This window comes from Leptosomus discolor, chromosome 9 (assembly GCF_034619465.1).
Source record: "Leptosomus discolor isolate bLepDis1 chromosome 9, bLepDis1.hap2, whole genome shotgun sequence".
NCBI lineage: Eukaryota > Metazoa > Chordata > Aves > Leptosomiformes > Leptosomidae > Leptosomus > Leptosomus discolor.
In genome coordinates this window covers 14329410-14432405 of record NC_141399.1, presented here as the reverse complement: position 1 = coordinate 14432405, position 102996 = coordinate 14329410, and the positions used below count along the sequence as shown (strand labels likewise).

The following is a 102996-nucleotide window of genomic DNA, read 5'->3' as shown; positions in this document are numbered from 1 at the left end:
TACCTTACAAGAGAGGATTAAACCAGCTGAGTTGCTAATTCTTTCAAAATTAATGTTGAAAGATAATGAAATTGTTCTTTACATGATCAGTCAGATAGTTAAAAGATCAGGAACAAAAAACGACACTGAAACTAAAGAACAATGACAGTGCTACAATATAAAAGGTGTAACCACCTTTCAATAAATCTAGGCTGATCATCAGAATCAATTTTCTAATCACTGGAGAAATACGGTTTTGAACGAAGCTTTCCAGCAAGAGTGGTTGGGAGTAAAGTCCTAGTAAGTTTTAAGGAGGAGCTTGGTGATCTTACAAAAAGGTTCTTGTGCGATCACTGCCACGGGAAGCAGAAGACTCGGTCAGACACGTACATACCAACGTGATCTTTCCCAAAGTGTTTACATGCAGTGGTTCAAACACTGTGTGGCGAAGTTCATAGTTAAAACTAAAGCAGAAATCAGCTCTTCGGTGTATTAGAGGCTTAATGTTATCTGTGATCTTTATTAATCTAGGATAATTTGTCTCTTTTCCAACGCAGCCATGAAACCAGCAAACACCCTATTAGCAAATACCTGTTGTGGTTTTCCAGTGATGATCGTCATCCTGAGGACATGATCTTGCTCCATTTCCCTCTCATGATACACCAGCATGGACAGAAACACACTGCTACAGAACACATTTGTAGAATGTGTATGTATTTGGCAGCTCCTAAAACAAACAGGTATCCAAAAATTCAAATGGGATTGTCGTTGTCTTGACACACACTGCGACGACACCATTTACTCCTGTGACTGTCCAGCGATAGGCACTATCACACATGCACAGAATACTGTGAATTTTATTAAGCATTGCAAGCAGAATATTTCAACAAATTGTATAATCACCACAACGTCACAATAATCTTGTCACTCCTTATTTAACTTACTTTCTGAGACCATTTTTCCCACTTAAGAAAAAAAGCAATTACATTTTCAGTCACTGCATCTCAAAAGCAACTATAGATCAGCAACTATTGGTCCAAGCTAGTTAGTCTGACATGCCGCACATCTAGTCCTCCCGCCAGTCCTCTAGTGGACACAAAGTGATGCTGTAAACTACATTTTTGTAGCGTTAACATTAAACTTGACACTACTATAGCTCTAGGAAAATTAAACTATTGCTCTGAAACAGTTCCTTACTTTTCGACAGTTCAGCTTGATCCTGAATGTCTCAGAAGCTAGTTCTGAGGCAAGTTTCTTTTGCAAAAGATACATTAGGGTGTAAATAACCGTTCAAACTTTGCTATACGTTTCCACATTGCTTTATGTAGCATTAAAAGCCTTTAGAGACTGTCATATTGTAGAATTTGGTATAGCTTAAAAGAGAGCAAATATACATACAATTTGTTGTATTACTGAAAATCAATGCAAAATTGATTTAGTAAATCCTTGATGAATGAGTTTCAGGCATGAAAACTCAGTAGAAAACCGTGCATCTCCAACTTCCTCCTTACCTGTTTATTCTGTTTTCATCATCAGTTTGCATCTTAATTTTTATAGTAGAAACTGAACTTCTGCTATACAGCATGCCTCATTGATTTCAAATGTCGCAACCTCTCTTGAGTCAGGATCTCCCATTAAGCAACTGGTTCACAACACCTCTCCACTGACAATCTTAACCTGATGCATATTGATATTTTGGTAGCCTTTTACATCATCATTGCACAATACTCAGAAATGTGGCACTGAGTTGCCTATAATGATGCTCAGTGTTTTTCTTCTCTAGTCAGCTGCGGTTAACTTAGAATTCACCACAGGCTTCCTTCAGCAAAAGATCTTATTTTTCATCAAGTCATTAAGGCCAAAGAACCTCTCCTGCACTTTGACACACTCACGACAAAATCCAGACGTTTGGCAGATATGCACAGAAACTCCACCTCTGCTGCATTTCATCATTCTGAAACAGGTAACGGCTCTTTAGGGGACAAACGTGACAGCCACCTCTCTTCCTTTTCCCTGATCCAAGATGGCTACACAGCAGGCTGCTTCTGCCCTCAGCTATGATGGCTATCACAAAATTTTTATGGACTTCCTGCCCAGAAAAAGGATGGCCACCCAAGTGGCATCTTGCTGCCCTTACCTAACATGGCTGCCAAAGCTCACTGCCTCTTTTGGTTGTGTGGCACTCCTCGCTCCTGATGAGCACAGCGCAGTGGCTGAGCATTTTATATTGAACTCTTTTCATCCACCTGTTGCTTTCCACAGTTCTAAGATTGCCATTTTCTGGTAAGCACCAAATACCTCATAAAATACCCATACAATATTTGTATCCTCATTTCAGAATGCAAGCACTTTCTATATTTTTACCTTATATATAAGCCTGCCCCTGATAACTTTTGAACTCATTAAGCAATTTGAAATAGGGGTAAAAAAGTCTGAGACAGATAACTAAATGCATCCAACTTCTCTGAAAGCTCATGCAGAGAAGGAAGACTCCAATTAATGACCTTGCTGAAAAGTGGGTAGAACTCTGTCGTTACATGAGCCACTTGGCTGCACCAAAAGGTAGCAGAAAGGCAGCTGCCATCTACCATTGCTTCCCCCATGGGACTGTCAAAACGGGATTTCTCCAGGGGATGCAGAAAGGTTCAGGACACCATAATATGGCAGTGCCCTACAGTTTAAAGGGCACAGGTATTTTGAGTATTAGTTCGTTCTACTGGTCACAAAAAGACTTGAGAAAGATACTGTACAGACAATACAGTAGAAATCTGCTTAAATCGCTACAGCTAAAAAATATAAATACTTACAGAGACACCAGAAAAAGCTAGCCACTGCTCAGTTTTTTTTACTTGATTCTCTTGGGCCTTATAGATGGTAATGGTTCTTCATCTTTAATTTTACTGTCAGACTCCTGTCTCCATTAAACACATAAAAAAAAAAAAAAAAATCACTCTCATAAACATTTTTCCATTCCAACAGCTGCAGTATCCTTTGTTCCCAAGTTTTACACTCTTGCAATTCCAAAATGTTCTCAATTCTTTCTACTTTTGCAACATCTTCACTCAAATCTAACTCCTGATGGACTTAAACTTACTCTTCATTTTCTCTTTTCCTTCCCCCTTTTGATTACTTATGGCACTTTGTGTGCTATAAGCAATAGCCACACCAAATTTCATTTATTTAAAAATGAGTAAATTAGGAATATGTTTATCACAATAGTATAATCTCATAAACAAGCTGATGAAAGCTGTGATGTGGTGTGCTAGGTATTTTTTTGTTTTTCTCCTGTCAGGAGAATTGAAAACTATGGGCATACAATCCTAAAGCTTCCACCTAGTAGTCTGGGTTTTCTTGTCTTAAAAAAAAAAAAAAAAAAAAAGGGAAGAAAAAGAGGCCATAATGAACCACAGCCCCCTCCCAATCACAGCGCGGTCAAAAATAAAGGGGAAAAAAAATGAAGAGACCCCTGACATTTTACTGTGCTATAACTAATAACACAGCAATCATGCTTTCTCTCATACACTGCACTGCCTGACCTCAATTGTTGCTTATTTCCCTCACATATTGCTGGCTAAACTGCCTGGCCGCTCCACTTCTCTGCTCCACGGCTGCCTGGCCTTTCTGGCATCAGAGAACCCTCCCATATCCCTAATCCCAACACCTTGTCACAGGGTAATTATAGTGCTGGCACGACTCCCGACATCTATCTTATATCAAACAATCTCCACTTATTTGCTTTATAGGGAATGACGGACTTAAAAATGAATTCGGACCGGAGAGACCTGTTTGGCACTGGCCTACCGTATAACCTTGAAAAAATAACCACCCTTCCTTGGCTTCTAGGAAACGGGGATAAATATGACCTTGGGTGATGCTCCAAGACCTACTGAGGGAAAACACTGCGACCCCACCTCTGTCCTGCCCTGCCCCTTCCCTGTCGCTCTGCCTTGTGCTCGCAGTGACCACCTCAAGGCTTCCCGCCCGCTCCGGCTGCCAGCCTGTAACTAGAGACGGCAGGACGCGGCGAGCATTTCTCCCTCCCCAAGGCACGTCAAGTGACACTGCGGCTTTCAAGATTTTCAACCTGGCATCATAAAACGGCAAGAAGAGCACGGGGAAAGCAAGGGGATGTCGGGGAGACTCCTGCACTCTCTCATGCGCGCTCTGCTGACAACGTGCGACCCCAGTTTCTCCTCAGGGCTGCGCTCCTTAACGGCTAACGAGCCCCGCTCGCTCCTTCCCTCCCGCCCCCGGCCCGGGCAGAGCTGAAGAGAACAGGGGAGAGGGAGGAGATGGCACCCGGCCCCGGGGGCTCACTCACCTCACAGGTCTGCCCGCTCCCACCTGCTAACACGTCCTAACTGTGCCCTTCCGCAGCAGCCCCTCTCCCCCTTTTCCCGCTTCATGGGAGGCCGCTCGGCCCCCCACACCACCGCCCGGAGCCCGGCCGCTCAGGGCTTAGTCCGCCTGCCCACCGGCACCGGCACCGCGCACCCGGAAGAGGGCGGCAGCGGCAACGGGGGCAGGGCCTCAACCGCTGCCGGAGCTTCACCGGGCGCAGCGCGCCGGCGCGGCCCCTATTCCTGCGCCTGCGCAGCCGCCCGCGCGGGGGCTGGAGGCGGCCGCCGCGCCTTCCCTTTGGTCAGGCCCCGCTGAGGACGGCTCCTCCCTCCGCCACCGCCTGCCCTCCCCCCCGACCCTCCCCGGCAGCGCCGCCGCTGCTACACCGGGTAGGTTTCCAGTCACTATGGCGGCCGCTGCGCTGAAGGTAAGGGAGGGAGCGGAGCCCTGGTGCGTCCCGTGCCTCCCTCGGGGCCGGGCAGTGCTAGGCCGGGGGGAGGCGCGGGGCCGCGCCGGGGGAGGGACGCGTCTGACCCGGTTTGTTTTCGGCTCTGCAGGTCGGAGGAAAGTTTTCGTGGTCGGCGGCTGCCTGAGAGGCAGAGCTACCAAGCGGGAGGCGCCCGGGCCCGGCCGCCAGGCCTCTCCCGCCGCCGCAGGGCCGGCCGCCGCCGGGCCAGCGGAGCCGCACTCGGCGGGTGGAGAGCGCGGGGGGCTGGGGAGTGGGCCCTCCTCATGCGCAGCCACCTACGGAGGGGCTGAGCGGAGCTGAGGGGACGTCGCCTCTCCTGGCCTGCCGCTCCCCGCGCCAGGGGCTTCGGGCGGAGACTTCCTGGAGCAGCCCCCTGCTCGCCTCCCTGCTCCGCCGGCCCCCGCGCCCCCGCCGGCAGCAGACCCGCCGGCAGCAGACCCACCGCTGAGGGACGCTTACCCGCTGCTGCGAGCCAGAGCCATCGCGGGCACCGCCTGGGAGCAACCTGTCAGTGCACCTCGTAGGCCGTCCCTGAAGGACCCTTCCCACACTTTAATTTGTCCCCGAGAGAAGGCGAGTTTGAAGCCCTCTCCATGCCTTATCAAGTTCCTTATCTGAGTGGCTGCCTGAAACTGTAGACCAGTTCAGCTTTATTTGGTGTAGGGAAGGAAAACAGTATAGCTCTCTCACCCCATCCTGATTCGAGGACCACCTATTCTGCTTTGGTTTGACGTACGAAGATGGTGAAATGCGGATTGCCATGTGAAGCAGCTAGATCCCTGTTGTGGAGTGAGGGCTTCGTATTCACCTTCCAACTCCCGATCTGTGTGCTCTGAGAGAGGACGCTAATCCTTCTCCCTCATCCCACTTCCCTAAACCTTTCCTTGCTTCCATGTTGCATTGGTCAGAATTTTGGTCAGTGTTGTTTACGAAAGGGGGGAGGAAAGAAGGCAGTTGAGGTTACCAACAAAAGTACTTGTATGACTCATCTACTTGGATTTAAGACATTCTATCCTTCTTTCAAGGAGCCTTTGCTTCTCTTTGAAGGAATCAGATGTTTGTTCCTATTCTTCCAGAGGAGGATGGATTGAAAGTTGTACATTTTAGACTTTTTTTGGGCCACTGCTGATATTAAAAGACATAATGGAGCTTTTTCACTGGATTATTGTCAGAATTAGTTTACACACTGAAACAATGAGTTGTTAGGCCTCTCATACGATAATGTTTGTCCTGCTTTAATATAAATTTGCTGTGGAGGTTTGGGTTAAAAATTGTGGAGGACAGTCTGCATCAGAAGAGGCTCTCTTCATCTCTGGTTGGTTGGCAACCCCAATCTGTCCTCGATGCCTTCAGCCTTGGCCATCTTCACTTGCCGCCCGAACTCTCATCCATTTCAGGAGCGTCATGTCTACCTGGACGAGCCCGTTAAGATCGGCCGCTCAGTGGCTCGCTGCCGGCCAGCTCAGAATAATGCAACTTTTGACTGTAAGGTGCTGTCCAGGAACCATGCTCTTGTCTGGTTTGATCACAAGACAGGAAAGGTAGGATGATTTCTTTATTTAAAAATAATGAGCTGCACATTTGTTTTAGCAAGTCACTGTAGATTGCATGTCACTTTGATTTTGCTGTAATAAATATGGTGTCATGTGGAAGGAGTAAGGTTTGTGTTATGGTTAAAATGATTACTTTTCAGGTAAGTTGGTAACTTCTTACTAAGTGAAACTTTAAATAGTGTTAAAAGCACATAAAACTAACAGTTTAAAATGGTGATAGGTACTGAAAAATTTGCATATGTATTATTCATTGCTGGAAGTAGGTGATTTTGAGGTAATACAAAATCTGAAAGCACAAGCTTGTATGACTACAATGGTGTAATAGTATTTTTTTTAAATGCTGAGAAATTACTGTTTTATTTAAGCATGTAAATCTCATTGCGAGGAGTGTCAAAAAACCCATTTTAAAAATACTGGGTTTGTTTGGCAGTCTTCCTGCTTGCCCTTTGGAAGTTTTATGAAGAGTATTTTGTTGTGTGGGTCTGACAGAAGGTTTGTTACTGACAGCAGGACTGTAACAAATGACTTACGAGATATTTTCTCATTGATAGTGGAAATGGTTTTAAAAGATATCCTGTGTTGTCTTAATTGTTCCTCTCAAAAGGCTATCTTGTTAAGTGAAATTTAGGGGTTCTGTAGTGCGTATTTTGTCCACTAGGGATTGAACTGGGACAAGTAAAGTTATTTTACTTAATGACTGTCAAGTTAATTTTAAATATCCAGCAAGAAATGAACAAAGTGCAAGTTTCAGTTGCTCAGCGCTGTGTTTTGTTGGTTTTTTTAAATATATTGATGTTATGCCCTAGAACTTCATATGCTCTACATCAGTTCTGATTTTTAGCTTCACAGCATGCCCTTCAATGAAATGCAGTCAGTGTAGCTCTTGATTTTAAGAATAATATGGTCTTTAATTAATGCAGTATTTTTTAGTAGTATGACACAGCATGAGGAACAGTACAATGCAGTCAAAGTTCTTAAACCTTCCATTGTTAACTATCCTGTGTTATGCAATACCTGGGCATGATGGGACAAGACAAGTGTTTAATTTCTTGAGGCTGGGTTATGGCACGGCTTTCAAGTTACCTGCACGTAATTGTGCAAACTGCTATCTACGTTAGTTTTTCATTAAGCATGTTGTTTTGGCTCTGTTGTGTGTGTGATGTGCATTCTTGGACACTTCAGAAAACTGGAGTGCATGAAATATTTTCAGTTTAAGCTTGTTTGACTCAACAAAGTAAAATATTCCAATTTATTGTACTGTTTTTTAAATTAAGAAGTATTATGCGTAAGCATATAGCTTTTTATCAACATTTCTCATTTATAAAGATTTTAAGACCCCCATGTGCTCTTTTATGGTTACAAATAGTTTAGCCGTATTAAAGACGCGTAATCTGACAGAAGCAGTGAGTGTTGAGCAAGTCTGCGAAGTAACAGATGAGCTTAAAAGACAGTCAGCTGTGGGGTTTTTGTTTGGCTTTAAATTGCAGTTAGTTTTGGCTTTTCTAATACAGGTAAAAAAATTATGTCCTTATTCATTTCATCTAGCTGATCTAAAATAGCAACTTAATAGTAGTAAATAAGTGGATGGTATGTGATGGTTCTTGAGATACCATCATGTGAAGGTTTGATGGGGTTCTTGATGAAAATTGCCCGGGTGGGTACCTGAATTGGTAGCCATAGTGATCAACTAAAGAGTGACTTTAAAATAACGCACAGGAATACAGTACTGTAAATTTTATGTTTTAGGTATTGTGGTGCTGTAGAAGGTTTAAAGTGTTGATGCAGTAGTATGGAGAATTTTGGATTCTGTGTTTAGTTTCTTGGCAAATGATCTGTTCTGCTGGTTGAGTATTTGAATGGTAAATTGTGAGACAGTTGGAGGAGAGAGAAAAATGCATCATTAGAGAGAACAGATATAAAATGCTCTTGTGAAAAGGCAGGTAGAAGGTGTTGGTAAATACAGTCTTAATCTTGAATTGCAAAAACTACTTTAAAGAATTCTGTGGTGTTTTCAAAGTACAAACAAAACTGTAAAACTATACCAGTACATTTGTGTGCAGGAATGTTTCTTATCATTGTTTACAGAGCTTCTAATAGGTACATCTCTTTTAGGAATATGTCATTATCCTATCAATGACCTATATTTAAACCTGCATAAATTCTTTTTGCCACAATATTTGTAAACATTTCTTATAAGCTTATGTATAGGACTTTTATCAGTTCTGGATTTTATGAAAGACAAAAAACCTTGAAATGTTAATTTAGTAACAGAGAGAAACCTTCAGACAATTCAAAATGAATGATTTGGGGCTGCAGTTTCGTAAATTGTGGACTTTGTCTGGCACTCCCAGTCAGTCAGTCCAGTCTCTGTGCTGTCTCTTAAGCTACCTTTCAGGTATCCTCAAATAATTTTTTTTTTTTTTTACTTGAGGGTTTGAAGTGTTGTTTGTTTTGTTTTAGTGAATCGTTTGAGTAATCCCGTTTACTGCATAGTCTGTAAACAATTGTATCAGCATAATCTGTAAAGAAGGGTAGAAACCAAAGAGAGGGAGTGTCAGAGTAAGCAGTGACAAGGAAACTTAGTACAGAGGTGTTTTTTTTTTGAGGCAGAGGTAGGCTTAAGCTGAAGTATGTCACATAAATAGACCAAGTTGAAGATGACACGTTACTTACAGTCGAAAGATACGAATGTTTACTTTGTATAAAGGCATTTTAATTATACTTGGAAAAAGTTACATGCCCCAAAGGAGATAATGTCTGTGTAACACCAGCATTATTAAGGATAAAAGTAGGATGAGTCTTCAAGATCACCAGTAAACAGCAATTAAAAGCAGATATTTAAAGTGTGATTTGCTTTTTAAAATATTTTCAACATAATATGTAAGCCCAAAAATGTGTAAAATAAAGGTGGAAGGAGGTGGTGGTGGTGGGAATATCTGTACTCAGGCTTTTTCTGTGCTTAGTAATTCTTTTATAGACAACCAGTGCAATGCCTCTTTTTGCTTGTGTTTGTTGAAGTGGTGTAATATCTCCTTGTGGATTTTTCATACAGCAATAACATTTGAAGCTTATGCTTAGAATTGATTTTGATTTTTTTTTTTTTGAGTAATTACAAGTTAATCTTTTTAAGAGATGCCTGAAAAAGTGAGTCACTAGATACGTAGGACGTGGATGTTGTGCTGAGCATGGAGTGTTCCAAAAAGTGTGAATCAAAGCAAAAGAAAAAGTAGGCTATGGTTCAGAAAATCTAAATATGTTTGTTCAGCTTCTACCACTGCATATGGGCAGAAACTCTGTAAAAACTGCTTAACTGAAATAGTCTTAAACTTTTTTGTGTTTTGTTGTTGTCTTTTTAGGTTTTGTTTTTAAAATTAAGCAAGTTGAAAACCCTTGAGAATTTGTATGTGACTTCTCCCAGGCTGAAATGCTTCTGGCAGATGTGGTTGAAGCTTTTAGTAGAATCCTGAAATTTCCGACAGATATTCAGGCCTTCAAAAATGGGAGTAATTCAGTGCCTTTGATTGTTGTGAGTGGATATTATGGGTACCTTTTATAGCAAATCCATTGCCGTAGTTTACCAAAGGCCCTGAGAAACTGCAAGGAACAAAATATTTTCTTAGACCAAAAGGGCTGGAAATAACTGGTCATTTTTAACAACTGAAAAAAATGCGTACACACAAGTTTCTGCATTATGGTAGTGGCTGATACTACTGGTTTAGTTTAATTCAAAGTGGGTATGAATTGAATTGAGCATGTTCATAGTACCTTGGTTACAGAAATGCTAACTAGTAAATTGAAAGCCAAATAGTCCCCATGATAACAGGTTAGATTTATTGAGGTTGTGCTTTATCGCTTCTAGGCTTAAAATATGTGAGAGAAAAATGTTACAGAACACTTCCTCCAGGGAGCACCCTCTTTAAGGAAAAGAAACAAACCCTGCCACGTTCCCCAACCAAACCAAACATCAACACCCCAAAACAACCACCCCAAAGGTACAGCCAGGGAATTACAGACTGACCAGCTTTATTTGAGTCCTTGGGAAAATCATGGAACAAATCTTGGAACACTTCTGGGCATGTGAAGATGATGATTTGATAATGGTCAGTATAGATATAGCAGGGATAAATCATATCTCGTGAGTTTGATTGCCTTGTATGATAAAATTACTAGATTTGTGGGCAGGCGAGAGCAGTGTATGCTTTAGCAGGGCTTTTGACTATTTCCCATGGCGGTCTTCTAAGTTGAGGCGCTGCAGTCTGGATGTACGAACAGCTAGATGAGTAAAATAAAACTGCTTTGAGGATCAAGCTCAGTGGTAGTAATTAATAGGCAATGCTCTACCTGGTTGCTGGTAACAAGCAGAATACTGCAGGAATCTATGTTGTGACCTGTCCCGTTTAACGTTTTTGTCACTGACCTGAAGGACACGAAGTACACAGTGAAGTACACTCTAGTCAAGTTTGAAGATGACACCAGATCTGGGAGCATTGGTGTGGTGGGGAGCGAGTTGATATGCTCAAGGGCAGGGCTGTCATTCAGAGGGACCTGACCTTGCTGAACGAGTGGGCAGGCAGGATCCTCAGGAGTCTGAACAAGGACAAATGTGAAGTCTTGCACTTGGAAAGGAAGAACCCCTTGGAGCTTGGTAGACCATGTCTAGGATACTGCATCTAATTTTGGTCCACCAATGCAAGAAATACATTGATAAACAGGAGTTTAAAGATTAGATGCTCTCTTTTCTTGCTATATTGTACTAGGGATAAAAGTATATTGACCATAAAAGAAGGAAGAGAAGGAATTTGTAAAAAGGAAATATATTGTTCATTTAACATTACATAGAATGTTTTGTGGAGATCAAGAATTTGGTTAGATTCAAGAAGTACAGGACATCTTCTCTGGACATCCTGTTTACTCTGAAGTATTTTAGTGAATCAATCTTACAAAATGAAGTGGGATATGAAAAATGGTATTTGGGGTTGCAGGATTTTAATGGGAGATTTATTTCTGCTGCTTCCTGTAGAGATTCCTGTATGATACTCTGGGCTATTTGGTGCTGATCTATGTAATGGATGTTTAATTTCTCATCTATCAGTAGCATTTCTTTCAGTAGATACCATGTCTGTTATTTATTTTTCCTCTATTACATCTTTTCAGCTTTCTGTTAAGATTGTTGTCTTTGAGAGTTGAATAAATGTTTTATTTTTCAGTACTTTTGATGATGCTGTATGCTTACAGTCTGCAGTGTCTGAGGAGTAGACACTTTATCTTCCAAACATTGGATGTTTATTCCAAGTGCTCTGGGAGACTGACCTGGGATCTGCTATAGTGCACTAAGGTGAAATTTCAGTGCTTGGTAAGAGGGTGATGTCAGCCAGCCCTTACATACACCGGTTAATATTTTTATACTTTTCACCCTGAATGATCTATCCAGTTTTATGCTGGTATGATCATAAGAGTAGTATGGGGTAGGGAGCTCTGTTTCGGGAAACTTCACCACCATACTTTTAGAACCCAGTGTAAGAGTGCTGGTGGCCATTTATAGCAGAGGTTACTGCTGACAAGGATTTCCCTGCAGAGATACCATCTAGAGCCACTGCTGCAGAGCTAATACTGTAGTTCTTGGAGCTGATCCATTGCAGTCATGATGCATCTAATCTGAGCCAGGAACACCAACACATTGCTTTGGTTTTAAAAACAAACAAAAATCCCTTTTGTATTTGCAATGAGTTTTTACAAACCTCGAATGAATCAGATTACTTAGCAGTACTGGAGGCCAGTAAATGTGTTTTCCTTAGGTCTCTGATGGGATGGTTTGTGTTTGCTCCTGGTCCCATGCTCATAAATGTAAAACCTTGCTTCCCTAGTACACGTTCATTATATAAAATTCTTTTTTACTTTTTCTTCTACGTTCTTTCATGTTAGTTGCAGCAATCCGTTGGTCGTTTGCAGGTGGATTTACATGACACTGGAGAAATACTTTTGATTTGTCTTTGCCTTCTCATTTTTCTTACTGAATTTGAACAGTTTTGGTTGCTTATTTATCTAATCAATTGAATTTACGTATGCTATAAAGGACCATGTGGGTTAGTAGTGTCTTAACTGTGTCAGTGTGCTGTTTTGTGTTGATTTGAATCTGATCGAGCTGAAACTCTGCAAAATGTGTAGACAAATACTCAGATGATTTGTTGCACTTTTTTTGGTAATTTCTTTTAATAGATATAGAAAGTGAAAGTTGTTCTTGTTTGTGGAACCTGGCAAGTGAAAGGAAAGGAAGAATGCTGTCCTCATCCCTAAAGCTAGCAATTTTACAGGCTATTGCTACTAAATTATATGACTGTTTGTTGTCTCTAAATTTTCTTTTGAATCACATAGATAATTGCTTCCTGTTGATGTTGCTCACTTCCTGAGAGTTTGGATTATCGAAGAGCTCTGAGTTCTGTTAAATCTTGCTGTGACAATGCATTAATGGTCCCAACTTGTCTTTCTTTCCAGAAGTGTTTCTGCTTGTAGCAGAATTGTTGGAAGAAGCCTTACAGTATTGTCATGTTTTCGTTGACTATAGACAAGTGTTTTTTTCAGTTTGCTTTAAGAGTGGGCAGAGAGATGGATTGGACTGTGTTAAGCTCCTGCAAGAAGAGATATCTGTCTGCCAGAGGCCCATAACAGTTTTGTTTTTGAAAAGGAAACTCATTGTGCTGGAGCCAGACACTTAATTGGGTACAATTTTTGTGTTACGTTGTACCGCACACACATGTATGTGATTGAGCAATGTCTTAGTGTTTATTTCCTTCTTGAGACAGTATAAATAGATGAACTTCCAGCAGGCTTATAACAAAGTCCAAAATCCGGTAGTAACACTGTAGTTGAGTGGAAAAACACAGACAAAGCTAGCAGCAGTTTGACTTTTTTTTTTAATTATTTTTGTAAAAATGTAAAATAAATATTAAAAGTACGGGGATTAGTCAAGGGTTGTTAAGGGCATGAGGAATTTAGAATATGTTTGCAAAGCGAAGGGATATTTCAGTATTGATAGTAGAACTATGGTGCATACTGGAGGAAAGTATGTGCTATTCTGAGACCTTTTTAGGTTATAAAGTAACAGTAACCAGCCGTTGAAAAGACTGAAGGTGGGTGCAGTCAGGAATGTTCTAATTGTGTAAAATAGTGAGAAGTTGTAACAAAGTAGCACAACACTGACAGTATTTTTGTAAAGTAAGTTTGTCCCCACGTGGAACATTTTGCTCGGTTTTGTTTTTCATGTGATGATTCAAGTGTGTTGAAAATACTTATTGACAGAAAGACATGAGTATAGGAGACATACAGTGTCTGAGATATATATAGAAGCTATATAGGAACAGACAAGTGACCTTTTGTTTTCGTATTAAGAAGCTATTGAAAATAAAACTACGAACAAGTTATTAATGCTATGTATTCTCATAATTACAGTTGTAATAGTTCTTCCATAAAAATAAAATTAATGCGAGAGCTTAAGGCACAAGAGTTGTGGATACATGTAACTGTATTGAGTAATAAGTATTTCCATTCCTTTCATTAAAAAGGTTATGTTTCAAGTCAAAGAAGAAAAGCTCTGTTATGAGCCAAATAGGTGTTTGTACAGCAGGTTCTTTTGAAGACATTTGGTACTGGCTGCTGCTATTTACATATGCCATTAGTCTTATCTGATATGGCAGTTTTAACTGGTACTTTTTCAGTTGTTCCTTTTCTGGATGTTGGGCAAGAGTAAGTTTAAACATAGATTTTCTAAAACTTTGATGTCTGATTCAATATTACTAATGTTCTGTAAGAGGTGTTTTGCTTGTTGTCTGCCCCCCAGGTTTTGGTGACTCTGCCTTGCTTTCTATTGTTTAATTGCTTTTCTTGAAGTGTAACACTCAACTGTATAGGGTAGAAGCCGGATCTGTTGTTTTTGCAAAGCTGGGCTTTTAGCCTGCCTACCTTTTTGCCTTTTAAATTTCTAGTGACCTTTGCTAGTAATTCCTGGCACAATTAACTGTCATTCTTGTCTTTTTTGTTTGTTAGCTATAATAGTTGAAAGGAATTATAGGCAGTAGCATTGCAAATCAGTTTTGGTGGTATTACTTGTGATTTTATTCTGGAATTGCAGTTTTCTTCACTTATGCTTACTGTTTCCAGGTGCTTGAAGAATCTGAAAGCTTACAGGAGGCATAATGACTTGTTTGTGATGCTTCACATTGTTAATTTTGTTATTTAAAAAAAAGTTTTATTTTTTATATCTGCTTGTGAAAGAATCCATTCTGCAGCCAAAGTATTTTTCAGGTCTTTGATCGCAGCAGGTAATTGCAACTCCTTGTTGTTTTCTTGCTATCATTACAGGGGTTCCTCTTGCTGAATGCCAGAGGATTATTAAAGCTATGTGGAGATAAAATAATCACGTGTAATTACAGGACAAAGAATAAGTTTGATGAAGTTTCTTTTATTTCTGTGGATTCCAGAACTGTAAGTCATTATGTATAGTTAGGGTGGTATCCACTTTGAGGGAAGCTATGATGCTATGGATAAGGACAGCCAAATTCTATGCCATGGATGTACTGTCAGAGGATAAGTTAGGTTGGTTTGGACCTCTTAAGGTCATCCAGTCCAATCCTCTGCTCCACAGCCCGTCTAATTAGTTTAGGTTGCTTGTGGACTTGGGATAGAATTTTGGGTACAGAATTCATCCCTACCAACAAAGAAGCTTCTGAGGACAGGTCAGCTATATTTGCGAGGTAGGCTGGCTTGTGTTACTATAGTCTGAAGTTATGTTCTGATCTTTTCAGTGTGTGTATATATATATAATTTACTATTATGAAATACCTGGAGTACTTATTTTAGAGTGTAACTAAAGTTACCACCAAAGTATGTCAGACAGAAATTCTTTTAAAATTTACGTGGAAGAAAAGAAGCACTAAATGAAAGATGTAAGAATGTTCCTAGTTCCACCCCTAATTCCATAACGGTGGAAATAATACAATGCTTTCACTTAAAGCTCTCAGTCACTACTTTCTTTTTAACAACTCAGAGGGGAATTTTTTTTTCGGTCTTCCTCTTTGAGGACTTTTCCTAGACTGCATATTCCAGCAGTTGTAAGAAAACCCAGGAATACAAATCATCATAGAAAGGGCGTATTTATTTTTGCAATCTGTGTAACTGGTTGACATTAGGTAAAGCTACTGCTTGTGCTGTTTAAGCAGGGCTGTTGGTAAGTACTTAAATATTTCCTGTGACATTGAAGGCCGATGATTTGGTCTATGAACAGAGGCCTTCCTATGTAATTAAAGGATGAACTGGTAGACTGCTATTACGTTGTTACCTATAACATACAAGGGCATGTGGATAGTCTTAAGTCCATTTAAGTGCTCTTTACCCATGGTATCATCCTGCCTTTTAGTTAAATTTATGAATTTGACTGTTAATTAGAAAGTTAAAACTATGTATGCTGTGTTTGGATAACTTTTAACTTTCATGTAAACAGAAGGGAAGATATTTTGGTGGGTTTTGTACTTGTCCATGTGTGTCAATGCAATCCGTTTGTTCAACTTTCAAAACTCGTTGTTTTTGTTTTGGAATCTGTGTACACGTGCTACCTCACCTACTGAAATCAGTACAGGTTATACATACATCCTGTTGCCTCATGATAAATTTAACACTGATCATATTTTAGCTGCAGGTTGACTTGCTCTGACCCCGTGTTCTAGAAACGGGCTTGGGAAGGGTTAGTTTGGCAAAACACGGCACCAACACAGCTGTCCTGCTTTCTTTGAGCTACTTTGGGACATCCATACTGCATTTCTGTGGGCTCTTTAAGTCATTGTGTTCTGGGATTTTGCCTGCTTCATAGCCTGGTGTAAATGTGCCCGCAGTTGAGCAATTTTGTGTGCAGATACAGATTTCTTCGGTCTCCCCTGGTTGATCAAATGAAAGTGTGCTCAGTGTTCTTCCTTTTCCCACATAGCTTTATGCTGAGCCTTTCCAGGATATGTGTTGCTGGATGAATTTTAGATGATGATGTAAGTTTTATAAATGAATATTAAAGGATCTTGATGACTAGTCTTTCTTTTGAGATTTGTAACTTGCACTTTTTGATGTGTTTTATAGATTAAACTTGCTGTACATATCTTGCTATATAATTGTCATTTTGTATTTCCAAAAGATTTACAAAAATAATTGCTTTGTATTAGCCTTTAAAAGCCTTTCATGAAGATGTAGTTTTGAGTCTAATGTTAGAGTACATGTAATCTTGTAATATTATTTCAGTGACTGGATCTGCTTGCTGGTGTTGTGCCTCAAATTAAGTGTAGAAAGTATGTTGTATAGTTCTGCTTTAAATATTGCTTTAGACAGTTTTTATACAGGTGAGCAAAGCTGAGTGGAAACTATTCTCTCTTACACAGAGGAAAAGTTTTTGGTCAGTAGAAGGATTTAAGAAGTAGTAAGTGCTTGCTTATGCTTGTGGACATTTGGAAAAGGTAGTAATTCTGTTTGACTGCTGTACTCATGCTGAGGTGTCCCAAGTATTCTTTTAAATAGGACAGTTGCAGTTGTGGACCAGATCCTAGTTGTGCTACATGGAAGTGCTGTTCAGCTGTTGACAGTGCTCAAAGTTGGTAATCTGTATAATGGTTCAGTGATCTAAAATTGAGAGGTCCATTATCTGCATCCAAGAGGGAGCTCTTGCCTGGTGATGTTCAATGAGGTCGTTGTTAGTAATAAGGACTCTTTTTTTTGATGCCATCAGGGTAAAAGCTGTTTGCTGAGACATGATGCAACTGTGACTTCTTCATTAGTGCTAAAGCTACAAGTTACTTTACAATTATGGAATAAATACATGGTGATCTGAATCTCTTTTCCCTTCTCTTAAGCTGGAATAAAACCTGAGAAATGGTATCATGAACATCTGCTTGATGGCATGTTAAAAAGAAAAAGGAAGAAAAGGAAATAGAATAACTGACCTTCCAGAAATGAGATATTTGCATCTGAATATTTTTTTACCAAAAAAAATGTAGATTTTTTTCATTTGGAATTTCTGTTCCTGGACTGTGCAGGAATTAAACATTCTTATAGCTGATAAAGATTCAATGAACTAACAAATGACTTGGTGCAACAGTAGCTGCCTGTGCATGACTGTTCATGTCCATGATCAGTGCTAAGTACTTTGGTTTAGTAGCTAAGGGTGCAGGTAGCTATTATATATCTGAGTGAGTCCTAAGCTGTTGATTAGAGTTAGTAATACGAATGCAAAAGCCGTTCGGAGGCTGTGCTATGAGCGTTTACTAACGAAACAGTAAATGGTGTTTTAGTGGGGAGTTGTATTAGAGTAAGAAGCTTTCATGGTAGGATCAGTTTTAGAACGAGAGTCCGTGATTGTATATGGCAGAAGATGCTTTTGTCTTAAAACTTAATTATTGCATTTACAGATACAGCCAACTTGAATTTTTGTTTTAAAACTGGTTATAGTTAATGGATGAGAGGGTGGAAACATGAGTAAGAAGCTAAAAAAAAAAAAAAAAAGGCCAGTTGGCTTTCTAGGAATAGTGTCTTCAACCTGAAGAGAAGTTGCAACTTCTGGAAAGTTGTGGTTGAAGTTTGAAATAACAAATAACATGGTGAAAAGAACACACAAGCAAAACAAATATTTTGGAACATAGGAAGGGGCCAGCTTTTTGTGATTTTAATATTACTAGTGGCTGTGTAATTGCTGGGACATTAAAAAGAATTCTAGTGAATGTGCTGAGTGAAATATGAAAAATGGGCCAATTCAGTCTTTGCCTTTATGATTTTTGCCCCTTACTGGGGTTTCCTTTCCATAAAGTTAGAGATACTATAGTGGACAGAGGGCATCAACCTGCTAGTGATCTTCCTACTACTTTTTTTTCCTCCATCATTGTTCCTTTCATGGTCTTTTTTAACTTCATGACACTCATTTAAATACTAAAACATTTATTAACAAAACTTCTGATTGCAGCAGAATTTCTTGCTGTTTGTGCTTTTTATACCTCTTGATGAAGTGTCCCATTTCAGTGGAAGAAAAGAACACCAGTAATAAATTACTACAAAATCAGGTACGTATTAGATGCACTGCATCTGCTCATACAGCTGTCCAGGAGTGCAGACTCCTTCAGTTGTGTCCACGAGTAGGTCTGAGGGCCTTTTTAACTACTTAGCAAGGTGGGTTTTTTTTTTTTTTTTTAGTTTATGCATATGCTACGTGGACTTAGGATGGTGGAGATGAGCTCCTTATTTTCCTGATGTGTTGTATTTTTGAGCAATTGAAAGAATATTAGCTGTACTAGGCCTTCTGTTTTTAATGTAGCCTTTGAAGTATGAACTTTTTTTGCTGGCATCTTCAAAGAGAGAGAAGAAGGTTTATCTGCTTTGATAAACAAGCCTTTAGAAAGAACTGTATGACCTTGCATGAAGAAGAATTATGACGGGAGGAGTGTCCTGTATATTTATTTTATATAATCAGAAGTGGTAAAGTCAGTTAAAGAGCAGCTTGTTTCAAGTGTAAAGCATTGAGATACCTGTCTACACTTGAGGCATAGTAAGGGTATTATCATTTAAATGTATGAATTATAATAGTTAACATATTTGTTTAACATGCTAATAGTATATTAAGCCGAACTTACAAGTTTTGAAAACATTCTAATTTAAATACTTGAGTTGTTTGTTTTTCTCAAGTATTACAGCTTCAAGTTCTGGAAAATAGATATGGATGACTGTTCTTTGTAAAATGAAGTATTAACACTTTTTTTCAGACGTTGATACTACACTAGGGGTGTTAAAAATGTCCCATAGCAGGAAGCCTGTACGTCTTGCATCTTTCCACAATGCTAATGAGAAATTGCATTATGAAAACTGTGGTAGAATATGGAGTCTTTGTTACCTTCTGCAAAACTCAGTGCTGCAATTCAAACACGAATCATGCTTGTTAGTTTCCATTTCTACTCTCCTACAGGGTTTTGTTCGAACTCGAAGGGTACTCTTTTCAATATCTATTTCTATGTTCCTCTGTGTTTTATAGTTCCCTTCACAAAACAACTTGCTTATTTAGAACAAGGTGCTGTTGCCAGTGTTACGGCAGTGATCTAGTAAGTTAACAGGAAGAGTGAAATGGAATAGGCAGGAAAAAAGCATGATGAACCACAACATCAGAGTAGAATGTTACTTGTTTCATTTATCTAATCCTCTTGAGACCTAAAGCCTACATAGGAGCAAGTGCCTCTCTGTGTTCTGCTGCTTTGTGGATTTTTGGGTAGTAACTTCCTTTTGTAATGTGTATATATTACCATTAGAAAATATCGTACTTCAGGTTGTGGAATTAAGTTTCCCTTTATTTTTTCTACTGAGAAGGTGAAAAATAAAATGTTCTGCAAAATACTGGTTCTTAGAAAGGTATATGACAAAATGGAAGAAATTAGAGGAAATCTGTGTCAGAAAAGGTTGTGGGTGCACAGAATTTTCCCAAACTGGTTTTCAAATGTCAGATGAGCCCTTTTGCAGAACTTGTCCTTCATCCATTTTGTCCTCTGTGTGCTAACTCTCGCACTTGGGCCCCTCTTAAATTCAGCGCCCTTGTCTGTGCTCTGTATTGTTGGTCTTGTCTTCGTTCCACTCGTTGAGAGGAAAAGAATTCCAGGCTTTCATAGAGAGATACTCTATTTACCCTGGCTGGTTTTGAGCACCACTTCCTCATTGGAGTCTATAAGGCGGTCTTCCTGAAAGTCATTGTTGTTCTCACTGCCACCTTCCTCTTGCTACTGTCCCTTTCAAGTAAGGAAGACAGATTCCCAGCAATCTGTGGTAGCATCCCATCTCGGCCACACCTTTGATTCCTCTCCTCTTTTGTTCAAGTGTGTTCAAGACAAGTGTCACATGGTGATGGGGCAACCAGACATAAGTTATTTTAGGGGCTGGAGAGAGGAAAATGGGGAAAGAAGAGTGAGATGAAAGGCTGGAACAAACTTTTCTGGTTTTGTCACACCCCTTCTAAATAAAAGCAACCAGTTCTGGAGATCACTTTCTCTGATTTGAGCCTGCTAGCCATGTCAAAGTGGTCTGCAGGTGCTTAGGTACTGTGGGAGCAGGAAGCACATCTCTTTGGTTAGGTTGGAGACCCGTAGAGGTGAGCTTCATATTAGCACTGAGGCACAAATCACTTTTCAGTATTGAGAATAAACAATCAGGTGAAAAGAGCACTGAGCAGTGAAGATACCATGGAGTTTGATTGCATTGGAGTATCTATGAGGATGGGATAGGGACAGGATCATTGATGTTGCAAGTGTATGAAGTGATGCAAAAGGGAATATTGAAACTTAAGAACGATTGAAGTCACAATTACACACTTCAGATTGCAAGTTGCTGCTCTTAAAAGGAAAAAAAAACCCAACAGGAAACATGTATTACCACTTCTCCTTTTTAAATTTACTTGTACCATCAAGCATAGGTAGACAAGCAGAGTTCTGTGCTGTTGAAAAAAATCATCGTAAAGGTTAAAATTGTCATTTAAGGTAACAAAGCGTTTCCTTGATTTTTTTAATGTTGTCTGCTGTTTGAATATTTAATTTTTAAAAATGCGTATTTTTCTCAGGTTAATTTAAGTTCTATTAAAATAGTCTTAACGTGTTAAGAGGAGCCATCATTGAGCAATGCAGAAATGGTGGTTATGACCTTCATTTATAGCAAAATAAATATTTATTGATCAGACAGAGGTTTTCCATTGATCTACGTGTATAGTTGGAAGATAGATCATCTTCTGTGAAAGGTTTTAGGGAAAATAATTTCATCTTTTTACATAAGACAGTTCCTAGTGAGGAGTATGCTGTCTCTGCCGTATTTGAGAGATTTATTGTTTACCACTTCACCTGGTTTTGAATAGTTTTAGGGGTTTTTTTTAAGTTTATATTGTGACTTGCTAATGAGAGCATTGGGTATTAGTTTGCTTCAGTGGTTTTGGTTTATGTTTTAAATACTTTTGTTCATTTATATGGCTCTGTCACAGCTAAAATAGTTTATTTCATACTTAATGTAGTTTTGAATGTGTTGCTTGGTGAAGAAATCTAGTAATTCAGATTGCATTGTAGTCCATACTAAGTAGAGATGAATGTTTGTATCCTTGAACTGACACAGTGGTTACCCTTCATATCTGCAGAATGTAAAAGTTCTAGTACTTTTCTTCAAAAAATCTGACTGTCACAGTAAATGATGATTTTTGTCTGCTCACAACTTGAACTTCTCTGTAATATTAGTGTCTGAAGTGAATGAAAAAAAATTCAGGTGAAGTGGGAGTAGTAAAAATAGGGTCTCTTATGTGAAAAGTCTTCATTTGCTCTGATAGTTATGTATTTGCGGAGTGACTCTTGCCATAATGTAAGGAGGATTAAGCATTGCTTGAAAAGAAATTTTGTTTTCCACAATGAGCAGTCTTAAAATCTCTTTAATAAATTCATTATTTTGTTGAGTCAAGTTGGTGAGTTTCTTCTTGTGGTGTTTTTTTGTTTGTTTTGAGCTTTGGGTTTTGTGGTGTTTTTGTTGGTTTTTTTTAAAAATTTTATTTCTGTGTTTTTTATTTGAATGGTTTAGGGACTGAATTCTTCTAATAGGCATTGAATTTTCAGTTGAAATATGCTGCATATAGATGTGAGAGAAGATAAGCAGTGATCTATTGCAGTTTAAGTGGTACTGAGATTCTTGCTGGTTGATTGACTCACTGGGGGCACACTTCTTTCTGAGTTGCAGAGCAAAATGTTTGTAAATCACGCACAGTTGGTAAACCCTTAAAAAGAGGGGAATGAAATGTGATGGTTGTTCCTGAGTGAAGTTTTATAATGATTATTGTCCAGTTGTCAAAAAGTAAATGTGTTGCATTCTAGCATAAGGCCCAGTGCAAGAATACTTCTATTGTACCTTATCATAGGATATTACTGTTGAGTGACTTGCTTTGCATAAATTACTATAGTCTTGTTTTAAAGTAATAATGGAAAACTGGATTAATAATTTGCACATTGGTTATTGTATATATGAATGTCTGATAAAATCCAGAGGGACTTTCTAAAATTATAACGATTTATGTTTGTAAATTTTATGCAAAATAATTTGGGTATTGGTAGAGTAGTTAGGAATAAAGGGTTAAGTTCAGTTGGTTTGAAATGCCTACCATTTTTCTTTCAAAATAACATCTGTGTGAGTTGTCTTGGAATTTTTCTCCTCTACTTTGTTACTCTGAACTATTGATGTGGTTTACACATTTTTGTTTACTGTTTCTGGTATTTAAATTTTCAAGCTAAACCTTTCAAAGGGAAGTGAAGAAAACATCAACGTTCCTGATGTGCCTGTTAAGAAACACTGAGGTTATAAAACTATTGAGAAACAGAGAAGGCAAATGCTGCTGGGTGGTGGTTGATGATAAAGTGTGTCCTGCTTTGAATTAGTTCTCGTTGGCGCTGTTTGAGCAGATGGTATTGGAAGTCTAGAGACATTCAGCCACTGAGTCTGGAAGTTGTCAGGCCATAGTTTGTGCATGCAGTAGGTAGATAAGCTGCTCGAGCTGTCCAGCTTTGAATTAAGTGTGAAAAGTGCAACGTAACAAGGGAAGTGAGGGACCTTGATTAACGGTACGTGTTTATTTTATCTGACTTGTACCTACTTTTAAGAGAGAGAAAAGCAAGCCATGGAATAAACAAATATAGTAAAAAGTTTGTTTGTCCGATGAGAACTTATTAAGAACTAAATGATGTATTTGTGTTTATGTCTGGAAATGCAGGAGCCCTTTGTTTTTAAGGTACATTCTGTTGAATGTTGAAACTACAGTACAGGGTATTCTGTGGTGTGCGTCTAAGTTGCTTACATGCTTTGCACATCTTGCAGCTGTGTGGTGGAAGGGGACCAGTCTACACTCAGTTCCTCCGTGTGTCCAGTTTTTTTTTTTTTTTTTCCGAAAGAAACAATAGCATATAAACAGTGAGGAAGCTGGAGATGTGCTGTGTTGCAGCTCTTAAGGCAGGTTTTTGAGGCAGTAGAACAGCTGTGTGCACTGCACAGTACATCTTCCCCGCAGCTGGGAGCACTGTGAAATGATGCTGTTCCACAGCATAGACCTGGTCCAAAAGAAGAACTCGTTAAGGTGAAAAATAATTGAAATACGGAGGGAAGAAAGTGGAGAGCTGACTCCTGACGCTTCACTGAAAACTTAGATGGGAGATGCTGAGGGCTGTTGAGGAATGTGGTATCCAGCAAAGCCAAGAGGTATGTGAAGACTGAGGTTGTGCATACATTACTTTCCAGAACCTGCAGCAGAGTCTCTCATTTAAGAATATCTTAAAATACAGCCATTTCTTCAGCCCTAGGAGATACTATCAGGTGACAACAGAGGAAGGAGGTAATTTTACGATCCAGTAGGAGAAGGACTTGCTTCCTTTTTTTGGAGTCCATGGCAGGCAGACTAATTCCTGCCTGCTAACAGGAGCAGTGTGAAAAGGTGCTTTCATGTAAGAGTTTTACCCTTTACTTGTTACCTGTATCTGCTAGGTTATGTAGCTTCAGTGGATATTCATATGGATCTGTGTCTAAGCAATCAGGAGAGCTGTTACTGATCTATGGGTAAATTTCATGTTGTTTTTTTTTTGTTGTAACAATAATATCATAATTGTTTTATGACTGGGCAGATTTTGAAGTGTTTTTCCTGGTTTTGAGTGGTAAATGCTTTAAAATTGTTCTAGCAAAAGTGTCACAAATTTGGTTGCAGGTTTTGGTCTGGGGGTTTTTTGGGGGTGTTTTTGGTTTTTTTGTTTTGCCTTGACAGGGTTGAAATAATACAAAGCTGTAGTAATCCAATGAAACATTCTGTTAACCTGCATCATCTATAGGGTTTGACAGACTTGGTATTTGCATAGGACATGAGTATACTACTTGACTGCAGAAGAAAACAATTTTCCAAAACCAGTTTAGAAGCAGCGAGCAGTAGGGACACACACATGTTTCTCTGGAATTTGTATTTAACCATGTTGCTCTTAAAATAGGTTGGGCCACTGGGAATTTGCAGCATTCCTTTGAAACAGGCTATGGATAGCATTCAATCCTAATTAAAGTTTATTAAAACTTCATACTAATACTAGACTAATTATAGGTAGTGTAAAAGGTCTTGTTGATTTTTCTTTAAACAAAGTGTAAGTCTTGTCTGCAGCCATATTAAGTTTGAGCTTGGATGACAAACCTCTTGGTATGCCAAAGCTTATTACTTAACAGCAAACGTTTTTTGTGGGAAGGCTGTGTTTGTACTGGGAGTGCAGTCTGAATTTCGTGTGAACTTAATTTGAGGGTTCATCTGTTTTGGTGATACACAGTACAGATTTTGTTTTTTCTTCGAGTAGATGGGACTGATTCAATGCACAGTACCAGTGCATTGTCACTCTTATTAAATGTCATTATCATTTTTAATGAGTGGAGAAACCAAGCTTGCTGAGCTTTCTTCTGTGTTCTGTTGGGGCTGTAGATTCTGAAATAATTCCTTAAATGTTTTTGCTTTGAGTTACCAGTGCATATCCTTCTGTCAGTTGTTTTTGTTCTTATTCTTTTAGTAAATGACTCATTCTCCTGGTTTGCTTTAGTTTCTGGACTTTCTCTTTTGTTCTTCTAAGAGCCTAGATAATGAATTGTGGCAGAACTTAATATGTTAAATGTCAAGAATAAATTTCAAGGAAGTTTTACCTTTGTAAAGAAAAAGCCTAACTGTTCTCAGAACAGTAATGTTTTTTGAACTGCTGATTAGACATTGAAAAAATATGCATGTTAATTCCAGTTCTTTCACAGCATATGGCAAATTTCTGGCTAGACATTTTTTACCATTGATTAGGAAGTTCAATTTCTATATTTAATGTGAAAAGGCTTTGACAGCATTCTGATTTTTACACATGCTTGCTTGTTCTGGGTAGAATTTCAGTAACTTGCATAATTTCAGTAGCAGGAACATTGAAGTTGAGAAACCTAATTTTAAAAATCTGAGAAGTAGGAGAATTGTTAATGTGGTTGTAGCTTAAAAGTAGCTTGTGTTTGAGGCTCTAGACTGTAAAGATGGAATTAATAGTTTAGACAACCCACAGTATGTGCTATAATTAATGGAAATTTCAGTATTAAAAAAGCACCTTCATAATATCAGCAGTCTTCAACTTTAGTTTCTGATCCATACTTTTTTATTGAATTGGTTTGCTTTACCAAATCTGCGTGAGCGTGTGTATAATTATCTTGCCCTCTAGTGGTTGCAACTCAGATTTGAATAGTAAAAAGAAAAGACATTTTTGTGCTTAGGGAAGGGATGCAATGATTGTTGCTTGCAAATGATTAGGTATTGTGTTTTTTACAGTAGCAGTGTATTCGTTGGTCTGTGGAACGGCATGCTGCTTCTGTGACAACTGAGTAACACCAGGAGTGTACAAAAGATAATATGCTATTATATAATTATATAATTTGATAGCAGGGAATAATTATTATGATGGAAAAATATTGATGGATTCATTGTATTATTTAACTTTTTTTTCTAATCTTAACGAGATTATCATTGGTGCTTTATCGGTGTTCTGGTTGTAATGTGTGGGGATGTGCCTTTGGCTACCACATGGGAACAGTACAATTGACCCTTCATTCAGGGGCGGACAATATACCAGCTTTCTACATTGAGTGGGCCAAGTTCCCTGAACTGGTAGCTGCATGGAAGAGCTTGGTAGTCAGAGGGACTGTTCATCTTTCTATAACCTCATATATGCTTTTCAGAATTGAAACTCGCTGTACTGTCATCTCTCCCTCTCATCCCCACTCCTTTTTTTTTTTTTTTTTAAATGAAATCAATTTGGAATTAAAAGTATCAAGCTTAGCCTAACTGTTTTGTTAAAAAAAGGAAAAGGGGGGTGGAAATAACTTTTCTGATGCTGATACTGAAGTACGAAGAATGACCTGAGTAATTCAGTAGGATCAGTATAGTCCATAGTATTGCAAGTTAATATCGCTGCTTTTAGGAGGTGAACTATGAAAAATTTCACTGGATGATTCTAGCCATTAAAAAGTGCGTATCAGTTGGACAGTGTGACCTGAAATCTGTGCACAGATGGTTGGAGGTGTTTCTGGTTTTCATACCTGGAAGGATCTGCCATTTGGAAAACGACTTGGTGGCTGTTTAAAGAATTAAAACATTGATGGAGGATATATCTTCTTAAACAATCTAGAGTTGCTGGTACTAGAAAGAGGTTCTTTATGTACTTTGAAAAATGTTTTCTGTGTTTTAGAGGGGAGTATTGCACATTTAGTCCAAAAAATTACAGGGCTTGATAATGTATTTGAGAGGTGTGGCTGACCACTGTCTCAGGCTTTACAGCTGAAAGAGTGAGAGATTGTCAGCAGTACTTTGCAATTCCCTTGCCCCAGCTTCTTTTGCCCACTAGCAGTTTGGTTATGGGCACTTATCATGTGTTCTAAGTACTTTTTTATCGATGAAGAGATTTTTAAAAGGCATTCAGGTTGATGTTTGGTTTTTTTAGCTTGTCTGAAGAATAAATTTCATGGGCGCAGTGTTGTCAGTGTAACGTCCCTGATGACTTTTGTGAATATGATGGGAAATAGCTAGAAAAAGACATCAAAATACTTTTGTCTGTGTAACAAGCTGTACTGGAATAATTACCTTGGCAAGTTTTGCCAAGGTAGCAAACCTTTTAATCTCTAAATCCAAAGTGTCATGTATGTGATTTTTGCCCTTGACTAAGACTAGTATGAATCATGAGTCAGTCACTCTGTTTGAAACTGTAATTATGATATCTTTGAACATCTTATCTGTGCTCTGCTCATTCCTCTGTGCTTGCTGGGGTTGTTCTGGTGTTCTGAACTGGTGGGATACAGCTGGCCGATATTTTCTAAGACTGCCTGTCAAAAATCAGCTCATACAATCTCTTACATTGCTGGCAGACCCCTCTCAGTATGTGGATGCATCCTATAGGTATTTCTTTCCTTAGGCTTAAAAGAAAAAAAAAGTTATCTTTTATTATTGTAAAATTGTTGATCTTGGAGGAACACCTGTATAATCCGCCTTTGTTCATGAATACCAGCATTGAATTACTGCTTGCTTTGAAAGTCTTGACCCAGAAATGAGTTGCAAATACAGCCAGCCTCTTCCCAGATGATTTTCCCTCTCACTTTGCTGGAGGTATGGCTTGGCCATGCCTTGAGTACAAATATTAAACTCCCAATTGTCAAATTTCTCCTCTGTGCTGGACAATGAATTTTCCATCTTTGAATGGAGCTGCACCCTTCTCTGATGGTATTTGGTTTCCAGTTAATTGCATTTGCTCTTTCTATGGAATGCTGAAGTTGAAAATACAGAATGAAAATAAATTAAATTTAGTAGTTTTTTTTTAAAAAAAGGTTTTGGTACTTACTTGATGCAAAGACGTCTTTGGAAAAACATGGAAGAGCACATTGCTCTGGTGACCCTTTGTTTTCAGTATGAGGAAGTATGCAGTGAACTCTCACACTGTATTTTGGTACTATTTGTGGTTTGGACCTGTTACAAAAAATACCCAGTTTGACATGATTAAAATTAGTAAAGTGTTATTTTTACTTGGGCAGTTCTTTTGAGTTAGGACTTGTGTTTCTGCAGCTTTATTGGCTGCGTTGAATTTGTATCACCATAGCATTAAGCTTATCCTCAATATGGTCGTTTTAACTGTAGTTTGGAAATGTGCTGAACATCATTTTCCTTGTGACACCTGTCATCTGTTAATAAATAGTTCAGAAGCAGATGATGTCAGAAAGCTTTGCTTTATGCAAAGGAGAGATGGATTAACTAGACCTGCTGCAGATGGATTGTGTTTTGTTTTGTTTTGTTTTTTTAAATACTGTAGTCAAGTTAGAAAAGTTATTTCAGATGGAATATGTCCCTTGCTAAAAGGGAGGGAGACAAATCCTTCATAAAATTTTCAGGATATTTTTAGAGTTTTTATGTAGTATTATTGTGATGATACCAAACCACTACTGCATTTGGAGGTGCTTGTGACATCTGATGTGTTTTTTTAATTTCTCTGAATGTGTGATCACTGGGAGTTTTCTCTATCATAAAACAGCAGTAGTATGGGATTAATGACAGTAGGTAAACACAGTACCTTACATGGAAGGAGTAAAATGAGGAAAGGTTGAAATAGTTTCAACAACTTCTCCCTTTAATCTCTATACAGTTGAAAAGGGAACATGTGCGAAGAGATCCTTCTTTGCAAGGAGTAGAGGAGTTCTGATGTAATGATTAACTAATTGGAGAAACTTAGCAGTGTGTAGCAAAGATAGTTAAGCAGCTTTTGCAGTATTGCACCTGCCTTGAAATGTCTGGGATTGTGGTTGAGAGTTGGAGTTTCCTGATAAACTAATGAGCGGCCTCATACTTTTTGCTTTCATTTAAGTAGATCTTCTCTTCTGGCTCTTCATCTGGTGGAGTATCTGGTAATCTTGGTTTCTGTTGTGGTTTTTCTCCAATTTGCTTGCAAATAAAAAATGTAATAGCTTGCTGATAGAAGTTTAATAATGCAAATTTCAATTTCAGTTAATTTTTTGCTAATCAGTTATCTTGTTAATTCAAGATTTTTGAGGAAGCAAAACAATTGGTACTGTTAGTGTTGGATTTCTCATTCAAAGTATTTTACTGTGCTAGATCCTGATAGTATTTCAGGATTTCCTTTTTTAAACAGTATTTGCTTTTCATTTGCCTTCTGCTTTTTCTGTCAATTCTGCTTATTCTCCAATGTTTTCCTACTAAAACAATTTAGTGTTTGTTTTGGTAAGTGTTGTAGATCTTTGATTTTAGTGTTTGTTTATGTGAGGTTTTAGTAAGGTCGGTCTCTTAAAATTTCAAGACCAGGAGAGATTCATGCCTTACCTCTGGTCTTAAATTAGGGCAAAGCTGTGTCCAAACGTGACAAATCTCCCTTCTTATGTCATATTTTTCATTGCAGTAGTTGGAGACAAGACCACAGTTTGTTTGATCTTGCACTTTATAAAGTTGACCAAAGATGGTAACTATCAAGTTTAACCACTTCCTGATAATGAATTTAAGAATAAAAATTTTGGTTCTTTGAATAGTCTTAGCATTTTTCCTTCATGCAGAATATTAGTACAGGTGCTTTTGCCACTTGAAGGAAACAGTAAATTCCAATGATAAATTGCAAACCTTTAGGAACATGCGTTTGAAAAGAAATTAGAGTTATATATGGGAATTTGCTCTTTGCAGAGCTCATAATTCTTTATTAATTTTTATCTGGATACATGCGTCTTGCAAATCCAGTCTTTGGGACTTTGTACAGTTCAAGATAATGTTTACTTTAGTTACTGCAAGGTTTGATTATGTCATGTTGCCAAACTCATTAAATTTATTACAGTAGACAATAGTATTTAGCTTTTGGGCTGATTTTGAAGGGAGCTATTCATATAAGAGCATCAGGATTGATGAGTGTTTCAACCATATTTTACACTTAGAAGTTATCTTAAATGATTATCCTGAAGAAGCCTGGATTTCTGGGTAATGGCCTATTAAGGTGTTTTGGTTTTTTATTTTAAAGCCATATTAAGTTGCAGTGTATTTCCGTAATTGATTAATACTGAGAACAAAGTAAGATTAAGCGAAACATCAGAAAGTCACCTTGTCCCTATGTTTTCTGCAGGGTAAACATTTGATGTGGTGATAGAAGTTGATGTAAATTATACAAAGTAATCGCTAGTATCGCAACAATATGTGATACATAGCTGTGTAAATGTCCTGCATAACAAGATACTGAGCCGTCTTAATGAAATACTGGAACAACTTCTGTGCACAAAGTACAATATCCTTCTAGAAACCTGTTTTTTATCTAGTTTTTATGAGTCCATTACAATAGCCAGGTTTTTAATACGAAGCAAGAAAGTGTTTTCAAAGTCTCTGTTGTGTAAGGTGTTGTCATCTATTACAGCAGTAATACAAAATAAGTCTCTTGATTATATTGCTTTTATATTCTAATGACTCAATTTTAGCATCTTGGGACCATGTATGAGTAATCATTTCTCAGGAATGATTGCACTTTATTGTTCATATATTTTAGCTTTGCGCTTAAAGTAGCAATATACCTTAAAAATCTGTTGGCATCTTCAGGATGAGAATTTCACATAGAATTAAAAGCTGAAAATGCAAATTTTTTTTTTATTTTCCCCAAGAAGATTGTACATAATTGGTACTGAGTTGGAACTTCTTTTGTAGGAAACTTTTCTGCTTGTGTTGCATCTCCTTTTCTGAGGCTGTTAATGTCCTTAGTCTATTTTGTGATTTACGTAAAAGGAAGTTTTAAAGCACGGCATATGTGAAGGGACAGGCTTTGATTCAGCTGTGAAGAGAATAAATACAAATTTTTTCTAGTCCTGAAACCATACAGTGTCTGTAGCAGAAGGCTGATTTTCAGGAATTCTTGTGAACTGTGAGGGCAAAAGTTAAGTAAAAGAGGTATTTTAAAGAGTAGTAATTAGTAACTATGGTGACAGTTGTCTCACTGTAGTGAGTCAGTCAGCTATATATAAACCAAATGACTTGTAAATTAGAACTCTTCCTCTAGATATCTGCTTTTTAAAAATAGCCTTTTGCATCAAAACTAGTGACATTGATGTGGAGAGAGATCTATTTTTTGACATCTATGGTGTTGTCACATTTTGTGCTAAAATGTTTTATCTTGAGGTTTTTTGGGGAGTATCTTGTCATCCTGCTCCTTTTGAGAGTGCGTGCATTTCTGGATTGTTTGAATAATCTACAGATAGATCAGTGCTCATGAGTAATTTTTACTTGTTTGAACTACTTTATTCCACACTTTGTTTACTGCAGAAAGCTTCATTCAGTAAGAGGAGTGAATGTTGTATACTGTACCTAAGACTGCTTCAGGTCACATCTTTCACGCATGATTCTTCTACATGAATGTACTTACTGTAGAATGTTGAGGAATGAGGTGTTGCTGTGTCATAGAGGGTGGTCAGGACTTGTTCTTTTGTAATTGGGCATTTTACTGCATTTTGCAATTACAGAATGTGATTATTGGGAGGAGTTAACTTCACAACTGACAAGTTAGGTTACAAATTGTTGTTTCTAGAAGATAGTTGTGAGGTTACTTGAATGCCACCAGTTCTACCGGAGGAGGGTGAGAGCAAATAGGTTAGCAAGGGGAACCATCCTTTCTGATAATGTTTCTATTCATGTTGATTGGTTCCAGGTTTTCTTTGGTTAAAAAAAGACACAGAACTTGGGCACCGTTTGCGCAAAGTTTTGGATGAGTGCACACCATACAGTAAAAGCGCTGTTTTCAGCATAAGTTATTACTTCAATGTTGGTATCCTACAATGATCATCTCATATGAAAGAATTTATTCCATATACATTATCATCATCATAATACTATTTTTTCCAGAAGTTCTGGTGTTCTAGGTGTTCGGAGTGTTGATAGTTCCTTTTAGAGGTAAATAAAAGAAATCTGAAAGTGGGTTAGCAATATTTGTACTACTTCTGGACTGACCATTGGAATGTTGGGTGTTCCAGGAATTGTAATGCAGTTTGTTTACTTAAATTTTATGGAAGCGAAGATGATGCAGGTTTTCTTAATTTACTCCAACTTCAGGCAGCTATCTCCTAGTACAAAGAGCTCCAAATTCTGGTTGTGAAATGTACTTTAAGGTCTTAAGATTCTGACATACAGCAATTGACAGAAATCAAATGGCTGACATTGTAAATACAGCCTGCTCTCTGCCGTTCAGTTCTCGAGTGCTGCTGCTGCTGTGGGAGGTGTGAGTAAATGGCTTAGGAACCAGCTTCTAAAGTATGCTCATTTTTAGCCAAGGTCATTGTTCTATGCCGATCAAATTGAGCAAATTGAAAATTATAGGAATTCTGAAACCATGCTGAGTTGTTCAGCTGTTCTTGCCATCGAGCCAACTTTGCCACTTTCTGTGATGGGTAAGGAGCAGATAACTAGGATGGTGGTGGGTTCAGCTGCCTCATTTCTTTTGTCCATTACTACATGTGCGTAGAAGGCCTCAGTCTTGAATGGTACAGTGATTGTGAAAGATGTGTGGGACTATGGTTTGAAGTTGAGGGCAGAAATGCATAATTACAGCAATCTTTTGGAGCCAAGTGGTAGAGATCTTCATCCTCATTCTTTTATATATATGCACAAGCTTTAAATTGTGAGCAAGGGCTTTTGCTTTTATTTTAAACTAGAAAACTTGCATTATGATATAGTATGAGGTCCTAAACTTAAACTTTTAGCCATCTTCTGCCAATCTCTTTAATATGAATTACTTTGAAAAATGCATCAGTACTGCTCAAGAATTGTATTTGATGACAAATAGCCCAAACCATTTAAACAAAATGTTTTTAAGCACCATGTAGCTAGTTCTAAAAATTAATAACTAAAAAGTATTGCTTAGTCTTTTTAGTAGCCTTTCTATTAATAATAACCACTTCCTAATACAAATCAAAAAATCCTTTTAAATTAAACGTCTGACATCTGTTTGTGAATTTTCCTGATGTAAAGTAGGTTTTGTGGATAACTGCGAATACTGAGGAATAGTATAGGGCTATTGACTAATAGTAACCTAGAGTCCTGAGCTTTTCACCTTCAGACCAGTAAGTTCAATTACAACTGCTAGCAAATGTGGGGTTTGAATAGTGGTTTAGAAAGTTTTTAGGTTTTTGCCTAATGTGCACGACCGGGAGGAGATGGTATTAACTCTGTAAACATGCTTTCCTGTTTTTCGTTTTTTGTAAATGCTTTTAATATGCCATAATTTAAAATTCTGATAGATGTAAGTATATGTGTAGAACCCTGCAGTTAAAATAAGTATTGCAATGTCATATGTCAAAAGAAAGGTCTGTGCTGAAACGTTTGCAGGTGCAACACACCTGGAGCTGTTTGCTCTGTTTTGTGGAGGAAGGTGACACTTTGTTACCGCAGAACACACTAAAGCAACTCAAGGTTGTAGGCAAACACTTGTTTTGTGCACAGTTTAAGCTGTTAGTGCCTCTCAGTATTCGACATTGCCCCTCTGTCTAAGGTGGTTCCTCCTCCTCCCCACAAATCCAACCTGTCTTCCTTTCCCCGTCATAACCCCTGTGTCATTTTCAGGCAAAGTCTGCTGACTTAGCTCAGACAAAAGCTGAATGACAGGGCCTGTAGTGAACTTCAAAGCACTTGAACTATCAGGACATGGCAAGCAGCAGAGGGATTAATACTTCACAGCACTTCAAATACATGCGGAAAAGGCTGAACTCTCCAGGCTCAGTTACGCTGGCACAAAACTGCTTTTTTACTGCCACAGTTTATTTTGCTTGACAACAGATGTGAGCAACCAGCAGGGTTGTCCTGGCAGTACAGTCAACAAAACTTTAAGGTGTAAACAGAACATGGAACAACTTGGTCAGCAAAAGAGCATATTCCCAGCTGTCCTCTCTCCCTCCTGCCCCTTGGAGCTGCTGGCAGGTTTGGAAGGATAGCACTGAATTCTTGGGGGTAGATGAGGATTTTAACCTTTTTAATCAGAGTAGCTGGATTTACATTAGGCTTACATTTTCAGTTGAAAACTGAAGGGTAAATATTTTTTGTTCAGTGCTGTTTGCTGCACCTGGAATGCTGTTTTCAGTTTTGGGCCCCTCACTACGAGAAAGACATTGTGATGCTGGACCGTGTCCAGAGAAGGGCAATGAAGCTGGTGCAGGGTCTGGAGAACAGGTCTTATGAGGAGCAGCTGAGGGAACTGGGGTTGTTTAGCCTGCAGAAAAGGAGGCTGAGGGGAGACCTTATGGCCCTCTACAGCTACCTGAAAGGAGGTTGTAATGAGGTGGGGGTTGGTCTCTTCTCCCAAGTATAACAAGTGATAGGATGAGAGGAAATGGCCTCAAGTTGTGCCAGGGGATGTTTAGATTGGATATTAGGAAAAATTTCTTTACCGAAGAAAGGGTTGTCAAGCACTGGAACAGGCTGCCTAGGGAAGTGGTTGAGCCACCACCTGTGGAAGTGTTTAAAAGATGTGTGCATGTGGCATTTAGGGGCATGGTTTAGTGGTGGACTTGGCAGTGCTAGGTTAACAGTTGGACTCGATGATCTTAAAGGTCTTTTCCAACCTAAATGATTCCATGATGCTATGTCAAAGGAGGTGAATTTTTTTAATCTTTTTTTTTCTTCACTGCATAGAATGAGTGATAAGCCTTATTATTTTCCAAAGGTGTTACTGAAAACTAGCAAGTTGTTGTTCTCTCTGGGGACCTTCAATACTTACGGTTCCTGAGTAGCCAGCTGCCACTCCTTCAGTCTGTTCAATCTGACTGGAAATTCCCTTTCTTCACAGCTGGTCGCTTTTAGTTTCATAGCATGTGCCTGCCTCAGGTAGCTAAAATATTTTTTTAAAGGAGATTTAGTAAGAACTCAAAAGTTAATGCACTAGTTTTGTTTGTAAGTTGAAGGAGCTGGGGTTTAGTAAGCAAAGAGCTATTAGATCCATGTGTTTAAGAAATATGAAACTAAATAGAAAAGCAATTTTGTTTGAGGTACCCCACCCTGTGAATTATGCTTTCTTATGGAGACAAATACTTCTACTTCCTTGATAGGTGGGTGGAGTTAGGCAAGTGAGAGGAAAGGAATTTAGGATGTGTAAGCAGATGAGAATGAGGAACTCAGTCAATTGGATCTGGACATAATTTAGCATTTGAACTTTGCTATCTTAGAGCCAAAGGACCGACCTGGAATTCAGTATGGTTTGCACAGCATACTCTGCTAGCAGAAGTACTGCTCCCAAAACGAGAAAATACTCAGTGTTAACATTTTGAGGAAGATAAAGTGATCTTTTTTATTATATAGGGGGAATAGCTTTGTGGCTGCAGTGTGATAAATGTTGGCCATATTGGTTTGACCCCATTAATGTATTGCTTTAAAATCTTTGTGCACAATTCAGATTGTGCAAAACCAAGGTACTTTGCCTGCTAGTAGAATACTCAGTGTGAAACAAATAAATGAACACAGTTGTACTGTTCAGTCCAATTTTGAATTGACGTATTACTCTAGGGCAAGTATTCTAATTTCATGATCCCTATTTGCTTACTGCATTTGACCATTAGCTTTAGTACTCAGGGGGTGCATTTGTAATACCATCGTTAATTGTTCAATGATTGATCATGTAGTTTGTAGCATGAGTAAGGGGAAGAAATCTGTCATTGTAACTGCAGCATTTTATGGCTTAAGTGCTCTAGTTGACAGTTTTGCTGCCCCTTTGTGTCAGTAAACATGGAAAAAATGAAGCTGTCATCTCCTTAGTAGCTATAGTTCAGAATTTGACTATTTTTTTTTCTGGTTTAAACTAATGCTTCAAAGCCTGTATAATAGTGCTCTGAAGCACATGCAAGTTGTGTATACTGCTTTCACACAGGAAATAAAAGATGAGGAAAAGAATGGTAAACTAGGAGGTCCTGAAATTGGGATTCTCTTTCTACATTAGTTGTCTAGGCAGTGAAAATACGTTGAATGAATAAAGTATATTAATGATTGGCTTTCCGTAAAAAGCAACAGCCTACCTTTTGGTGCTTATTATTTATTTAATAATTAATTCAGCTATGGAATACAGCTGAAATATGTTTAATTATATGCTGTGGTCTATGTCTGCATTTTTAGATATAGAATCTGTTTCTTTTCATGGAGTGAATCTCGCGTTTCTGCAAGCTGTCTCAGTTCTCCAGTAATTCTTCTTACTCTAATTCTCAGCATAATTGTCCTGAATGGCAGTTTCAAGCTGGGTTAGATGGAGTAGCAATAATGTGCTTTTAAAATGGAAAAAGGTGGCTATACATAGTGGTAGCAAATGTTATGTGAGTCTGTCTTGATCACCATTCTTGGTTCACTGCCTTACTGCAGTGCTGGTATAGTTCTACTCTAGAAGAGAGTTGGGGTTCTTTTGTTCCTTGTATTGTACTTGGGGTAGTTAAGTCATAAGAGTTTTTGAAAAAATGCTATTTAGATGGTCATGAACTCTATTAATAGAGCACTTACTCTTTAAACATTGATTTTTCTGTTGTCCTGTGTGTGGAGCACTTATTTTCCATCTTTCTTTACCTTGTAATGAATAGTTATACAACAGAAAGATCTCTGGTATCTTTGGCTTTTGAGTGTGTGTGATTGATTATTATGCACTGCTGTTATTTTCAAGTTAACATTTTAGCTTTCTCAGAGCAAAATTAAAAACTAGCAAATTAATTAAAAGTTCATTTTTGATGATGCGTTTGTCTACACTTTGGGCTAATTCTAGAACTTCATGTTAAATTTCTAGTTTGATCCTCAGTGCAATAATGCAGTGTATTGAGAGAAATGCTGTATATCGTGATGGTGAAAAAAGGCACTGCTGAAAGCAAGTCTTGTAGTAAGATGTTAAAAACAAAAGCTTGTCAGTTGTTTGTTCTACCATTGTGTTGTACTGTAATTAAATCACTGCAAAAGTGTGCTACTTCCTTTTCAAGATTTTCTGTGCATCTCTGAGTCCATCCTTTGTCTTCTCTGAGATCCTTCAGAAGTGTCTTATCCTGTATCAGGACTGCATATGGCTGGGGAAACAAAACACTTCATGACTTTTTCACTTGGCCGGCTAAGTAAAGGAGTTCTCTTCAGCCTGCCTCTTGGCAGATGTTATGGTAGTAATCGTTAGGCTGAATGGATTTTGTTGTTGTTATTTGCTTTTATTTCTTTGAAGAAAATAGTTTACCTACATTTCATAAGTTAAAATCTGTCTTTCTGGACCACAGTGATTTTTGCAACTTCCTCATATTAGCTAGGATTCATATATTGTATGTGCATAAGTTTTTAATGCATTATATTCTGTAATCTCTATGGAAGAGTTTTTCTGTTTCGCTGATCAGGAAATATTAGGAATTTGTTACAGGGGGAAAAGTTGTAGGAGAATCCAACTGTGTGAAAATAAAATGTAGACTGTGATTTAGCAAGTTGTTGGTACTTTTCTGAGTCATTGACCTAGAAAGCAATGGAACTTAAATGGAATGAGATTTTTATACCCCATAGGTCAGAGCAGAGGAGGTGCTTTTGTTCAGTTTGCAAAACTGAATAGTGACTTGAAATATGATAAATACTACATTTGTGAAACTAATACGTAATTCCTTGCAAAGCACGGAAACAAAGATCTGTAATTTTTTTGAAACTTCCTTAATCCATTTTCTAAAGACGGGCTGTCCTGGAGAACTTTGAGTGTATTAATGAGCCACAGGTTTTGCTTTAGAATAAAGTCTCCATAAATTTTGTGGAAGCAGCATGGTAGGATGTCTGCAGTTAACTGAGTTTATTAATGGCATATAAATGAGAGAGGATGCAAATAGCTATGAGAACCTAAATTATGAAGGGGGAAATGTGGGCTAGGATTTCTTTTTCTATCTGACAAGGTGTTATGATACTGAATTGTAAGTTTCTTACAGTTGTATGTTACCTTGTATTTTAAGAAAGAAGGGTAACTACCACTCAATAACTAATTGTTACTGAATTAAGGATGTGATAATTGTTTAACAGTCCTCAAACTGAGTTGTTTTGAACGTGCATGAGCTACCACCTCTACTCTTAATTGGACTAGTTGTTAACACGAGGCACAAAAGGGCTGGGACTTCAGTTTGATCTGGAGACACGTGTGAATTATAAAAGCAAGTACAATTAGGTCAGTATGTGCTCCCCTTTTTTCTGGCAGTACCAGCTTAAGCACCTCCTCATATAACTTGCGTCGGCTCTTGAAACTGGTTTGCAGTGACTAAACAAATGCCTGAGCCAGTACAACTAAAGAGGTGGTGGTGCAACTCGGGAGGGAAAGATTTATAGCTACTCTGTAAGCTGGCACTGCTGCTGAAGGTTGTTGGTTTGGGCTGGAAAGCAGGAGGAGCAAATGGTGCTGGTTTCGCAGCAGGCACTGTATTACGTAGCTGCTGTGTAAAAGACATTGTTTTGGGAATTGAAGAACCCACCAAGAATACTGCATAATTAATAGCATATTAAATACCAGTATGCTACCGTAAATACTAGTTAATGTTACATGTGTTTGTTTCAGGGCTTGTGCTTGATTTTGTTTTCTAAAGATAACTTTTAGTAATGATACAAAAGTGATGGAGAGATTGACCTTTGAGAAAGATCATTTGAACTAGTGAAAACTAGTGTGGAAATAACATTTGAATTTGCTATGTGAAAAGCACCAGCTCTGTGGGTCCCTGAACAATTGCTACATTAAAGATGACTGAAGTCAGTGCATTTTGCCTTAGACATCAGCTTATTAACATGTGACTGATATTACTTATTTCTTTACTAGATGCGTGAAGAAGAGTATTTTCATCTTGTTTGTAAAGTCTTAAGTGCATCACTGTTCTAAAATTTATGTAATGAAATTCAGTAGCGTGCAGTTAAATGGACATCAGTTTAATTGTATCAAATTTAATGTGTATTTTTTGTGGCCATTCGTTTACAAATTTTTTTTTTCAGTTTGAATGTTGTGTCTGCTGGTATTCTGTAAGTTTTGTTGCTGATGCTCTGTTGCACTTCCTGTGGTCACTCTCCTGTATCTCCTTGTGCTATCTTGGCTGTGCCTCATCTGCAGATTCTGCAGAACTGTGTTTACAAGAGGCAGTGATTAATCAAAAAGTTAGAGGGATAAAAGGCAGATATTATGCATAGGAAAGAAAAGGGTGGGGAAAAACAAATAAGCGCAAGCATGTTTGTTTCTCCTTGCCTGTGACTCACTTTTTCGTAACAGAAGGATTTTCAAATGGAGCAGAATGCTAATTGAAAACATACAGGAAATAAAAAAGTAATTATCTCTGCACTGAACCATGAGAGGGTTCAGTAGTTTCAGATTAGTAAATTAACAAGCTCATTAATTTGGCTTTTAAACTTACAACTGTTATAAAAGCTACGTTAGAGACTATCAAATTATTATGTATTAATATATAGTATTTTGTAATATATATGGTATTAATTATAGTAGGGCGGGTCTGATTGTTAATGCAGTGAATGCAGCCATAATTTCTTGATCTATCCATAGTTGGTGTTTACCTTCATCTTCATGAATACATGACTGGTTATTATTTTCTTTTTCTTCAATTTAAGATCAAAGGCATATCTGTTGGGGGGGGGAAATCTTTCATGTGCTGCTTTTCATTCTGTCATCACATACACCTAGCTGAGCTTTCCTGTGCTGGCATCCCCCCATCTTCTGGACGCAGTGGCATTTAAGCTTTCAGGTTAGCGGCACTGCTTTGTGCTACTCAGGATGAGCGTGTGATACACATATATGCTTGGTGTCACATTCCAATATGAGCTCTGAAGAGCCCTAGTGCTAGTCTCTTGCTCCATTTTAAAGCCACCTTTTCCCTTGACACTACGATTTTGAGCTATATGTAACGTTTTTTGAGGAGTGTGATAATAGGGGCAAATAAAAGTGTGGAAAAAAAGTCAATTGTTTTTATGGGAAAAGCATGGGAATATACTCATTTCTCTGAAGGCAACATCTCTCCCTCAGCCTTACGCTTGCTTTGGGACTTGATGAGATCCGTTATGAGTGCAGGAAGTCAGGGATTTCTACCATCAAGTTCCTGTAATAACTATTGTCATCTTAAACTACTGAAAGTGACTCACTTCAGTAGTTACACCTGGCTGGTTAGTAACATTCCAGTCCCCTCTTTCATGCTGTCTGCTGATCAGGTCTTAGCCAGTGACTGGTCCTCTGCCGGGTGACTCACTTGTAACCTCTTCTCAGAGGCTACAGTTTTGACTAGAAGTCTTGTGTCATAAGCAGTTCCAGATTCAATAAGTTGCTATTAAAATTTGATTAACTCTACAAGTGTATATTTACTTGATGATGCAGCAATCTTGAGATTAACTTAATGATATGAACTAGGATTGCTGAGAGGTAAAAGCATCCTATTTTTTTTTTCCTTAGTTTCACCATGGTCTTATATTACAGTACCTGAATTCTGTCTTCTGCCAAAGCTTTTCCTTGTGCCCTCAGTGCTAGTCTTCCCTATGGCATGTTTCTGCCATGGAACACTGGTACCTTAAGTGTATGAGCAGTGAGAATTTTTGTGTGTTGACTAACATAAACACATATGTGTGGCAAAAGGTGTTGTTGCTGATGGTCTCTGATCCTTTCCATGCAAGCAGCAGGTTAAGTACAGTTTGTAGCAATTATTTGCATGGTGTATGTGCTAGAATGCAATCATGTTTAACAAGTAAAAATGAAATATTTCTTGATAATATGAAGATGTTGCATCCTGAGGAGGGGATTTTGAGTTTGATACACTTGTTCTCTTCTGCATGGGGAGGTCAAGCTATAATTAGCAAATAAAATTTTATTGAAGCTTATGTTTCATCATACTTGTTTCATTTTTTCCAGATACTTTACTATTCTGTTTGTTTGTTTGTTTTTACAGTTCTATCTTCAAGACACTAAAAGTAGTAATGGTACCTTTATTAATAGTCAGAGACTGAGTAGAGGATCTGAGGAAAGCCCACCATGTGAAATTATGTCAGGTGATATCATCCAGTTTGGTGTAGATGTGACGGAGAACACGCGGAAAGGTAAGGGTATGGATCATCTCCCCCCCCCCCCCCCCCCCCCCCCCAAGTATATTTAGAACATCTTATTGCAATCCAATCTTTAAGAGTAAATGGTATTCTTGTTGTAAGAAGACAGGAGTTCGGGGGTTGGTTTGTTTTGTGGTGGTTTTTTTTTTTTGGTTACCTCTTCCCTCCTTTGTGCTGGCAGTGAGTCCACCCAGTAAACTGGATCAGGAAACTGATCTGGTGAAAACATGCACTTTCTTTCCCTCCCCCCCACCTAGATTTTAACTGGGTTGTTTCTAGGGCCCACCTTCTTCTGTGGTTGTATGGGTGCTCATGTGTGTAGTAGAAATGCAGGTCCAGAAAAGGAGGCTCAACTGGGACCACATGTTTAGCTATTGCCTCACTGAAATTGATTTACAGGAATTTTAAAAGTGCAGCATGGGCATGTGTGTTTAGTGCTCTGTTTGGGTTTTTTGTGGGTTGTTTTTATTATTTTATTTTTGTAACTACCTTCCTTTCAAGCCTATGAACCCTAGAGTTTCAGCTAATAATGTGGCAGAAGTATGAAACGGAATTTCTTGATAAAGTACTTGGGATAAGTTTGAAACAGGCTAATTTAGTTCTTGGCAGGATACTTTTTCTTTCTGTGACTGCTACTGATTCTGATTTCTGTAGATACTTTAAAATGAGGATGGAAAATAGTTGCTAGCTGAAAAATGAGTTGATAGAATTTTGGTTTGGTTTCTTGCTGTCCTCTTCCCAGTATGCATGCTAAGGACATCTTGTATGGTAATAGCCATATATCTGTGTTAATAAAAATGCAGCCTCAGTCTTTTTTTCTTTTGCTTTGTCCAGTGTTCAGGAGCCATTTCTTTCTCTTTCTGAAGACTGGTCTGTATGTGAATTACTAGATTGTAATCAATATTGTCAAGAGTTTTTGAAGTTAACTAATGGGTCTGCTTACTTTCTGTAAGCATTGAACTTCTGTCCCTGTTCTGAAGAATCCTAATCCAGTAACACAGATTTGGCAATCAAATGGCAGAACTGCCATCACTGCTCTTCTGCTTTCCTACTTTTCTGAACAAGACCTTCATAGAGCTTATCCTTAAAGAGCGATATATTAGGAAAGGATGAAATTAGATAATAATATTAAATTTAAAAACTGATGGTAAAGTTCTTTTTAAAAACAAACAAAAGCCCCTAAACACACACACTTTCCCCCAAACCAAAGTAACCCCCTCAAAACCCAACAAACCAACCCGTAGTACAGTAGAATTTTTCAAGGGCTTTAAGTGAACAAAACAAAAAGACGAAGCCTGCTCCATCTGTTACTGAATTCTATCCGTCTTTAGCCAGGTAGGTGGTTGTTCTCAAAGTCTGAAGTGTCAGAGGAAGGTCAATGAATAAATGTTTAAAGAAAACATTGTTAAGCGATGGCATTGGTGAAGTATTTTGTCATGGAGAGCTTCTGGAGCTATAGTATTTTTGAGTGTGAAGGTCACATCACGTTTCACTTTTCTCAGGAATGGTGTTGCAAAGATTTAACTCCCAGATGTCTAGTTGGAATTGTCTGGGAGTTACTTAAAATATTATTTCATGTGAAGTGATTGCAAATACTTATGAGTACTGGTGGTGTACATGGAATAAATCAAAGCAATGCATTTTATTTAATGCACTTGGAACTATTCATTTGATGAGATGCTGTCCTCGCTAAAAGGAGCTGAATTTCTTCATGTGTATTTAGACTTAAAACAATTTTTATTTTAAGATTTAGTTTGAAGAAAAATTTGAGTTCACATGTTTTTATCAGCAATTATTTGCAATTAGTTTGGGGAAAGTTCATTGTAAGTAAATTCTTGCCAGTAGTAACTCTTCCCAGTGGTTTGATCCTAGTTTTACAACACACAATCCCAGTGACCTGGCATTCATGTAATGAGTGATCAGGTTGTGCAGCCTTCCTTTTCCTCTCCTCCAGCTTTGAACATAGGAGCTGTACTCATGTTACTCATGAATATGTCGAGCTAGCTAATGAGGAAGAGCATCTAAGTTTGCTTTCTTCCCTCTCCGTGCTCCCCCAAGCAATGAATGAAGATTGGTATCATCGTGCTGGGGCATGAAACAGCTGCATCACAGTTAAAGTGTTTACCCATGAATGCAACTGGAATGCACATAAACATGTTTTTTTCACCAGTTCATTTCAGTTGTCTTAGATGTTACTGTTAACCTGATCTAGTAATGAAACGGACATGAAAGTAGTTTTTACATTAGTGATTCCCTTTAAAACCATTTTGCATTCTGTATTTACATAATGCCTTACTTGCACAAGACACTTCAGCATTTTGCTGTGTGTAATTATAAGGTAATGGCAGGATAGGTAGAGTTTTACATTGCCTAAGTAAATTCTGAATTGTGTAAATATTGCTAGAATATATTTACTTTTATTGTTCAGGCTGTGTCTTGGTCATTTCCTTGCAAATGTGATCTCGATTTGGTTCATTAAAATAGTGGCACGTTCAGTACTTGGTTTTTCAGAATATCTTAGGCAAGCACTGATTCCTCTGCTTTCTGATTCTGAGCTGAAGTCCTTAACAGACCCCAGAGAAATGTTTGCATCCCTCCTGCTTCCTTATTTGTCCACTTGTTACTTTGCTAACAAGCACACAGGCCTGCTCATTTCCCACTCCTTAATACTGTACTTATGTCTTAATCATCTTGCAGTGCTTTTGTCTGTGTGAAGTGTGGTTTATGTTCTTTTGGCACTCCCTGAATTTCCCAGTCAGTGCCAGTGCATTCCAAGAGTTAACTGGTGGTGACTTCCTGGCGTGGGAAGGAGCAGCAGCTTTCAAGTAGGGTCAAATAGTACCAGATGATTTAGCTCAAATGCCGTTTATGCACTTTGTTCTAGTCAACTTTGGATTCTTCTTTTCTTAGTACATCTTTTCCCTTGCGTGGTGTTTGAAAAAGGCTGTGCAGGTGAGGAAACCTCGCGCTGGTCAGATACTCGGAGGGGAGCAAGAGGCTATTCCGTAGTGCCATTTCGATCGTGGCCACGGTGGCTCTTATCACACCAACAGGTGGCAGTAAAAATGAGAGCAGCATTTGCAGATTGTCTCTATGAAGCACAAATGTTGAGACAAACAAAAATTATTTCTTTATTCCCGTTTTTATGCTCCTTTGCAGCATAAACCCCTCATCGGGGCTCAGGGCAGCTCTCAGTGGTTTTTTGGGGTTGTGTGGTGCAGCGTGTGACAGGGCTTTCAGAATGACGAGGCACATCTCTGAAGTTTCTCAGAGCAAATCGAGCAGGAATAGGGTTTTTTACTGTGTTCGCGGTCGGCCGTGGGTGAGGGTGCGGGGGCAGCAGGCCGGGGCTCCGGGTTCCCGGCAGGGGGCGCTGCCGTGCCCCGCAGGCCGCCGCGGCCTGGGGCGCCCTCTGGCGGCGGCGCCGCTCGCGCCCAGCCGAGCGCCCGGCGGTGCGGCGGGGCGAGGTGAGGGCGGCCGGTGCCAGCCCCCCGGCCGGTGCTGGCACCCTCGGCGGAGCCCCTTCCGATGCCCGGGAGGTGAGTGCGGGGAGAGGAGGGAAGGCCTTTGGGTTGGAGAAGGGTTTTCTCAGTCCCGTTTGGCAACTAGAGGTCGTTTTACTGCCTTTTCTTTTTTTGGTATTCCCCAAAAGGGATAATATAGACTTGAATTTAAACAATTACTACTATCTTGTCCAGTCATTGCTATAATAATGTTTGGTATGTTGCTTTACCTTTCCCTTGGGCTTTCATATTATTCTGTCAGTTACAACGAACCAATTGCTAAAAGACAGAGTGCAGTTTTTTTCCTCTTTTTTTTTTTTTTTTTCCTTTTTCTTATCTTTATTTTATGAACCTAACAAAATGTTTGGTAACTTTTCAGAGTCACTGTCTATTTGAGACCCTCTGCTAAGTCCCCTTTATTTCCTTATTTTTTTTTTACACAAATAAAGCTCTTGCAGCTTTTAGGAGATTTTTTTTTTTCAGTCTGAGTGTTGATGGAAAAACTTCAGAATTACATAATCTCACAGCAGACCTACCTGATACATGACCCTAAGGTAAAGCTGTCTGTTGGTCTTTCCTTTCAGATACCCTAATGCTTCTTGAAATCACTAATTTCTTCATTATGCCTTACAGAAAGATTCTTTATTAGGAAAGCTGTGTGTTACCACATGTACATGCCACAGCTAATATTGCTAATGTTTTGGGTTTTTTTTATGTTTTTGCAAGAATAAATTTGTGAATTCTGGGGACCTAAGTCTAAAGACAAAAAAGACCCCAAAACCCATGGATTAATCTGTTGTGAGAATGAGGTCCTGGTTGTTCTTCCCTGGCATGTAAATTTAATACTTTGCCAGGTCAGCTTGAAAAAACAAGGTGCTGTAGCCAAGAGGATACTTCTCCAAAGCATTAGCTTTTAACACTGAATAAAGGTTAAGAACAACTCTGTTTAGTTGGATCATTTCTCCTGTATTTTTAGATTCTATTGAGGTACCTTCCTCAAAGACCTGTCTCATTTCCCTGGAGTACTACGGATGTCCTAAAACAGTCATTGTCCTTTTTTTTATTTTATTTTTTTTTTCCCCAAGACAGATTAACTGCTTTGCTGATATTAATAACTGTGGAAGTAGAGCAGCTGTTTGCCTTTGTGTGGTGGTGGGTGCTTTAGGTATAGTGGTAGATGGTAGATGAGCATGTACTTACTGCTATCTATAACTTGCAGTAGTATTTTGGGAACAATAGCTCTCTTTCCACATAACTGGAAAGAATTTGTACTTCCCAATTCATAGAACCAGATAAGGGGAAAAAAAAATGCAGATGTAACTCGACTGTTTGCAATGTTATTGAAAATGGTATCAGTAACATTTTTGGGAAACATTGTGAAGGGAGATTGAACTTGGTGTAAGAATCAAATACTGCATTTCTTCCTCTTATTCCTTAGGATCTTTCTTGAGTTCAAAGAATCTTGATTTTAGGCCTGGAGAAGCCAGCTTTCTCCTGAAATGAGAGGCCACTTGTTCAAGGCTGTGCATTAGATGTGTACTGCAAGCATACCAAAACAGAGATGTGTTGTCTTGAACAATGCTACTCATGGTGTTCAGGAGGATGTGCTTCTCAGTGGTTCCTATACTCTTCTTCTGCATTCCCTTTTTGATCCTTGTGTCAGTAAATAACAATCACTTGGCAAGTTCCAGATGTTGAAGGGAGTGTCTGGCGACACAAATTGGATGTGTTACCTTATAAGTCCCTGGATATGCTCATGGGAATCTTGTCAAAAAGGTAGCTCATTATTTTGTTTATACTTCTGTATTCGTGTGACATAGCGCAGGTAAGATGCATTCCTTTTTCCTCATTGTGTGATCAAAACATACAGTTTAACTTTTTTCACTTGCTGCAGTAAAGACAGTTTGTAGGTACTGCTGCATGTGGAAGAACTGGAACTGATTCACAGCCAGGACTAAGTACGCAGCCAAACCTCTTCAAGTTTCTAATGATAAAGTTCCCGGTCTCCAGAGGCGGTCTGAGAAGGCAGACCCAGGTGCTGGTCTTAGAAGGCATTCATGCCTCCTCTTGTTTGCCTGTCTCAGAGTTTCTTGAAACAGTTCACTTGGTTACTGTAACATTAACCATTGAGCTTACAATTAAATAGTAACAAGTCATGATGACTTAGTATTTGTTTCTTTGCAGTTACCCATGGATGTATAGTCTCCACAATCAAACTGTTTCTTCCAGATGGAATGGAAGCTCGATTGCGATCAGAGTAAGAATAAGTATCTATTCATGTGTAGCAAAATTAAACTACTATATAATGAGGATTTGATGGCTATTATGTTTAAAATCAGCATAGGAACAGTTTATTTTCCTGTGGTCATGCAAAGGAAGTAACTGAGAGCATGGTTCTTCTGCAGGCATTATAAAAAAAAAAACCTCATTTGCTTGTTACTTTTAGAAATTAAGACAAGTAAGAAAGAATAAAAAAATTCTGTAAAAGAATAAAGAAATTCTTACTAGGTTGGGCTTTTTGGACTGGCTGTGGTTTATTGTACTGGAATGGGTACTACAAACTTAAGAATATAGGAAAAAGAAAGCAAATGAGCAAATTCTCCTTCTTTTTTAATTTGGGATTATTATTTTTTGCTCCTTTAAATTCACGTAGACTCTACTAATGCGAAGTTAATGGTGTCTCTGTGTACACATAACACTGTTTATATTCTTCAGATAAGTAATACAGTAATGTGTCCTTGTGGTGCAGTTATTTGGTGTCACAATGAAAGAAAGCTTTGCCTGGCATGGGGTGGGGGGGGGAAATCATAAAATATGTTGGATGGAATAATGTTTTGAAACTCAGATGAGTGTTGAGAGGGTGTTCTGTGTATATGTGCACACTCTGGAGAAAATTTCAGAGTATTAAACCCAAAAATTTTAAACATTTTGTTTGCAGTAACCGGGCGCCAATTACAAATGGCATAGTTTTAATCTTTCTTTCACAGCAATTGTATGTTTTTGATCACTTCTTTAAATATTCTTTTATCTTTAGTCTCCAGAAATATTTGCATGAAGCTTTAGGGTGTTGTTGCTTCTGGGAAGATAAGCCAAAATAAATTATTATGGGGAACTTTCCATATAATTGCATGCCCTAATAATGTAGAAATGTATGGTGTTAAATTTTTGGTTCTGATGAACATGTGCAAGCACAACATTTGCTGTAGTGAAAGTGTCCAAAATTCTGTAAGGTACTAAATATTATTTCACTCAAGTTTGTTGAATTTGTAAATGAGTAGTATATCCACTCTCTTTACATATCTATTGTTTTGTGCATGTAAATTGGTTTAGATCTTAATAAATAAGTTTTAAAAGAATGAAATGTTACTGAAACAAAAGTTGGTAGAGACTTTTTAGAATAGACCTTGGATTTATAATTTGAAAATAGTTCTGTAACTTTGAAAACGTCACTCAGCATAGTATTAACTGGTTTTGCACATTTGTATATTAACTCTTTTATCTGAAGCATAAACCTAAAACAAAGCATCTTAACTAAATGCACAGTATTAGGGATCTTCTGGATTTTTGAACTGCTATTCTGCACTTTGTGTTCATTGTTTTAATTTTTTTTTTAGTGTTATCCATGCTCCATTACCAAGTCCTGTTGACAAGGTAATTCAGTAGTTTGCTGTTTTCTGCCTTATTCAGCCACATGCAGTTCTCTGACTTGTTACAGAGATGAAGAAATGGTGAAGTCCAGTTACATTTAGATGTGTTTTCCACAGCCTATTTTTACCTAGTTTAATTTCTTGAGTGATATTTAAGGTAGAGCAGGTAATGCAGTATCACAGTGTGTAATTGAAAGTAGCTTGACTTCTTGCAGTATGGCACCTGAAACACGGTTTTGAGGGGAAAAAAAAACCAATCAAAAACATTGATGTTAAGATGGTTACATTTCCAGGTACAGGTTGACTGACTAACAGGTCTTGGGAACTGCATGATTTGATACTTGATCTGTTCTGTGGGACTTGAGAGTAGCTCGTGATTTGCTGTTTGGATGAGGTCTGTTGTCCTTGTATCTTGTTTTTTATGGAGGAGAAACTGCACTGCACAGGCTGGAAAGTGCACTGGCATGTTCCAAAGGAAGATTGAGACCAGACCTCTCTGTTACTCTTGTATAGCCAGAGTCGCCTGTTGTAGTGTCATGGAGTCAGTAATGTCTATTGTAGTTTTTTAAAGTCAGTTTTGATAATGTGGGGGACTTGCAGAAAAGCTGTTAATAGCTTGAGACAAATGATCAGGAATTGATTGTCTCTCCTCTCAAAAGAAGGATTAACTTAAATAGGTTTGAATCAGAGTTTTAAATGTGAAGAACAAAATTACAAGAAATGAAGGCAACTTATTTGTGAAGTCAGCAGCCCGAGGAATTCATAGACTTTGCATTTAAATTGAGCTTTCAAAGCAGCATATGTAGCTTGAACCTACGGCAAGGGCAGAAATACTGAGGAAGGGCTGCAGGTACGCCTGTGTGAAAAACAGCTTCAATATTATGTCAGTGTAGGAAGAGTCTGCAAGATTTAGTAAATAAATAAATTTGCTGAAAAAAAAAACCCCACAAAACAACCCCCCTCTTTCTCCTGAGCCCAGAACAGTTTCAGTTATGATTAGGATAATACAGGCATTCCCCAGATCTGAAACAGATACTTGTAAAGGGGAATGATGATGATGATGACTACTACGTCAGCAGGAAATGTGTGATTGAAAAGTGTGTTTGAAGGTGACATTGAATTGGAATATGAGAGACTTTATTTTCAATTCTGGAAGCCCCTGATTTCTGTTTGTCCTTGGTTTGAATGGCTTCAACTTTGTCCACCTTGTTTCTTTTTTTTTTTTTTTTTGGTCAGTTTAATCTCAACTGAAATAAAAGCCTTAAACTCTTCAGTGTTTTAGTGGTTCAAGAACATGTAAAGATATTAACACAGTGGGCCTCAGTCCAGAGTTGGGAAGTTCTGTTGTAAAACAAAGAATAAATAGTAGCAGAACAATAAGTGTTTGAAAATGCCATTATTAGATAATCTTAAGTTTACCTTCATGTCTAGATTTAAATGAAGCATTTTGCATTATTTGAGTTTAATGAGAAACCCAAAACCATTTTGATTCTTAAATTCACTTACTTTACAGGTTGCTGCTAACACTCCCAGTATGTATTCTCAGGAATTGTTTCAGCTTTCACAGTATCTACAGGTGGGTTTTCTCTTGACAGCATTTAGTTTGGCTAAATATTTGATCTTCGTTCAAAACACGTATGTTATACTCTGTATGTTTTTGTTTGGCTTGCATTTTGTAAAGCAGAATATGATAAGCATTTAACTACCTTTTCTGTAGTGAAATAAGGTAAAACATGTTGTAATTGGACATAGTGTAGTACTATGTAAACTTTTGAACTGCTTTTTGGGGGACTTTTCTAAAAGAGACATGAAAGCTCCTGGTTTTATAGAAGGCTCTCTGAATACTATATACCTGCTCTTCCTGGCCTTTCTCCTCTCCTACCTCACTGTACCAAATTTTCTTTTACTATTTTTGTCATCGTCCATTGCTGTGGATGTACTGGGTATGTGTATAAAAGTTTTGGTAGAACAAGAGAAAGGCAAAACAAGAGGTCATTTAATGTGTCGAGAGCTAATTGTATCGGTGCATATAGTTTAAGTGTAAATATTTCTGTCCGTGTATCTATTGGAAAGTATAAAGGAGGGGACAATGCTGGCAGTTCTTCTTCCTTATTGGCATCACCAGCTTTTCTGTGCCTGCTTCTGTGTAAATTTAATAGGTGTGGTTTTTTCCTAAGGTGTCGTGTCACAATAGAGTTAGACTGCAAAATGGCAACACATTAAAGCGTGTGCTAATATATATATAAATAAACTCTTTAGAAAGTATCATAAAATCAGCTTTCTGGAAAAGATATGAAAACTTTCTTACTGGTAAATTCTGTCTAGGTTTAATTTATGTATAGTTCTGATTTATTTTGCCTGCTTTTGTTTGCTAATGGCAACTTTTATTTGTTCGCATCAATGATGGGGCTTTTGAGACAGATACTGACTCTATATGTGTTTGCTGACCTAGCGGGAAGCAGCTCAGGCAGATGCTGTTTCTTGCAAGGCCAAATACTCGCTCATCAAAGATGCTCTTCTATCTTACTGTCGTAAACCAAAAATCAAACAGATATAGTCGTTCTTGCTTGGCAATTTTCTTTTGTGACCTGATTTGAGGATGAACAGCTCATTGCACGGGAGCTGCCAAGCTGCCTTTTGGTGTTTACAACTTTGGTACTGAAATTATTGACAGAAGTCAGTGTTCTTAAGTCTTGGAAAGAGTAACTTGCTATGATGGGTACACAGCATGTGCAATATATGCATGAAAAATGATAGTTTTCAGGAACCTGAGGTTATAGGATAACATTTTCTAATTAAAATATCTAAATAAATGTTTGGATGGATAAAATGGGACGGGCTTGTTGTTATAGTTTTGAATACGTGACAATATTGGCTACTAACACTTCCTTTTTTCCTTGTATTTTGTTTGTTTCCTTGTCTTCTGTTGCTTCTGTTTTTCTGAGTTGTTTTAGCTGAACTGACTGATGCTCTTCTCTCTTCACAGGAAGCCTTACATCGGGAACAAATGTTGGAACAGAAGCTGGCAACCCTTCAGCGACTACTTGCTGTCACACAAGAGGCTTCAGATACCAGTTGGCAGGTATCTGCAGGCATCCTTTTCCTTTATGGACTGAAATATGCACTGGCATATATTTTTAGCTATTATTTTATAAACAATGGGGAAAAAAGCAGCAGAAAGAATAAAAAGCTTATGTCAGTTCTCTTAAACTGTGCAAAAGTTAATGTTTAATAAATTTAGTGATTGTATACCAGTTTGAAATAACTATTAGTGGTAAGTACTACACAAAAATTGAAGCTTTAAAGCAGAACTCTACTGGAACTACATAAAGCACATTGATACTGAGGTGATACTTCTTTTCCGCTAGGCTTTAATAGATGAAGACAGGCTGCTATCAAGATTAGAGGTTATGGGAAATCAATTACAGGCATGTTCAAAGGTAAGTGGTTCACTTAAAGTTGAATGCTAGGAATTCTGAAAGATAGCTTTTTTGAAGTGTTTTGAAATCAGCTAGTTTTAGGAATGTAAACTTTCCAAAATGAGCCTGTGCAATTTTGATAATCTGAATAGCATGAAAACTGTAGAGCTGTTCTGTATTTCATGAAGTCACTTTAAATGTAGCTAAACTGCTATTTTTCAGCATTATTTAGCCCAAACTGATTTCTTTTGTATATGCATATAAACATGTATGCAGTGAAATGCAGAAAAGGAATTTCTGTTACTGATGAAAAGCAACTATTCTGTCCTGTTTCCTATGGATGGTTATTTCCAAATAGGTATTTAAAAAAGGCATTATCAATGTGCTCTCTGATAGTCAGAGACAGAATAACAAGTTTGGCTCTGCCTTGATTGTTGTTTAGGCCACCTATGCCTCCCTTAAATTTTTATTTTTATTTTATTTTTAATTCCTCTCAACTACTTGCATTGAAAGAACTTTTTTTGCAGGTCCTGTTTGAGGTCTTTCAGGTGGGACCTCTTAGGTTTCTGGTTTGTCAAACTGTACGTCTCCTAGGCTTGACATTGTCTTAGCAGTGTCCAAAAAAACCCCTATAGTTTTCCTGTAATCAAAGCTGATCATTGAATGTGTGCTGCTGTACATATGCTTCAAAAAATAACTGGTTTACACCCAGTCATGTCACGAATCATTGATCACTGATTTGTCCATAACGTTTTCCCATCTACCAGAAATTGCCAAATGTTTTGAATAGAACAGGTCTTAGCACAATCTAGTGTATTTAATCAGCAAAATACTAATTTGTGTTCTATCTTTGTATCTGAATTATCTTATACGAATAGAATCAAACAGAAGATAGTATACGAAAAGAGCTTATAGCATTACAAGAAGACAAACACAACTATGAGACAACAGCCAAAGAGTCCCTGAGGCGGGTCCTTCAGGAGAAAATTGAAGTGGTCAGAAAACTGTCTGAAGTGGAGGTATTGAAGTTTTATGCCTAGTCTTCTGGAAATGCTGAAATAGTTATAACTGCTGCTACTTAGATTCCTGTTTCGTTGCCTGTAATACACCAGTATTTGTTGTATTGTGGCACTTGAAATATATTTAGTAATAGTATTTATTTCTACTACTGGATGGTGCTTAGAATGTTAAGAAGTTAATTAGAAACTATTCTTTAAACTCCTCCTTTTTCTGCAGTTTCCAAATTCATGAAGCTGTCTTACAGATGTTACTATGTATGGGAAATAAGTGAGAGGACGATGATGAGCATGCATTAGAAAAAATGCTGTTAGACTTTGTTTAAACTTGAAAATTTATGGAAACATAAGCTCAACCACTCATACAAATTACACTTCAGAATGAGCATTTAAGATTACAAAGTGTTGGACACTTTCTTCAAATAAGATTTCTGCGCCTATAATGTTTCTGATTACTGTATTTTCCTTTATTTTCTCTTTCCATTATCATTATTTGCTATGTTCCCTTAGGTCAAGAAATACTGCAAGACTTATTTAAGTGCACAAAGTCTCTACCCTCTTCATGCGTTTTACAGAATGCGATGCATGTAGTGCTGTAATAAATAACCGTATGAGATTTCAGTTAAATACACCTTTTTATATTGTAATAGTTCTTGATAGGTTTTTTAATGGTTGAGTTTTATGAAGACTTCTGGCTTTCTTCTCCTTTCCAATTCTGTACTAAGAGAAGAATCTTCTGACCTGTTTATTCAACTTTTTCCTCTTTACTTTGACCCTTGGGGGAGAAATATTACTTTAAGAGATTTGAGTGCTTTCTGCCACGTACTTTTCTCTCTACACCTAAGAATCATTGGCTCCTGGTTGAAAGTTGTACTTCAATAATTATTATATAATGTGGTTTTGAATGCACTTTTGTTTAAGGGTGTTTTGTTTAATCTGTTCTTTAAGTAGAATGTTACAAAGGTTTATATAGATGGTGTTTTTGTGAGGACTTGATCTGTTTGTTTAGCCGTAATTAGGAACAAAGCAGTTAAATATGATTAGTTACATAAACTGTTTGGAAAAAACAGATCAACTTCAGTGTTTGGTAGATTATTAGTCTCTCTCTTTTTTTATTTATTGCATAATAATTCTGTTTTACAGCGGAGTTTAAGTAATACAGAAGATGAATGTACTCACCTGAAAGAAATGAATGAGCGGACTCAGGAAGAATTAAGAGAATTAGCTAATAAGTACAATGGAGCTGTAAATGAAATTAAAGATCTTTCTGACAAGCTAAAGGTAATGAAAGAACTTCATCTGACTTATGATGATACTATAGTGCATGGGACAACTAAATACGATTTAATTTCTAATGTAGCAGTCAAATGTTAATAAACTTTTTAAACAACAAGTTAATAAAAGAAAGATGCATATCACTGTTAACATATTATTTTGGTTTACATTTAATGTAGTTGAAACTGTCACCAGTTAAGTAAATTGCAAAAAAGGTTCCTTTTTCATTCACTTTGAAAGTTACCATATTTTTGGAGCTGCAATATATTTTAATATAAAATTATGTATGGTATAAAACTTTATTCAGCTGCTTTTGTATAGACAAATAACTTTTAACCTAAACATCTTATGGTTAATGGGAATGAAAACTAGAATTAGAAATAAATTTGCATTTTATGTTGCCTCTGTGCAGTTACAAACATAACTAGCCTACCACGTAGTCATAATATGGCTCAGCTTCCAGGGGGAAAGAATGTGTTATCAGGTTTGTTATTAAACTAAACATCTAAGTATATTAATATTTAAAGGTCCTTTATGCTGGAGAACAAAATAATCCCAGTGTGATAAAGCCTGTTCCCAAAGAGTCTCTAATCTAGATGAGTAGAATATGCAGGAGGTAGTAGTGTTCTCTATGTAGATCTGAGACAGTAGTTGCATTTGTCTTGGATAAATACTGGAATTTGAACTTGGGTTCTTTGAATCCTAGTTCAGCATCTCAGAAGATTTTTGTTTCCAAATTAAAATGTTAAATTGCTGGTCTTAAGGCTGTTGGTATCTCAATTACGAATTAGTCACTGATGATGGTGAGTATACTTAGAAGGGTCAAAATTGAAACTTATTAGTTAGCTTTGAGGGAGGAGAGACTTTGAAATGTATTATCATGAAATCCAGCGAGGAAGAAGGTGGGGCTTTCAATCAAGTTGGTCTGTGCAACATACATTCCGTTCAGAAGGGCTTTTGGGTTTTGATTGATTTGATGTGCTGGGAGTCTTTGGGGGTTTCTTAGTTCTTGGGCTCTGGTACTGTTCCTGTAAAATTTAGGTTCCTCGGGTAAAATGCTAGTTAAGCTCTTTTGAGAGTCTTTCTCTCTGTTACTGTGCTTGAAGTGAAATTTACAGAAAAATAGAAGTAGAAAAGTTTTGCATTATTTCAGTTTTCTTTATCTGACTAGCAAAGTAAGTTACCTATGTACATTTAGTAATACAGAAATCAAGGAAATCTTGTTAATTTTTTCCATGTTAATTTTCATTTGTTTGGGGATTTTTTTAAATATTGTTTGAGCAGGTAGCAGAAGGAAGACAAGACGAAATCCAGCAGAAAGGACTGGCTGAGAAAAAGGAATTGCAGCATAAAATAGATGAAATGGAAGAGAGAGAGCAAGAGCTTCAAGCAAAAATAGAAGCTTTGCAGGCTGATAATGACTTCACCAATGAGCGGCTAACTGCTTTACAAGGTTAGTCACTAGTGGGGAAGAAACTTTGATTATTTATTTTTCTTTTAATCTGTGAAATATCTTTTTCTTGGACTTCTGTTTACAGTACGGTTAGAACATCTTCAAGAGAAAACTCTTAAAGAACACAACAGCTTAGGTAGGTGTGATCAGTTTCTTTTTTTCAAGCTGGTTCCCAGATTTTGTGTTCAATTACTTGTGTAATAAAATCTTGTAGTCTAGGTGTCTGGCAGAAGAATAATGTTTTACAGTTATCCCGGTAGTGCATTCTTGGTATCGCTTGTTAACTTTGGAAGACGTGTGGCCACAACAGAACGCCGGTAGAGGGCACTGCTGTTGTGAGTCTTCAGATTTCTGGGTCGTTGCTCAATTTAGAGCTCTCTGTGCCCCATCAGCTCCAAGATTTTGAAGGTTTTTATGTACATATATATATATAAAAAGGATTTTGAAAATGTATATATATGTAATAGGCAGGAATTCTTTGGGTGATAGTAACTGCTATACGTTTGAATAAGCGGGAATGTGATCTGTAGCGCAGGAAAACACCTTAAATTTTGCCTGGTTTGTTTGATTAGATTAGATTCTGAGGAGGAGGCAGTATGAAAAGCCAGATGCATTTCACAATGCTGTATTTACAAAAAAAAAAAAAACAAAACAAAACATTTTGCTTCGTTCCAGAAATAATACCCTTTCTTAATCCTAGGCATACAAGTTGATGACTTCATACCTAAAATTAATGGGAGCACAGAGAAAGGTAGTGTATCTTAAGGCTACCTTTTGTCTTACGGTTGATGTTAGAAGTTGAACAAATTCAAAATGTTCTCTAAAGTTTTGTTTTGAACAATATTATCTTCAAAAATGAAATATGATTTGTCCACTCCTCTGATCAGCATTTTTTGCTTAGACTTCCAGTCTAGGTGTTCTTAAAAAGTTCTGTAAAATGTAATGAACAGACTTGGAAGTAATCTTTTTTTCTTTTTTTTGCTTGTTTTTGGGCTCTCACTAGAATCAGTAGGAGTCTGCTGAATGATGTCAGGCTTGTGACACAAAAAAGTGGAAAACAATCATTGACTTTTTTCCTTTTAATTTTGTTTTCCCTTGCAACACAGACATACACCATTTTTCTAGTAAATTTGGTATGGTAAGTAAAGTCAGCAAAACATTTTTTTTCTAGCTAATGTATGAAAAATGAGTATATCAAATATATAACTAGTGGAAACTAATTTTTTAAAGCTCAGGAATGTCTTTATGTAAAACAGGAATAAATACAAATTGAAGTGATGAGGGTTTTTTTAAAATCGCAATTGGTTAAAGCTAAGTGTTTTAACTAATGCGTCTTAACATACAATTGAAGTTTTTGCATAAAATTGTCTGATAAGAATATGCCCAGTAACACATATAGCAAAGATTCTTCCAGTTATGATTCTGAATTCACTAAATTATTTCGTTGGTGAAGATATATTTGTCCTCTTATGTTCATTTAAAATTTTTTCTTGATGTAGCTTTCTTCAGCATTTGCTGTGTCTTGCTGGATAGCAAAAGCTCTGAGGAATGGTGGTAGCATTAGTCGGAAGGTTGGGGCACCTATATAGAGAAATTGTGGTTTCAACTAATACTTGTGGTGTTTAAGGATTACTGTATACATTTTTTAAACAGTTTTAAAACTGTGCTCTAATTCTTAGCTTTTTACCTTCTTATTATAAATGTAGAGCTGTTTAACTGGGGAGACCAATAGTAAAATAAAAGTTAATCATGGCATAAACTCATGTCCAGTTCTTATTTGGAGCAGGAGGAAAGATCTGTTAAACACTGACAGGAACTGTACAAAAACCTTCCCTTAATCCAAGTAGTAGTTTGGCTGTGATGCACACTGAGATTAGCAGGCAGGAGATTTAATGTCTGTTACCAGTTCTCTGGATTGCCATGCTTTGTTTTTTAGATTGATCCGTCTTGCTGATGCATAATTTTAGGTTGGTCATACTGTTAATACTTGATAGAATAGTTAAGAAATAAGTTTGCTTTGAATGTTTTTTTTTAAATCTTCCACTCTACAAAATAGTTAACTTCCATTAGCGAAACTGAGGTAGTATGTAGGGATTGTGATTCTTCATTTTAAGAATGTAAACTGTAAAAAAGACTTTGAAAGTTAGGTTGTTGGAGGTTATTAGAAAAACATGCAATACTGTGAACAAAAGTAGCCTAGAGCTAAACTGAAACATTTAGTAAAAGCTTTCAAGCTTTGAGTCCAAATACATATTGTTTTGTAGAGAAACAGCTGATAACATCACACTAAATATCTTTTTTATACAAACACTTTTTTGATTGTTTTAAAATTGTTGATAAGAGTGTCTTGTCTTTTAAATACTGCTGCCTCTTACCAGTCTGAGTGTAAAATGGTCTGAAATACTTCAAAATTCATTTCAGTTTTGATGTGATTATAGCACATCATTGTATCAATTATGCTCATTTTTTTGGTCAAAGTTGAAGAAACAATCTCTTTTTGACTTATTTTGGATTGCATAAGTCAAGATGTCACCTGGATGGATGCATACAAACACAGATTCCTCCATCCTATGAGTAACAGTAGAATTTGTGTTTAAACCTGGGAGTTTTAGGAATCTGTCTGCCAATTTCTTTTTCTTTGTGAATATAAACAAGGTATGACTGCTCTTTCAAGTTTTAATCTATGTTTATACAGTCTATCACCTTCTTGTCATGCATGTGCCATGCTATTTTACTATTTTATTTTTCTATATTTTAGTGTCGTTTTCCAGTATTCTGTATGTTGTACCACATTCTTCTGCATCTCTGCTATACCTGGTCCATCCACATTTCTCTGGTGTCTTACAGCTTGCTGACCTGTGTTCTCTTCATGACAGTCTGTGCATTTCTGTATCTTCCTGTCCTTTATCTAGCCCTCATATAATGACAGATGGGCAGTAATTTTCTCTGCCAGATTTTGGATTTTGTTCTCTTGAAAGCAGCAGGAGACCGTTACTGCTTTTTTTGCTGAGTAGCTTTGCATTATTTTAGAACAGCTAAGAATTTAAGGTTTATAATGTAGATTCAGTAACTTTGGCAGTGAAAGCGTTTGTAGATATTTTGCGTAAGGAAGAGACATCACAGTTGGAGACAGATGTCAGAAATCCTTTTTTTAAATTTTTTTTTTCCTTTTGTGCTAAATAGCCTGTATGGGAATAAAAAAGTTTCCTCTGTTTGTATATGAAAGTATATATACCTTCCCCCTCACCCCCTGTCAGAGGAAAAATGGTGAAACCACCTAAAATCAGTATGCTTTTTAAGATTCCTTTTGTCTCATGCTCTCAAAACTTTGGGTCAAGTCCTCAAGGTATGTTTTTATAGGCGTATAGGCCATTGCAAGGATGAGGATTTTACATTGCTTTTTTCTGTAGCTGTCCATAATGTTAAGAGCTGTACTCTGATTAGAGGAACTAAGAACTCATGTTATGCTCTCTCTAGAGACTTTTTATATCGAAGTGTTTTAAGATGATGATGGCGTTGCATTCATTTTCTCTCATTGCACATACAGAAGTTCAGGTGCAGAAGAGAGTAACTTGCTTATGCATCAAGCCACGGATAAAGGTTGTGTTGAACTGAGTTATTTCACTAAGTGGTATGTTTCTCAGTGAGTTGCACCACACCTGGCTTTCATATTTAAGTTTTGTGAGCCATATATTACATAAAGATACAAGAAATTTGTATACAGTCTCTTACAGGATCATGTAAAAACGCTAAAAGAAAAAGTTTACATGTGGAAAATAAATGTTATGGTCGTGGTGCTGTCTTTTAAAATCCCTGTCCTTGTGGGTTACAAAAGAAGTTTACTTTTTAGAGTAACTTTGAAGTATAGTAAAGCTTAGTATTACATATTGGATCTTAACAGCTAAGCTTCTGATATCAGAAGCTAACAGTTGAACAATTTTGTTAGAATGTACACATTTTGCTTGGTTTTTACTGAAAAGCAGACATTTTGGAGTGTTAGACTCTTAAGGTCAAAGAAATTTTGAAGTTATTTAGAAAGGAAGTGTTAGCACCTTTACTTGAAGAGATGCAAGGTTCTGATGGAATGGGAGCTGAACAAGGTCACACAGAAGCACTTGGGTAAACCTGGGAATTGAGCCCAGTTTTAGGATCTCTACTGTAGAACTGCCCTTTCAAAAATTGTTGTTTGTGTCAGTGAAACCTCTTTTAAAAAGTAGAGGGAGACATTCAGCAACACTTAAATGCTTTTAATTTCAAGTGAGTATTGGATATGAAGAATAAACATGAAGATAAAAGAAAAACTTATTAAATACCCTTTTTGAAGCTAATAAAAAAAATGCTGAAGAACGTAGGTTAAATACCTGTTACATATTTCTTCAATGCTTGGATTTGGTATTTGCAGTTATCCCTGTCTGATTATGAATTAACAAATGGGAAGCATCAGTGTTACGGAGTTGCATGTTTCAGTAGTGTATCATCTTATGTATTCTAAATTTACTGTGATTTAAATGTAACTTATATGTATTAATCTTTTTTTCCAAAAATATGAAGTTGTCAATGGAAATTTAGTGGAAATCATTTGTTGCCACCTAACCTGAAAGAGCAATACAGCAAATGCGAAATGCAGAATGTTTGGACTTTTAATATTTGGTTCTTACTAAATTTTGTAAATAAAGGCGCATTTTTTTTAAATTGCTTCTATTGAGGTAAGGGGCTTTTTATTATGCTTAATAACTGCTATTTAGTATTTAAAAGTACCCTTTGAAATCAAAGTATTTCTTTCTTCTGACTCAATTCAAGACAGTAATCTATTTTCTAGTATCACTCGGACATAATTTCAATTACATCTTGTCTGCTTGCATATTAACTCAGATTTCAAAAGTTCACTGTAAATACACAAATATTGTTAATATACCTTTCAAATTTTTGTTGCATCAATTTGAAAATGATAAGAAAATGTAAACATAAGTGTTTCTTTCTTTACTAGAGCACTTTCTTTCAAAGAGTGGAGGGGACTGCACTTTTATTCATCAGTTCATAGAATGTCAGAGTGAGTACAAGAGTGTTCATCACATTTACTTTAAAAACAACAGAAAACCCAGGAAAGGTGGATAAACCCCAGAATTTGTCACTACTATTTAATATTTCTGTAGTAGCAGAAATTTTCTAAGCATGAAATTGTGGCATTGTGATATTAAGCAGATGCCTGTAGTAGTAAAAGGATATCTTTGCTTTTGCAAAGGGATGATCCCATTGTGTCTTCTTAGCAGTTAATCCATTATTGTTCTCTGACCAGTAAAAGGGTGGTAATGTTGCCACATGATGTTTAAAACTGAGTGTAAATTTTTCACCTGTTACAAATTAGGAAGTTGAAAGCCTAACTGTCAGTTTAAGCAAACATCAGACAGCAGTAGGACAGAGATAAGGTAATGATGCCCTTTCGTCATTTCATGTATTTATAGTTTATCTGATAATTAAAGTTCTTACACATTCTTCAAATTAATTGTGGCAAAGAACAAAAAGGAAAACAAACCCTTAATTTTTATGTGGAAATGTGTTTTGTTTAAGAAAAAAAGACCATAAATATGCAATAACAATCTTTAGGAAGATGTGTTAACTCGGGAATGAGAAACAGGTTTTTCAAAGCAAATGGCTTTTGAAAATGATTAATAAAACAGTGCAGTCTGCACATATATAATTAGAGAAAAACTTAAGTTGTTAATACTTTTTGTCCACTGAAAGAAAAATATCATTAGGATAAAGAGAGACAAGTGCTATTGAACTTGAAAGAAAACTCCTTTGTGGCATTAAGAATTATTTTTTTACTTCCGAGGTTACAGAAATTATGTACCTGAAGTTGAGCAGGGAGAAATATTTATAAACAGAAATAAGACAGTATCTTTTTTTGATGTTATGCCCATTGGATTTTCTTTTCCCTTTTGAATTTCCATGAGGAGGTGTAACAGACTTGTTTGACTTCACTTCTTGTGATACGGATTGCAGTGCTATAAACTGAATATCAGGATACTGCTAAAGTTAGACTAAGAAATTTAAACTTTATTTACTTGAAGAATGTTTATTTTTAAAAGTGAATGTCTGGTAGCTGTCTTCTGTCAGGCTGAAGTTTTAAAGTAATTTTAAATTTTGCAAAGATCTTGTATGAAACTTTATTTAGTACACGAAAATGAACTGAGGTTAAATGTTTGAGTAAAAATAATTTTTGTCTAGAGTGAAAATGAAGAACAAACTGAGTGATGTTCAAAGACTAATTGGTTGCCTATTTTCATTGTTTGGATGTTAGCTTAACGTGTTTTAGCAAAATTTGTATCACCTCTGCAAACTAAATGTGACCAGCCTTGTCACTACTGAAAAGCGTAAGTGACCATCAGGATCTAGTAACAGAGTAAAATAAAGATCAATTTACTTGCGCCTCCCCTTTCTTGAGAGATTGAAAGCTAGAGTAAAGACACTGTAAGGCATCGACTGCCTCATTTTTAACAGAATGAATGTAAGTTCAAAGGGTTCAGTATTCTGCATTTTTGCAACAATGTAAGTTTTTATTATCTAATCAAGAACAAAAAAATATTCCAGGTCGGCAGCTCTTGTATTTATTCCTGAACTGAAAGTTTGCCTTTCCCAAATTCAAATACCTTTAGTCAAGCTCCACAAAATCATGAAGTTAAAAATCTGCAAACTGTAGGATCTGTTATTTTCATTTTGTATGTAAGTGCTACCCTTCAGTCCCACTCCTGCTCTTTGCTCTCTGCAGCAGTGAGGATTGGGAATTAGGGGGGAGAAAAATTAAAACTCCAGTTCCTGGTGATCTCTGGAACTATAAGACATGCAGGAAATTCTCAAATGTAGAATGACATCATAAGGATTGGCAATATTGAGAAAGAATATATAGTTCATCGTACGATACTATGCTGGTTTTGTCCAGACATTTAGGTATCGGGAGAGGAACAAGTTCATTATTTAAAAAATAATATGATAAAAATCCCAGAAATAGGAGTCACTCATTGAAGTTGTGTTATGTAGGGTTTGCTCTTTTGTGATAGAAGCAAAGGAAACTATAGGCTCTGCAGACCATAAGATAAATCTAAAAAGAAAGGAGAGTTGAGACAACCATATGGTTTGTCTAGAAGAGAAGGTTCTGGTTTGTGCTGGGACAGCTGGGAAAGCATGCACCTCCGCAGTTCTGGGGAAGAAATACTTAAATTGGGAAAGCACAAGCAGAGAAATGAGGAGAAACAGCTTGAGTCAAGGAAGTGGAGTACGTAAGGTAGCACAAGAGATAAAATTAGATAATTAAACAATCCAGTGTTCTATACAAGCAGTTGCTACAGAAGTATAAAGCAATTGGAAGTGCCTATCAGTTAAGAGCAATCAAGATCTCTCAAGGTACTAAGCTAGAATTTTTTTGGTGAGGGAGAATTAACAGGATGCTACAATCTGAGTTGCAATGTAGCTTGAATGCTTAACTTGGGTAACAACTGTCAAATCCAGCTTCTGTAGGTTTTTTAAAGGTATTTTTTATTTACTTTTATTTTTAAGCAGAATATGGCTCACAATATCATCCAATAACCTGCAGAATGACATCTGCAGAATGTTATGAAATCTTGCTCTGAATGATCTGGAAAGTCTCTTACTTTCTGATCATTACATCCGGTTCACTTGTTGCTCATTTCATAACTTTTTTTGGCAACCACTGGTGAAAACCAGTGATGTCAACAGCAAAAGTCATGCTGCTTCTTTTTGATTAGTATATGATATAAGTTATTACTAAAAATGGCGATGATGTATAGATGAAAGAGAGATTTGGTGCCCTGCTAGCTTCGTGTCTTTCACTCCAATCTAACGCTTCTTTATTTGTATCCTTATTTTTTCCTCATTTTGTGGTTTTTGCATATATGATTTTAAATGGAAGTCACTTTTTTGCCTTTTTTACTAAGTTTTTGATTATTTAAAAAATTTATTTATCTAAAATGGAGTAGTTTTTGTATGGATTGAATGGCTATTTTCAACTTCATGAACTTATGACTTGCAGGTGGCAAGTAAAGTTAAAGCTGCTTAGTATAACTTTTTTCAGATGGTTTGAAACTTGTATGTTGAGGGACAGGTTTCCTTTCGTTGGTCTTCAAAACTGGCATCCTTCAAAGACTAATTTGATGCAAAACCATGAACATTTGGGGCATGTTACTTAAGTAATCATTGTAATGTTAACAGATCTTAAGTATTATGTTACACATAGTTTGTAATACACAACCTAAATCTAAAAGGAAGTTCTTGAATGGAAAAGATAGGAAATGCATAAAAACCTAAAGGAAAGCTGCCTTTAAACTGCATTCATCAGGAAAAAGAAACATAGACTATCTTAAAGATGAACTGAAAGCTTAACTATGAAGCAGATTGTTTCAGTAAAAGTTATTATTATTTATGATATGTATCAGTAGCTCTTTGCTTTCTGTTAAGTAATGACTGGATGGCCTGAAAGATAAAAATTATTTGTGCCAGCAATTAAAGCTGGGAGCCTCATCCTAATTTACACTTTGGTAGCCAAAAATGCATATCTTGATTCAGGGAAAATGTTGTTTGATTAAAAACAAACAAAAAAACCCCCCAACAAACAACAAACCACCACCACCCCCCCCCCCCCCCCCAAGCTAGTTGAAGTTTTCTGAAATAGTAATATGAAAAGACGCAGAGATCTGCAGAAGGGAAGTTTTAAAGATACAGGTACGTCTGCTTTTACTTTCTGATTCTTGTCTTGTTTCTGCCATTTTTAGTGACAGGTGGTAACAGTGTGGAATAAGATTCGATGTAGTTCAATGACATCAACATCCAATTTTCTGTTTATTATCTAAATATACACAAGGATGGTGAAATAAACAATTTTTTTGGTTGGCTTTGAAATACACTAGTGCTAGCATTCTTAAAATGTAGAGAATGCTTACTTGTTTTCTAAGTTAGCAGAGATGTCAGCCATGAAGCGAAAAATACTGACTGTACCAGCTTTTGTCACACTGAGCAAGGGGACTTGTGTGTTACTGCTGAAGTTCTTTGCTGAAGAAATAGCGTCAAGAAGAAAACATCTGTACAAATGTTGACGTTCATAATGGACCTTAGAAGACAGTAAGACTCCTTAGGAAAGAAAAAAAAAAAATTATGTGTGCAGATTTTTTTAGTCATAGGAATTGAGAATTTTTTAAAGTGTAAAGAGCTGCTGCAAAGGTTTCAGTTTGGAAAAACATCTGGGTCAAGAAGACTAGTATGTTTGGTTTGTACTATAATTATTCTGGCTTTAACAGTTACAGAATTACGAAAACTCCAAGATCATCAATTCATAATGTTAAATTTTCTTCTGTAAACTTATTATAGAAGCCTATTTTAAACTAACAGTCTAGCATTGATGAGGTGTTACCCCTTCAGATCAAGCAGTTGATAGCTACTTCGAGTGTATGTTTTTTTCATTTGGCTAATTTTTTCAGGCATATGGGTAGAATTCGTGAGCTGCTCTCTTGTAGCCTTCCTCCCCACACCCCTTCCAGCCTCAGCTGAGTCCTGGAATAATCACATATCAAGACTTTTGTTTAGATGTTGGTTTGGCTTTGTGTTTGGGGTTTTTTTGTTTGGTTATTTTCTTTTTATTTTTTTTTAATTTTAAATGAAAGAAGGCTCATGATATCACTCAGTAACTCTTCACTTGTGGCTGCCGTAACTTGATTCCCTCCACGGTGCGTTCCACAGCCTGGTCACGGTGACTGTCTCCAGCTCTGACGAACTTGAGACTGTTCTGAACTTAGATGATGAGTGATCTACTGCACTTGCTTGAGATCTGAAGCTAATCCTGAAAATCCAGTGTCCTGTTCAGTGTGTTTCTGAAGCAGTATTTGTTGATGAACGTAGATGGAGGGAAAGTCTCTTTTAAACTGGTTTGTCTGGCTGTGGGGCAGGGAAGGGGACAGGACAAGCTTTTGGCCATGCAAACCCTTCTTCAGACCTCGGGGTTTTTTTTGTCTGAAAGCTTGTCTGCTATCTAGGGTTGAAAAAGGTATCGCCCTGCAAATCTTGTCCTGCCTCTGTCCTTAGGTTGTCATGGTTACAGCAACATGCTATTGGAGGAGTACAGAGACTTCTTAATCTTCAGAGCTACCTGAAGCTGGAAATGCTGACTAAAGCTCACTATGTATTTTTTTTCAATTAAGAATTTGAAAAGGATTTACTGTCATCCAGCTTTCTTAATCTGAACTCTCCTCTATGTGCTGTTCATCCAGTCTTCTCTGTGTCTCAGTTACCTGTTAATAGCACATGGGGTAACGAGCGAACTCTGTTCCCTGCCTAATTGTCAGGGATTCAGCAGGGAGAACACAGTGGAGGCAGAGCCAGCTTCAAGCCTAGTGTTTCAGTGCGTCTTAAGACCTTTCAACGTTGTCTAAATTACAAGATCTTCTGCTAGAAATTGATGATGTGATCTGTAAGATAAGTGACCCTCAATTTTGCACTTTGCCATTGCTATCTGGTTCTTAAGGAATTTGAAATAATGAAATCTCCTCACCCCCAAAATTTAATTAATTAATGGTTCATTAGTTCTTTTTGTGTCTTTGATCCAAACCTGTTCTTCCCTTGGTCTTAACTGTTTGCCTTCATGTCCTAGTAGAAGTTAGAATGAAGTTAGCAATCTAGTCTCAAATTCTGTGTTTTAGGTTTTTATGCACCTGACTTCCCTGTCAATGCTGTATGTAAACTAATTTTTGTGAACTTGAATGTGATGTATGCACAATTTTTTGGAATTTTGTGCAGCTTTCTGGAAGTTTAAAGCTAAGACAGGCTATATTTGTGTACCTTTCCTGGGCACTGGTAAAGCAGTGATGTGGAGGTGGCTTCTCAATTGCATTTTACTGCGGCATGTTTCTAGATTTCTGCTGTATTGGGTGGATATCTATTTCAGGCAACCAGCTCTTAGAATTCCTCTTTTGATAACTATAATTTGAGAAATGTATTAATTATTATTGCTCCCAGTTAGATTTTTTTTATAAAAGTTCATAAAAATTAATTTTTCTAAGTTCTCATTAGTGAACTGAAGCATTAATAATGTAAGCTAATTAATTGCAGAAGAAATAATTATGAACTTTAAGCAAAGTTCCAGTAGGCTTGTATGCTCTCCATGCCAGAATAAAGTTTTTGTTCAAGCCTGAGTAGGAAGTAATATTACCAGCTTTTAATTTGGTCATGGAATGTAGTCTACGTAGATGTGTGCAGGGAAAAGCTTGCTTAATTTGAGCTTGGAAAGTAACACTTATTTTGTTTGGCAGACAAGATCATAGATGAAGGACATCTAACCAAAGTGGAAGAAACAAAGCTTTTGAAAGGTTAGACTTCTGGATTTTATAACTGGTTTTGAAGCATGTTTTTTATGTGACTTCAGTGCATGTTCTGTCTTAAACTAGCAGTTTGAGTTTTGTTGAATAATCACTTAAGAAAAAAAATCAATAAAGGGGAGGTATATTGTTTACTGAACTCTGCTCCAAATACTATTGTAGGGTAAAAAGATTTAAAAGAAATGATTTTTGAAGACTGAGTGCATGAAATGCTAGTCTCAGTTTTGACTGAGTTCTTACCTGAATGTGCATTTAAATAAAAATCTAATAATTTTTATAAATTAATTTAAATCTTTAGTGCCTGCATAAATTTCAATCAGGTTTTTGTTTTTATTATAGGACTAAATAGAAATTATGTTTGGTCTTATTTTAAGTTTTCAATAAAAGTGTATTTTAATTTGTCTTTTTCCTAACTTGCACCCTCATAACGTTAAAATAACTATTAACCTCCTAAACGTGCCATTTCCGAGTAAAATGTATCTGTGCATCTTTAACACTTTTCTTTTCCGTACAAAACAGATAAAATACAAGGAACTATTTAGAAAAGGTTTATCTTGTAAAAGAACAGTCATTCTTATCTTGCACTGCCAAAATCAGGAATGCTACAAAATGTGTAGATCAATATTTCCTCTGTGTCTAATAATATAAGATTGTTTGGACTTGTAGCCTGACTCCACTTTTGTACTTTTTATTAATGTCTAGACATACTAACTCAGTTCTTTACCCTCTGTCCTTCTGCAAAGTATTATTGTATTGAGTAAGCGTTAGCTTGTTTAAAGTTCTGGTATTTTAGAGACTTTTCAATTTATCTTCTCTTACCTTAATGTATGGAATTGCACCTTTAATTTGTTTCTGTGTGCGAGTAAGCTATAGACAACATGCCATATTTGGCAAAAGAATGCATACAATAACTGTAATGTAATGCTTGCATGCCAGTTATCTTGCCAAGCAGTGAGCTATTTTTAGTGTTTGTTAATATATTCTAACTCATCAAGTAAGTATGATGTCAACACATTTTAATATACTTCATCATTTTGGCTATATTTATTCAGCTCAGTTTTATTATGGGAAATGGGGACAACTACTGTGAAATAATACAGTACAGGAAAGAGTTTTGTGCTTATGAGTCTGTTTCCAGAATAGGAAGCAGGTTTCTAAATCATTTCTCTTTTTGCCTTCTGCTGTTTCAGATGTAGACACTGACGCATCTTTCCTCTGGTGCCTAATCTTGTTCCCTGTTTCAGGGGGAGGAGGATAGGAGGGAGGAAGAAGCTGGTGTACCCAAGGGTGGGTGGGAGGGGAGTATGAGAGGGAGGTGGGGAGAGAGAGAATTAATTCAGTGATTGGAACTTGCACTGTTACTCCCATTTCACACAGAGCAAGCGAGCAGTGATTCCATGTATGACCAGATATGGTAAAGTTAGTTGGATACAGACATTGCTCAGCTTAGCGCTTCTGGATTGGCTACTAATATAAACGACATGGGTGAGGCTTTTGGGATATACTTTTCTTAATGTTTAAAAAGAATGTAGTACTTGGTTTAGAATTATTAGAGTTTTAATGGAAGTCTTGTGAGCTTGATACTCTGATACACATAAAATGCTTTGTATTGTAACATCTTTAGATATTAGTTAAAAACCTTATTCCTAAGAATAGGGAAGTACCCTTTTTGTTTTAGCAAAGAACCACCCCCAAATGTCAAGTTTTTAACTACTGCAATTGTTACGAGCTTTGAAGTCTGCTGAAGTCACGAGAAATACATTTGGAATAACTTCCAGGTCCAAACCCCTAATGTGCTTTAAGAGTTCGGGTGCATTCCACTTCTTCCTCTTCAATGATTTCAGTTACATTAGGATAGGAAGACTCTGGCTTTTGGTCAGCTTACAGCTTGTTTGTACTTGCCTCCTTCTGTTTCATGTACAAGTGGATGTTATTCTGGCACAGAGAAATAGAAAACTTTCCATGTTAGATGAAGAAAACTTTCTTTAATTAACCTGTCTGTGTTTTGTCTCTTGCTAATTTCTCCATGTAGGTGCATAGGTTGTCTTCAGTTTCCACTTCTTTCATTTTGGGAGTCTTTAGTTCTGTTTGTTCTCTTGTTATTTGAAAAAAAAAAAAAAATGTGCGCAAACTTGCTCATTAGTCCTTTGTTTTTTACATATTTTCATATACTAACCCTATTGGTATAACACATGTGACTTATTTACTGCTGTACATCCTTCTTCCTGTGCCCTGGTACTTTTTTGTTGGATCCACAGTATCTAAATGTGAAGAAATTACTTGTGTTCACTGTGCTTTTCTGCATGTATGGTAGAGGTAATGTCTGTATACTGGGAATGTTATAATGATGCCTTTTTATATGTGTGTGTATATATATATGTGTATCTATATATCTGTCTCTACCTGGAACTTGAGAGTCAAGAGAAACCTGTATTAATCTGTGGGTGGGCAGCGACGCTGTCAAACTAAGGCTCTGCTTAGTCAGCCAAGACAGACTTCAGTATGTGTAACCTCACCTACACATTGGTGACGTGTTTCCTCACTGACAGACTGGGTTTGCCCGCTACAGAGGTGGTGTGCCTTTCTTTAATGGACCTATTGGAACTAAACTGGAATGGTTATTTAAAAAACCAAACAAACGAAAAGAGAGATTACAGCCTCATAAAGTATTTAGGCTTTGAGTCAGGCATAATTCTGTGTGGGAAAAGGATGCACTAGTATAATTAACTCCCCTCACCTTTTGAAAACATCTGGTCTCCATTAAAGATCTAGGACTGGTAAAAGGAAAAAAAAAACCCAACAAACATGTAAAACACTAAGCTGCATGTAATAATGTGGTGAATTGTGTGTGAACGGATATTTCATGAAGGTTTTTTCTTTTTGGTGGAAAGGACGTAGACTGCCTTCTCTTAATACAACTTGAACTGAAAATTCTTTCTAGAAATTAGTGTCTTTACATTGGTGCGATTCTTTACTGGTTCATACCACATATCTTTTTGACAGTACAATATATACAAAACTTGTTGCTGCTATTTTATTTGTCCAAAATACTGAACCACAGTTTTATTCTTAACAGCAGTTTCTTTCTGACTTGTTACAGTATCTGCATTGTTCTAGTTTTCTTTTCTTGTTTGTTCCCTGATTGAATCAGCTTTTGCACAGTTCCAACTGGCAAGAATACAGCCTCAACAAAAGTTCAAGCTGTGCATGTTGCATCCCCTATTAGATGCTAGGCTAGATTAATGACTTTAGTGATGCCGAATCCATTTTAGTCCAGACTTACAAATAAATAAGCAACCACCAGGTCTTTAAGTGTTTCTTCAACTAAGTTGTTTTCTATTGACATTTAGCAGTAGTTAAATAAACGGATGAACAGAAGAAATTATGATTAAGAGACTGAAGATTACATTTACTGATTGTAGCTGATTTTCCTTGTCTCTTACAGAGAATCAAGCAAGAGTCAAAGAATCTGATTTGTCAGACACTCTTAGTCCAAGCAAGGAAAAAAGCAGCGACGACACTACAGGTAAGTTTTTAACTGAGGTTTCTGTAACATCTAATTAGTTTGAGTTAAATCACTTGATCACAAGCGTTTTCTAAAGGAGTGGAGATAGTGTGTATTACGCAGAGCCAGATAAAGCTTAGAGCAGTATTGTCTATTTTGTGACTTCATAATTAACTTTTGTAAAGTGAGAAGAACGTGAAAGCTTCTCTTTGCTTAAAGAATGCATATATGAAAACCATCTGCAGTCTGTCTGCTCTCTGAAAGGTGTGGGGTTTTGTTTTAGATGCGCAAATGGATGACCAAGATCTAAATGAACCTATTGCTAAAGTAGCCCTTCTAAAAGGTAAACAAATTTCATTTTGTAACTTTGGATGCATATCTTTTTGTCTACTTGTTTTTTTTTTTCAAATGTGCATTGAAGTAGAGCACTGAAATTCAAATGTTTTAATCATGATAGTATGTAAGAGTTGCATTTAAACATTAATAATGATTTCTTTGGGTGATGTTATATAAAAGCATAATTCTGAGTGTTATTATAGAAATAATTTGTGCATAAAGCTGGTTTCTGCACTCCCCAACGCTGATCTAGGAATTTACATGTTACTTCAAGTAGAGTTGAGAAATAGTTTCAGCTTTTTCCTATCATTGTTTTCACTTCTCTAATTTTATGACAGAAGGACTTACAAAAATTGCATATATTACATATGTTTCCAAGCAGCAAACCTAAAATTGAGTTTGATATTTTCTAGTGGGTATCAGTTCAGCAAAGCAGTTTAAAAAGGAGTGTTTGAGATACCGAGCATCTTCCATTTGGGTTTTGCTCTAATACCTGCAATTAATAACAAGTATATTCAGTGGCTCCTTATGTTAGAAGGTAGAATCTGATAATGTTTTTCCTAGTGATTATGATAGTCTTAATTTTGGTAATAAATTTGGGTTTGGCAGCAAGTTTTATTTTTTAAAAAAAAATCAGTTGAAAAGCATGATGTTCATTAAGTATTAGAACTTTTAAGTCCAGAATGGACTACACATTAAGGAGTTTGTTTCCTGTGAGCATTGCCACCTGCACAAATTTCACAACCAGAACAACCCTTTGTGTGTAAACAGTACAGTAGAGAAACTGAATTCAGGTCATACGAAAACTGTTTTAATTCTAATTCTTACAGTTTTAAGATGGACAACTAAAGAGTACTCCTAATTAGCTGGATTTTTTAGTTATCTTCTGCAGACATGTTAAAAGTAGTCCATGGACCCCTCAGGCTGAAACCCACTGATTCTTGGATTCTCCTTATATGCAAGTGAAGTATTCCTAAGTTCTGTCAGAAAGGTTGGTTTAACAGCCCAAGACCAAGATAAGGCTGCTGTCAGCGTGCTGCTTCCTGGATTAGAACAGTCTCTTGTCACAGCAAGGGTCAGGTGTAGTTACACTTTCTCTGTCCGGGGTATATTAAACTGCCAGGGAGGGTTAGTTGAACTTTTAAAGGACTAAAATAAATTTTCTGTAGTAACATGGAAGCAGTCTTTTGTGAATGTGGATGTTTTTATTGCTTCATCTGTCCTTACTCAGTTGAAGATTTAAACCATAACCATTACTGAACTTTTAAGTGAGTAAGTAGACAATACCTATTTGCATAGACTGCTTTGCTATTGAATTGCATATTGCAATTAACTAAAATAATTCGAATAACTCTTTTTCTCTTGAGGCTATTGATGGACATTTCTATTTTGCTCTCATGAAACCATTGAGAAATATCTGTACAATGAATCATTTGCCCTTGTAATTTTTATGAAGAGTGTAAACCCACAGTTTTGTTTGAGGTTTTGTCAGAGAGATACTTTGTGCCTGACTTTGCCCTAAAAAGGATCTTACTTGCCACAGAAAGACTTTCAAGTGGATTTATTGTGCAGTCATACAGTTAAGGAAGAGCGAGAACATTTCTGATCTGGCGGTTGTTTGGAACGCAGAAACGGCTGCTGGAAAAGGCAGTGTTCCTTTTTGTTTAACTGTTGGAATTTACAAAACAAATTAATGGAACGAGAAAATGATGAGGCTTTTAATTGCTCTAGTTCCCTCCAAGTGCATTTTTCATCAATAAATTTTGAGTGCATTCAGAATCTGGCAAAGGAAGGGGAAAAGCTGTCGCAGATTAGCAGAACTGCTTTTTTTCCCCACGAGGTAAACAATGGTATTGGCCATTAACAACAGTTCCCTGGATGCTTCTCTATAGACAGGCTGTTTGTGACTACTTACTGCAAAGCTAAAACCAGGTAAATGTTAAACAGATGGAAAGAAACAATAAATGTCATTGAAAGGTTAGTAATCGTGTTCTTATCAACTTCCTTATATTTGCATAGGAACTACAAGACTCATCCATGGAATCTTAATAAAAGGTGGTTTTAGTTGAGGGTTTGCTGGATAGTGATAGTTTACATAAGAAATTTTGAAAATCAGCATTGGTCTGTTGATTCAGAAGGTTTGGGAACAATTTTTTTTTTTGTCGCAATAGCCAGATACTTTGAATATATGATACTGTTACTTTGCATGGATCTTATGAAGCTGAAGAAAACTCAGTTTTAATTGTTTATATAACTTCACTTAAGTAGTCTGAAAACAGTTCTCTGAATAACCTGAGAAATCCTGCAAAATTCTGAAAGTGAACTACTGTGAGACTTGGAGAAATACCAGCCTGCTCATAAAGTTGCTTTCACAGGCCAGGCACAGTGGAGACCACAGCCTGCTTTGTGGTTCTGTCATCTCTGTTAGCAAAACGAAAGTGTCAAGGCAAACATATAAGCAGAGCTCTGTTAATATCTTCATGTTTGTAAATATTAATCTGAGCTTTGGGGGTTTTTTTAATTGTATTGAAATTTTATTTCTTAGATCCTAAAAGAACAAAATATTCCTTCACACACTGTCATATTCTTTAATGATTTAGAAATGGTAATTTTTCCCCAAAACTGACCCGTGGGTTAGACTCCTTTTTCAGTCTTCCAGATTGAAGAAGACATTTTCATGTGCTTTGGGAATGATTTGTACAGGTCATGCTAATTTTTTAAGCATTTTTAAATCTACGAGTAAAGTTGATGTTTAGGGAAGTGGAGGCCTCATTGTGTGCGTGTGGGAAACAAAGTGGTGTTAATAAAGAACATTTCTGGTAACATGGCAAACAATCTGATCACAGATCAAAATTTTGCATGGGCTAGAATAAATGAATGGGGGTTTTCCAACTGTTGTATTTGATTTTTTTTGTTGTTGTTGTCATCTTGTAATTGATGATAGAATTTTTTAGACTTCTCTGGAAACAGTTAGTCCAATGCTGAATACTTCTGGAAATTGCTCAAACGCTTTTTTAATTGCGGCCTTTAAACCTTGGTCCTTGGTTTTTGTGATGTGAATTTGTTTCTTGAGGGAACTAATTCTCAGCTTGATGATATTTAGTGGTTTTATTATTTATAAATAGAGCAATCCTGCTCACTAAGGAATTTTTTTTCCAAACTAGAGTTAGCATAAAAATGCTGTTTGCTTTGAACTAAAAGATAATAAAGAAATTTTCAGTTTGGGAAAGACTGAAAAGCTGTTATTTTCTCATATTTCTTGGCTTTTGATTTAGAAGCATGTGAAGCATGTGGAAATAATTCCTCTATTGCATTTGAGTAGGAAAGAGTTTTTACCTTGTTCATGCTTTGCTAAACTGATTAAGTTGTCCCATAAGTTGAGTTCCGCATCTCCTTTGAAGCAGTATTGTCTTTTATTATGTGTGCTTTCATTGATTGGAAAATACTGTCCACCAGAAAGTTCATTTAGGGTGTCTGTTGTTGGATTTGGGACACTGCTTCTTTATCAGACATGATTGGAGTGTAATTTGTCAATTTCCTCATCCGTTACTTCTGAAGAGTCTCATTAAGGAGGGTTGAAAGTCTAATTGCCCCAAGCCTTTATTCATGAGAAGCTAAGAACAAAACATGTTCAGTAAAGAGAAAGTTGGATTTGGAAGTCTAATAAACTCTAAAAGAAAGTGTTTGGATGAAATATGTAGTCCTCTTTGTTCTTTCTGCTCTCATAATTTTGTTCTGAAAAGTCTATTAGCACATATGTGCCCTCAGCTCTACTCGATCCCACCAGTTCATTACTGTGAGAATAGGAAAAATGTAGCCTCTTTTCTTAGAGGGCTACAGTATGAATATTTTAGAATGACTTGATAAACAATTCTTTTGATGAAGAAACAGGAAAAAAAGTTTATACTTACTTTATTGGTGACGTATACATTCAAATATGAATGTCAGAAGTATAATGATGAACTAATCTATAGCTTGTAGTTATTTATTTCTTATTAGTGAAAGGTCAAGACCACCGAAGTAATTTTTTGTTTGGGGTTTTTATTCTAAGCAGTGTGCCTTTGTCTTAAATCCAGATGGTCTGTGGTGCTAGCCCTTTATTAACCAGTTAGTGTAACACATCTACCTTTGTGTTCTCCCTTTTCTGTGATGCACAGCTGGATTTTTTCATTGATTTCCCTCCTTTACCTTTCTCACCTAACAGGCTTTTTAGCCCTCTACCTGTATAGTTTATTAATGCTGTTGGTGCCTATTGAAAGATCTGTTTCCACATGGACATGACTTCAGGAAGATTTAGTGAATGAGTGTTTCTTGGATCCAGTTCCTGGCATTGCAGATGCCTGCAGGCTGGAGTGTTGTCTTGCTCTTTGTCACTGTGTCTAGTTTCTAGTGTGTGCCCATTAGAGGACACTGCTATTAGTTAAAAATACTTACTTTTCCTCTTCTAAGTACCCACAGAACTTCAGCTTTAAAAGTATTTAATTTGTCTGTGACTGCAAGTCATCTCTTACAAGCCCGAGAGATATTTAATATCCCTTTTAGCTAATACAAAACTTGCAGGGAAGAGCAAAGGTTTTTATTTAGAGTTTAAATAACATGCATTAGATATCTAATAGTCTTTAAAATATACCTAATATTTTAAGACATAGTGAAAAAAAATTTCAGAGCAAAATTTAGCTTAGTATTTACTAGGCCACTGAATGTACTAAGGAGAGTGGGCTTTTCTTCATTTTCTTAATTCTGTTTTATAAAATTTCTCTAAATTTTTTCCTTTCTATGTAGTTATGGTCCACAGAGGGGGAGGGAGGGAAGCCAAGCCTCGTGTGGTAGCAAGCGCATTGGCAGCAGCAAACCACTTAATAGCAACTCTGCATAATCTCTTGCAGCTGACTGGTATTAACCAGCCTCAGTACAAGGCTGGTCTGTACGTGTGCTGGTATGCTGCCTGCTGGGGCTGGTACGTGCTGTTAGGAGCGGGCTGGGGGGGGGGGCTTGGGCGGCAGGGGACACAGGATCCTTGCTGATAAGCATGAGAGAGGGTTAGAGAAGCTTCCTTTGAAAAATAGACGAGTTGTAAACACAGTCAAGGATTGTCTGATGCTTGTTTTGCCTTCCTTTTTGTCAGTCCAGGAACCCTTCCCGATTTATACAGTGTTTTGAAAAACTCTAATTCTTGTTTGTTAATTTTTGTTTTATGCTGCATGTTATATATGATGAATGTTTTCAAATTTGCATGTTTTCCTCCTTTTAAAAGTATATTAATGTTTTTGCTAATATTTACATAATCCACTTTTGAGTTTAACTAACTTTGGATGATTTGAATAAAAAGTCACCAGTCATCACATGGCAGTGCAAATTAAACTGTTGTACAGATTTATGATTTAAAGAAAATGTTCTTTTATCAGATGAATTGCAGGGTGCACAATCAGAGACTGAGGCTAAGCAAGAAATTCAGCAACTGCACAAGGAGCTGATTGAAGCCCAAGAGCTAGCTAGGACAAGTAAACAAAAATGCTTTGAACTTCAAGGTGAGACCCAGATCAACTCGGCTGTGTAGGATATCGATTAAAATTGTATTTATCAGATAGTCTTAAAAGGGGTCCAGTTTTGCTGACTGTCTGGTAGATAAATTTGTTTCATAGTATTCACATCTCCTGCACAGAATGGCAGAAACTTTTGCCTTTTTTTTTCTGAAACTCTATATACGGTCCGTTTGAGCTCTGACTTTTTCTTGGTTCAAGATAAACCAACGTCTTCTCATATTATTGAATACATACTTGAACTCCATATAGTTCATCCTTATAAAATATATTCATCTGCAGATATTGGTTAATCTGTATTTCAGTCAGATAATGGACATAATTTAATGTATTCAGTGTAGTTTTTTGCTTAGATCATCCTATCGGATATGTAGCTGTATTGTTATCCTCAGCACTGTGCATTCTTAACAGGAAAGAGTATAGTTTAATTGCATGTTGTTCGGTGTTCTTTATGGAGTATATTTACAGCTCTTTTTTTCTCCTCCCACACCAGTTTGCATTTAGCACACATGGAGTTTTTGGAACAGGCAACAGATTATATTGGTTTCAAATTAATTGTAATACTGCCACAATAATGGAATGATGTCTTAATATTAACTTTTTATTAAACTACTTACGCAGTTACTAGCTTTAACATACTGAAATAATACAATTGTTTTAATCTTTTCAGTTAAAGGGAAGTTGTGACTAAAATTAATTTCACAACTGAGATACTTCTTACTAACAAAAACTTTTGGGGCGCATGTTTACTTTCATTTATAGCACTATTGGAAGAAGAGAGAAAAGCGTATCGAGTGCAAGTTGAAGAATCTAACAAGCAAATAAATGTTCTGCAAGGTATGGATTTGTTTTTTTTTTTCACCCCACTCTTTAGGGGAAATATATGGCTTTGGCTGTTTCCTTGGCTTTGGCTGTTTCCGTAGCATTATAAGCACTAGTAAAGGAAGGTGTTAATTGAGTGTATGTTTTAAATCTGATTTCTTTCACTGTATCTTTGAATTTTATTGAGAAATGTTTCCTGTCAATTCCTATGGTTCTAATCATAACTTAGAAAATGCAAAAGATGCAATCTGTAACAAATACCTCTTCTCCTTTCTCTCTCTTCAGTCTTTCTCAGCTTTGAATGATCCAGGGATTCTTACTGTGACTATTTTATCTTCAGAGCACTCAGAAGGTTTAGTCTTTTTTGTGCTACTCTGTCTCTTCATTTCATTGGCAGGATCCTCTTAAAGAAATTTTTAATCCAGATCTACATCCAGCCTCAGAACATGTAGTAAAATTTCTGCAATAGAGACACTGTATGCTTTTTGAAAAAACAGTATGACCGATTGTGCTCTTTTCAGCCCAAAATAATTATAGCAGAATGGAGTCCCATGGTTTACATGCCTTGTGTCACGTATTCTGTATCACGTTAACTCGTCAGCCTGTGCATGTGAGTTCGTTCATTGGTCAAGAGGCTGTCTAGCCTTAAAATCGTTAAGGATTATATTATTAAGCATTAGTTTGAACATCTACTCAGCCATTGATTGTTATGAAACTTGTAGGGGCTTCATATCTTGGGATCTTTGTCGTCATATTTTGATTTGGACCCAAAAGTGGTTGGAAGGCAGATGCACAGACAGGCAGATGGACTGACAGTCCTCAATTTCTTAGGAAATCAAAATGCCTTTAGCAAATTACCTTATGGGCAGTAGTTTGCTGTGGAATGTGGTACTTGTCATATGCTAGTTACTGAGAAGCTTATAGAATAGCACTGTTTTATATGAATGTTAGCAAAGAGTATTTACATTTTCTGCCATTGCTACTGTAAGAAAGAAGCACTTACATAATACTCATCATCAGAACAAGAGGAGCAATTTAACTGTGAATTTTATCCTGCTAACACTGAAGATTTTCCAAGTAAATAATGCTGTAGCAAAAGTTAGAATTTGATAGTTATTTCTATGCAGAAAAGAGAAATCTTTTTTTCCTCTCAAAAAAAGAGAATCAAAGTAAAAGCTTCATAGAGCCAGACTTAACTGCAAAATGCCTCTTGTCAGTTCAGGTTTTATTTTTTGTTACTTGAACTCTTCTCAAGTGAGGTCTTGCTAATGTTTCCTCCTCTTCTGTCACCATTGCAGTTCAAAACGTTTTGATGCTCATTGTATGCTTGCTGCTTCCCAGACGTTTAGGGTGTGGCACATCTTACAACTTGAGAAAAGTTGTCAGGATTCTCTCTTGGCAGCCTCTGTGAACTGTAGTGGAGGCAAAAATCCTGGCAGCTTCATGCAGTAGCGTTTCTTAAAGTAGTTTCATGGGGTCAGTGTTTTAGGCCAGCAGGTGCTACATAGCTTTATATGTCTGTCATAGAGAAGAGAAGGTGCCACAGAAACAACTGAGGTCCTGTCTCTACGTGTGAAGTTCTTTAGATGAACAGATAGGTAAAGCAAGGAAATTCATGTAACTTGTCATTACTTTTAAAAAAAAAAAAAGTGAAGCATTCAGTTTAGGTGAGGTAATGGCTTACATAGATAAGAGCTGTAATGGACGTTTTCCTTCTGATTGCTGTTTCAAATTATATGTAGTGCTTCAGAAACCATTCCAATATTCTTGTTAGTAATTTTCCTGTATAAGTTATTTCTACAGCTCCACTAAACTTAGAAGCAGTTGTATGTGTTTGGATTATCAGTCATACAGCGCTTGGTTTTGCACCTGAACATTTAAAGGGAGAGCTGTTCATCAACAATGCAAACATATTTCTTTGAAATACTGCCATTACCAAGAAGGAGGAATTTAGCTTGGCTTGATAAAGAAAATATTATCAGGAAGATATGGCTTGAAAATAACCCCATGGTTTTGCTCATTAATGGGTACGTGCTGTGTTAGCAAGTTGTAATTCTTGGTGTTTTAGAAACGTGGTTTCCTAGCAGACTGGTTTGGTAGGTTCAAGGCTTCTAATGGAAGGATACAGGGGAAGGCAGTTGTTAATGTGTATTGTGTTGTGTTACTGCCAGGTTGTTCTCATTTACTACTTTGCTTGCTATTCTGTTAGTACAAGCCTGTAGAATATATTTCCAAACAAATGAGGTGGTAGTAAGCCTCATGTTGCTCACATACATTTAAAAATCCATCATGCTGTGAATGTCTTTGTTGTGGAACAGATAGACTATTTCATCTTACACAGAATTGCTGTGAAATCTAACTTACTGTTCTCTATAGTAGGTCTTCTGTATTCTGTATACGAGTTCTTTAAAAAGCAAACCAAAACACTAAGCAAATTAAATATTTTGCTTCCATCAGTCAGGGTTTTAACTGCAATTGCTTCTTTCTTTCATACTTCCCTTTGTACTGTACTTTTTTTTTGACGGTTTGCACTGGATTCTGTTTGCATGTGTGTTTATGAAAATAGTTGTGCTCAGATGTGCGTGTTTAATAATGAAACAGTTTTGAATGGGAATAATTTATAAGGTTTGCTTCATGCAGAAATGTAAAATAGCGTAGCGTGTGACTGCACATCTACAGTAAACTAAATGCTAAAGGACTTCTTAAAGTTCAGGATATTTGGTACAGCTATCCCTTTCAATTCAAAATTCATCTTGCACTTTGAAAAATGCTTTTTGCAAACAAGTAACTTTTATTTCCTTTATTACATGTTGAGACTGGAATAGAAATTACTCTCTGTGCCTCAAATGTTTATAGACATCACAAGTTAACTGCTGAACAGGCAAACATTTCCAATATACCTTTGCAAATGTTTGGCTTGCCACAGCTTTCTTGCTTTTCCTCTTGCCTCTGAACCCCTTAGTGTCCTTGTTCTATAATACTTGTTTTGCTTAAGTTGGATCTAAACCTTGGTTTCAGATTTTGGAGAGTTGCTTTAGTATCGCACATATAACACAACCCTGTCTAAGAAGGGTTTGTCCAACCGTAATTCTTGTTTCTTTTGACTCTCTGTAATACATGACCCCACACACCTGTGTTTCTAAGGGTACAGCATTTGATAAGATTAGTATCTTTTTCCATTCCATTAGGATTCTTTAGTCTTATTAAACTTCAAGTTGAGAAAGGGAGTTACGTTTTTTAGATTTTCTGTAAATGCAGTTTTTGAAAATACTAACATTAATGTATGCTTTCCAGCTCAGTTGCGAAGGTTACAAGAGGATATTGAGAATCTTCGTGAGGAAAAGGAGAATGAAATTTCAAGCACTCGAAATGAACTAGTCAGTGCTCAAAATGAGATTCTCTCACTTCAACAAGTAGCAGAAAAGGCGGCATCAGAACGAGATACAGATATTTCTGCATTGCAAGATGAGCTGCAAACAGTGCGAGCGGAACTTGAACGGTGGCGAAAAGATGCCTCAGATTATGAAAAAGAAATTGTCAGTCTGCAAGCCAGTTTTCAGCTCAGATGCCAGCAGTGTGAGGATCAGCAGAAGGAAGAGGCTACTCGTTTAAAAGGTACTTGCTTAAAAGGGTGTTACAGACCAGTGCAAACAGTAGCTTCCTTCTCAATCTGATGTTGATTATTCACATCACTACTTGTCTGTTTCTCTGGAGTTGTTTACTAACCTCTCTGTATGTATGTGTATCCAGGCTTGTACTGTTGCAAAGCTGTTTTGTATACTTCATTAAATAGTAATTGTCATTTTTGACTAAATTAGCTCAGGTACCCTTTGATATCTGACCACAGGATGGAAAACTGGTACTATTCAGTGGATTGATACTGCCACAGATTTCCAAAAGGACTTGTGTACCTTCTGTATAATTTAAGCCCACAAATGGGTAGCTTCTGACCTTTTAACTTTTCTAGCAAAGCTTCACTTGAGATAAATAACTGTATTTTATGGCTTAATAAAATTGTGGATACTGTCTAATTTTTAGCTTAATGTTGAAACAAATCTAAAATTAAAACTTTATTCTGGATGCATAATGTAGAGATATACATTTATGTTATGCTGAACAAGCATAGGGCTGCTTTTAGGCTCATTCATTTGCGTTTCGCTTTACCTGTAATGCACCCACATCTCACGAGGACTGGTTGAGAGACCCTACTCCAGGCCTATAGCTTCCAGTCTTGGAGAATCTGCTAATACAGTTCAAAAGCTCATGCTGAAACTTTTGTACATGCCACAAACTTTTTCCAGTTCAGATTCCAGTCTCTGTCACTGTATTACTAAAATGTATGTAACATTGATTTTTATCTATTTTACCAGGGACTGACTTATTCAAAGGTCTCATTTTCACTCTTCAGTTATTGTTTTAAACATTCTGTTCGTTGTAGCAGAGGTATGGCGTCTAGTGGTTCTAGTTGCTTGCTATTTTCAAGTCTGGGAAATTATTTTCTTCAAATACACTTTTTTGTCACCGTTTCTAAAACACTAGAATAGGCCCATGAACAGACTGTTTTCTATTCCTTTGTGTCTTAGAAAAAGCTTGCATAAAAAAGAGCACTAGCTTATTTAATGGCTCACAAACCTCATAACAGTAGAAGATACTGTAATGTTTTATAGGTGCTTGTGAGAGAATTTGTGTGACATGGTTATAATAAAGTATATTTGAGATTTATGACTGATACCAGCTTTTCTTCCGCTTACTAGCTGGTGATACTTGAAGTAGTCATGAAATGGTTTTACTCAATTCACTCAAATTTTATTCATTGCAGGTGAACTTGAAAAGTTGAAAGCAGAGTGGAGTGCTCTGGAAGCTGAATGTGTTACACTAAGGAAGGAAAATACTTTGCTTACATCTGAGCTTCAGCGACAAGAGAAGGAGCTTTCTAGGTAAGGGCACAATGGATTTGTCTAGGAAGGTATCACAGTAGCTGAAGAGGTTTTTCTTGTTGTGGTTTTTTCTTTCCAAAAGTGGTATTAAATGTCTGATGGTGTTTTAATAAATGTAGTGAAATTTTATTTACATCATAGTATTGGGGTGAACACACTTTCATGACAAATGGTTACACCAAGCTGGTTTTTTTCTATTTTGCAAATGCTTCTGTATTAACTTATCTGTTGTGTTATATCATTATAAAGTAACCTGACTTATTTTGCTGCTTTTAATAAGGACTTGGAAGTGTGTGTTGTGGAATTGTTTAGACTTAACAGTTATCCTTTTACTTAAAAGATAATAAACCACATAGATTTCCTAACCTAAAATTTTCTCAGCGTTCGGGGTTGGTAAATGATTCTCAAATAGTATGGTGTCTCATGGAAGCCTGTCACATTATAAATTGTTAATGATGGGCAGAAACAGTATTCGATGTCATGTTTTGCTTAACAGAAGAATACTTATATTTTTATTGCAAGCACCATAACATGCTTTGGGAGGGATTTTAGAGTCCAGGAGTACGTGTATTTTACTGTATTTCCTTTGCTGTTTGAGCACATGACATTGCTAAAGGCTATTTAAGTCTTCTGCCTGGAACTAACTTCCCCTCTTATCCCTTCATCTGCCATTATGACATTGTTTTTCAGTTTCAGATCCTGGAATTTAATTCACAAAGTAAATATGGGACAGCAACTTTGTTTTATTGTAGATCTGAATTTTACTGTTGTGCTTAAATATCTGTGGCTGCTTTTTTTCTTCTGGCTTCCTCACTGTTCTAAGACCTAATTGGAAAAAATGGAAATTTCCCACAGTAAAACATTTCTAGGAGTAATGTTTTATTTTACAGGAGTCAAACCTTTTCTTTTTTGTTCCATCGTGCCCTGATTTCCGCTTGGGGTTTTTTTTCATAGGGAGGGTTACACAAGCAAATACAGGATTTGCATAATGGAGATATGCAAGATTTCTCCCTTATTTTTCATCCTGTCTTGCACAGGCACAAATTAACACTGCTTGGTTATTACACTAATGTTTGTAATGGCTTAATTTGGAGCTTTCTATGACTATTACACAATTGTGCTAACACATGAAGAATATACTAGCTGTTAGCTTATGTAACTGGACTAAGCAGAAGAATACTTTGGAGTATATAATAAATACTTAGTGAATAATAAGTAAAATAAGAAACTAAAAATTATGAATGATAAATTAGTTAATTACACATTATGATTAATTATGCATACTAATCTGTGCACATATATTTAAAAGCAAGACGATGGCCAGCCTTTTGTGTTAGTACTTTGTACAGGGCTGCAATGATGATCTATATTTCTAGGATTGGTCTAAGCTGGTATTTCCGTATTAAATAGAAATGTGTGAAGCTCTGGAGGATGAAAAGTGCTTTAAAGAAATCCCTTGTTTGTTTAAATTTAAAACATGTGAGGAATCAATTGAATTTTGTTTTTCAGCTCTCAGAAACAGAGTTTAGCACTAACCAGCGATATAAGTGTTCTTGAAATGTCTCGAAAGGAACTTGAAAATCAGATGGGGTCTTTGAGAGAAAAACATCAACGGGATGCAGCTAGTCTGAAAAGCCAACTCAGTGAAGCTGAGAGTCAAGCAAAAGATGTTCAGAAAGAGGTAACATGAAACATTATTTCTGTTTTGAGAGAATGTAATGCCCAATGGCTTTGACTTTTAAGCTAAAAGAAAAGGAAAAACATAAGATTTCAAATAATGAAATTTTTTTTTTATACTTTTATTGCAAGTACTTTTATGGTAGCTAATAATATATAAACTCGGTGTTAAATCTAAAAAGGAAGATTTCAGATAAAATTACTTGCGTGTGTTTTGGGAACTTCCTAAAGTTTACTTCCATGCATTACCTTAGTGAATTTACTTTTAAGCTGTTCAGACTCTTACTCAGTCTTGCTGAACATTGTGGTATACAGATTCATTAGCTGTTATGTGTCAAAATTAATTTTTTTAGTCAGTATGATCTTCCTAGATTTAAACTCTTTTATTTGACAGTGGGACTACACATTCTTTACAGAGGTCTTTCATCTCACTGGGTCGTTAGGCTGTTGAAGATGATTAGCCAGTGCATAATGAAAAATTAGTGCTTTGAGCGTATACTCCACCTGCCTAGCCTCTAAAGATTGTCTGGAAGAAGGCCATAGTTGCCAACAATTTCGCGCTTTCTATTATGAGCATTTTGAGTGAAGTTTTGCCCAGTCGCTGCTTTTGGTTTCTTTTGCCATCCTTTCTGTGCGTTGTCATTAATATCCGTGTCACATGTTCCTTACCATTTTCAGAATTTGAAAAAAACAGTCTTGTTAGTCTGTGTTTTTGTGATGGGATGTATTTGTAAAGGTGCCTGATGTTTTAAATTTGTGGTAAATGCCAGTCCTGTCACAAGAACTACTAGAAAGCTTGTGATCTCTAGAAAAAATTGAATGTGAATTTGAAAAATGAGAAGCTGCCCATATTGCAAGAACATGACACATTCACCCAGTGTTGTTTGTTCTTAACCCACACTGAGGCATGATAGTAATAAGGCATAATATTTTTTTAATGCTTGTTTTACTCATATGTTTGAATTTGCAATGTGGGAGGAGGATTTGGTTTGCATATCATACAGAACATTGACTTTTGCACCTGTTTGCTGTAGGTATTTAAGCTACAGCCTAGATGTAAGACCACTATTTAAATGTAAATGACTCCTTGTTGCTGTTTCTTGTTTAGTCTTCATAGTTTTTGCAGTCTTTTCTAGTATGATAATGGCTAATTGTTTGGTATGAGAGATTAATTAAAGCCTTGCATTTATTTCTTATTTCCTTGATTTTATTAATCCCAGCCCTTCAAAATCAGGGACAAAAATCTCCATTTGGAACAAAAAGAAAATCTAAACTATGTTTTTTCTAGCCTGCTTTTATGAAAAGAGGGTGTACTGATCCAAGGCAAGTTGTGCTAGGCAGGTGACAGGAAGGGAAGCTGTATGTTAAACAAGTATAAGCACGTGTTGGGTGTCCAGAGGTCCACAGACTGTTTTCTCTTTGTGTTTAGTATGAAAGAACACAGACTGCGCTCTCAGAGCTGAAGGCGAAGTATGAGATGGCTGAACAAGAAAACCAGTCACTCACAGAAGAGCTCAAACAATGTAAAGAAAACCTGAAGCTGCTACAAGAAAAAGGAAACAACGTAAGTCTGTACAAAATATGTGGGGAAGTTGGGTTATGACCCTGGCAATTCTGTTGATTCTGGTAATATGTAAGTGTCAAATAGAAAAGGACAGACTTAAAAAAAAAAAAGAACAAAAACAACAAAAACAAACAAACACAACAACAAAAAATCCCAACCAAACACCACCAAAAAAGGCTGTGCACATATTATATGCAAAATTCCATTCTGGTACTACCTCTGGAAATTTGCAGGTCATTACACTGTTACAGTTATGCATGCAAGGTAAACTTACAGTTCTGTGACAGTTTTAAGTACAGCCTTAAATATCTGCTCTCTTCAAAGCATCTGGCTTAAATACTGGTGAACCAGAACTAAGTAAAACTAATTTCATAGAACGATACATGGGTAAAAACTGAGAAACCTGTAGCCAAAAGAATTAAGTAATCTCTTCAAAGATGCTTTTATTTTATTAGCATTTATTACCACAGATGTTCCCTCCTTACTCTTGCTCATGCTTCTTAACAGTGGTTCATGCTTTAAACAGTGCAGCTGAACTGTCTTTTCTATTCACTAATGAAAATACTCTTTTCTGTTGTGATTCGTTTGAGAGGTGGTATCACTGAAATTCTGTTTACAGCTAGGGACAACTTTTTTATACTGAGACTTACGAAATCCTCCGAATGTTAAAGGTGTGGCAGACATGAGTTGGCCATAGCCTTATTTCAGATAGCTTACTACCCTGGGGTGGCTGGTTTATTGTCTTTCTGTGCTGCCTCTATGATCAGTGCAGGGAGAACAGCTCCTGTAGTGGACAGTACAAAACAAGCAAAATGGATGCTCTGGGATAGCCTTTTAGAAAACTGTTTCTCTGACTACAAAGAAAGTTTTACAGGTTCCATCCTCTAAATTCATCAGCTGGCTGCTAGATACCCAAAGTTTGAATGAATACTCTTGCCATAACCAATTGTTGAATGTAAACCTGTAACATAGTAGAGCTGTCAAAGATGTAAAGAATTCAAAGCGCTTCTCACTTTTTTCGGACGTATTTTCAGGAATATGGTGTTATAATTCTTTTGGAACCTGCTCCTGCTTGGAGTTCTTCTGCAGTGCTCAGATAATGAGTTACTAAGTAGGCAGAAGTCAAAAACAACCAACCAAAAAAGCCCGTTCTAATAAAGAGATCACACTGAACAAATAATTGTGAATGTGAGATTTTCTGCTCTGTTAAAAGCATTAACCTCAGGATTAAAGTGATCAGTGGAAAAAGGGGGATAGTAGAGGAAAGAAATACTGTGAAGGGAATTGGAGCACCTGATGAAAGTGGAAAAGCTTGCAAGGTAAGGGAAGTTTTAGGAAGAAATTGAGGTGAGTATTTAAATGAAATCAGGAACCGCAGCAGTTGCCAAAATCTGCTTCCAGAGGAGGAGTTAGTAGTGACAGTTTAAACCTGGAGGTTGGGGTATGATGAAAAGCATCCAACTGTGTAAGGACCTGCAGGACAAGCTTGCTGTTCAAGCAGGCATTACCCACAATCAGTAATGTAAAATGTACCTATCTTGTGGATTATTTGTAGCATCATGGGTACTGGCTGAGTTCCAAGGTCAAATTTTTCAACTACCATTGTCCCCTTATGCTGCAATCATTATCCGCTACTTCATTTCCAAGGACAGTGTCCCACAGAAAGTGACTTCCCATTGTGGGATTTGTTCGTTTTTGCAGCCCATCTGTATCTGAGTTTGCATATCTTCATTTTCTAATACGAGATGCACATTTTTGATGAAGCACCTAGTTAAATGCTGCTCAACAATAAGGGGATTTGTTATATACTGAGTTTGTGAGGGGGAAAATATAATCATTTAGAGGCAATTTCATTTGATGTGGTGGATATTTATCATCTGTTTTGTTTGCCAAGATACCATGGCCATGAATGTGTATACCTTTTTTTTTTTTTAAAAAAAATCCATAGAATTGTTCAATGAACTAACAAATGTTAGCAATGACAAGGCTTCTGAATATCATTTAAACATTAAGATTTTATACTTAAGTTTTACTTCCAAAAAAATGGCAGTGTTGTGTTCTGAAATGCTTAACAGTGTGGTGTACTACTTGTGCTTGCATGCTTGTAGTCACTGATTATTTCCTGATGCGCTTTATATGACAGATTTATGTGAATGGTTTGACTTAAACTTCTGGCACTTTTTTGAACACTGCTGTGATTATTTCTACCAACATGCTTTCTGTGAGAAGGTGGCACTCTGATTTGTGACACCAATGATGCAATAATAATCCTGCATGAAAATGACTTCAATAGTTATACATAATTTTTCTATTAAATATTTGCCCTGATTAAAACAAATTTAAATTGAATGGCAGAGGCTAGAATACCTTCTAAGATTCCTGTGTTTTGAACCATACTGGAGGTTCTATGATTAAGCGAATTCCACAAATTCGTAACAGGATGAGATTTTATTTATGAATCACAATGTCTTAGAAAGTCTTCAAACATCAATTTATTATTTGACTGAACAAAACGGAGGTGGCTTCAGCACGAAGAAGTTCTTAAAATACTTAGCATGGTTTGAACTTAACCTCTGTGTGTCTTTGTGTGTGCACGAATATATAGGCTAGGAAACAGAGAAAGCAGATGTCTTCCAAGGTCAGCTTAAAAAGAATTTAGGTCCATTTTTGCTTTTAATTTATCATATTAAGGATAGAGGCTGTCCATCCAGAATGTGAAGTAATGTAGTTTACAGTTAATTGAATGTAGCTGAGAATGTGTAGATGGTTCCAACGAGCCCATAAGCTAAATGAACCCTGCAATCTTGCCAGCTGGTAGTTTGGCCCAGCTGCAACATTTGATCATTTTTCAGGGTTGCATTTGGTCACAAGGCAGTTAACCTGCCAGAGATGCTGATCTTTGTGGTATCTCTAATTGAAATGTACTTCCCTGCTTTATAGTAAATTAGTGTTGATTTTACAGTCATGTTACAATCTCATGGAAATGTCTGAACTACTGGGCTTGCCTGTGGACATAGTTGTAGTTGATTCACTGATGGAGGGAAAGATTGTTTTTCCTGGAGGCTGGTGATGGAAATAGGAAAGGCTAACTAGCAAGGAATAAAGTAGCAGCTGAAAAATTCACTATCTGATGTGAGTCTTTCTACCTTAAGAAATCCAGATGGGATTTCCTATCACTTAGAAAAACTAAAACCAACTCTAAATAAGATACAGGCAAATCAGTTTACGAATTATTTTGGTTTTAAATGCTAGATTCCAAGTTGTGGCAAGAGGTTTCTTAGAACATTTTCTGCTTGCTTCCCTTTATTTTCAGACATCCCTATTCATTTGAGTAGAATGGTGTACTAACTTTGTATACCAGATTAGATAATACTGTATTGTGTTAGATGTCTTTAATACATTTCAATTAAAACAAAACTCACTGACTTATTTCCCCCCTCTCTAAATCATCTTTACCTGATTGATTTATAGCACAAAGTGATTTTTAATATCCCTTCCCTTCTTTAGCCTTCCATATTACAACCCGTCCCAGCCGTATTCATCGGCCTAATCCTGGCTTTCCTGTATTGGTGTTACGGCCCATTGTGGTAGCGAAAGGTACAAGCACTACTGTTCAGTCAATGTATGTTTGTCCCTCTCACCTGTTTGTGCCATTTCTGTATAAAATAGTGCATGGTGAAATGCTCACAGGTATTTCTTTACCTGAAGCAAACCCTTCATTTAATATGCCATTCTGTTGATACTGACGAGCTGAGCAGTCAACTAATCATTTAACATCCGTGTGGTTTCTTTAATTCTAACAATTTCGTTCTAACTGGATCTGAATGTGCCTCTTCTAACTCGGTCTCAGTTTGTCTTTAGCAAATGGGCTACCTTTTGCACAATGCTGTGATGCTAGGGCCTGTAAGAAAAATTAATTGCTTAATTAACTATAAAAAATGAAGAGTTTGCCTCTAAATAATACAATCAACAAGCTTTGGTTCCTATTTATGGACTAAGAAATTCCTCTCTGGCTCTAAACACTTTAATTTTTCTCACTGTTGCTATGAAGAAGGTGGAAAAAGAGACAAGATGAGAAATAGGTGGTTGGTTTGTATTCTGAACTCTCAGCTTGCATTTTCTCTAACGTCTTTCAGTGTGTCCTCCTCTTAAAATGCTATTGTTGTCATGAAATGTTGTGACAGTCCGTTAGAAATGATTTTGTAAGGATCTGCTATAAGCTTAACTTCATAGATCTGGATTTAAACATTCAAAAGCTAAGTTAAAGATGTCAGTACTGCATAAACCTGTGTCTAGCCGGGACAAGCACAAGCGATGTTTTAAACATCTTAAGCCCTCAGTGTTTAATAGCAGATTTCTTTGAGGTGCATACAGTAATGAAGCTGGAAATATGGAACCGCCAAAAGTTCTCCTGATGATCCTCAGTCATGAAGAGTTGTGGAGTTCCCTTTGCTAGAGAAACACTGTTTACTGTGATGCTCTAAGTCAGGACTAGCCTGCAGTAGGGCTCATGGTTAACATTTTAGTGATGCCTGTCAACAGGTAATCAGGACTTTCAGGAACCACGGGGTAAACTGATTAGTATGAATTAGAACAAATATGATATTGATTTTTTTTTTCTCTCCACACAGAGACAATGGCCTTGGATGCCTGTGATGGCAGCTTTGGTTGCTGTAACAGCCGTGGTGCTGTACCCAGGCCTAACCAGAGCTTCTCCATGAGAACTGTTGTTGAATCCATACACCGTCCTCCCTTTAGAAGCTGGCAACATTCATATACTGAGGGAAAACAGATTAACTCTCTTCCTTTTTACCTCTTAATACAGCACAGCTCTGCGTGAGAACAGCAGTAGGGTCATTTGCTTTAAACTGTATAAAATGTATCTGTCTATAAAGAGGGAATAAAATTGTGATTCATCATTCTGTGAGCAATATTTTTGCTTACAATTTCATGCAAGTTTTAAATTAGTATGTTGGGATTCTGAATACTATAGTGGTGGCCTAAAGTAGGCTTCTTGGTACCAAATTATTTATAATGGCTAGGGTTGTGGACAATTACTTTAGAGTCTGATTGCCAGATTTAAAAGGAAAAACACATTTCTGATTTGGACACCCAAGCCAAGTAACCTTGTAGATACTTGGAAAACAGATGCAGTGTGCTCAGTGCCTTTCAGTACAATTTTTTCTTTCCTTAAACTAGTATACCATTTTACTTGCTGTTAGTCACTGAGCTGTTGGGAACAAGACTTAAGAAAAGTTTTCTTACCACGCCTTTTGAGGGAAGCATATTTTTCTTTGATAAGGGTTGCTTTATTATTGATTTTTGGGAATAAACACAATTCATGTCCAGCCTTAAAAAGATAGAGATGTTGATGGTGAAGACCAGCCTAAAGTATTTAGTGTGCGCGTGTGCGAGTGTAAGCATGTGTGTGTTCTTGAGTGAACTAAGGTATTTCTGGGAGCAAGTACTTGGTCATTTGATGGACATAGTGCAGTGGTTCAACTTACGTTAACTTTAGTTTGAATGTAATTTATTAAATTTCATATATTTAGAGATATGTTCTTTAAAGTCTTTCTCACATATCACATGTATCAATTTAATTTTTCAGTCATTTGATACTTTCTGACTTGAGCTGGAGAAGCTCTTTAGATAAGCTTTTGTTGACGTAACTATTAAGAGAACTGCTACAGTACGTCTGTGATTAGCTGAAAAAAAAATCTAAGATACATAAAATACTACAAAATTGGAATCATTTACCTGATGAAGTATTGTCAGGTGAAGATGATTTTAATTTGGTAGTAAACTTTTGTGCATCCTCATCACCTGGCTGTAAGTATGATGCAGTGGTCCCTGTTACAAAGTTTATTTTCCTTATCTAAGTGCTATAACTATTGCTATTTGCTGACTCTTGGTGGGAATCACTGTAGTTAGTGCTGAATTAAATGTAGACTGTAGTTGTCTTGTTCAGCTCAACAGTTCTGTCAAAAAAAGTTTATTAAAGACTTAATATGCTAAAGAATGGTTAAGTAAAATGGCTCTGCTAAGGGAAACTTCAAAACAGGGAGGTAATCTCAGCAATTCAATTGGCTTTAAAGAATGTTATGGCAATCGACAGATAGTTTAAATATTTAAATAGAAATTTAGCATATAATTTACTTTGTGAGGTTTTAAGGGTCATTGTCCTTTAATTAAAGGTTCTATCTTAAGTTACATGGGATTTGCTAATGGGAGGATTATTAGTTGGAAAAAACAGTCCACAAGTGACTTGTAGAAAATAAATATTGTCATTTAGTTCATTCATTTCATCCTTTTCAGTTGCAGGAAGCCACCCAGCCACAGAACACTCGTATGCCAGTGGTACTTAGTACCTCTTGTATATAGGTTATTGCAAATATTGTTCTGAAATGCTTAACTTCAGAATTACATTTTTTAAAGTAAATAATTGTTTTAAATCTATTTTGTAAAGATATAAAAATACAATAGAATTTCTGGAGTACAGATTAAACTATTTGCACTAACACACGTGATGTGCATGATTTAATAAAATAACTTTACTCTCCCTATGCATGTTTGAGTTGAATGTCATTTGAAAACAAAAGATTCATGCTAAGTTTCTTTTGTGCTAAGTATTGCCACAGTTACTAGGCACAATGTCTGCAGCATGTCCAGTAATAGCAAAATACTTCTTTTACCTTGTATTTCACATTTGCACTGGTTTCAGCTTTTGTCCAGCTGATCCCTTTCCTGTCTGTGGTTTTCAGAAAGAAAAAGGGGAGGAGAGAGCCGTGGAAGGCTTGGGAGCGCATTGCCATGGGGGTGCGGGGGTCGGGGTGGGGGAAGTTTTCCCAGATGAAGAGTGGATCGTGCCTATGGCAAGGGTTGTGAGACTGGAGGAGCAGTGGCTGTAGATAGCGGGACAATAGTGGAAAGCCCTTCTAGGGGAAGGGAGCCTGATGCTGCCTCCTCTCTTCTTTAGCATCTTGAACTCCCTATTTGACCCTCTTTCATCTGCTGTTTCTTTTCCGATGGATTCTGTTCCCTTCTCCCTGCCGGTAGCATGTAGATGTGGTGTGAGGAGGTGGAGTGGAGCCTGGTGGAGCAGTGATCCCTCCTGGCTGGCAGCAGGGAAAGTGCTGAGTTCCCTGGGACCAACCTTGGGGTGGGCCTGCACTGCCACTTGGTTCCCCATACTGAGCAACACTGCCTGTGACAGAAGTTTGTTCTTGTATTAAAGACATAAAAAAAATGTTGTGTTTTCAGAAGTCTTTAGAGCAGCAGAGAGCTGAAACTTGAGACCAAACATGGTTGTACTAAAGGAGAAAGATTTCCAATTTCATTATGTGCATGCGTGCATATTTATATTGTATACACAGGTGCATAGTACACTTTGCATGGGGTTTTGTTCTCACAAGTATACCTGTGGTTCCCTAATACAGTGCCTTTCCCAGGAGTTCTTGCCATCTGCATGTTGAAAATGATCAGGAATGAGCTAAAATGCACAGTTCACTCTTTCGCTGGGAGGATCCCTGGAGAAGGATTGGATGACTGGGAAGCTGCTGTTACTTTGCAAGCACTCTATGCACAAACCTTTCTGTTTTTTGTTGTGTTTATGGTAAATGTGTCTGCTCTTTTACCTTCATATTTAGGTTCTCTTTTTAGTTGTGAGGCTTGATTAGCTAAGCCTTGGAGTTACTGTAACAAGAGCAGCTTTTCATAGATGTGTAAGATGCTCTACTTGTGAAATAAGTGCTCTGAGCTTGCACTGAACTTTGAGGTTTTGAAAAGGTTCCTCATACTAGGAAGAAATAGTCTGAGAGTTGTTTTATCAGTTGCTAGTTCAATTTGAAAGATTTAATGTAATAAAATATCTGAACAATTCTTCAGTTTCGTACTGGTGTCCTGACTGAGGCACCTTTTTTTAAATTCTAAAAGATTCTGCCTACATGGGGACTACAATGGCAGGCCTTTTATTTAAAAACATAATTACACAATATATAAAAAAATGTAGTGTAGTTTTCCCGTTCCTGTTAGCTGAATTAAATCTGTTCTTCCACAGTCTAGCCTGATCCTTCCTGCAGAATCGCTGTATATTTTGGTGCTAAGTGGAGAATTGTGATCCTGCACAATATACTGCAAAGTTTTTTCATAAAACAGTCTTAGTGAGGCTTAGTATGAAATGACTGATGGCTGAAGCAAAGGTAATCATCTGTGCATGTGTTTTGGGGGTAAATTCCGAAGTTATTTTTCTTGTTCTAATCAAGTCTTCTGAAGTATGTTACCTGTTCAAATTTTCAGTGTGCTTTGCGTAAGATTTTGAATGTCTCCTGCCTTAATCTTAGGGTTCTACCACTTGTAAGAATCGTTTCTTCAGCTTGCATCTTCTCCATGACAAATCCACTGCTGAGATTCCTTCCACCAGCAGCATCTGAGTGCTTTAAAACTCCAGGTCACCGCAAGGGCTTTTGGGAAGCCGCTGTGGTTTGCACTAACTTTGCAACTGGGGCTGGCCGGTTTCCGCCAGGGACCTTTTTCCCCCTCTGGCTTTTCATCCACCATTAGTATTTCATTGGCATCTGTCTCAAGATTTTGAGTCTCCGTTAATATAGCAGTTGATCATATGAAAGAATTAAAGCCATATTTCTCTTTCTCTCTCTGGATCTGTTTGAAGGGTGATTGCTTCCCGCAAACTGCTGCATAGAATTCCCCAGATCCAGCTGATTTACTCATCCCAGTCCCTCTCTGCATGTGCTTCTGGACACAGAATTCCTTGCTTTCTTCTCTGGTGGGGAATTGGGCTGCAGTATGGGTCTCCCAGTTCTTCCTGGGGTTTTACGTTGTGCCGACTTGCTCAAATTAATGAGCAAAAAGAGAGACTTTTCCCACAGAGCCAAGTTCTTCTGCTTGAAGAGAGGGTTGCTATAAAAACACTGCTTTAAAAACAGTGGGTGCTACCAGTATTTGACTAAAGGCTCCCAGAAGTAGCAAGCAAATCAGCTATTGAAACAGAGGTTTCAGTTCTAAGGGCCATTAGAGGCTGCAAATTTCCATTCATTGGTAAAGGTAGAGGAAACTCATATCTGATTGCTTTTCTGGATATCACAGTCATAAAATTTCACTGACTGATTTCAACATCAGAAGCATAATGTCAAGAACTTAAGCATATATTTTAGAAAAAAAGAATTCTTGCTTTAAGAACTTGAGAAAAATAATTGGTCACCTCTGTAGGTAAGTTCCTTGAGCAACTACTGTCCTCTCAAAAAAAAAAAACCAAACCAACAAACAAACAAACAAACAAAACACCAAAAAAAAACCCCCACCAAAAAAACCCCAAACCCACCAACCAAAAAAACCCAAAACCTAACTCTGTGTTTGAGTTCATCTTTCTTTGACTTTCAACCACTGGATTTCAATCTGTCTCTCTTGGAGGATGTTCTGCTACTGCGAATGTTGTCCTGATCCAGGGATTTGACATAACATGATCAAAATACCTTCCGATCTTTATATGAATGGATTGGATTTCTTAACTTTTTTCTTCATCCCTCTGGTTTTTGTTGTCTGCTTTTTAAACTGTTTCTAATTTTCCGAATGTTATTTTTTGAAGAGTAAATGCCAGAACAGAACATGTAATCACCTTACTAACGTCATCTAAATATATAATAAGCTTTATATCCTTCTCTGGTATTCCTATCTGACTGCCTACCAGAACCTTTTTTGGGATTCACTGATGTCTAGCATCTGGATTTTAATCTTGTGAATCAAATCTGTGCATTCCCTGCATCACCCCAACCCCGTGGTATCTGACTTTGCAATATTGTTTGGTAAAAAACAGTGTATACAAGCAGTCCAAGGCAACAGCCTGTTTCCATTACTGTTCAGTGCTTCATTGATGTTCCCCTCCACCCCCTTCAGGTTTTAACAGGGATGACTACTGAAGCTTTTCTAGATTATTGATCATACACTGTTGAACAGTCGTGAGCCAAAACCAAATCCCTGCAGGACAGCAGGGAATACATTCATAGAATAATTCCTTCAGTTAGTTTTTGCAATCTGTCAGATGATTTTTAATCTGGGTCATTAGTTACAGTGATTGCTTCCCATAGATTATTCTGTGATTCACTTAGATCTTAAGGTGAAGCAAAACTAGTCCATTTCCTGAGATCATATATTTTGCTCTCTTCTCGCAGCTCCATCGTGTTGTTGCTCGTTACTGCTGCTTCCCTCTATAAGGTGTTTCTAATTCTAAATTATTTGTGTGACTCTGTTTAAATTTTTTTGGTCTACTCGATTTGGCTCAACATTATTCCCAGTGCTGGAAATGTAACAGTTCTAACGCACCGAGGGTGTGTGTGCATGTGTGTACATTGCTGTTCTGAGATTGTGCTTGCATGTGGTAAAATAGGTCATGATTACTTTTATTTATCAGCCATGAGAATGGAGATGTAATTGAGATTCTCAGTTAAATAATTCTCAAGGGCGGAAATGGAGATGTTAGTATTCTTTTATTATGTCGGGTGACATTGAAAATGCAGATGTGCTTCCAAGCATGTCACCTCTTCATTGTGTCTGATGAGGATGAACAAATCCAAAGCTTGGGTTAAACTAAAAGTAACTTTTTCTTACCTGATCATATTAATCAGTAAGTTGAGAGAAAAGGGTTAAGCAATCAATTAATTCGGTTCTGTTGGAATAAAAATTATCCAAAAGCTAGCCTGTATTTGTTTCAGTACCCTCTGTTAGGAAACTGAATGTTTCTTTTTTTTTTTATTTTTTATTTTTTTTTTTTTAGAAACACTACACACATACTATGAGTGGTAAAGTACTGCCTTCAGTATGGAATGGATTTACTATTTCAATCTTTTCATGCTAGATAATTTTTGAAGTTTATATTCTATTTAGATTTCTTGTAAGGAGTTCTTGCTCTGGAAAATACTATGTGACAAAACTACTTGTCTTGAATAATATAGTGGCTCTTATTTAAAAATGTTCCAAATATGCAATATGTCTTTTGGGATGAATAAATGGTAAAAATTACAAGAATAAATTTACAACACAACGGAAAGCTGATTTGTATTGTACCTAGTCTTTCATTCAGCTTAACTCCAAATTTCATCACTCCACAATTTCCGAATAACCTGCTGCACTCTGCTTTATTGCAATAGAAGACAAGTTACTTGTTAATGAAATCAATTAAAACATTTTAAAATTGGAAAGCTATTTACCTGTTTACTTTGTACAAATGGGGTTCACAGCCATATGACCTTTCCTCTTCAGTGTAAGTGGTAAAGCAGTGCTCCTACAGGTCTGCCTGCAAACCCAGGGAGAGATGGGCTGGAGTACAGGGTGAGTGTGCAGCCTCCGTTTGTGCAAGGGTTCGGTGTTTGTTACTGACCAGACACCCTTGGGGTATCATTCACTGATCGTCCTTCAAGAAAACCAGCAATCCTACACTCTTTAACCTGCACTGTGAATCAGATGCAATTCCAGAGCTCTGCTTCGGTGCTGACTCAGGAGAAGGACATTGACTGAGTCATGTAGTTTTCAGCAAGTTTGAGCAGTTGGAGGAAGGGAAGTTTCCTCCCTGTTTGCTGTGTGGTTTGGATCCACCCCAGGGTGTAGTTTAAGTAAGTATGGTTCCGCTCCAGGCTGCGGAAGGTCCTGGTGCAAGAGCCTAGGTAACTCGTCTCTCTTCTATTTCTCTGTTTAAAAAGTTAAAATCATAGTTAACATTAAAACATTCTACCAGATGCATTAGATGTTTGGGGTTGGGGGGGGGGGGGGGGGGGCAGGAAGCCTCAGAAAAGTGTTAAATACGTCTGTCCAGCTGCTTTTCATGGGGTGCTGTTGGTAGCAACTAACATCTCCCAGTAACTTCATCTCAAATTCCTGTTTCCCAAATTCCCATGAGGAGTGCTCTTCCTTAAACTGAGGAGACTGAGGAGACAAACACTGAATTAGTTTATTTCTGAGTAATGCTATAGGTGAAAAGTGATTATTAAATTTGCTCATTTTTAAAGATTCAGTGTCAATATTGCAGGCTCGTTAGGTGTGGTATTAAAGGCGTTCATTTTTTCTGTTGCATGTGTAGCAGTCATGGGTTTTCTGTTGCAGAACTTAACTGTAATCCAACTGTAGCTGGGCATTGTAATAGACATTTATTGCTCGTTTTTTTACCCTCTTCCTAATTGTTGTAATGGCATGTAAGTGAAAATGTAGCCTGCAGCAACTTCGCAGTAATTTTTTAATTGCACTTGACAGACTTGGGTTGGCCAGGTGTTGGTGTGTCTGCACCCCATCTTGCAGCAATAGTACGTCCTTCCTCTGCAGACTTCTCTGAATTATAATTCTTCTTAGTTTCTACTACTTTCAGATTTAAAGGGCTCTTATCCATCTGTTTAAACGGTAAATTTGAAGTTGCTGCCATGGTGCACTTACAGAGTAGTATCATGTTTATACATTCCGTAATTATGGCCCAGCCAATAACAAATTATTAATCTTCCTTATTTTACGTGATACTGCTGTTGCAATGAGCAAAGGTGTTCCTTAGCACATCTATGTTCAGGAGGAGACTTAGTAGACAAAGAGCAAAAAAACTCTAGTGACTTACATAGCGTTTCTCATTTCAGTTCTAGAGAGTGATAAAAAATTATTTGCCCCAAACTGATGTTTCCCCCAGTAATTAAGAAACAAATACTGGAATATTCCAGCAGAAAGAGTACTTCTGGGATGTTGCTTTGGTGAGAACTGAATTGTTTTGCCAGATGTGTAGAATGTTATATCTGCTTGGAATGTGGGTCTGCTTGGCATCTCTGCTACTGACTGCCTTTAGATGGGCGAGGAAATTCATCGGTGAAGCCTTTGATGTAATATATATCAAGATGGAAGATGAGACTACTGTACTGGCAGAGTCTTCCTCAACTGAGGCACCTTGGTTCTACTCATTTGCACATGTAACAGTGGCATTCAGTTAATGTAAATGATTTCCAGTTCCCATGAAATACATTTCACTGGAGATTATTAAAACATGGTAAGTTTTTTTTTTTTAATTCTAAAATAATGAATGATAATTGGGTATTTTAGTCATGTTCTGCTGCTGTATGGGTTAACATTTTAACTTCTTGGACTGTAGGTAGGGCTTTGGCTAGATCCTGCTGTCTCAGATACTTCATCAGAAAACTGCTATATTATTCTTTAGATTTTGAGCACATGTTGGAGATCTTAAGTCCTTTTGGTTGTGAAGATACTGTGTAACTATAAAGTTGTAACTGTTTAATGGGAATGTTGCTTCATGCAGCCTCTGAAGAGCAAGCTTGGAAAGCAGTCTGTTTGTCTTGATGAATATTACCATGGGTGTCCAGTGATCCAGGTGCGAGCAGCCATCTCCAGTTGAGGAGAAAGAGGATGATGACTCGGGATAGAGTCACATCCTGTTAATGCTGGTTAGGGACACCACCACTGCACCCTTCCTGGTTCTGACTAAAGAAGCTAGAAAGAAGACCCTTGAAATACGAAAAAGGGAAAGCTAATCCTTCAGAGATATGTGGCTGTCCAAATCTTGTATGCAGATGGCTTACCTGTTCAAGCTCAGCGCTGTGTTTATGGAGGTCTTGGAGTCAAGTGGGTGACTTTACACAGGTTGTAGCTGTTGCAACCCCATCATAGAGTGGCAGCTGTCTAGTCAGGCAGATGTAATAGCCTTGCATCCGGCTTAAAACTCTGCAGTTTTCTCTGCAGTCACACAGGCTGAGCTGATTTGTTGGGCTGTGGGTTCTGGAGGGTTTGGAGAGGTGGGTTCTAAGGTTGATTTCATTAATCATCTGCTCCAGTGTGTACAACTGTGCAGAGTGGGAGAACTGAACCCCAGAAGTTAGCGGTACCCGCACGATCATGATTTGAACGCTTTCTCATCGGTGGAAAGCACTGTCTTGCTCTTGCATCTTGGTATACTATGGTCTGCCTTGTGGGGTTGGTGTTCAGCTGGAGTCCAGCATTTGTTAAGTGTATTTATGCAACTTCTGTTTTACCAGTTTGCATTCAATGATCCAGCTAAGCTGTGTATTGACTTCTTGAATCAAGTAATAATGTAGCAGAAAGAAGTTGGTGTAGCTGAGCATTGCGTAAAACTCAACTTCTGTCTTAGCGGGATGATGATTTGTCCTTCTCAATACAGTTTTAATGGGATAGGTTCAGGTAAAACCATTTCAAGCTTTTAAAATTCAGCATGTTGGAAGGGTGAAGTTGGAGCTGAGATGTGTGGCATTTGCTGTGTGCACAGTTATCTAGTGAGACATCTCTTAGTTTGCAAGAGGGAGTTTAAAAATCTTCCCCAAATATATTGGCTACCTCCCAATAACTTTTAAACTGGCATTGAAGCTGGAAAGGATTTTTTTCCTTTTGTTTCTGTGGTGCATTGCTTATTGCATGTAAAACTGACTCTTTTAAGCAAGGAGCTTCTACTAACAGCTTGAGGTGTGAAAACACAAATTTCAAATACATGTCATCACATGTTACATGATGGAAAATCCTTCCCTGACAGCCTTCTGGAGAGAATCCTTGCTGGTAGTTGCTGCTTCTGTTTTTCATCAAATACTGGCTATTTTTGCTGAAATAAGTTACTTGTTATCTTCAGTATGTAAAAGCCCGTGCATCCGTAGATGTGTTGTCTCCGAATGTGTCACCCTCGCAGCCCTGTGCTGTATGTGTGGTTGTTTTGGTTTCATAGACAATAAGCCGCTGCCCTGGGAAGTGTGGCCTGGCCCTTGTTCCCGTGAGGGGTGGCAGGAGCATGCAGGAGGAAGTTCCAGGTGTCTTGAGAGGAAGGAAATGAGGGGAAAACAGTGTGTTTTGGGGAAAGTTCCCACACTATGCAAAGGAGAGGTGTGGGGTGGGGTGGCATCAGGAAGGGAAGGACAAAGTGAACAGATCTGGGAAGGATGGGGGTATTCCTGAGTTTTCCCTCAGAAGAGGCCTTGAGAGAGCATCCCCATCTTCTCTGTTCATATCTGCTGCCCTGCTGCCTCCCACCCTCAGCCAACGTGGTGGTGGGTAGCCTCTAGCCACCAGCTGCCCTGTGTGAGGAGGAGCTGGCTCTGCATGCCTTGGGATGCAGCGAGGTGGAAGGTGCTGATGCACTGTGGAAGATAGAGGCCTTGGAGACAATATCTGCCTTCCTGCCCTGTGCCTGAACTTCATGGGAAGCCTGCTCTATTCTTTTCCCCTTCCTGGCATTGACCTGTGGGTCTGCTGTGACCTGAGGCTTCCTCTCGCCTGTGGAAGGCCAGCACCTTCCACTGCCACGTGAGAACTGGGCCTGCAGGCTTCCCTCCCTCCGAGTGCAGAAGAGTTCTGCTTTTTGCAACAACATGGAGATGACATGGAGCTTTGCTTGCAGCATTAAGCAGGTGAACAATAAAGACAGTAGCTGCCAGTTATATCCAGCGGGTTTTAGAGACACCCTTCTAGTCACTGAGGTCTCCAGGAAGCAGAGATGTGTCTCGGCCATCACTGCCGCAGGAAAGGTGGTGGGGTGAGATTTGGTGGAGATCATCTTGCAGAGTACAGATGCATATGCTGCCATGATGGCATAGTGCCATTACAGGTGTGAGCACAGCCCATGGTAACAGCAGCTCTACTGGTCAAAGTGCCAGAAATTGTTGTAGGGTGCAGTGAAGGGTGGACCTGTGCCTGACTACGTCAGGAGAAGGTAAGATCTGTGGATTTCTTCTGCTGTAGGAAGAATGATGTTGGTGTGTGCGTGGTCTTAGTATTGCTTTGGCTAAATCGTGTATTACGACTGAGATGCCTTTGATGCATCTGTCTCATTCATTGCCTCATCCATGGAGCTTTGCTTAAGCCATCCCTATGGCTAAGATAGACAAAGATTCTTTTGAAACTTCAAAGAATCTTTGTTCTAGTTTTGTTTTGTCTAATTCTTTCTTGTATATAATATTGTGTGTAATATATATGGAAAAAATTATCTTCACTTAAATGTTTTGTTCTCTATACACATGCAAGTGGAAAATGCTTCGTAGATACTTCCCACAGTCCCGCAGATCCAGACAATGCAGTTCATAGTACTGTTTTAATCTACATTTAATGTTAAATAAAATGTGGTAGTTTGTTAATTTTAGCAGAAGCAGATGTCAAGGATAGCAGACTCAAAGCAAAAAAAAACTCCACAAACCAACAAAGCCCCCCAGAACAAAAGAAAAAAACTTCAGGCAACCCTAAGTGTGTGGCCTGAATGCAGCAGTCCTTTTGACTGTGCAGCCCCCAGCTGTGCTGCTAATTGGGCCCTGCTTTTTACCCTCGTTAGCCCTTGGGATTGTGTATACTGCTCAGAAGGAACCCCCCATTACAAGGCACTGTAATACTTAGACGTTATGACAATGTATTTCTGTGGGAAGAAAAACTCAGTTCACACCCTGTAAGTCCAAACTATAAGGTAAAAATAATCCCTTTCTATTCTCTCCTAAACAGAACTGCTCCTGGAAAGCAGAAACAAACCCTAGTAATTGCTCTATGACCCTGGAGTCCTTAACAGAGCATCTGCAGACATGACAGGAACAAGACCTGCTACGGGATCCCTGCAGTTCTCAGCAATGGCAGAGATCAGTTCATGCATTACTGTTTAAGTGCTGTGTGTGTGCTCAGTGCTGTGGCATTACAAAGAAGATGACTTTATTTTCCTGCTGCAAGGAGGTTGAAATCTTAACATCCTGAACATATGGAAGGGGAGTTTTCTCTGACTGTCCAAAGTCTCATAAAATGTAAGCTGGGGGGGAGAGGGGAGGCCATGTGCATGCTTGGTGTTCAAGAAAACGCTATTTGTGCTTAGTATAATGGCAGTATTTTTTAGTTGCAGCTCTCCTGTGTAGAATTTTGATCTCCCTAATAGGGACAGAGTGAGAGTAATGAGAACTACATCACTTTGAACTTAGCCAGTTTTCTAAGAACAAAAGAAATGTGTGTCAAGTATGTGTGTTGGGTCACTTCTGCGCTTTTTTTGCCTTTCTGTGTTTTTGTTTATACCCTGGCCAGTTCTTACACTGCCCAACCTGGTACGAAAGTTAATGTGGTTACTAAACTTTAAGAGGGAAGAGGCTGGTTTCCTAGATTTGATCTGAGCACCATTACCTTTATTAATATAAATAAGGACATAATCTTTTGTTGCAGAATGGGAACCTTAAACAGTTGTGGGAGAGCAAATTTTAGGAACAGTATCCTTATGAGATATGTGATTTGCTTCAAGTGTGTATGCTTAAGAAAGGCACTGTATCCTGAGCCAAATCAGCTCTGTGAATCTGACTTTACTCTATTTCAAGCTTTAGCTTATTAGCAAAAATTATTCATGGTTTTGCTTTTGTGGTGTTTTTTTTTTTTTTTTTTAAAACTATGTGAAAATTGGTGTTTGCAGCCTGCTGGGGAGTGCTAGGCAAAGCACAGGCAGCTCTTCTGTCCTCTTCCAGCTTCCTCTAGAAATCTGCTTTTGCACTCCTCCAAAAGCCTTTTGTAAATGATGCCTGAACCATAAAATAATGGTAGCTGCTGTCTCATTTCTGGGATTCAATGTGTTAGTCATTGAGTGGTGTTTGGGGCACTGATGAACTGCCAGTAAAGTGCTTGGTTTCCTACCGGAGAAGTTTGCTGATGTCTATAAGAAAATATCACCACATTCAGGTTCAGTTTCTTCTACATAACACAGCGTGGAGGAAACGTGCATCCTTTTTGGCCAGAGCTGAAAAAGCAAAATGATACACCACAGTATGGCTGCAGTTGTTGCCAAGGGTGAACATCTGCTCTACAGCTTGTCATTCAGCTTTTAAAGACATCCTGTGAGCAGCCAAGAGCACTGGCCTGGCTGGGTTCTTGCATCTGTTTTGTACCCGAATGGGAGATAACTCGCTCTGAAGGGGAGAGCCGCAGACTGGCAGG

The 102996-nt window shown here is 37.5% G+C and overlaps 1 protein-coding gene across 20 annotated transcripts; it reads left to right on the top strand.

Moving 5' to 3' along the window:
• The first annotated feature begins 5247 nt into the window (after positions 1 to 5247).
• On the top strand, positions 5248 to 91628 carry SLMAP (sarcolemma associated protein). Of its 20 annotated transcripts, none has more exons than XM_086470468.1 (24): positions 5248 to 6330; positions 40840 to 40987; positions 46681 to 46753; positions 48111 to 48147; positions 49657 to 49719; positions 51130 to 51225; positions 51512 to 51583; positions 52441 to 52581; positions 53722 to 53859; positions 55138 to 55306; positions 55392 to 55442; positions 56007 to 56057; positions 60294 to 60356; positions 66619 to 66675; positions 70130 to 70210; positions 70473 to 70532; positions 75931 to 76053; positions 76828 to 76902; positions 80182 to 80502; positions 81707 to 81824; positions 83334 to 83505; positions 84931 to 85065; positions 88573 to 88662; positions 89697 to 89735. In XM_086470468.1, the coding sequence occupies exons 1-23, from the start codon at positions 6133 to 6135 to the stop codon at positions 88654 to 88656; spliced, it is 2526 nt and encodes an 841-aa protein (XP_086326594.1). In that variant the 5' UTR covers positions 5248 to 6132; the 3' UTR covers positions 88657 to 88662; positions 89697 to 89735. The 20 variants fall into 20 exon arrangements, with proteins under 20 accessions (XP_086326594.1, XP_086326596.1, XP_086326593.1 ...); XM_086470470.1 differs by lacking the exon at positions 89697 to 89735 and adding an exon at positions 89440 to 89683; XM_086470467.1 differs by lacking the exon at positions 88573 to 88662 and having other exon boundaries at positions 89697 to 91628.
• Positions 91629 to 102996: the final 11368 nt, after the last annotated feature.

Bases quoted from the DNA above. Each gene is read 5' to 3' on its own strand.
- SLMAP (XM_086470471.1), top strand. From the start codon at position 6,133: ATGCCTTCAGCCTTGGCCATCTTCACTTGCCGCCCGAACTCTCATCCA. The intron at 40,994-46,680 runs GTATGGATCATC...GTTTCTTTGCAG, and splicing joins GAACACGCGGAAAGGTAAGG to TTACCCATGGATGTATAGTC. The intron at 70,211-70,472 runs GTAAGTTTTTAA...GTTTTGTTTTAG, and splicing joins AAGCAGCGACGACACTACAG to ATGCGCAAATGGATGACCAA.